Source organism: Embiotoca jacksoni, unplaced genomic scaffold (assembly GCF_022577435.1).
Source record: "Embiotoca jacksoni isolate LCO1_2020_lvr unplaced genomic scaffold, fEmbJac1.0.p SCAF_9, whole genome shotgun sequence".
Classification (NCBI taxonomy): Eukaryota; Metazoa; Chordata; class Actinopteri; family Embiotocidae; genus Embiotoca; species Embiotoca jacksoni.
In genome coordinates this window covers 454,144-576,691 of record NW_027185447.1, presented here as the reverse complement: position 1 = coordinate 576,691, position 122,548 = coordinate 454,144, and the positions used below count along the sequence as shown (strand labels likewise).

The 122,548-nt window shown below is 40.4% G+C and overlaps 4 protein-coding genes across 8 annotated transcripts in view; 1 reads left to right on the top strand and 3 right to left on the bottom strand.

The window, feature by feature from the left end:
- Positions 1 to 11,359: 11,359 nt before the first annotated feature.
- On the bottom strand, positions 11,360 to 20,853 carry LOC138193446 (SRSF protein kinase 3). 4 transcript variants are annotated; one of them, XM_069141499.1, is made up of 14 exons: positions 20,754 to 20,853; positions 20,415 to 20,550; positions 19,496 to 19,599; positions 19,320 to 19,380; positions 17,801 to 17,909; positions 15,682 to 15,769; positions 15,304 to 15,391; positions 14,976 to 15,082; positions 13,997 to 14,159; positions 13,554 to 13,630; positions 12,882 to 12,989; positions 12,427 to 12,496; positions 12,171 to 12,263; positions 11,360 to 12,034 (listed from the first exon to the last, which is right to left on the bottom strand). In XM_069141499.1, the coding sequence occupies exons 3-14, from the start codon at positions 19,553 to 19,555 to the stop codon at positions 11,847 to 11,849; spliced, it is 1,212 nt and encodes a 403-aa protein (XP_068997600.1). In that variant the 5' UTR covers positions 19,556 to 19,599; positions 20,415 to 20,550; positions 20,754 to 20,853; the 3' UTR covers positions 11,360 to 11,846. The 4 variants fall into 4 exon arrangements, with proteins under 4 accessions (XP_068997600.1, XP_068997599.1, XP_068997601.1 ...); XM_069141498.1 differs by lacking the exon at positions 19,320 to 19,380; XM_069141500.1 differs by lacking the exons at positions 19,320 to 19,380; positions 19,496 to 19,599 and having other exon boundaries at positions 15,682 to 17,909.
- Positions 20,854 to 27,484: 6,631 nt separating this feature from the next.
- On the bottom strand, positions 27,485 to 98,348 carry plxnb1a (plexin b1a). 2 transcript variants are annotated; one of them, XM_069140765.1, is made up of 39 exons: positions 98,110 to 98,348; positions 65,927 to 66,003; positions 64,239 to 65,118; positions 63,300 to 63,542; positions 61,863 to 62,045; positions 58,959 to 59,087; positions 56,356 to 56,456; positions 56,118 to 56,250; positions 55,749 to 55,905; positions 54,861 to 54,969; positions 54,373 to 54,481; positions 53,194 to 53,976; positions 50,387 to 50,485; positions 49,479 to 49,601; positions 48,841 to 48,934; positions 48,562 to 48,731; positions 47,087 to 47,238; positions 46,880 to 46,985; positions 45,060 to 45,196; positions 44,788 to 44,961; positions 43,450 to 43,684; positions 43,085 to 43,327; positions 41,868 to 42,047; positions 41,058 to 41,206; positions 40,789 to 40,889; positions 40,488 to 40,705; positions 40,080 to 40,258; positions 39,913 to 39,979; positions 38,863 to 39,009; positions 38,444 to 38,618; positions 36,554 to 36,657; positions 36,334 to 36,418; positions 35,132 to 35,304; positions 33,963 to 34,123; positions 33,062 to 33,209; positions 32,631 to 32,695; positions 30,603 to 30,678; positions 30,327 to 30,401; positions 27,485 to 29,809 (listed from the first exon to the last, which is right to left on the bottom strand). In XM_069140765.1, exons 3-39 carry the CDS (start codon positions 65,106 to 65,108, stop codon positions 29,705 to 29,707), a joined length of 6,558 nt encoding a protein of 2,185 aa, XP_068996866.1. In that variant the 5' UTR covers positions 65,109 to 65,118; positions 65,927 to 66,003; positions 98,110 to 98,348; the 3' UTR covers positions 27,485 to 29,704. The 2 variants fall into 2 exon arrangements, with proteins under 2 accessions (XP_068996866.1, XP_068996867.1); XM_069140766.1 differs by lacking the exon at positions 53,194 to 53,976.
- Positions 98,349 to 100,859: 2,511 nt separating this feature from the next.
- LOC138193355 (mitogen-activated protein kinase 14A) lies at positions 100,860 to 113,474 on the top strand. The gene is made up of 12 exons (XM_069141346.1): positions 100,860 to 101,055; positions 102,361 to 102,490; positions 104,087 to 104,145; positions 104,478 to 104,589; positions 109,000 to 109,029; positions 109,618 to 109,665; positions 109,878 to 109,992; positions 110,112 to 110,183; positions 110,938 to 111,017; positions 111,196 to 111,274; positions 111,632 to 111,805; positions 112,396 to 113,474. The coding sequence occupies exons 1-12, from the start codon at positions 100,922 to 100,924 to the stop codon at positions 112,455 to 112,457; spliced, it is 1,095 nt and encodes a 364-aa protein (XP_068997447.1). The 5' UTR covers positions 100,860 to 100,921; the 3' UTR covers positions 112,458 to 113,474.
- Positions 113,475 to 121,712: 8,238 nt separating this feature from the next.
- Positions 121,713 to 122,548, bottom strand: part of LOC138193123 (intermediate filament protein ON3-like) — a 5,158-nt gene continuing 4,322 nt past the window's right edge. Inside the window, exon 9 of the mRNA XM_069140945.1 lies at positions 121,713 to 122,548. This exon is cut by the window's right edge and continues 208 nt beyond it. Coding sequence (XP_068997046.1) covers positions 122,491 to 122,548 — 58 coding nt within the window. The 3' untranslated portion in view covers positions 121,713 to 122,490.

Sequence of the window (122,548 nt, the reverse complement as noted above, 5' to 3'; positions counted from 1 at the left end):
ATAAACACTGTTCTTGTTCATACAGCTATATACACAGCTTACACAGGGTCCTGAGGCCTGGATCCATCATAGTGCATAAAGTTGTGGCTGAAACAGGACTATTTAATTAACAGCCAAGCCAGAGCACCCAGTGCTGCTGGGGTGTTGAAGGTGAGTCACACAACCAAAAATATCACACAGGGCCACTGCACACAAATGCGCACGAAGAGGGTGGCATAGCCTGAGACCGCCTGTGACTGGAGAATCCGCAGCCTGTCAGTAAGTACCTGTAATTTCTCAGTGGTTTCCTCCTCTGTGTGGTCTGCTTTCAGCAGCACAGTGACCACACTGGTCACAGAGCAGTGGTATTTATTGAATTCTGTGTAGTGTGAGGCACGATGAGACATTAGGTACCACACAGCTGGCTCCACTACAAAACAAAGTTCTACTTTGACTAAACTCAAATTACCACTGCATAAACCCATAAATATACTGTTTACATAACCATAGAGGGGCATTTAAAGCAAAAATACTAGATATTTGCTGTGAACTTTGAGTATCATCCTGTACAACATTGGATCTCATAGGCAACCAACCCACATTGCCATCCACAGAGCTAAATTGGTATCAACACAGGTCGAAGAAACTGTACGGGAAAGACTGGAAGAAATAACAATCTTATATGTTTAAAAACATATTTTCTATGTATATTTTATGGAAGAAAGTAAGAAAACAAAGACATCAGTCAGATATTAACTGGAAACAGTGCCGTTCATGGTTGGCACCTTAAGCCCTAAATAAACTGGGGTGCCCCACTTCATAGCTTCACAATTGTGAATGAAGTGATATTGTTTTAAACTGTACCCAAAGAGGATCAATCAAATCCTTAACCAAAGCTACTTCATTACACTTGACCCTGATACTCTGAATCATTTCCGGCCAATTTCTAAACTCCCATTTCTTGCATAGGTCTGTGAAAAAAAAAATCGTAAATTATTTCCTTTACGAATGGCCTCCTCGAACAATTTCAGTCAGGTTTTAGGAAGGGTCCTTGTACAGAAACTGCATTCCTCAGGGTTTTAAATGATTTTCTTCTAGCAGCTGACTGTGGTCAACATACTATTTTACTCCTGTTGGATCTGTCTGCAGCTTTTGATACTGTTGATCATAGCATTTTAATCAAACATCTTAAACACTGGATGGGTATTTCAGGCTTGGTATTAGATTGGTTTAAATTTGTTGTTTCGGGGAGGTCATTCTGTGTAGAAATTGGGAATTTTAAATCAGCACCAGCACTGCTACTATATGGAGTTCCACAGGATTCTGTTCTTGGATCATTACTATTCACTATCTATATGCTGCCTCTCGATCATATAGTAAAAAAACACAATATCAATTACCATTTCTACACCGATGACATTACATTACACTACATTTCATTTAGCTGACGCTTTTATCCAAAGCGACTTACAATAAGTGCATTTCAACCAACACAACTATATTTCTCCTTTGACAATAACCAACTAAGCAACCTCCATGTGTGCATTGTAGAAATAAAAAACTGCATGGTATCAAACTTTTTACAGCTAAATTTAGAGAAATCAGAAATTATCATCATAGGTCCAGACTTATCCCCAAATTATATTTCTTCCCATCTCAGTTCCCTCTCAGCTAACATTACTTCCTCCTGCAGAAACCTCACTGTAATCTTTGACACCATCTCAACTTTGACCAGCACATTAACACTGTTGTCCAATCATGCCTTTTTCAACTCTGGAAAATCAAAAAAATGAGGTAATTTCTATCCCCCAATAACCCAGAAACAGTAATTCATGCTTTCATCTCATCCCGTTTAGATTACTGCAATGCTCTGTCCTCTTGCCTCACACAATTTAACACAAACAAACTTCAACTCATTAAAAATGCAGCAGCCAGACTCATAACCAGGTCCAACAGGAGGGAGCACATTACACCTTTTTTTAAATCACTTCATTGGCTCTCTGCCCATTTTAGAATAGATTTTAAAATGTTAATGATCACTTATAAGGCTCGCAGGGGGGCTGGCGCCTGAATATATAGCTGACCTCCTGTCACCCTACAAGCTGACATGCAGCCTGAGATCATCTGGTAGGTCGTTCCTAACCATACTCCGAACTTACCATAAAAATAAAGGTGACCGGCCATTTTCTGTTCAGGCCCATCAGTTATGGAACGACCTGCCAGAGGAGATCAGGGACGCTAACACACTGTTTTCTTTTAAGTCACTCTTAAAAACAAACTACACTGCTCAAACAAATAAAGGGAACACTTAAACAACACATCCTAGATCTCAATGAATGAAATATTCCAGTTGAAAATCTTTATTCATTACATAGTGGAATGTGTTGAGAACAAAATAACATAAGAATGATCAATGGAAATCAAAATCATTATCCCATGGAGGTCTGGATTCAGAATCATACTCAAAATAAAAGTGGAAAAATCAGATCACAGGCTGATCCAACTTCTGTGGAAAGTCCTCAAGACAAGTCAAAATGAGTCTCAGTAGTGTGTGTGGCCTCCATGTGCCTGTATGCACTCCCTACAACGCCTGGGCATTCTCCTGATGAGACCACGGATGTTCTCCTGAGGGATCTCCTCCCAGACCTGGATCAAAGCATCAGTGAACTCCTGGACAGTCTGTGGTGCGACGTGGCGTCGGTGGATGGAACGAGGTATGATGTCCCAGATGTGATCGATTGGATTCAGGTCTGGGGAACGGGCAGGCCAGTCCGTAGCATCAATGCCTTCATCATGCAGGAACTGCTGACACACTCCAGCCACATGAGGCCGAGCATTGTCCTGCATCAGAAGGAACCCAGGGCCCACTGCACCAGCATATGGTCTTACAATGGGTCTGAGGATCTCATCCCGGTACCTAACAGGTTGACAGGTCATCATTGTAAATGAGAATTGGTTCTCAATTGATTTTACCTGGTTAAATAAAGGTCATATATATATAATGGCAGTCAGGGTACCTCTGGCTAGCACACTCCAAAGAAATGCCTCCCCAGACCATCGCTGACCCACCGCCAAACCGGTCACGCTGGAGGATGTTGCAGGCAGCAGAACGTTCTCCACGGCATCTCCGGACTCTGTCATGCCTGTCACATGTGCTCAGTGTGAACCTGCTCTCATCCGTGAAGAGCACAGGGCGCCAATGGCGAAGCTGCCAATCTTGGTGTTCTCTGGCAAATGCTGATCGCCCTGCACGGTGTTGGGCTGTAAGCACAGACCCCACTTGTGGACGTCGGGCCCTCATACCACCCTCATGGAGTCTGTTTATGACAGTTTGAGCAGAAACATGCACATTAGTGGCCTGCTGGAGGTCATTTTGTAGGGCTCTGGCAGTGCTCCTCCTGTTCCTCCTTGCACAAAGGAGCAGATAGCGGTCCCACTGCTGGGTTGTTGTCCTCCTACGGCCCCCTCCACGTCTCCTGGTGGACCGGCCTGTCTCCTGGTATCTCCTTTGTGGTCTTGACACTGTGCTGACAGACACAGCAAACCTTCTTGCCACAGCGTGCATTGATGTGCCATCCTGGATGAGCTGCACTACCTGATCAACTTCTGTGGGTTGAGACACCGCCTCATGCTACCTCTAGTGGTGAGGGCACTGGCAAAATGCAAAAGTGACCAAAAATCAGCCAGAAAGGATGAGGACAGAGAAATGGTCTGTGGTCACCACCTGCAGAACCGTTCCTTCATAGGGGTTGTCTTGCCAATTGCTTCATTTCCACCTGTTGTCTGTTCCATTTGCACAACAGCAGGTGACATTGATTCACAATCAGTGTTGCTTCCTAACTGGGCAGGTTGATTTCCCAGAAGTGTGATTGACTTGGAGTTACATTGTGTTAAGTGTTCCCTTTATTTTTTTTGAGCAGTGTATTTTAGACTTGCCTTTTGTTGACTGCATTTTTATTGATTGACTATCTGTTTTATTGTCTGTTTTATTTTTGTTGTCTTTTATCATTATAGTTTATACTGTTGCATATTGTCTTTTAAATGTATGTAAAGGGCTTTATAACTTGTTTTTTAAAAGTGCTATAGAAATAAAGTTATTCTTATTATTTCAATTGTAAGATAAACCTAGATTTAGGAGTATTAAATAAAATGCTGTGGTGATTCTTGAAAATCAACTTAATTATTACTTGATTCATAAAACAACTGCATAAGAGCATTGATAAATAAATCACAGGTTTTCTTGGATTTATCCATTATTGTTTAATCCTATCACTATCATTCTGCACAAATATGCCCAATTCTTTACTCAAAGGAACTGGTGTAAACAACTAAGGGATTTGCAAGTGCTAATGGTTTTGACACAGTAGCCGGTTTCTATACTGTTAGTTAGAGAAGGTTAAATGAGGCTAGAAGAAAAGCTATGAAGCTGTGACCAGTGGTTGTGGTGTCTGGGTGGTCCTTTTCTGCAGAAATCTCTGCTTCCGAAGGCAGCCTGTCGACCAACCACACTCCAGAGGCAAAACCTCTTTCACCTGCTGACATCGAACCTACCACAGTCAGGCCCCATCTGCCTCAACTCCTTAACAAGCAATGAAAGATGTTCTTTTGCTGGTAGGGATGTCACTACAACTGATACTTTCTTACCAAGTCAGTTACAAAATTCTGAAAGCATGACTATTTGTTTTCCGTGGTACCGAGGGCACCTACTTCTTGGACGGAAGTGATCAGCATGTGGAATGGAGTTTACAACTGCAGCTGCAACAACAGGTCCACTGCAACTTGTATTAAAAACAAAAAAAGGTCATGTATGGAGATCTTTTGCGTTTGAGTACGATGCTCAGGGATAAGGTATAGACAACCAGGAGCCAGAATGTTAACGGTGTCATAGAGCAATTCAGATTGAAGAATAAAACACTTCAATCTCAACATCAATATCAAAACAGCCCAAAGACTGACATCCGGATATGTACACAGAAATATCGTTGAGAGTTTCAGCTGTTCACTTTATCTTAACATGTCATCAGTCACACTTATTTGTGAACTGCTACACAGACAATGTACAGAGAAGCTAACGTTGTGGTACCTCATAACATTATGGGCAGCTACTGTATTGCAGCTATATTTCCATTCAGCAGTTTGTACTTGTATGCAGTGTATTTTTATGTAAAGGTTGTATACCAATCCTGGACTTGAACTATGTACCTGGTCTTCTTTGAATGAACAAACAAATCCAGCCATAACAAATTGAATGACTCTTATTACATGGTTTTGTTGTCACTTTTTAATACTAATATTTATTATATCCCTACTATTTTCATTCTTTTCTCATTTTAGGCAGCTGTCCTTTGCAGTGCTGCGGAAATGCTATGCCAACGTTAAAAAAAAAAGTTGATTATTTTTTTTAGTTTTTCAACACAGTGCTTTTTATTTATTTATTGACATAACAGTAATATCTTATTTATAACTTGAAGGTTCCATCCTACTCTTGTGCCTGCAATGTTCTTATTTAATGAATAACTTAAGGATGAAACACTAATTTCATTGTTTTATTGTTTTTATTGAATTTCAGGTGGTTTCGTTACTGACTAAAATAAATTGTATATCGCTGCAAACACCCAATTTGTTGGTGCCATTGGGTTGCTTTAACATTTAGGGTTTTTCCATTAATATGCTGATCTCCGTACTCATGCGCAGACACTTGCACTCCAATGCAGTATCCTCTACGATGGTTACGACATCATTCTCTGTTACACACAAGGCAAGATCTAAAGCTCAAGGCAGACAGATGTAAGGTTTACAAGACTGCCGATGCAAACACCCCTCTGAATATTGCATTGAACACTGGACACGGCTTGTACGCTTCCAGCAAGCAACAGACACAGATGTGTGCACAGTTTAGCCTTTGAAAAATGTGACACAGGCATCATAAACTTGTGCTCCCGACTACCAACGCCTGAATCAACAGTACTCCATACTGCAGTCCTAATGTTAAATGAAAGGGTATTCAATTTATTACAGATAACGGGGAGTGGGGGGGGGGGGTGGTCATGCACTTACCATTAGAAGTCTTCATATTAAAATCAGCCGTCTGCTGTGGTTGAGTTTGAAAGCAGCGATGAATTTGTTGATTTCCAGAACTCTTGTTCTCTGTGTTCACATCCAACAGTGGCAGGTTATTGGTTCCAGAGTCGTCACTGCTCCTCCAGTAGTTTTGTATTCTCTCCATGCAGCCAACCATATTCATCCGACCAGCTTTCGTTGAAACTTCTCCAATGATTCCTAAACAGCAGCGTGGGGTTGTTTTGAAGAAATGGCCATTATATACCGTCTTGGGAAAGGCTGCAAATATATACAGCAAACGCCTCTTCTAGGTTAGTGACTACTACTTCATGAGACCTATTAACATCACCTGTGTGAGCCTTGTTAGATTCACTGTTGTGCTCGTTTCCATTATTTTTATTGAGACTCTACACAAGGAGTTTAACAGTAAAAAACAACCCACACCCTGCTAATGCTAAATTACCAAAACATTGCGCTCTGGCAAACAGGCAAAGTCAAGTCACAAGTTCAATGTGTGCTGTGCCCATTGTCTGAATCAGGTCACCTGTGTTGGCTATATAGTTTTTGGTTTAAAAATAATGGGTTTGTTTAATTAATATTTTTATTTTGTTTTCAAATTATGAATTATAGTAATCACATATTGCTAAATAAAAATACTAAATAAACAAAGGAACATTTTTGGAGGTTAAAGAGTTGTGCTTTTTCATATACTGTCTATGTGGGAATGCTATGGCAGGCTGTGATATTAGGGAAAGTGGAAATAGGTGTGTGAGTGGGTGGGGAAGATCCGGATATCAGGGGTTACTGCAGGGCAGGTGAATGTGGGAGTCAGGTGACAATATAAAAAACATCCTGGGAACATCTGGTGAACAGGTGGAGAAGCAGGACTGGAAAAACATACTCTATAGACTCTGTATATAAAAGTGGACGTAGCATCCAGGTCTAAAAAGTATAGCCAAATGCCTTAAAAAAGCCAGGGGCTGGCTCCAAAAAGACTCTGGCTCCAAAATACTCCCATTCAACGTCTCTAATGAAATACTAATTCAATATTTTTTTAAGAGGATAATAATAATTAATTTCATGCCAAACAAAAAAAACAGCAACAGCAAAGCCACACAAAGAAGAGATGTATGCTATATCAGAGGCTTTAGGGATAACCTCTAGCTTGCTGCTTTGGCAAATGTACATCTAACTTTATGACATCTGATGAAGAGCAGCTCACCATTGTTTCCACAAGCTTTTCAATGGAAATCATCCAAAACTATCTACCATGAAGTGAAGAAGATAGTCCAAATGAAGCTGGCGTCATCGGTGCTAATTTACTGCCGATAAAGAACAAACAGATCCATCTCTTTTGTTTATTAAAGTAATCTGTGCAGGGCCAAAGAGGTCAAAAGCACATCTTAGAGGCTATTGCCAGTCAAGAGCACACATCCAATACTTAAATTGTTCATGTAATATTTGTGCATTGCAGCAACAGAAAGGTTGTGGTTAAATAAAGATTATGGGTGTGACAAATGAACTAAAAGAGTGTGAAAGATTAGGCAAATGGTTAAAGGTCCCATGTTGTATAAATTCAGATTTCCTTCTTGTTTTTTACAAACCATAAAGCAGTTCTAGGTGCTATATAAATGCTGTGAAAATGTCAAGATAGATATATGTTGTCACATATATAGTCATATTCAGCAACAGTACTGTTTGGATGAGTCATTCAGACTTTTTAGGAGTTTGTGGCGTCGCAGTGAATATGTGATGTCACACATTTACCCTCAATTTTTCCTTCTGACCAACCTTCCATGGAAGAAAACACAGAGTAGCCATTCTGTCACAAAGTTAATGAGCTACAAGACTGCTAAAAACTTGTGGTTGGCCAGAAAAATAAGAAAGGAAAGTAATTGGTCATACGAACATAATTCCCATACTAGTCACACCATCAGCCAGGTTTTAGAATATAAATTTCACCAATGTGTTCACTTTGGGACCCCCTGAAGCTGGTGGTGGTTCAAAAATGCTGCAGCGCTCGGACACTGCAAGTACCTTCCAGTTCCTTGATGTCCTATTTGTTTTCTCTTTTGTCAGAGCATAGTGTGTCTCTCTCTGGTTACCGGCCTGAGGATGTCAGGAAGGAAGGAACTAACCACAAATTGTCCTGTGGTCGGTCACACATCTTGTAAAATATTCCTGTGTGTGTGACACTGAGACAGATAGATATATATTTTTTTCTCCATAGGTCTGACATGACACCTGACATTCCTGATCTCGCCCTCAAATATGAGAAGCATTTTTCCAGATGTCTGACAGCTTAAAAATATGTGACATACTTTACTGGAAATGCTACAGTCTTTACTTCATGCTATATGAACAGCAGCAAATGTAAACAGTTGAAAACAGAATATGTCCTGTGCAAACAATCATACTATCTTAAGTTCTTGAAATCAGATGCAGTTGGCCTACACTCACATTGTGCTTCTACAAAATCCTCATATTTCCTTGAAAAAAATTGATTTTGAAGTTTGCCGTGTTTTTCATGCATTGTTTAGGATTTTGAATGCATTTTTTGAGCAGTTGGTCGTTCACAAAAGAGGCAATGTCAGCACAAAGAGTTTTTAACAGTGTCAGCAGTCATATAAAGAGGTTTAGTCAGCATCTGTGTGTGGCAGGAGGAAGACATTAAATGATAAATTGGGGGTCGATGGTAAACAGGCCAACAAAAGATAGACAAAAAAAGTCCAGAACCAATCAACCATCATGTCAGGGCGCCGGCACACCCACGTAGTCTTAATGCAGCATGCGATGGCCAAAGGTAATATTTAGTGACGCATGGGTACACAGCCAGACTCCAAACACACCTTGTTCTGAAACAAAAGTTGGACGCTGGGAAGAAACCAGGGAATTAGACATGTGGAGTTTTTTCTCTCTCTCTCTGGCCAGTCGAGATGTGAGACTATAAATATTAGCCAGCGTCCACTGGGCCCTCACAAGGACTTTATTGGATTTTACTGGACATTCATATGATATTTAAGCTGGTGGAACCACCAAGTCATTAAATAGACAAAATTGGGGTTTGAAGAGTGTTTTTCACAATGAGACAGCCAATATACAATGTTCACGGAGGCTATCTACCCGTGTTTGTTTTCTGCTTGTCCTTCATCCTTCTGATCGGCAACAGATGCTCAGAAGCCTCAGTGTATCACAAAAAAGGTAAGTACTGCTTCTTTTTCTCTTCAGAATTAGTATTCAAACACATGTATTTGGAACACTCTGCCCAGCCCCGGGGTTGCTACCTTCCACATTGATCAATACTTGCTTTGTAAAATATGGTGTTTCTAGCTGTTACACCAACCCCGACTGGCCGACCGCTAACTTCCTGTCCTTTACGCCCTGACCTTGCATTCAGCCCCGTGGGGATTTTCACAGAACATCTGTATGCTCCTATTGATCCCTTTCTCAAGGTGACTGACAAACCCCTTGAGAATAGCTACCCACAGCCTGCAGGAATGGGAGAAGCCAGGGTCAGGCACATTAATTCAGCCATTAATGTGCCTGACCCCTTGCAGCATGGTTTTGTGTTCTGGCAAAAAGGAAAGACATTTATAGCCTTTGCAAAAGTAATGATGTCCTGAAAAAGGATGTTTTCACCTAGCAGGGTCATCATACCTGTAAGTTAAACTGCAGAGACAAGCTTGGAAATGTGAATCCAGATAAGATAGATTTATCACTTTGGTTCTTCCACAGGCATCTGTTCATACAAAGAGAAGTACTACAAACCAGGAGATTCGTTCCGGAGCGGCTGTGACAAGTGCTTCTGTCATCAATTTGGTTTCTACTGCTTTGCGTGAGTAGATTATTCACTTCAGGTCCCCTTCATTGATATATTTAAGGCAGTGTTTTTGGTCAGTTGTACATTGTGGCTGATTGTCATGAAAACTCCTCTTTTCCACCCCTACAGGCCAACGAAACCCACCTCATGGCCCAAGAAGTGTCGTCGAGTCAGGACATTGTGCGGTTACACAATCGTTTATAAAGAAAACCAACAAGTGGAGTGCCGAGCCTACAGCTGGATCGGATGACATACTGGGAGAGCTACCTTGAAACTTTTCTAAATATGTGGACAATGTACAATATAATATCGTGTGTGGTCATCATACAAAGCATGACCTTGATTATATTACTGTGGTAGGTTTTAATGAGGACAAGTCAAATCACTTTCTGATGCTTATGGTCATAAATTAAAACAATGGAAATGAAAGCAGGGTATCATCCTCGGCCAAAGGTAAAGTAGCTATATTTTTGTAGATTTCTGTGTCTGTTACACTTGACAGTGTTTTTCTTAGAATTCAAAGCTACAGTCTGGTGTAGATTGATAAAACAGTTAAAGATATGTTGCTGTTTTTTTACATTCAGTTCATATTGTGGTGGTCATGTTTTTTGTTTTTTTTTAAATCAGAATATGGTTTTCTTGATCTGAAATGAAGATTAAGCAAATTCCAAAGCAGTTATGTTTGAGAACATATAATGTACACACACTTCCCTGCAGTGAACCATATTTCTATTAAAGGAGCTACTGATACCCACAGTCTGTACTCTGATTGTTTATTGTGCCAGAGAGTTACTGACATTTTTAAAGGAAGACAATAAAATTTGCTCCTGAGTATTAAATGCTATCATGAAACTAACCAAGACAAAAAACATCTTCTTCATCTGGACTAAATCAAATTCCAAAATAGTTAAGATAAGCTTTCCTTGGCAGCCGGATTTTTGTAATCATTTGTACTTTTTAAGTTAAGTGTTAAAAATGTCAACATATGAATTTTTTTATCAGCAGGAATTTTTCCTTATCCAAATTGAAGACCTATAAGGATGTTATACAATACTAAACACAGGTTTTAGGTACTTGATGTACAAATGTCATCAATAGTTTTGATCTACCAATTCATTTGAGAGAAAGTGCTTTAATAGCCCTTGCACTCAGATCTTCTAGATCCTTCTCCAAGCATTGAGTGTTAAAAGCCTGCTAACTTCTCAGCTGTGTTTCACTGTATGTTTCTTCATCATCTTGGACATTTTGCCATAGTTCTTCTGTGGATTTATTCTGTTTCACAATCTTGTGTTTCCTCATGTGGTCCCAGAGGGCTGCTGTCAGGGGTCAGTGGGGGCCACTTCATCTCTTGCAGGACTATTTTTTTTCTTCCTAACGCGAGTTCCATATGACTCTCGCTGTTTGGGGTTGTTGTCATGCTGCAGATTGAATTCAGGATTGATCGGATGACAAAAATAAAATAAACTGGAACGACATTTGCCCTGCTTCTAATCTGACTTTATTCTTTTAATCTGTTCATTTTACTGTACAAAAGATCAATTAAAGGAAAAACATTGTTAAAGTACATTCACTGTGAAAGATCAACACATTTATATATTTTGTATCATTCTGATGCAAAATAACATTCAAGTTTACTGAATAATAGCTGCATTCTAAAGTTGCATTAAAATGACAACTTCACACTGGCTAGCAGTGTCAGGCCTATCAATGTAGAAACAGAAAGTCAAAATTACCTCTTCATAAGAGCTGCTTCTTAAAGTATTCCAAGGTCTGACAAACTTCATGAGAAAAAAAATCTTATGCAAGAAAAAATTGAAGCATAAAGTGCTGAACGGGGCTCCAATGGAGAATTTCTTCCTATTTGCTATCTGCTACTGAGAAAGAACAACATTTACAGAAATCCCCTTAGAACAAATATTCAGAGACACCTCAGCGAGGTCTAGCTGCTGAGAGCATCTGGCCGCGAGCACTGCAGATTGGGCTGAGGCTAACAGGAGGTCAACCAAGGGTGGCGGAGGCACTGCGCGGCAGTGGCCCTCTTCTCCGGCTGAAAATCTAACATGCGAAGAAGGAAGTCTGAGAATCCAGAGGCCTCCTCCAACAGGAAGTGGTATTTTTCCACCAGAACGTCATAAAGGCTCCAGAGCCTCAGTGGGCCAACGTGACGCAGGTCACCTGGATAAAAAACATTGTTTTACAGAACACACACACGTTTACTAGTGGCAACTATGACATGATTTATTAGAAATAAGTTCGATCATCCTGCAAATGAAGAGACTTCATTTAATTGTAAATGAAGTTGCAGACAAACCTCTGCGGCTGAAGTACTCTGCAGAGTATTTTCCCGAAAAGGCAACAGCTGGTGGGATTTTACCAAGCAGCTCCATGATCTGGGCGATATGGTCTGAGGTGGATGGAGACCATACACATAATAACACGAGACACAAATAAATGTACAGTTCGCATTAGCATCAGCAAATACAATGCAGCCACAGTGTAATGTCATTTAATCCTGCTTCCGCGCTCTTCACGCCTCTGTCAGAGTGAACACACTGCATTAAACCTACCTTCCTCCAGGGAAACAGACTCGCCCGCTTTGGGCTCGAACAGAGAGTCTCCAGTGACCAACTCAAAGGCCTGAGAGGAGTCAGAAGAACATTGAAGGGTAAGACATGTGGCTAATTAAGAGTCTACAGAGAGGACCAATTTCAGCCACACAGATGTCCACTTTAGATTTTTCAATCAAAGTGAATCATAGGGCTTTTACTACATGTCATTTAACCATCTTAGTTTAAGCTCGTGCGATGCAGCCAAACTTCGGTGCAAGCCACAAGACTTTATAAAAAATGTTAGTTGAAATTCCAACGTTCCCAAAGATACCGTCATGTTGATTCTTGAAAGAAATGTTTAAAGTGATTTACAAGACTCTTTACGTTTGATACAATGCAGTAATATAAATATTAAATCTTGTGCTGGAATATTTCAAAGAGTAAACAACCTAATGTTTTTGTTTGTCTCTCACCATGCAGGCGACACTCCAGATGTCAGCACACGGACCGTACTCAGATCCAAGCAAGACCTCCAGAGCGCGATACTGACGTGTCTGGATCTCCTCACAGAAATGTTTGTACTGGTCCAAGACAGAAAGAGAAACACAGCAGACTGAATATTATATGTGTTAGCTAGGAAGTATCTTGTCTACAATTTAATGGTCATCCCTTTTGTAATGGTGGTGTTTGAAGAAAATGATTTTCCTGCTTTTTTTTCTGCATACCATCACTACTGGTAGTAATGCTTGGTGGTGGTACCATATTCCGATCTCAGTACCTCCTTACACATTATTGGGTACATCTGATTAAACTACACACACACACACACACACACACACACACACACACACACACACACACACACACACACACACACACGCACACACACCCTACTACTGAAGGAGATTATATGAATTTCTGACTGTTAAATTGGTTGACTAATTATTTAGACAATATTGACATATTCAGTATCATTGCTTTTTATGTTGCTGTGACAAACTTCTATCGCCAGAAAACAATCACCTTTTAAAGATGGAGCCTTCTGGTACGAATAGAAATGTAACAATTTCAGCACAAGGCAAATGTAAAATGTCAGACTTTGAGCTTTATAATTGCAGTATGTTAAGTATAGAGCAAGTACTCACCACCCAGCAAGAGCTGCCCAAATCAGCAATCTTCACCGCAATTTCCTTTAAGCTGTATGGGTTTACCTGTTCCCTTTCTGAAAGAACAAGAATAAATAGTCGTCACTAAACTATGTTGTTCAATTATGTTTTACAATACATTCAAACATTGGCCGGTCCATCTCTGATATTTGTGATATGATGAATTTGCTTGATTACATGTTATTAAGAAAAAACAATTCTTACATCTTTTAATTTTTGTAAGTATAATGTCGATACAACAAAAGTGTTGACCTGACATTTACAACATACGCTTTCGTTATACACAGAGCAGAGACTTTGTACATTAAAAGCCTGACATTAGCACACAAGAACCCTGTGCGCTCCTACAGTTCAGTTATAAACTGCCCAGCTTTGACAATTCACTCTTAAGTACACTCTGGCCTCTGTAGTAAATCAAATACCTGTGGATTTGGCCTGCTTCCCAATCAGAACGAAGGAGGAGCTGCTGTCCCCTGCTGGTGCTTTGTGGGACGGCTCCTCCAGACACAGCAGGATGTTCTCTGGCTTGATGTCTGCGTGGATGATTTTACAGTGTGTGTGAAGGTAGTCCAGGCCCTGAAGAACCTACACAAAAGTACACAGTGGTTGATAATGTTTCCCTTCATGCTTGACAGTCACCTGACCTGTGTTTAGGAAAAACTGCCAGCTCTAAGAGATACGATAAAAATGAGTTTGTCGAACCTCGTATGCATCAACTACTTTTGGCTCCAGTGTTTACCTCTTGTGTAGAAACCCCATAATGTTTTAACCACTTGCGATAATTATTAATGTAAGAGTTTTGGGAAATCCACTTTTCTTGGGAGGAGATAGATGAAAATAAAAGACGAAAAAGAGTTGGAAGAAAAAACTATAAAGCTAAGCCACAAGGTAATTAGCTTAGCTTATCATAAATACTGGAAAGAGAGGGAAACAGCTCGCCTGGCTCTGTCTGAAGCTGAAAAAAAATATATTACTAACACCTCTAAAGTTCATTAATTACCACACACACACACATATTTCATTTGAAAACATAGAAAAAAGTAAAAAGAACAGGTTTGGTAGAGCCACATTAGCTGTTTCCCCCTGCTTCCAGTTGTTATGCTAAGCTTAGGCTAATTCAAAATAACTCCAGGTGTATATCTGCATAATATGTCAATGGTAGCTTTCCTTACCTACAATTTTCAGCAAAAAAAGTGAACAGGCATATTTCCCCGAATGCCAAATAATAAGACCACTGTATATAAACTGAGGAAAATTGTCTTTGGTAAATTGTGAACAACTGATTTTTGTTTGCCTGAAAAGAAGCAACACCTTTGCTGATCTCTATTTCCTGCAGCTAAACTATATGTTCATTAAGGTCTACTTAATTGTTGTCCGTTAAATTGATCTCCTGCGCTTTACCTGAGTAAGTATTTGTTTGACACAAGGCTTCAACAAGCCTGGATTCCCAAAACACAGCTGCAAGTTTCTCAGGTCCGGTCCCAGCGGCTCCAGCACCAGGCACATGTCTGACCACCAGGTATTAAGATCAGTTTTACAAACCAAACAACTGACATGCAACACCGTATGCAGTAAGTAATCCAATTCAATGCAATCTGCCTATCATCTGATACATTCATATTTTACTTTGACGTACAATGATAAACCTCCACAGATGATAACTCCTCGGTCCTTAGTGTCAAGTTTAGAATGCATGGCCAATAAATTATGAGACTCTAAAAAAGGATACGGATCCCGTTAACACCGGCTATCTTGAACTCATCTAGCAGCTGAACAATCCTTTTGCTGGAGGGTTGACGGCCCACAGGACCACTGGCCTGATGAAAGAGAGGAGAGGAAGGGAAACGGTGAGAGTAAGAAGGGGGACAAGACAGACAATAAAAAGGACGGGCAGAGTAAAAGAGACAGAGGCCGTTAGTATTTTAGTCTTGGTGTGTACAGAAAGACATGTAAGGCAATGGGGCTGAGAAGGGATTATAAGAGAGGTGTTCGTTAGACATGACAGAGAAAAAAAATCCAAAGCTACAGAGAAAATCAAAAGAACTGACTTTTGACAGAAAGAGAAAGAAAGGTTAGAGAGGAGAAAATCAAGCAACGGGTCACCAACACATCGTAAGAGAGCCAGTTCATCCTGTCCTGCCTGGGTGAAGCCAGCTCCACTCTTCAGCACCTTCACCGCAACGTGCCGATCGAGCCTGCCAACAGACACTAGATCATGACTGCTGGCATACCGCACACTGCTGAATTCACAAAGTCTGTGTTCTAATGTCATTTAAATATGTACGATGTTACCGTTTTCTTATTATTTTATGATAATAAAAAACAAAATCGCAGGTTGTGCTAAACAAATAAAAGTTAATTACATCCTTACAATTGTATTGTCTTCGCTAACCAGTCAAGTTGAAGGGAATATCCATTTTTGTTCCGGATAATTCACACATCTTGAACCTGACAGCATGGACAATCTACACAATCAGCACACAACATTAGTGTCATCAATTCAGAAATATGGTCACAATCTCCCCTTCTGTTACTGTGTTATGGCATCACATTGACAAGAATAGGAAAGAAATAATAAAAGATAACAGTGATCTTGACCATTGAACACCAAAATATAATCAGTTCTGTCAGGACCACTTTTGTGAAAGAAAGCTTTTGCTGCATCAGCAGTAATTTATATTTGGCGGTATTGCTCTGTTCTGGGAGCTCCCTGCCCTTCCACATGCTTACATGGAAAGCCTGAGATGGGGAGAGCACACCTCCCCGTTCTTCCATGTGCCTACATGGAAGACTAAGGCAGAGAGAGCAGCAGCAAGAACCCAGTAGAACAGAACAGGCATCAATGACAACAGAAATGGCATTGATTAAATCAGACACAGTATTAAGGAGGAGCTGGGGTGGTGGTGGGTGGCAAAGCGGCTAGGAGAGGAAGCAGGAAGAGAAGGCAGGCTGAAGCGCCTTTAAATAAGGTGCCCTGTTTGACATTTGCCAGTGAATGCATCTCGGGGAATCAGCTGAGCGTCAGCTGATGTGGGCCGGCCTTGGGAAAAGTTGTTGAGCTTATCAAGAGAGCTGAGCTTGACTTTGTGGCCTGCCTAAACAAACACTATGCCCCATTTCATGATTTAGACCAAGTGACCGTTTGTGCCAATTTAGCCCAAGGGATTCCTGAGATATCGTTGTCATGAGAATGGGACGAACAAATGGAATGGATGCGTGGTCACAGCCATTAACCACCAAAAACACATTAGGTCATCCTTAAGTCCGAGTGAATATCTGTGCTAAATGTGAAGAAATCCTCTGAACTTATTTTAAATATATTATGTTCAAAGAATGGCATGAGATCACAATGACCTTAACCTTTGACCTTCAACCATTACATTACATTACATTTCATTTAGCTGATGCTTTTATCCAAAGCGACTTACAATAAGTGCATTTCATCCATGAGGGTACAAAACCCAGAACAACAGGAATCAAGGAAATACAATTTCTTCAAGAAAGCCAAACTACAAAGTGCTATCAGTAAGTGTCATTTTAAGTGCTACTGAAGTTCTACTGTCCATCAAAAAAAGATCAACATCTAATCAAAAGCAAAGTTTTGTGCCAAATCCTCAGAAAAACAAGTCCATTAGAATAGGACAGATGTGAGGAGACAGTGAACTTGACCTTTGAAGCCCTAAATTGAATAAGTCCATCCTTGGGACAAAGTGAATATTTGTGCCCAATTGATACAAATTCCATAAAGGAATTATTGAGATATTGTGTTCACAAGAATGGCATGAATGGACGCACAGTCCAGGATGGAAGGACAGATGGATGGACAGATGGACAACCCACAAACATAATGCCTTGGGCTATGGCTATCGCTACCGTGGTGCCATAAAAAAAACTCTGTATTTGAAAGGACTGTACATAAACAATTAGATGGACCAGGAGAATACATATTCAAAGAAAGTGCTCAGACTGTACCTTTTTAATTTCCTGTCTAAACAGGAAGTTTCATTGCGTACTTGACATCTGGTGCTTGTGACCACCTTGTGTCCACCTTTTATCAACATTTGACCAGATTTATGATATAACATGCAGCGTGAAGGAGATGCAGTGCTGAAAGAAAACAAGGCACTTTTTCTTGTACAGAATCCTGTCAGACCTCCTCAACATCAGCAAACACTAAACCCTCCGAGCCCACGATCATTTGTGTGGGGTCCCCTAATGAAACCTACCTGAGGTCCTTACAGAGCCACACAGTGGCGAAATAGCCCCAGCCGAGTTTAGAAACCACCTGGTATCTTCTGTTGAAGGTGTCTCCTATCTGGACAGGGTGGTACCCACCTGAGGAGGTACAAAACAAGTAAAAATACTGAAACAAACAGAGTGTTACCTGTGGTTATAACTGTTTATCTTGTGATTTAATTTAATGTAAGTTTCACTTCCCAGGTGTCTCCCTATGTATTGAAATTTGAAACTTTTGCATCATACAGTATGCATTTTTCATCTGCTGTTTAGAGAGCTTAGAGAGAGGGAGAGAGAGGCCTAAAATGTGGCACGAAAGCTATTTCTGGCATTACAACTTCCTCTAAGCTATAACATGTCTGTTAGTGAGTAATACATTCAGATCTGCCAGCAGGACTCTGAAAAATGAGGGTGCTTAAGCCTGCTTCAGTTCACTTTCAGCCAGCATGACACACAGTTCTTGGAAATTGTCAGAGATCTTTAAACTGAATCTCTGTTTCTATTAAAACAGACAAAAACATACTGCAGGTAAAAGTGATACATAACAAGAGAGGTACCCAGGTTCATTGAAGACATGAGGGTTGGGTATTCTTTAGTTCACTGCTCAAGGAAGTTTATTTGTTAAAGATAGAAGTATGTAAGTAGTTACAACACAATTGGTTCACAATACAGTGTACGGGTGATATTGCATTGTCAGCGTTTTTTGTTTGATCCTTTCAAAAAGAAACACTGCCCAATACTATCTATGTCTCAACGCTCCTTGTGTTATTGAGTTGTGTGCAGTTCAACTAAAAGGATACAGCCCTTTTCAAAATTGGTGTATTTAAATATTTCAAGTCTGAAACATTAAAACTACTGATCTCTTTAGTTAAACCTAAATTAAATTGAATTCTATTTTGATATAATTTAATTTAATTTAATTTAATTTAATTTAGGTTTGATTGTACTTTGGCTTTGTCCTATGTCAGCCTGGTAACAAACCAAAGCATGTAATGCACACATGTCATACCACATCAGAGTTATGCCTCATCTAGGAGTGACAGCACAAACATGTGCGATGAACCCATTCTCACTCTCAGGGGTACAAAGAGTTGTTATCCAGAAATGAGAAACCAGTTGGGGTTTTCTGGTTGTTGTTTTTTGCCTCCTTTTGAAATCAAAGCTTTTTTACATTTTACAGGGTAAATCTGCCACAATTGTTGTAAATGTTCAGTTCGTTCTCATTCCCAGGGCATCAAATACTGCTGTTTTGTAAAAGCCGTTGGTGTCAGAGAGACATCACAAGACGCCCTTTGGTGTCGAAAAAACAGGTAATGTGATGAAGGTTGGGAGTGTTTTGAGTGAGCAAACACAGGAATTAAATCAGGGAGAACAATTTCTTATAATGTAAGTCATTAACTTACATAACCTTTGTTAAATAACTTATATGACGAACCGTAACTAAAAGTCTGTCCACGAGAGCTAAAGAGAGCAGAAATTCCACAATTAAACAGCAGTGTGTTCTCATACATGTAGTGGACATCTGTAGAGATAACGAGCAGCTACCGTTTCCAGCTGGAGCCCTCTGGTCCTATAGAGTCAGCGTGGTGAGAGAATCATTTAGGACAGGCCCAGGATAAAAGTGCAGCCAGAAGTTAATGCGTACACCTTCACATGATGGAGTGAGTTCAGAGACTCTGCCATACCATAACAGTATTCTCGGGGGTCTTCAGAGTCCTGGCTGACCTTGGGATCCAGCTGCTCATAGCGTTCAAGGGCTTTGAAACTATCAGACGAGCCAGGTTCACTCCTACAAACGCACACAGACATCTCAAATGAAAAATGGACTCTGGAGCCTCCTGCGTCACTGCCTGCACATCCTCCGCATACAATAATGTGCGTGTGCGTGTGTGTGTGTGTGTGTGTGTGTGTGTGTGTGTCAGTGGTGAGTTGCTGGGGGCAGCCAGAAGAGTTGAACTACTTTTAGAGTTTCCCATAGACTCAGCCTGCTATGGAAACTTGTCCCGCTGCCTGGCTAAGAGTGGACCCGCAGCATCGGAAGTAGCACTATTTCTGACCCGGCTGTAAATCATTTTGCCGAATGTTCATGCAACCTGATAACGCTGCGTCCCAGCTGCTTTGGATGTCTACTGTAGAGATGGCTGCAAGTTTAGGTCACGTCACGTCTGAAAGTAACGAACACAGCAGCAGACACAACATACAGTAGAGTTTGATGCTATGGCTCGATATGGATGAATACAATTTTATAATTTGGTAAACATTTTCATAGAAAGCCAATGACGTTCTTATTTTTTGCAAAACCTGACACTGAGATATTTCACCTGAAACTACCATTTAAATCACCTCCGTGATGCCTAAAATAATGCTGAAATGCTTCATCTGTGCTAAAATTAACTGATCCAGCCTACACTTCTCTGTGTGGACAATTTTTTATGACCTGAGTCAAAAAAATTTAAGCTAATGCTTTAATGCAAGGCTGCATAAAAATAATAAAAATAAAATGCCGAGCACAATGCATCCATGCAAAACTTTGCAAAATGTGCTTCCTGTGTTAAAGAGGAATGGGAAATCATTTCAGAGTAGATATGAAAGTCCTGTACTTACGTATGATGCTGTTTGGCCGCTGTGGAAGCTGAGTGGGGACTCCTCTGCATAGTGTGGTTCAGCTGATGCAGCCAGTATCTTCACTTAAATAGTGGTGGATATCTGCAGCCTGCAGAGATCAAATCTTTGGCGTAGACTGAGGAGAGAGTCAGATACAGTAGTAAAGTCAGCGAAACAGCAGCACCTTTAATGTTGCAGCAGTTGAACTGCTCAGAGGTGGAGGTGGAGGGGGTTGAGCTGATCTCTCAGGAGGCTAGGAACGACAGCAGCAGTAGTCAGCAGGGTCTAAACATGGAAATCCCCAGCAGCCTCCTAACTTACTGCCTGTTGGGCCATTACCTGCTTTCCTGTGTGATTGCTGTCCTTCAGGCTCTCCTGGTTGGATTAAAGTGTCTCTCTCTCTGTATCTCTGTTCCCTGATCTCGCCCTGTCATCTGCTGTGAGAAAGCCATAACAGAGAGAGGAGTGTCCCGTGAGGCCAAACAGATCAAAGGAGAAGAAGGGGGTGCCAGCTGCTGATCCCGCCCCTCCCCCCTCCTCGTCTCACGGGACCACAGGGATCACAGATTGCTAAACCTGGCTTGAGAGTGGGATCCCTGACCTCCGACACAATATTAAGTATCACAATAAGGTCAGCTGAAAATCAGGCATCAATACTTCTCTTCTCTTTCTTATCTGTGCTGTGTAAGACAACTGCACTTGAAGAACCAGACTGTAATTTGAGGCACATCTATTCTAATGTAAGGGGAAATCAAACTGACTGCTCCTGTTTTGTACCGATGAAGCGCAGCACTGTGTTGCACATGGAGGAATGGGAAGCTAACCTTCGTGAGTAAGTATTCCAAGTTGAATCACCTGATCAAAATCGGCAACTGACGGCTGATACGTGTGCACTTACAAATTTAACATAGGGTTTCAAGGGTTTCTGCTAACAATTTCCTGAGTTTGACATAAAATGTGACGTACGCTCTCTATTTACGTCCATGTTGATAATGTGTAATAGTGCACGAAGCGATAGTCACAAAAACGTGTGTAACACAGGTTCTTACGTGTCAAAACTTTTTGATCACCCTTTGTATTTTGGAGTTACATAAACAGCAATCTTACATGCAGAATACCAAAGAAGAGGCATTCTGTGTGAAAACACATGGTGTGAATATACACTCGATATTCCAGGCTTCATCCTCCCTCTATGCACACGTAAAGAAAACCCGTCTCAGAGCCTGATTCTCTGCTTTCTCCCACCAACACCTCGCAGGTTAACACTCCCTCTCTGACATGGAACAGGATTTCATGGTTGAAACCACCTACCAAAAGGGCTCCTGAGTAATAAAACACATGGTACAGATAAAGAAAGTGAGATAAAAGACAGAGGGTGTGTTGAAGGGAGAGAAGTGAGAAGTGAGTGATATGAGATATCAAAGGCCTCTTGACCTCATGTGAATAACTGTTCATAGTCAGATGACGTTACAGTATCACACCTCCTGAAATACTCAGGAGCATACTGTGGTGTATTTACATTTTGGGCATGTTTAATGTATCAATGTGAAAGCCCACATCACAACTAATGAAACCAACTAAGTTAAAATGTTATCTCAGAAAAAGGTTTGTATATTTGCTCGAACCCAGATGTGTCTTTCTGCTGTTACACTGTGCGGGGTGTCGGAGACTGGACTGGGCCCCACTGCTTACAATTTTTCAATCCAATCCACTTGTGCAGGTAACACCTGTGACACACCAACAAAACGAGAGGAAAAGTACCTCAAAGTCTGCTGTACACCGTTTTACATTGTTTTGAGGAAACATTAATTTAGTCATTCAACTTTAAACTGTACAAAATGGTGCACACTGTATTTTTTTTTTTTAACACATTCATGGGTGTAACATTCACATTTAGGCCAATAAATACACAATATTTGCTAACATCCTTACCACATCAATTTTATCACTTAGAGGCCAATTTATGAGGTCAGCATTTTGCTAAAAGTAATGTGACAGTTGTGCAGTATGTCCTAACTTAGACGTTATTGTGTAATAAAAAGGTTGTCATGTCACCTAAATGATTATTTGAAGGATGTAGTTGTTGCTGTTACAATAAGAGTTTTGGCCTTATTTTATTGATATAAATAAGGTGGACACACTTGATTGGACAACATTACTGCTACGTCACCAACTTTGCTTTGTGAAGCTGACAATGTTACCATTTTGTCAGCATAGGGTCAGAGAGATGTGAGAATGCAATTTGTGGAGGAGTTACATGACTTGGCCAGGGTTGCAGAACTACAATAACACCCATTATAATGCGATCAGAACAACAAAACTATAAAGCCAGAGCCTCTTTAAAGTACTCCCTGGGTGTTCTATTGCATGGCAGGTGTTCATTCTCTTTCACAGTCCATCCTCCTGTGTCCTGCTATTACTGTGTAATGTTGATCCAATCTTACACTGAAAAGCCTGTGCTGGCTTTCACTATTTTCCAGTTTCACAGAGCTGTAATGAGACACGTCCCACAGGAGCATGAAGCAGGTGTGTGCGTGCGTGTGTGTGTGTGTGTGTGTGTGTGTGTGTGTGAGAGATATCAAAACCGCACCTGCGTGGCTCTCGATCACTGGGTTAGTAGGGTATAAATATCAGGTGATAAAAGTGGTTATGCATCCCAACATGTTTTCTAATGAATTTCCTCCAGTGTTGGAGGAGCAGCCTCTTCCTGACCTGTTGACAAAAACCAATCACTCCAGGATTCAACCCCAGCTCAGGTATGTGTACACATTTCCTTACACTTATGTGCTAACACACTCTGCCCGGTCTATCTGACCACCACTCCTGTCCTCCTGAAACGTGACCTGCATTCATTTGCCATGATGCTGCTGCTAATTTAAGACCCGCACACTGATACTGCTTGTCCTCGCTTTAGCACTCGAAAACGCACGCACATACACATTATACACCTTCATGGGTGACTGAATTTCCCTGATTTTCGATTTAATCTTCCTCCAGCCACAAGAAAAGCATACACACACAAAAGCATAAACCGATACACACCAGGTGGCAGATGAATGTTTGGCTAATACTTTATTGTACTTATCAGCAGTTGTGTCTATGCAACAAAAAAAAACACAACATGGACATTGAATTGTTTGGGATGACAACATTAAAACCAAACTAAATCCATTGTGTTAATATACGGGTCTGGCTATGCTCCATAGGGAATCGTTTCCAGTCAATGCATCCTAATGGGAGTAGACCTCGGGTTAATTTTGGAACTTTTGGAGAAGAGTTTAACCAATCAGCATTGGCCACCATGTGCAGAAACTCTACTACCGCTGCAACTACATTTAGAAATAAAACGCTTGACGCCAATGTCATCTGACTTGGCCAACAACACTGGTCACTGACCAAATATTAATTTGCACGGAGTTTCTAAACTAGAATAAAGCGAATAAAACTGAAGCTGTTAGAAACAGTGTGTTGGAACCAGGCTATGCCAACATTAGCTCAGGCTCAGGCCTGTGTGTGGTGTAGCATTACCAGCTGTGTGTGTGTGTGTGTGTGTGTGTGTGTGTGTGTGTGTGTGTGTGTGTGTGTGTGTGTGTGTGTGTGTGTGTGTGTGCGTGCGTGTGTGTGAGACAGGTGCTCATTCTCCAGCCACTGAGGGAGAAGGCGACTAAATATGGAGTCTCCAGCCTCCCTAACAAATGACAGGAAGTGGTTTGTGTCCTAGCTGACACTAAATTAGTTCACTCATCAGTATCACCAAGCAGGAAGTTCCTTTGTAGACTTTGCAGTAGGGAAGCATCTTTTTGACTGGCCCTTTCTAGAACAATTTGACTTGACATAGGATTATCACAGGTGTACCTAATAACACTGATAATGGCTTTGTTCTGTTTTAAAGTAACAGTTCTGCTATTGTACATGCTGAATAACTGCCATGGCTAACTGGCTCACACAAATCATTTGCATTTGCAATCAAAGCAATTGTTAGAAAAATTATCTCAGAGGCTGGATTCAAAATCAAACATATCGGACATTTATTCTTCCAAGAAGGAGCAAATACATGTACACTCAAAGAGAGGTGTCCAGCAATGCTCAAAATCACTCCTCTGTAGTTCAGCTTTTATACAGTGTTACAAACAATTGACAGTCACTCCCACTTCCTCTTGAATGTCCGGTTTTGTAGATAGTACGAGATAGTACTGAGCGTGGCTGTAGGTCACTAGATAGAGATACAGAGACGTTGTAACCGAGACAATAGAAACTTGTGAAACAGATAGACAAATATTTGACAGGCCTGATTATACAAGTTCATCATTTTTCCATCAGCATTCATTTGTTTTAGTTGAACTTGTGTTTATTCTAATGACTGTCTGCTTGAAAAGGAAATATACAAAGTCTGAACCAAAACCCAGGAAACCACCAATGGAGACCCTTGGAATGCTACAGGACGCCCAGGGAAGTAAAGCAATTGGCATTTGCCTTTCAAGAGGGGCACAGTCCAAGACTAAAGAGGGCCAGGTGGGTTTTTTGCTGGGTTTGGATTATTCACAAGATCCATTCGGATTGGCCAAATGTTCACTATGTAGTCCACTATATAGTGAACAAAGTGAACACAGCCTTTGACATTCACAGGTTGTGCACCATGAATTCATCCCACAGCGCCAGACTGTTAATGCGGAGTTCAACTGTGACGTTCTGAGGTATCTGATGGAAAACATTCCACACGCACAACCTGAACTGGTGTAATGGCCCTTGGGTTATGACAACAAACCCGCTCACAGCACATCGAAAATGCAACGCAACACAACGACAAGACGACTCCATCCGGCCTCAACGACTACCGACCGGTTGCCCTCACATCTCGTGATGGAGGTGCTGGAGAGGCTGGTCTTGGCCCACCTCAGACCGTAGGTGAAATCTTTACCGGACGCTCTACATTTTGCATACCAGCCTCATGTGGGAGTGGACGACACCTCATCCACCTGCTGCAACGAGCTCAGTCGCACCTGGACAGAACCAGCGGCTGCGAGAATTATTTTCTTTGATATCTCCAGCGCATTCAACAACATCCAACCACTGCTGCTGGGGGAGAAGCTGCGGATAATGGGGGTAGACACGTCCACCGTCTCCTGGATTACTGACTAGCAGACCACAGTTTGTCCGACTGGGCGGTGTTCTGTCTGATACGGTGGTCGGTGGTACGGGACAGAACAGTTCCCTGTATTGCACAGGGAACTGTTCTGTCTCCCTTAGATTAGATTTAGATTATATTTTACTTTATTAATTACACCGTAGGGAAATTCGGTCGTCATAGCAGCAAAGAAAACCAAAAAGTGCACGCAATATGAAAAAATGTACAAATACGTATAAGATATAAAAAAATAAGATAGATAAAAAATAATTATTTTAGAAAAAAAAATAAGCAATTAATAAATACACACAAAAAAAACAAAAATAAATAAATACAGTTTGGGATGAATGGAAATACAGTACACAACAGACTTCCAGTATAACTTGGGGTCATGGCATCTGCAGAAGTTCTCGGACAACTATGCAGTGTGTCGGTGTATAAGGGATTGATGGGAGGAGAAGTACAGGGCAGTATAGTGGAGGACTTTGTGGAGTGGGCGGGTAGAAATCAGCTGCTTCTGAACGTGGCCAAGACCAGAGAGATGGTGGTCGACTTCAGGAGGAAGACGACGGCTCCACAACCACTGAGTGTTTTGGGAGAGGATGTGGACAAGTTCCTAGGTGCCTACATCGACAACAGACTGAACTGGAAGACCAATATCAACGCTGTCTACAAGAAGGGGATGAGTCGACTCTTTTTCTTGAGAAAACTTCGATCCTTCAATGTGTGCAGGGAGATGTTGGTGATGTTCTATCAGTCTGTTGTGGCCAGTGCGGTGTTCTTCTCCGTAGTCTGCTGGGGGAGCAGCATTGGAGCCGGTGACACCAACAGACTTAACATTCTGGTTAAGAAGGCCGGCTCCATCATTGGCTGCAAACTTGACAGCCTGGAAAATGTGGTGGAGAGGAGGACGCTGAGGAAACTGTTATCCATATTGGATAAACCGGACCACACTCTCCACCACCTGCTGGAGGGACAGCAGAGCACTTTCTCCTACAGACTCCTCCAGCTCCGCTGCAATCAGACTGTACAATAACTCACTTCTGGCCAAATCCATCACACTTCAACAACACCATTGCACTGTTGTTTTTGTTTAATTTGTTGCACTGTTGTTTAGTTTAGTTAAATTTAACATTATTGTTTTTATTTGTATACAAGTTGTATAAAATGTGCATTTAAATTGTTTTTTTTATATGTAATATCTTTTAATATTTTTTACTACCTCTATTTTATATTTTGTAATGTATTGCTTTGCCCTGTACATGCTGCTGTTATGACACAAATTTCCCCTTGCGGGATTAATAAAGTATCTCTATCTAACACAACTGTAACTTCACTCCTCTACTACTTGCCAGATTTGGTGCCCTGCACATAAATTTGATCTTTGCTCAATTTTCTGGTTAATGGTGAAATCATAAATGTGCACATACAAGTGGTCACAAAATTGCATGGAGCACTGGTGCTGCTATGGATCAAGTGACATGATGTGGAGTCTCAACTTTTTGGTGCCTTGGCAAAAAGGTTAGGTTTCAGAAAAGATCATTGTTTGGGTTAAATGTGACACAATTTGGTTAGGTTTGGGACCCAAAACTATCCAGTAGGATAAGGTACAAAAACTACTTGGTTAGTTTCAATAACGTTTTACTGTTTGGGTTCAAATAAGTAATTTTGTGTGTGTTCCGTAAATTATGTAAGTAACTTATGTTACTTGAAAGAAATCCACTTTGACTTTTGCTTTCTCATCGAGTCGAACATACCGGTCTCCCGGATGAAAGTAACATGTTTGTTCTATCTTATCTATCTGATAAGTGTATTAAACACACTGTCTGAGTCTTAACAGCCTTGGGATTTTAGGAGTATTACCCCCTTTGTCTGGTGGCTCCTATCTTCGTTTAGACAAACCGAAAGAGGGAAAATTATAATGCAAAATAATTTGAGACATGCGTTTTCATCAGGACCACTTTATTGCATCAAATTAAGCTGTTGTTAGGTTCATCCTATCAGTTAGTTAGAGAATGCTAAAAACAGGATTACTTCAGAACAGTATGTATCTACAGCACAAACATCAGAACTGAGCTTTGCATACATAAGTCAGCCACAAGCAGCACTTATGTGCATGGAAACGATCGATCATTTTTTTTTATTATTTTTTTTTTTAATGTACACGGAAATTAGTTGCAACTTTACAAAGCATATTTCCCTATTTATTTTAAAAAGGATGCAAAATGTAAAAAGACACTGAAATCATTATTATTTTAAGATTGCTGATTGTGAATTTGATTCTGAGTTGTAGTAACTACTTAGAGAAACACCGTATGGTACAAAAATGAAAAAGGGTCTGGCTTTTCCTTAACAAAACCACATCTGACTAGGAATGCATAACCATTATCATTTTATATGTCTGAAAGGAATAACCTACAACATATGCAATAAAATAAATAAACAATAAATTAAATTGGAAAACAACTACTTAAAGACTTCCACATATGGCATCACAGCAACAGCCACCTTTGTTTAATGGTCGCACCGTCTGATTTAAGTCTTGAGAGACGAGGGATAATTTGTAAAAGATAAAAAGCCACAACACTGCTAAAATCTGGCAACTCATTTGAAACCAGAAAACATGAATGAAAATTAAAGCTTAAAATAAGGGAAGAGCTGTTTTGTTGTTTTGTGTGAAATGTTTGTGTGGAGAACTGCTCCAACAACTATCCAGTGGAGGCAACAGTTCCCTACGTTTCCCTCAGCTTCACAAAAGATGGGATTTACCAGTGGAACTTGAAATCAATTGAAAAATGGAAGTTAGGTAGCAGAGATAATAATTCACTTGCTGCATGAAAAACTTTGAATATTTAGTGTCAAAAATTGACCAACAAAATGGGAAAGTCTGGAAGATCAAACCTGACTCAAAAAGAAAGAAAATAAACTATGCAGAGCAAAGCAACACTTTTTCTATGGGCTTAGAAAATAAATCAAAGTAAAGTATTGGGTGGAGGGAAAAAAGAAGCCACATCCTGAGGTGGCAGAGAAACATAAAACAAATAATGTGTCATTCCTTTATGAGATACTTATAGATGTATTTCTCAATGTATTTGTGCATTATTTCTTGTATTTGTGCATTTATTTCCTAAAGGTCAGGCTTGATCTTTCATGGATTTTCTCTAAATGTAGTTAAACATGGTTATTTAACTTTCATTCGTTTAAAAAGGACGGATCGCTTTTTTTAAAGTTATATCTGCCAAATTGTCCTGGGTAGTACATTTAAAAAAATACTTACAAAATTGATATCAACATTTGTGAAACAATATCTAAGACAAGAACATTCACAATAACAGTAGGTCACCTAGAAAAAGAAAGCAGGTTGAGAGGTTTGACAACATGCGGAAAAAAAACTGGTCTTCAGTTTGAGACGTACGAGGCAGCAGCTCAAATTTACAGTTAAAGGAGATGTGAAGCTTAAAAATGAAAAGCAATCCAGGTAAACGTAGCTCCAAAACAGAGTAAGACTTGGAAGAATGATTTAAGGAGGCTCAAAGCAGAATGAAAACATCCTTCAGAGTCAATAAGTGGTGACTCAGACCACAGACAGTGTCACCATATGTATGTCCTTTCAGTAAGACTTTGACATAACATGGTAGAAAACTCCACAGCTCTTTTTCCCTTTTACCTCCATGTCCATCACACTTAGATATTTTTGTTCTTCTGCAGAGGATTAACCCTTACCTTTAAATGTGGGGCAGGAATGTTCTGTACAGCTCCTCAAGAAAATGTCCATCAAGAAAGAGCCAAAATAAAATGATCTCTTTTCAGATTGTAAAATAAACAGGAGATGTCAGAGGAAGTTCCTTTGTTTTGATGTGCTTTGTTTCCCCCTCAGAGTGGTGTCCTTTTACTCCCAAAGTTACAACCTGTGGACATTCTCACAGGGAGTGTTACTGCACTTCCTCGATACCGCCCAGGAAACATGACGAGTCAGTGATCCTCTTTAGGAAATCTTTCCTCTCACTAAAAATCAGTCTGCAAAAGTATGTGCCACATTATTCCTTTGTCATCCTTTATCTAAGAAAACATGTTTTTTTATTTTCTCAAGGAGACATCAAGGAAAAGTTTTCCCAACAATGTTTTCTCTTCAAGCATAATGGACAAATCTATCCGGACCTCGGGGTCATAGGTCTGTCACCTTGTTTTCTACAGCAGCAGCGATCTGTTGGAGCCGGTAACCAAGCTGCATCTTCTGAGCTGTAGAGTCCTCCTCCAGGGCTGTGATAATCTGACAGGAGAGGGGAAGCTTTATATATATTTACTGTAGACGTGCAGAGAGTATACATTGTTTTATACCATAAGTGAAAAAGCAGCTGAGGGAATTTAAGAGACAATGAGGCCATGGCTCCACCACCCGATCACTACTGCGCACTACACAAATAATGTTACCAGGTAGAGATGGCAGTTATGGTGGCTTCACTTTTGTACAGTTTTTAAGTCTGTGGCTACAGCTGATCAAAACTGCCAGCAACAGCTGTCAATTCAGCTAAAAACGGACATATGCCAACTAGAACTGAGAAGCTTTTGTCTATGTGTGTGTAAAAATAAAGGCGCCATTGTTAAAAAAAAAAAATGACAAGGCTTTATGGTAAAAGTGGTAAATCCACAACTGCTATCAACATGAACATGACAGACATGATTTATAAATACATACTTACCTATTATGGTACTGCAGTGTCAGTACTTAAAAAAAAAATGTTGTGCTTGAAACATACAATACCAACAGTCATATTTGTGATACTCACTTGATCATAGTATTTGTTGATGTACTTGTACAGCTCATGTAAAGCCACAAGGCAGTTGACCTCAGCAGTGTAATTCTGTTTTGAAAGGAGAAAAAAATAGAGATGGAAGCTGTTAAAAACTGCACTGGTTGCCATTCACATTTTATTTCCCCACATCCAGCTTGTTATGCATCCACCCAGAAGGAAACGTTCAGGTCCTGAAATTATGTATGCGTACAACCTTTGCCTTAAGAAGTTATTTTTGCAAAATGGGAGAACAAGAGCGGAGTAACATACACGGGAGAGTTCTGCTAGAGCGGAGTTCATCTCCTGGTCACTGGCAGAGATGGTCTGACGGATGTCTGCATAGTACCTACGGAAGGAAGAAGAAAGAAGGAAGCTAAGGGTTGCATATAGAAAACAAACAATATGCTGCATGGATTCACTTTGTAATCGTTTCAACTATATTATAATTTTACAGTAAATACACTACACTTTAAATCTGTCTGAGGTTTAATGCCATTTGATGGAGAACGTACAGAAAATAGTCAATGAAACTATCGTGAAGATTGTATTTGTACAAGGAGCAGAGGATGTGTTCATCAGGAGCCAAACTCAGGTTAGTGTGACGGAAACATCACTGCATCACGATATTGTCAGTGAAAATTGAGACTAAAGCTAAAAGTTCCTTTTCATGTATCAAGTTTGGATTCTATACGTTTTCCTATAGAACAGCAGCATTTAGTCACATCATTATACATGATGATTGATCACCCAGCGTTTGGGTGGGGACAGCACACAGGGACAGTGCAAGAGGATAAGAATACAAAAGCAACATATCATCCTTTCATTAAGTGATTACATTAATAATGTCAGACATGTTAGCGAGAAGTGGCTTTTTTCCACGTCAAACATTCACAAAAGTTCGCTGACATAAACAGCTCTGACACTGTTAACTTTCACTTGACCATTCATTTTCATGCAAATAATTGTTAGTAAAAAATGTTATTGTCTCTTTCCATTCCTTACATGGCACTATTAAAGCATAAGCCTAATTATAATCTAATAATACACTTTATGAAGGAAAAGAGACATTGAATGGCACTGAATAATGAAACATATATAAAAAAAAAATACATGTTTACCTTTTAGGCTTTGTAAACAAAAATTGCACAGGGCAGATATGACATAAGTAACAAATATACAAAGTCTATTAATGAAATATGCAAAGAAATGACCAATAATAGGAGGTACCGACAAAAAAAACCCACTACACTAAGACGGTGCTCATTTTTCACTCAAGTGCCTGTAAACAATAGCAGGAGGCAGGAAACATTGATGGAAACATGACATGTCTGTTAGTGTCATTGAGGTGTTTTTAAACAGATGAATGGAAATGATTGTAACGATTATGCAAAAAGTCTGCTCAAATAATAGGGATCAGTTGATTAGGCAACAATTGTGACAGACCTACTGATGCAAATTGTCCGATTAAACTAAACAGTAAAGTTGTTGACTGTAAAAACGGTGAGCTGAAAGACACTAAAACGGGTACATTTTGACATTAGGAACAATTTTCAGTTGTTGGTAATATACTCTTTAATTTTTTTTTTCACTTTATTAATCCCTGAGGGGAAATTTCTTCACTACAGCAGGGGGGCTCTCAGGGGGGAGCTGCTGCAACAGGCTGCCACTAGCGCGGCGCCAGGTAACCTGACCTGAGGTGCATGTTTTTGGATGATGGGAGGAAGTCGGAGAACCCGGAGAGAACCCACGCAAGCACAGGGAGAACATGCAAACTCCGCACAGAAAGGCCCAGGACCGGATTCGAACCCGGAACCTTTTTGCTGTGAGGCGACAATGCTAACCACTGCACCACCGTGCCGCCCTAATCCAGCAATCATCAGCCAGTGATGTCCATAATCATACTTACCATCCCTGACATATCTTTACTCTCTTCTGATTATTTTCATTTAATTTCAGAAGAGAAAATAGGACGAGTCTCTTTGTAGAGAATGTGTAGGAGATACGACAACTAAGTCTTGTAAAACTTGCTACAGAAAATCTTGTCGAGCTAAGCTTTAATATATCACCAGTGTGATCTGCAGGGTTTAATGTGCAGCAGACAGTAGTAAGTGTAGCAGTCTGCTCCCAGACCATCCATGCATGGAAGCCTCGCAGGCAGTCTACCCTCTTTCTGGCACTGACAGATTGTCCTGGGCCTCAGTCTCTTCCTACCCACCTCTCCCTCCACCCACTCCTCTGCCTTCCAGAGAGTTTTTTTAAGCCCGGGGTCAGTGGGGCGGCTGGCTGCCATATTCTTACCTTTCCACCATCTGCTTGTAGCGCGGGATGTCTCTGGCATACAGCAACTTGTTGATGGGTGAGTCCTGTGCAAGGAAGACAAATGGAGAAACGTGTCCTGAATATTATATAAAACAGGTACTAATTGTAGGCTCTTTATGGCCACAGTCTCAGAATGAGAAAAAGAAGATTCAATCTTAAAATATTCATCGCTATTAATGTTAGTTACTGTCACTGAATAAATTCACATTCCCATCACTTCCTTTGCACAGTACATCCATGCATGGAGATGTAATGTCCAAATACTGTATCGAGTCAGCATGGTTTTACGTTAAAGTTCAGCATTATCATGACTTCCCTGTAGTGTTTACCTAGTGGTTTTGGATTGTTTATTTTAGTGGTGTACAGTAATAGTGTATCCTCTTGGCAGGGCCTTGGTAGGATAAGCTCACCCGTCCCAGTTTGTGGTCAGCGATGGTGCAGGAATCCATAAATGTCTGGGCAATGACGGACAGGACAGCATCCACATGGTCTGAGGTCTGCACGTCAAAGATGAACTGTGGGTTCTTCAGGATATTGATCCAGAAGCGCAGGGGTAAACTGGCAAGGCAATAAAATGGAGGCACATGTAAGTAGTGATCCAGGGATTATAATAGATATCTAGTAAGCATATTTATATATCCAATAAAAACAATATTATAAATCAGAGAAAAGAAGCATCGGTGGGTCTTTCATGGTGATTTCAGACCTTTAGTTGGAATTCAACATACTCTGGAGCATTTGCCCTTTTAGTTAGGTTTATTTGGAATGGCGTGAAAGCTGTCAGCTGAACTCTGGTGTCTGAAAAACAGCTTCATAGATGACCTGGAGGTTTGTTCATGATGTGGAAGAACAAAGATCAACCATAAGATGTTATGATAGAAGCGTGAAACTGCTGTATGAGACATATATAGCCAATTTAGTCATAGATTTATCCAAGATTATTTAGTAACCATGGTGACACGTGTCAGTACATGAGAGTGGACTTTTCCTGTTCAATTGGAAACTGAAAAGGAGTTTAAAACAGTGGGGAACAGCTTATGTGGGCCGGCCTCGGGATCAGCTGATGTGTGCCAGGCTCGGGAACAGTTGTTGAGCTATCAAGAGAGCTGAGCTTGACTTCGTGGCCTGCCTGAACTAACGCTGTGCTCCATATGTTCTGTGTGGGAAGCCTTTACTGACAGAGGAGCATCTCAAACCTTTGGATAAAATTCCTCTTGAAGAATGTTTACAAATTTTCTCACATGGCGGCCCACCAGATGTTGGTCTATCTCCTAACACCCCGACCTTCTTAAGCGGCTGCTGTCCAGTTACCTGTTGGTTTTCCAGATGTGAATGGTCTCGGGATCCGCGATGTTGTGCTGCAGAGCCTGCTCGTCTAACAAGTCGAAAAAGTATTTGACAGCCAGAGGTACGGGACGGCTGGTGCTGAGGATCGCAGTAAATAAATCATCCACAAACTTCTGCAGAGTGCCCTGAGATAGAGCAGAGAAAGTGACGGAGATAAATAAACCATCAAACAAAGATAAGATACTTTCATTCAAGAAGCAATCCACTTATTTTACACATGAAGCTCAGTTTCCAGGCCTGTGGAAGCAGTTGTATAATATCCTCTGTAGCACTAAAATAGCATACGTCTGAGAAAAAAAAAACATGATGTTGTCATAGCGATATCATCAGGGTTTTCTCAGCTTGGGCAGTAGGTAGGTAGGTAGGTAGGTATGTACTTTATTAATCCCCGAGGGGAAATTTTTTTAAGTGACAGTTATAATAGAAAGCCTATATCATGAGATGTTTGAAAGCCAAAGGCATTTAAAGGGTAATTTAAAGGATCTCATTTAAAAGACAATATTGTTTATTTCAACCTAGTATATTTCCTATTAATACGGCTATTGTGGCTCAATGTGTCACACGAACTTTGCACTCAGCATCTTGAGCTCCCTGCAGATTTCCCCCCAAAAAAGCATGAAACCTTTTCACAAAATTCCAACTGAAAGTAAACACAGCAATTAGCCACTTTAGTATTTTACTAACTGCCTTAATGATCTCTATGCGTGACCATTTAGGTCAGCCGGCATGCCAGTTGGTTTATATGTATGAAGCTCAGCTCAGTACAGCACAAGAACAGTGCCATAGAGAGAAAACACATCCAAGAAAATACAGCATTAACTGCACTTTTTGCTGGTGTCTTTTTCTGTGTATTATCTCTCGTTTGCAAATTTCATTCGTGTCTTTGTGTATTCCTCTGTGATAATGTCAACACCCAGGGCCCCACTAATGTGCAATTTATCTTGGTATTTGCAATGTCTCAGGGCATCACACATAAATTACATTCTTGTTGTTGGTGCTCACTCCATATTTTGTATAAATACTGTGGATAATCCACAACCAAACAACTAAACACGTGTTAGTATGCAAAACCCTTTAAGATATGACTGAGTGAGCACCACCTTGATGGATCCCGTTCAGATCATGAGGTTTACCTTCATGGAGAGCAGGCGGGTGAGGTAGATCTCGGGGATGGCCTTGGCTCTCTCCCCACCCCTCTCCCTCACACTGCCTCTCCTGTGCTTGGGCAGCTCCGACTCCTCGCTGGCTTTGACCAGATGCCAGAGCCTCACTCCTCCTTCCTCCCCATCATCCAGCATAGGGGTCTCTGGTGGGAGGGGACAAACAGGAGGATGAGTGTGGCTGCAAATGGAGGAAAAGTTAAACAAGGCCTATTCAAAAGCAAAGGTGATGAATGTAACATCACAATGTAAAGTTTATTTTTGTTAAAATCATTTTTTTATGATTTGGACCCAAAATTGATTCAAAATATACATTTATTAAGTCGTGCTTGTTGTACAGCTGATTGTCTCTCAGCTTTACATTTCATCCTATTCATAGTAAAATAACACAGTAACACAGTTCTGTATATTTATACACAGTCAAACAGCGACCTCCACTGGTCGTTTAGACTGTTAGCTGCTCATGACTGCAGGAAAGTCTGCGCTGATCATCATCAGCTCATATAGTAGTTACATCCAGACATAGTTGCCGATCCACACATACCGACATGTTGATGTGATAATGGTAAATGCTAGAATTTTTTTTTAATATATTTTCTTTAATTTATGACTCATTATCCTGAATAATAAAACAGATTTTATATATTCACCATATTTATTTTCAATTTCCCTTTCTAATTTGAACTGTGTACAGTCATTTTCCATGTTTGGGTGTGTTCAGGTGAAATTTCATCATCATTTGATATTAACAGAATGAGATTGCACATATAGTGTGAAGAGATAAATGCACAATTTGCCTCGTGCATAAAATGCAATTAAATAAAATTAAATGAAAAACGCTCATTGCTCATTTTGCTTGCACTTTCATGACGGTCTCTACCCTCAGCTCATATTCCTGTCTCTTGTTAAGTTGTGCACAGTGCAGGCTTCAATATCAGACCACGGGGTTAAAACAACACTTATGCAAGAAATCCTCATCCTGCACTTACCAACCAGTTTTGTTTACAAGATGAACCACTTATTATCTGAGCAGCTGCACACTATTTGGGGTTCGCTTTTGTGTTTGTAGCCTCTTTGTCTGCATTATAGAAAGTCATGAAGTTCCTTTTCACATTTGTTTGTATCAAAATCATATATCTGTTGAAAACTGCTGTGTGGCTACAGAAAACACTCACTCTCTCCAGGCATGTAATCGTGGCTGTCGTGGAGGTGATGTTTGGTGTTTCTGGGGACGAGGGCCACTGTTGCCCCATCAGGGACCTGCATCACACAACCGTATCACAACTTTAAAACTTTAACATAGTTTATACATTTTACAGACAAATGGTGGTTTAATCTGCAGCTGCTAGGCTGATGTGCGTGTTTTGTGTGTGAATGTTTGTGACTTGCACTAACCTTGTAGTGTTGCAATGTATTGAGGCGCTTCCATGAGCCTTGTACTACTGATGTCAGGTCCTCATCTGATAGGATTAGGTGACCTGCAACACCTGCACGCCACTCTGGGGGGAAACAAAATGTTTATGTGATCTGATACTTCTGCTCATGTTGCAGCTTAGGACTTTCAGTAATACAACAAAACAAACGTGTATAGCATGCTGTTACTCTGCGTGTACCACATATTACTTCTTGCTGGGGTATTGCCTCACCTTAAGTCCAAATCCAATAAGAGATAGTTCAGGTTTTTATCTTTTTGTGATTGTCTAAGTGCACAATGGAATGAGCTGAATGTGTGAAGCCCTCCTGATGTCCTCTTCCACAGCAGAAGTTTCCAGACTTAAGTTAATTTCTTATTACAACAAGCATCATTGGGAACTTTGAACTTAGTGAGCTCATGCAAACAATGTAGGGGTGCAAAGTGTTAACAAACCAAAAACAGTTACGCATCTTTCTCACTCAAAAACAAACACAATAAGCAGTGTGTGGCACCCAGGCTCCTTAGAAATACTGTCGTACTGTAGTGGCCATCTGGAGAACAAATTAGTAAAAACAAGGGCAGGGCTCCACACTTACATATTCACTCATTTTAGGGGTGCTGCAAGCTTGGCTCATGCACAATTACTCAAAGCTTCAGTCTTCTCTGTGATTATTTTGTAAACCCTATTTGCATTAATGTTTGTTCAGGCACTCTGAATGGTGGACTAATCAGCCACCTATAGATGTTAAAGGTGTGTTAAAGGCTGATCCAGTCGTTTTTAAATTAACCGCAAGGTCTGAATTGATTAGGATGCAACAACTGAAAACAGTCCTTAATGGTGCATGGCCAGGCCTATATATTCAAACATTGAAATTTAGGTGTTAACATTGGGTCTATGAATTCTTTTTAGACTTTTGAAATTAGATGTAGGATTTTTGCATGTTATCCTAAATAAATCCAGGATTGAATTTGTTAAGTTGTTCAGTGTTTAACTTTTGAAAGGTCCTAAAATTATTAGTAACTAGTTTTTGACTGTCACTGGTGATATTCGCAGCCTGTAGCTTCACACTAAAAATATCACAGCGGAAAATGTGTAAATATCAAGTCGCAACCCACCCGTTGGTTTGTGAACTGCTATTTTAAAGCCTTAAGTCTGTTTTGGTCATTGCCATCTTGTTTTTTTGGAGCCACAATGGACCACAATGGAGCGAAGAGGGATCTGACTGAGAACCCAGGGCCAACTTTTCCTGCCAATCTATATTGGAAACCAAACTGCACCCTCAACATGTCAATCAAACCAGGCACGCCCCCAAACGTATGCCTAATATCTAATTATAGAATTATTTTCAGCAGAACTAGAAAACTGATCAGAGGGAGTGGAATTAGCAAATGATACCATAATGGTGTGGAAAAAAAATTTGATTTAATGAAAGTTGACACTATGAATGGAACTCTATTGGATGCAGAGATTCTTTGGGGCCAGCTTCTGCTGGTCCTCAGTCATATTGCACTTTACAGCTCTTCTGCATTGGCTCCACTTTTCAGACCTGGAGACCGTGCCCATTTCTATATACAGTGTAGGTAAATGCGCCCACTCGCAGATGACCTTGTTAAAACATTTTTTTTCGAAATTGACATTATTTACATGGATGACCTATTTGGATATAAAAGCGAAAGAAGTTTGAACCCCTTCAAAAAAAAGATTAATGTACACAAGAGCATATCCAAATATGCAATCACTATAATAAATATAAAAGATAAGCTAAAAACAGGATATATTCTTATGTTTGAACATTTACAATAAGATGAAAGTTAATTTGACCAACTGCTCTATCTGACCAACAGTCGTTTATAAAATAAACTCAACTTACCAAGATGTAATGAGTCAATGTGTGGCCTCTGGGAAAAGGAAGTTCCTTTCGAGGTTTGTTCCAGAAGTTTTTCCTTCACTTGGGTGATGGTGTCACAGTCCAGGACCTTGGCGGGTACCGTCTGCGTTGTGGTGCCTCCGCTGGCGCCTGCAGCCGCCATCACGACATTTAAAGTCTAGACAGATGGACAGGATGGCTGGTTATGGATAGAAGTGTTACACATACACTACTTGGCAGGATTTCAGTACTTTTACTTTAATACTTTTACTTAGGATTTTTTTCATGCAGGACTTTTACTTGTAATGAAGTTATTTTTATATTACTGTAATAGTAATTTTATTGAAGTACAGGATCTGCCTCTTAATCAGTGTTAGACATGGACCAGCATTAACAATCTAACAGCATGTGTGTGTTCGGACCAGCGTTCGGTACTCCACGTCCTCTCGTAGCAGCCGGTTGTCATTCAGTGTGTACTTGGCTTTTCCCGTCACAGCGTCCACAGGTCCTTTGTCCACCTGGTGCTTTATTGCTCTGAACAGCATGTAGAAAGACTCCCCCGCTGATTCCTGGCCAAGCATGAAGAATTAATTCATTTAAGAGTTATTTCAGGGCCGAGGGGTTGTCCTTACTTCTGGGCAGCCAAGACCGAGCACCCTTAATGACTGACAACATTTTATTTACACTAACTTGGATGAAGCTTTTCTGGGAACCTTTTTTTAAATGCAGAATATTTCTGACTTAATTAACATTATTGATTCTTATGGAATAACTGATCAGAAAGGCATTCTAATTTTGTAGAAAAAAAAAACAACAACATAAGAATAAGACAGCCGTACAGGTGTATTAATTTTAGCACATATTATATAAACATATGACATTTCTAAACTGTGTAAAGTAGTGGTACACATTGTGCTTACAATGTATGGGTGATTTGTTGAGTAGCCAATGAAAAACTTTTCTGAACGAAAATGAGGTAAGGCCACTGTAAGGTGTCGATCACAATTTCAACATTTGAAAAAATGTCTTTGGGGCTGATGCAGTTAAAGATATTAAGAAGTAAAAAACAATATATGATATCACTATATTGGCAGAAATTTGGACATCAAACACTTGTGACGAATATGTAATGCGGTCAGGATACTTTACAGTTTAATAATATGCATCGATTTCCAAAATGACATCAGTGCACTGAAACACTGAGGATGTCATTATTACAATTAACTATAACCCTTACAGATTAATAATGCATGATGTACATGATGCACATAACACAAAACGAAACTAAAATGTAGTTGGTGTACTAGACAATAAAAAATAATCATTATAACATGGTGTGTTGGAGGGTGTGATTGCTGTGTGTGTGTGTGTGTGTGTGTGTGTGTGTGTGTGTGTGTGTGTGTGTGTGTGTGTGTGTGTGTGTGTGTATTTCATTTGCTGATCAGTCAGGTGTAATATACTGCACCACATACCCTTAGAAAGGTGAAGAGACAGATGGACATCCAGTTTGTCAAGAGCTTCTCAACCACTGATTCAGTTCTGTAAAAAAAAAAAAAAAAAAAAAGGTGTACACATAAACAATCTGTGGATGACAAACGTCCTTAACTCGCTATCAGGGATAACTGAAAAAGCTCCTCACCTCCTCAGCATCAGTTTGGGGTTCTTGGCCACATATTGTTCCACGAGGTCATTGAGCAGCGTCTTCAGGATGTCTGTAAAGTACTCCAGTTTACCGTGGAGGGCCACGGTCAGCAGAGAGGCCACATAGGCCCGGTCCCTGGGGGAGAATGTCCGCTGGACCTCCAGAGTGTGAATAAACTGGAGACAACAGGGATGAGATGTGAAGTAAAGTTGTTTAGTTTACAGGAAAAAGCACATTTATGTCAAAGATAGCAGTCAAGTCAAATCAGTTTTACCGCTTCTGAAAAGGAGAAAATTATATTACTTTTACTTTATCATCTTTAAACAAACATGATGTTAAAACTCCATCCACATATAACGTGCACACAAATAGTTTATTTAATAAAAGACAACTGTGTTGGCTGACCTTTGTGAGAAAGAGTTTACTGTTGAGCAGATTGGACAACTGAACCAGCCCTTGCTCCACCGTCTGCCTTCGACTCTCTGGAATGTCCAGATCTCGTCTCAGTGGTGACTCCTGGTGGCCAGGGAAGAAAATGCGCTCGGCGTATGCCCGGTAATCCAGGAAGGGGATCCCTGAACCCACCAAATCACTGGACATGTCCATCATCTCTGTCATCAGGTCTAAAAGGGATCAAGATCTCAGTTTTATCTTACGTTGAGAGGATGCATGATCTACAAGTTGGTAACAAAGAGTGGATTTGTACCTGTGAACTCCTTCTTACAGCGGTCTCTCACACTGGTCTCCAGGTTCTCCAGCTGGATCTGCACCTTCTTATAGTCCCTCATGGCCTGTTTGCTCTTTCTCCTGACAAACAGTTATGCATAGACAACATTGAGACCAAGAAATAAAGTGCATCAACAGAAGAAGAATGGGACAGTTACCGAAAGAAATGCCATGTAGGGCTGAACATCAACTGTAGCCTGCTGAGGCCAATAAGTTAAATCAGTGGAACTGTGGTGTTTATATGTTTACCTGTATATAAGCACTATGATGAGCACGATGAGAGCCACAATGGAGGCTCCCACCCCGACTCCCACCTGAGCCTCCAGAGGAAATGTAGACTGAGCCTGGCTGTCGTACTGCACTCTGCCCAGGGAGAAGTTCAGATTCCCCATTCTCACCTGAGAGAACAATTACAGATTAAAGGGGTTAAATGTTTTGGTGTGGCTACCAAGATCACGTTAGACAAAATTAGACAGTTTAAAAGAAGAATCCTAAATCCTTAGTCTTCCTCTGAAGCCCACAACTTGCCAGTACAATTGTAAGGGATTCTTTTTCTTTTTTTTTTATTATTGCAAAAATTGCACCATTTAAGAGAAATTGTAAAATTAGAAATTATTGTTGGATCTTTAAGTTTATGATGATCCTTAACCAAATAGTGCTATTTCATCTCACTTATTTTCCACGTCTCATTTAAATGTTTTGCTACAAATAAAGCATTTGCACAATCTAGATTCTGACCAACAGTCAGATGACAAAGACTGAACTGCAGGCTGGAGCACAGAGGCGATAGGACGAAGAGGACAGAGAGAAGTTTGTAGAGGTTGCAAATAGTTCAATACGTGTAACATATGCATGTATTACATACATTTACTTTCACAGAGGTGCAGAAATTTCTGATAAATGAGCCCACAGTATGTAAATATGTGACTGGAGCAAAAAAATACAAATAAAAAAAATGCCCAGACACTGCTCGGGCTTCAACGAGGGTGCTGAGCTACAGTCGGGTCACACTGAAAGTAATGTTCACTGCATTTGGATTCCAGGTTCTGTGGTACTCACAGTGAACTCGGGTAGACTGTCCATGCCATCCATGAGCTTCTTGCTCACTGTGACTGAGGGCTGCTGGGCTGGTGGTTCGCAGTACAGGTGGTTGTGTGTCAGGGTCTTCACCGAACACAAGCCCTCTCCTATCCGAGCCTCCACCTCCTGCTTGTAGATGGCTAGATCCAAGTTCTCTCCCTAGAAGTGAGGACATAAAGGATGACTAATCCGAGTTGAACTGTGATACTGTAATATCACTTGCATATGTCTGTGTTGATAATTACAGTACTGTTGCAGAAGCTTTCAGTTTGAGGTAAAAGTTGTTCTTAAATCTAGAGGCTGATTTATAAGAGAGGGGATTTTTTTTCATAAATATAATCTGGAGTGGAAAGAAGAAAGTCAAGTCGGTTTAATAAAAGTTCCCGTTTATATAACGTGCTTCCCGGGTGATACGATCACAAGTGGCCAACTCCAAGTACATCTGTTGTTATTGTGCGTCTACACGTACATCTCGAGTGATCACTTATGATCGCATCTCACTTGCCCAAACTATATCTAAATGGATACGTATATTAAGTAAGCAAACAAATGCATGAACATGTGAACACTTAGAGACCATTTAACAAAATGAGACATCCTTGCTAACTCCAGTGTCATTTTACTGTGGCGTTTAACACTAGAGTTTGTCATTCTCAACCGTCAGGGCAACCGATCACCTTGATTCGTGCTCAGATTAATTCATTGTAAACTGTGCAAGCAGGCAGCGGGTCTTCCACAGCTTTGGGTCTGATGTGTCAGAAATTCCAGAAAAGGTAAATTAAAAGAACACAACAAAACTAAAGCCATGAAGCTTTGGTGAAACCAGCCTCATGTAGACAGCCGTGTGTATTTAGTAAACAGCTGCTTTATTGCCACCACTTCAGTTTGCAGGAACACTGTAATGTTCCGCTGAGCTCGGCAGAATCACACAGCATAGCGTATTTTTTCTTTTGGATATTTCTATTGCTTTTTCAGAGGACATCAGTTCAGTAGGTGGTCCTTTAATATGGCCCAGGATGCATTTACGTTCACACTGCTAGAAGAACGTGCGTCCCAGTCCACCTCCGGACGTGGTCTGAGCGGATCAGATCTCAATGCATCCCGGAAGCGTTCACGCCTGTACTTGCTGTCCACTTGTGATTGGACTCAGGACGTATGAGAAAGTGTAAACAGGCTAAAAGGTTACGACCACCCACCTCCACAGAGATGATGCTGCCAGGTTTGTGGTGGTACGGCTTGCTGGGGTCATTCTGGTTCAGCGGGTAAAGCTTGGGGTTCGGCTCATAGCTAAAGACTTCGTTACCCACAGTGCTGAAGTCAAAGTGGAGGCTGTCCAACAGGAAGTGAACTTTGACCCTGGCCCTCCTGGCCTCTGGACCCACGGCGGGAGTCGGACACAAGATGAGGGAGGAGCTGTTTACTGTGCAGTGAGACTCGTACTGAACAACAAAAAAAAAATGTGTAAAGAGAACATAGGAATATTTTTAGCCTTACATATTTTACAGGTAAAACAAATGCCCACAGTAAATGAGTATCTTTCTGTACAGTCACATAAACGCACCTGTTTGACGTGACAGAGGGTACCCTGTGGGCAGTCCGCCTCTGGAACTATCCTCCTCCATCTCCTCAGTGGACCCCGGTGATCCTGTCCTCCTGTCAGGCTTCTGTTCTTCTTCCTGTTGACGCTCCTTCTCCTCCGGGGAGGGAGCGTATCAGGAGGGCTGAGGGTGACCCTCATTTTCGGCTCTTGGACCACATCCAGGTTGTGACCGGAAACTCTGATGATTCTGCCTCCGCTGCAGGGGACAGAGGTGGGAAAGAAGAAGAAAAATTACATTAGCCTTCACTTTGAGATTATCCCACTCTTCTACTATGATTCAAACATACAATGTAGCTTAAAATTCACTGTAATATAGGAGTATTTGTTGTGTCCATGCGCATCATCTCTCAAGAGATAACTTAACAAAAAGTCGAGCAATGGAACTTCCAGTTTCTATAGAAACGATTACATGGAACATTTTTTAATCATCTTGTTGTGGATATATTAAACATTGATTCTGGTATTTTTTAACTTGGTGTTTTTATCTTTAACTAGCTTTAGACTAATCAATAAGTAAATAACAGATTCAGTCATTGTGTTATTTATGCTTAGCTTTGAAACAGCACAAAACCAACGAATTGAAATATGTTTCAGAATACAGTTTAATAAATTAGTTAATTGAGTGAAAATATGGTAAAACCAAATGTCTGAATCTTTATCTAAATATATAAAAATTGTAAACTGATGAAACCCCAAAAAAGAAAAAAAAAATGCATATTTGTTGTTTGTTTTCTCTCTAAGAGATGTTACTGCCTGAGATACTGCCATTAATCAAAACTGATTTTAAATGTTAACCCCCTAAATATTCACATTTTGTTTGTTTTTCCTCCAAAAAAAGACTACAAGGAGCATTTATACCATCTCCAACCTTAGAAATGTCCGGAATCTTTCATTGAATAAAGGTGCTGTGTAACAATGTATTCCACTTTTACTACCAAAGTATCTATTAACCACCACTTGCACTAACAAAATGTATAACTGCATTCCTATACAAACTCCTGCATTAAAAATGTTAAGAAAAAGTATGCAAGTATTTTATTTTAAGTGTCCAAAATTAAATAACTCATTTAATTAAGGGTGGCTCCTGTAAGACTTTTATCATCAGATATCATATCATTGTGGATTTCTGTGAACAGATTATTTTAACTGATATTTTTACTGTTGGGTAGTTTAATCTAAGAATGTGGAATATTTTTAATATTTGTATATACAATCTTAATGCGAAAAGTAGTGCAATAAAAAATATATATATCAAATAGTAGTTGAGTAAAAGTACAAAGTTACATTACACCACCGCACCTGAGAAAGCTCTTGGATGGTGCAGCCTTTGTGATGTTCGGGTTGGGGGTGTAATGGTACACCAGACCCTGCAGGTGCCGCTCTGCTCCACCAAACCGCACAGTGATGCTGTGTTCTCCTGTTCTGTTGCTGCCTCGGGTCAGACAGCTGATCTGATCCTCCTGGATGTGTAGCCTGTGCCGATAAATACATTTTAAACCACTTTATGAACATAAATTCCACACAATTATTCGGTCACACTTTTTATTTTGTCACCCATTAGAGACACTTACACTTTGCAAGGCACTCCTCCGATCAGGACGCTGACTTCACTGGGATGTCCAGTCCTCAATCTACGGCCTCTGATGGTAAGAGACGAGCCCCCCGCCTTTGGCCCTCTTGGGGGGAAGATGCTGCTGAGTAAGGGATCCTGGAGACGGAGACGCAGAAAGATAAAACACGAGATGCAAAGATACACAAGACAAAGAAAAAAAGTCAAATCAATAATCTGATACTGGGTGGGTGATTTATTCGGGAGATAAAAAGAAACACCGTGGCATTCTGGGAAACACTGCAGGGTTGTCTCGAAACCAGCGAGTACAACAATTAATCTGCTTGTCACGTGGGCCAATTAATTAAGGCTGCAGTCAGACCTACAGTCCTTTTACTGCTATGTAAATAAGCAGACGAGTTGTTACTTTATTTTATTACAGCGGTTCACTTAAATTTATCGTGGCACACTTTCAAATGAAGCCTAATTAACAAAAGCCACGTAGGAGCTGCTGTTTCCTTAAACTGGCATAAATCTGATGTGTGAAAAGCATTTCTTTCTTGGATGAACAGCAGCATTTGTGGATGATTCTTCCTCATGTTGCATCTGATTTCTGACAGATTACATTTACATCACATTCTCCAAATGAAGCATTTCAGAATTTGTTGTGAAAAACACCAACTGCCCGCCCCCCTCCCACTCTGAGGGAGGTTTCAGTTCATCTGTTTTGGTCCACACCCGGGAGCAATTAATGGGTTCTCATATATACAAGTGAAACAAACTCAAGGGGAAACACTCCAGAATTCTAAGTAACTGCTGCCTGTGAACTGGCTGTGAAACACACTGGTATCAATCTCTTCTGATTGGCTGACTCTTGTCTTGAGTGAAGCACGCCCAGGCCAACCACGGCTTTTCTTCAGTTTTGTGATTTGGTAGCTCTTCAATAGAAAGACCACTATGTTTTCTTTCTCATTAAAAGGTCGGATGATGGGCCACGCTGAGGGCGAACCTGACCATCGGTTTTTGACATCAGCAGCACAATTGTTGAGTACGGGCTGTGTGCATTTATCTGTATAAATTGTTCTGTATTCACCAATGACCGGACTGTGGGTGGTGCAAACAGTGCAGCCCAGGGGCAGTTAAGGGTCCCATGTGGGTTTTATTGCAATCCTGTTCGCATACAATCATACGATTATGAATTTACCATCTCTCTAAGGACATTTCTAAATGCTAAATTTGCTAAATGTCTAAGTGCTAAATTGTGATAGGAATATATATAATCCTCCCACTTTGTACACTAACAAATGCTCATTTATTTGTCCGATGACTTCACTCCCTGTCACTTGTTATATGTTGTGTTTAAAAAAACACAACAAAAAAATAAATCTGAATTTACACAATAGTGGTCCATAAGTAATGTCATGTATGGAAGTAGTTTTCCCGTTTCTCTAATCAAGGTAGGGGATTAGAGAAAGCTGATTCCAAAACAAGACTTCTGCATAGAAAGAGATATTTTCTGAAGTGTACATATATTGTATTTGAATATACAAAATGGGAAAGATTCTGACAGCAAAAAAAGTATGTACAGCAGATAAATTGAATTACTACACACAGAGACAAAGTAGCATCAGAACATCACAATACGTTTAATATTTTACTGAAGTTAAAACTGAAACATATGTATGCTGTTAGAACATGTGGTTGAGTGGAGCAGAGAACTCTGATTCCTCAGATCAGCAGCATTTCTGCATGAATTTACATGAATAGGGTTTCCAGATTTCTCAAGAGTAATCTGGGTTCTTCTAGGTTGAGTGAAAACAGACCCGTCGTTGCTGAATTTACCTGGAAGCTGAAGATCTGAGCCGACAGCCCGAGTCCTCCTCCCGTCACTTTGACTGAAGCCTGGCCGCTCTTCTCCCCTCCGCTGCTCGTAGTCTCACACACTATCCTATAGGTTACAGTCACAAAATTGTCACTGCTGGAATAGATGAGGGAAAGCTGTATTGTACATTGTAATTATGGTTATTCTGAGGTGTACCGGTGACTTGCCTTGAGGAGACTTCATATCTGCTGTGGATGACACTGCAGGGGACACCTGCTACTGTCACTGAGCTCTGGATGTCTTCAGCTCTCTGGCCGAGGTTAGAGCCTGAAATGGTGACGACTGTCCCTCCCTCCACAGGACCAGATACCGGGTCCAGCTGAAATACAAGAATGACAAAAGAATGAGATGTACTGTATATCCTGTGTGATCAAACACAGAGTCAGTCAGTGCACCATGCTGATCTAATGCTTCAGATACCATGGCAGTGAGACATAAAAATGATGTAATGACACATTCAGCGAATTTATGAAACCGGGGTTGTGATTCAGAGTGTTGTTAGGATTTCATTGAAAACTCAGGGTACATTTTCCCTTATTGATTTGCAAAAATCTCCAATTTCTGATTGGCTAAGAGAAGAACGAGATGGGAAATGAAGAGTGAATCTTATTTTGCTGTTTAGCCTTTCATACAACACAAATCACAGTGGCGGAATATAAGTGAGAACATTTGCTTTGACTGCTTAAGTACAAAATCGAGGTTTCTGTACTTTACTTCAGTATTTTCTATTTAATGGTACTGTATATCTATATTCCATTATTATTCAGAGGGAAATTTACAAGAGTTTACACTTAAAACGTGATGAATTTAATAAATAGAACAAATTTAAATCAATGCAACATTAAAATAATGAAATGGCTCTCCCCCATGTTTTCCCCATCATCCCTCTGCCTATCCTATAATAAAAGTGAAAAATGCTTTGACATTTAATATTGGAGGCAGCTTGAACATAAACAATGTCGATGCTGGCCTTTCCTTTGTCATAATATGGACAGTAGATACGTTACTTTGCACTGTTTGCAACAGCATTTGCTGAACGAGGAAATTTTCTCTGTGCTCGCCTTAAGTCTGAGTTCAACACATGTATGCGCAAGCATGACTGTGTGACATAACTACTAGTTTGGAAACCAATCCCAGTCCAGTATGCAACTCACATATATTAGGAGGATGTGAAATCTCAAAACCTAAAAGCTCTGTATTTTTCAATAAAGGAAGAGGAAGTGATGTCATTTCACCATATTTTAACAAATTAATTTGCCTAATTTCCAAACTGAGTATTTTGTGTCTTCCAAGGGTAAAAGAGATCTTTGAACCTCATTTTAGGATTAAAAAAAAGAAACATTAGCAGTTTCTGATAAGTTTGAAAATGAGCCAGTCACACACAGCTGGTGCAGATTGTTGTAGCTAATCTCCACGCTGTCAGAGGGGACAACCGCCGAGTGCAAAAGCAGTCCAAAACACGATGAGAATTCACATTTCAAATTGAATGCACACAACTTGCTTTTCTCAGAATGTACATTTTCAACACAAATGGCCACACACAAAAAAATTAAATCACTGCAGTTCTTTCTGTTGTTCTTTCTCTCTTAAAGCAACAACAATGCATAGAAAGTGTTCAAAAGAAGGTACAAACAAATCTTACAAAGTGGATGACCGGTGCCGGGCAGGTGTGTTTAATCTCATCAGTGCAGGAGTCTTGGTAGACACAGCGGGAGCTGGCAGTACCACCACACCAAACACAGCCATACTTGGTGTCGGCAGTACGACATCGGCTGCAGTCTGACCGACCCACCGAACAATTGAACAGAGTCACTGAAGCCAAGAGGGAAAGGACCGGATTTCATGTTAAACAAATACCCAACACGTACACATTTATTACTATATGTAAACAAACTGTCTCATCTCTGACACAAATACCCACCATACAGATCCTCAGCACTGTCAATGAGGAAGTTGTTTTTTCTCCTCACGTTGATCATGGCTGGGTATTCTTCCATCGAGACAGAATATGCATACTGAAACACGAGCAGCAGTTAGCAGTCAAAACAGCACAAGCAATACACATGCATGACCTGATGTTATGCGAAGCCATGTTGCAGATTGTGTCAAATTATCTGGTTATTAGAGCTAACAAAACACATTCATGCAAACGGAAAAACCGACAATCAAAAGACGTCGGCTTATTGATTTGTGTTTACATAGTAAGGCGGTGGTTTATTGGTGTAATATGGGGTTGGTTGTGACTGCTGTGTTTCTTGATTAAAAGTGATTTGCAGACATTATAAATAGTATGAAATGAGTAAGGTTTACTCTATTAGATTGAGACAGACAGTCAGTGTAGTTGTCAATCTCTACAGTTGACAAAGAAAGCAGTACAATACAAACAAATCCAGGGAAAGTCAGTGATGTTGCAATATGGGGCACAACTTGTGTTAAAACTAAACAACATTCTACGAAGAACCATAAAACGAACACACCTAAATTAGGCAAGGATAGTGTGTAAATGAATATATTCAACATCCTTGTCATTATTTCCGGGCAACAGTGATAATTTCTGACCTGGTGCAGTTGACAGGTGATAAAGAAGACCGATGGCTGTGTGGCATCCGGCTCCACGAAGGCATCCACCACCACTGACTGATTCTCAATGTCCAACACACATTCGTAGTCCAAGTTGTCATCCTTAAAGAGCACACCACACATAGCACATTATAATAATTCATATTTTGAATCATTGACTGTCACAGCAGCACAGTTTCAAAATATAGTTTTGTGCTTTTTCTGCAGGAATCTCTGGCTCCGGAGCTGCATGTTCTGATTAGTGGTCACAGGCCCCACGAAACTACATGACGTTTAGTGTTTTTTGATTGAATGCTGATCATTTCTTTCTCTGCTCTCTCTTTATCCAAACCTTCAAAGCAGATGTTTGCCCACCTCTGAGTCTGGCTCTGTTACAAGATTTCATCAGTTAAAAGGGAGTTTATTCTTTCCAACTGTCAGACATTTTTTTCTTGTTAAAAGAGAGTTAATCCATCAACATGTGGGGATTGTTCAAATTTGGGTTTCTCTCTACAAAGTTGTAAATTTCTGTAGTAAAGACCTTACTATGTTATAAAAGCCTTGAGATGACTTTTGTTGTGATTTGGCACTATATAAATAGAATAGAATTAAAAATTTATAATATTTTCAACATTATGCCATAATGCTTAAAATGTTTTTGGTAGCATGTTTTTTTTTTCCCACTATACCACAGTGATATAAATTCAGAGTAGGATAACATGCTTCAAAAACATGTAATAAATATTTTGTGTTAACAATCTTGACGTATTGTTAGAATGTTTTAGAATGTTTTTAGATAACGTTATCCGACCTGAAGAGGAACATTCCTTGAATATCGCATCTTTTTAGGCGAGTAGTCTTGCACTGCAGATAAAAAGAGCAGTTAACCCTGTGGTTGGTTACATTACCTGAAACAGGTTGAGGTGCTGTCCCACCAGAGTGATCTTCCTCTCCACATTGACAGGGAGGAGAGAAGAGTCCTGAACTTTCTCCACACATGGGCATTCCTGATGACACATTACAAAAGATGATGAGAAAAATCTATTCATGAGAAAACGTAGCCATACTATACAGACCTACATCAGGATCCTGCTCATTTGGCTGGCCTCCAAGGTTCCTCACAGCTTTGCTGGAGTCATATTTGATGAGGATTTGTCCTTTAGCCACCATATAAAGCAAATCTCCAGAACTGCCTTCTTTCATCTACATAATACTAATAAAATCAGGAAAATCATTCCTCAGCGTGATGCAGAAAAACTCATTCATGCAGCCGTTACTTCTAGGCTAGATTATTGTAATTCCTTGCTGTTAGGATGTCCAAATTACTCATTAAAAACCTTGCAGCTGATCCAAAATGCTGCAGCAAGAGTACTGATGGGATTTAGCAAGAGAGATCATATTTCTTCAGTTTTAACTTCTCTTCACTGGCTTCCTGTGAAATCAAGAATATCATTTAAAATTCTCTTGATGACTTACAAAGCCCTACATGACCAGGCTCCATCATATCTTAGAGATCTTATAGAACCATATAATCCTAGCAGAGCAGTTTGCTCTCAGTACGCTGGTCTGCTTGTGGTTCCTAGAGTTTATAGAAGTAGAATGGGAAGCAGAACGTTCAGTTTTCAGGCTCCTCTCCTGTGGAACCAGCTCCCAGTTTGTGTTCGAGGGGCAGAAACCCTCTCTAGCTTTAAGATTAGACTCAAAACATTCCTTTTTGACAAAGCCTATAGTTAGGGCTGGCTCAGGTAGACCTGAACCAACCCTTAGTTATGCTGTTATAGGCCGAGGCTGCTGGGGGACCTCGTTACATGCTGAGCTTCTTTTCTTTCCTCCTACTCTTTAACTGACTCATACCTCACCATCTTTTTCTCTCCCATAGTTTTTGCTTATTATCTGTTGTCTCCATTCAGTTCCCTCGCTCGCGTAGTTTCTCTTCTTTCTTTTGTAGATGTCCCATCATGGAGCTGCATGTCTCGGCCCTGCGCTTGTTGTCTCCACCAACAGTTCTTCTCTTGTATCTCTATGCTGTCTTTTTCTCTCTCTGCTCTCCTCTCACACCAAACCGGTCAAGGCAGATGGCCGCCCACCCCTGAGCCTGGTTCTGTTGGAGGTTTCTTCCTGTTAAGAGGGAGTTTTTCCTTCCCTCTGTTGGAGGTTTTTCTCCCTTAAAGAAGAGGGGTTTTTTTCCCTCCTTGCTTATGTGGGAATTGTTGAATTGTTGGGTTTCTCTGTATGATGCTGTAAAGTTCTGCTGTAAGGACTTTAATGTGTTAAGTGCCATGAAATAACCTGTGTTGTGATTTGGCGCTATATAAATAAAGTTTAATTGAATTAAATGTGATAATAATGACCACTTGTGGTGGACTTCCACTGCACATCTGTTGTTCCGGGTCTTCCCAAAGATGTCTTGAAATGTTCAGGTTCTTTCACATTGATTTTCATAAAACAAATTTGCTAATTTAATTCACAGCGGCACGGTCATGAGTTTCACTGAATGGTTGCTATTTAGTTTAACTAAGGGGTTAAGCAGCTTGAACCAAGAAAATGTATCTCTGACATTAAATTATCCAAACCAAAACATCACACCAGCCAGCACTCCCCTCCCATGAAATCATGCAAACACACCTTATACCTGAAATCCAAACAAAATGCGTGACAGCCGAAACCAAAAAACATCCCAGCAACAAAATATACGACATACAAGAACAACACAAGAAGGGAATTCACTTCTTACAAAACGTCTGATCAGATGTCCCTTAGCTTGCAGAGGAAATGTCCTGGGTTAGTAAAATATAAATATCTATAGCTAGCACTGAATGAGGTGAACAGATATGATATGGAGAGGGTAGACAAGTCAATAATAACTGCCAGGTTAATGTCTACATTGCTGAATTGCGTCTTCACATCACATAATTTGCTGGTTTTGTAGACAGTAGAGCCTTTAAGAGGAACTGCATTCGAATCAGTTTAAGTTTACGTCATATTTAGAATATTTTCACATTCATCTTGTGTCAGTTAACTGTTTCTGACAGTGAACTGAAGCTTTTATATCCCTGTCTTGCAAACCACCAAACTCCTTTAACAGACAAGTAATTTTACCTGACAGTTACTGGTCTATTGTGGAAAATGTACGAAAGGTAATACACCCAAAACTCCATCACATAATCCCACTTAAAAAAACAACAACTATACTATCCCATTAAAGCTTTAATCTTCACAGATAAAATAAACAGTATTACTTAAAGTAATCCTTTAAAATATTTAGGAAATGCAACTTAAATATTTTTTTTGTTGGGAGTTAAGTGAGACAACCATTCTCATATCTGTCTGGTAAATATGCAGGAAGAGAAAACTAGGTTAGCTTAGTATAAATACTAGAAATATGGCGAATAGTTGGCCTGGCTCTCTTCAACAGATGAACCGAAATAGATATCACCTGGTAGTTAAAACAGTTTGAGACATGTTGAGGTATTGAATTTTGTTGTTTGGACAGTCACGCCAGCTACATTCCCCACTGCCTGCAGTCTTTATGCAAAGATAAGGTAACTGCCAGCTAAATGTAGCGTCACATTGAACAAATATTGGTATTAAACCTTTCCTTTTGCTCTCATTGCAAAAAAAGCAAATAAGTGAATAAACTGTTGATTAAAGCAGTGTATTGTGGTGTTCTGAGCAATGTTTCTGCACTGATTCCACACACGGGTTCCAAACTCACCATAAAATAAAAGTCAGTTGAAGAATCAGATTGGACGTTTGTTGCAGATTGAGTGTTGAGGTCAATAACTGTTTCAGGTGATTGTGTAGAGATGAGAACAACAGATGACTCTGTTGCAGAATCTGCCTCAGTCTTTCCCTGTCGTTCCTCCCACCCATTCAGCCACGGAGGTGAGTCATTCTCTTCAGAGGTGGCCAGAGAAACGGCTTCTTTGTCGTCGTCGATAGCACGGTGTGTAAAAAGGGCCACTTCACTGGCAGTAGTCGAACTTATCTCAGAGGAAAAGCCCACCGCTTCACCTGATTGCTCTAAAACTCTCAGGTGAGGGTCTATCTGGCCACTAGTGCTGCTGGGTAATGTAGTGTGGGGAGTTTCATCAGTGATATTTAAGGTGCCCTCATCTTTTGAAAAACCTCTTGTTGTTGTTGTTCCCTCCATATCGGAGAGGGAACCGGCTGTGGTGGGGACGTCGGTGTGTATAGTGGTGGCCTGGGCAGAGGTCCTGACAAAGGGGGAAGTTGTGGGGAGGGTAACTGGTGTGGTGGATTCAGCATTACGGGTGGTGGTGGGTGTCACTGTGGTGTTAGTCGATGGGACAGCTGCTGTGGTGGGGGCAGATGTCTCTGTGGGTGGTGGCTGTGTTGTTGTAGTGGTGGTGGTTGTTGTTGTTGCTGCTGCTGCTGTTGTTGTTGTTGTTGTTGTTGTTGTTGTTGCAGTTGCGACAGTAGATGAAGGGGTCGGTTTGCTGGTGGGTGGGGGGATGGTGGGTGTTGGCTGTTTGAACTTGACGATGGAGTAGCACAAGTGAACGAGCAAGGAAAGGAGGGGACAAGAAAAAAAGCGTGGGGAGACAAAATTAGGATAAAACACAAGGGTATGCAGGAACATTAAAAAGTAACTTATGAGTGACATAAAAAAAAAAAGGGTTCATGGTAAAAAAAAAAAAAAAAAAAAAAAACACAACTAAGGCAAATAGAAAAACATCAAACATGACAAAACAATGCATGCACAGACTAAATACTGCAGTATGGTGCACAAAGCAGTATGATAAATGATCAGCAAGACAGACCCAGTGCTTTTCAGTCACAGTGCTTTCTCCAGCCCCTGAGATCAATTAGCATATAAACATTTCTCAATACAATTGATAAGCCTTCCTTTTTAGACTTAGTGTGCACTCACATTTTGGTTGTAGATGGTGAATCCTTGGCTGCAGGTGTGTGTGTGTGTGCAGACATGCTGGTGGATGCACCAGTTACACCCCCAGCGACTGCTAACGCAGCCTTGGCATCTAGCAGCACACAGAGCAGGACAACAAAAGAAATCATGATAATAATTTGTGACAGTAAAACCATGTGAAAGCCCAACAACAATAACCACCACTGTATTATCTATACTTTGATGTTCTGTTCACTTGCACCACAGCAAGAATTAACATGTTTGGGAATCTTGAATTTATTCAAACAATCACAGTGTGTTAGGCACAAGATCTAACCATCATTAGTCTGGCCTCTAATGTACAAACAGGTATTCATTCAGAAGCAATAAGCTCAAAACACTTTGATAGACATGCTTACACGTAATGTATTTCACTAAATTAGATTTAATAATGTGTTGAGTGATGAGATGTGCGTGCGTGCGTGCGTGCGTGCGTGCGTGCGTGTACTTACGGCCTGCGTCCAGAGAGCTGCTGGACCAAGCTGCAGTTGTAGAAGGTGAATTCTGTCTCTGCTACCGTCACGTTTATGAAACGCAGCGACAGGGTCACCATTACAAACTCTGCATAAGAGCAAAATCAGATGTCAGCATGCAAGTCAGCCTCAATACATCTGATGAAAAATGTTATGTCAAATGCTTGTCATTCTTAGGACAAGGAATCATTCCAAAAATGTTTGGTTACTGATATTGATACCTTGACTTTGATAGTAAAAGAGAAAACCATTACAGACTACAGGGCAAATCTTCAGTTTTCCTGCAGTTATTAAATTTAACCCAGATTTTCTGTAGCTACAATTACCTATATCCCCTGAACACCTCACATGCCATCAGTAAATGCTAACTAGCCAGCTGCCCAAAGAAGCCTCAGTTACTGCAGCTCATGTACCCCAGATGGGTATGTGGCCAAATATTAGTTTGCAAAATGTGAAATCAGCAATTTTTATGTAAAATTTCCCTCAGCTGACTGATTTGTATCTATGTGGGCGAGCCGCCCAATTCGAGGCTACTATGATAAACACAGTGTGGGCTCACTGACGCTGATGATATTTACTCCTACATAAACAGAGAAAAAGTTATGCGTCATAAATTGGCAACGTGTTGGTGTGAATGTATTATATGTGTCAAATTTTGGTATCGAACGGCAAGGCATTTTTTAATAGTAGATATTATTGAAACAATTTAGTCGATGCCATTAAAAGAATACCCAGCCCTGGTTATTCTTATAAGCATTAAAGTACTGTTTTGGTGTGAATTTAAGTTCAAATGACTTGTCCTGAAGTAAAGATTTAAAAAAGAAAATTTACTGAAACATTTTAAGCAGTTCCTAACCGAACACTCACCATCTCCATGGCCAATTGGGGGCAGATTGCTGGCATCAGGGGTGGAGCATACAACACCAGTGGTAGTGAGAAAGGCAGGAGTTTCTGTGTCCTGGAAAAAGCAAGAGTAGGTCTCTCCTTGATTTAGACTGGGGAGGCCCTCGACTGACACTGTGATCTGAAGAGAAAAGGACACGTAAAGAAAAAGAAGGGAAAAAGACAGAAAAGCGAGAAAAAGAGTTTAAGCATTTAAAGTGGTGCTTTTAAAATCTACCCACTGAGGGTTTAACTCGGAAATCTTCGAGGACTAAAACTCGACTGCAAAAGGCACATAGCAAAATATTCTAGTGCATTGCTCCCATTCGCAACCCACTCTTTCCCCTGTCTTACATCAGTTTTCACCCCGCGGCTGATGTTGTAGAGGCTGAGGTGCTGGATACTGAGGCACTGCTGCATCTGGTTGAAACTCCACAACCACTGACCCTGTACAGACCCTCGCTGGCACTCCCACTGCTGGCCACACCTGAAACCCCACAGAAGTGTTACAGGAGAGGAGCAGTGATGATTCATTATTTACTTATCTATGAACTTGTTTTCTTTTTACAAAAACAAGTGCATACTGACTCACCTTCCCTCCAGGACACACCAACCACAATAGGGGTCTTTGGCAGACAGACAAGACTGACAGTCCATGTGATCTCCACATTCTGCCACTGGACGCTTCTCTACCTGGAAATGGCAGATAAGTGAGGGTAAGAACAAAGCCTAATTTTGGTTGATTTGGTCGAGCTTACTGTGTAATAGTTTTCTGTATTTAATTAAGCATCAACTATTCTAAATGGCTTTCAGAAAGAGTAAACCGAGACAGGACTGCTGTATTACTATTTTACATTTCAGAAACTCACTAGCTTGAATATAAATAAAGCATTGCACAACTCATTCAGTCAGTGTGTCATTCAATAACCTTGTGGTTAACAATTTAAAGAAATGTGACTCCCTCATGAATACACAAGCCCTTATAAAATGACTTTTAACTTCCCATGTGCCATGGATTTTCTATAATTCCCAACCACAACTTCATAACTTACGCTTGACACTAACTATGCTGAATGATCATTGCTTAATTGTTACTTTGCTTAAATGTCATTATTTATCCTTCACGCCTCATGTAAAGCTCACTTTGTTTATTGCTTTGCAAAATCATAATTATTAGTAAAACAATATTAAATTACCTTTAATCATTATTTCATGACAGTTTCTTTCATGTCAATGCGCTAACTAGGACCAATATTACTTTATTGAAACTTTTTTTTTTTAGATTTGAACTTAACTGAAAGTTAACAGTATGAGCATGTTATTGACAGAATCATTGTTTTAAAATCCCACATCTCCAAAATATTTGCTTTTCTTCCAAGAAAAAAGTAAGCTTTAACTATTGATGCTTAATCCCCAAAATGTTTGCCCTTCTCTTCCTTCATCTTCTGTATCCTTACCGGGGGCAGGTTGGCACAGCTGGACTTGACCTCGTACTCTATGTAGGCCACCTCTCCTCTTCCCTCCACCCGCCCATCTTACGAGATCAGTATGATAAACTGACAAAGCAGTCCATCCACTTCCAGTTATGTTGTTCGACCGAGGTTGCGTGACATTCACGGTTATCATTCACATTTTTTCAGCCACGAATGGCAAGAGAGTCTATTATATATCCTCTTTATGATACTTTCTTTTTCAGTATTTGAGCTTGTCTGTAACTTAGTGCTTGTGTGTGATGATGCTAGTTCACAGCTACATAGCCGTTGCTTCACAAAGTCAATTTGACTTTTTCTAGAACTTTCAACTCCTAAATTGATCATGGATGTTTAGTTTTTTCTTTTGGTTATAAATGAGAGAGGTTTCATATTAACATATCTTCTTTATGTGCACTCAGCTAAGTATTATTTAGAAAAAAATGAAATGAAAAAAAGCAGAGGCTACTTGGCTTTGCGCACACATGCAAGTTACGGTATGTGTAGTTCTACACACAGCAATGGCTTTAGTCTGCATCTCGACAGGCTCCATTAATTTGGCAATATGTGCTCAAATTCTTAGGCTTGTTTTTGATTGGTTCTTTTGCTTTAATTTGCACTGCCTCTCGTCTGCCAACCACCCCAAGACGGTTGGCCGTGTCGTCGGATAAAACAAAGAGATATTTAAAAAGACTCATTCAGAACCAGTGTCGACAACTGTGAACAGTACTCAGCCCTGCTGCTAGATGTATCATCACTCAGCATGGAGTTGGCCTGAATGCAGACTTGGTTTGAGGTTATGGGAACATTTTTCCTTGACTGGAGTCAGTTGTGAACTACATACTTGTGATTTATTTTCGTGGCAGTGCTTTAAAATCAAAACATTCCAATCTTAATTCAAATTATATTGAAGAAGTCTAATAGTGTTGTGATGTTTACACCGCCTAGTTAGAATTTATTTTCTTAGGACTTTTCAGATTTATGGTCCAATTTAAAACATTTGTTAGGTAAGTAATCGTGAAGTAATCAAATGTAAGAAGTAACATTACTTTATTAAAGAATTCCAAATAGTTACATTAGCCATTATTTTACCGGGGTAACTATTAACCTGTGACTTATTAAATTTTTAAGGTAGCCTTCCCAATACTTGTTAAATGAAACTTGAGGCTGCAGTTCTACATGAGATGAAGGTGTTCAGTGGTTCAGGACTGACACAAGCCATTCGGTGTATAGACTTGTGGTTTCCCACATCCATTTATCAGCACCTATAGCTACCCACACACGCTCTGTAGGGAGTGTGCCAACACAATGCAGGCCACTTTCTCTGATCAATACCATTGTTATGTCCGACCTAACACCTCCTGCTCACTGTTGTACTCATCATAGTGGTGTGTGACCTTTGACCTTGACAGCCAGCTGGCCTCTCTGTTTTCTTTTATACTCTTTGATTCTTATTCTTTTATCCTCTTTTTCAGTGAGAGAGACACAGCTTGAGGAAGTATCAAAGCCTGAAAAACTCTGACAAACGATAAATTGTCTGACGATGAATGACAAGCCATGTTCAGTCTCGTGGATGGAGACATCTGGGTGAGAGGTTGAATGGGGAGACTCACCAAAAAGGCTGCGGCCGGTTTTAGATCTGTTCAGTATTTTGAACATTAAAACACGTGAAAAATAAAACCTGCAACTATCCAAAACTGTGTAACAGCATTCTTTGTAGACTTACGGTAGATTTGGACATGACGTAGATGTGTGCTCCATTCTGATCCAGTAAAAGGTCACTGTTAATGGGGGAGTTGGGATGGATTGTTGTGTTCGCGTATACATCCACCATGCCATCTTGACCAAGATATACCTGGAATATTACACCGGAAAAAAACAGATGATACTCCAGAAATTGTGGTACTTATATGTAAGAAATATCACGAGCATTGGATTTATATTTCCAGGACAAGCATTTTTAACAGGGCTAAATTCCTCACAATGCAAGACCAAAAGGAAAGGCTGGCAAAAAATAAAAATAACACAAGAAAAAGAAATACCTTCTTCGGTTTACAACTCAAACACAAATCAAATTACACGTGCGCAGGAGTGCAGCAGAAGTGGCCATGAATGAGATTATCGCACAGTCAAATCTAATATGAAGCACAGGAAGACACCTCTGGCTTAAGTGATTCCCAGGCCTTCAAACTCTCATGTTACCTCATGTTAATGAGATCACTGTGAACAAAATGGAGAATTAGTCGTCCCATTAAGAGGATGCACTCAACACATAATGGCATGGGAAGTTGTTCTGTAATGCTCTGTGACTTCTAAACATTTAGGCAGTATTTTGTTTTGCCCGTCATATTTGCCTATATTAACACTGGGAGTGTTACTGTAATCAGTCCTCCTGTCCATACCGGCCTTGATGTGATCTGAAGTGATTCCAGTGTAAGAGATGGGGGACAAAATTCAAAATCCTTGTTCTATGTGGAATGCATTGTAAAGTTGAGCTAAAGCTAAAGTTTCAGGGTTTTTCATGTGAAATGATCTCTAAGTTTCCTCAGACTGTTATATTGCTAGTATTGCTAAGCTGAGTTGGAGGAGAGCAACACAAAGAGGACATTTTTTTATTAACAAGACTAACTTTAGAAGATTTAAGAGCCGGGATACTGGAATTTTGGGGGCGATACTGCTTTTAGGGAGTAAAAAAAATTCTGATAATGATGAATCCACTATTATTCTTTATTTCTTTATATCTTTGTTGAAGTACCTGAGCTCACCCGTGTAGAGTATACGATTAAGTTGTTGCGGTTTCTGATGTGTCACCATTGTTTCTAAGGTGGTAAGTTTACATACAATAGTCAACAATGTATATTTCCATAGCTTTAATTCAATACAGTATTGCATTATGTCGGACTTGAAATAAATATGAACCTATCCTTCAAAGATGCCTTTTTGCCTATACACAAAATGTCTTCAAACAACAATACCTGTGCTCCTCATGTGAGAAGTAGGTTGATAAATATACAGGTATTGATTTGCAGTGATTTCATTAAATACAGCAGATTTATCCTAATCTTAAAAGAATAAATCCAGATTTGGGATAATCAATCTTTCAATCTCAATCTCTTTTTTGCCAAGAGCTAGATTAAATATTCAATTCTATTCATGTCTGTGTCCAACTACGACACTCAAGCCAGAGGGTGATTGGTTAGCCTGGCTCCCTCCAAAATCTAAAAATAAGAGTACAAATCACTCTCACTTAAGAACATTAGTGAATGAAAAATATTAGTTCCAGCATACATCTCTTCATAAACCCAGAATTAAGCATTTTAATATTTTACTTTGTGTATGACTTAAACAAAGTCCTAAAGTGGTGGTTGGTGTGTTTTCCATGCCTATATGTCCAGTCTTCGTGCTCAGCTAAGATTAACAACTCCAAGCTCAATCTCCATAGTGTACCAACGTGAGAGTGTTATCAATCTCCTCATCTAAATCTAGGCAAGAAAACACACGGGCATAGTTCTAAATATATATATTTTTTTAAACTACAGATGTAGATCTCGCTAACTACAGCTGCAAATATCTAGTTGGTGACACCAATACTACTGGAGTATTACATTTATTATGAGTCATCAATGGCCACCTTTTGTCTTTGACTTAACCACATGTACACACAGTCAGAGTCCGGTATCTGGATGCTGTGGAATTTTTCCTGCTGTGAAACAATAATCCTGTTACAATAGCTTAATTCAGATGGCTACATGAAGTGCTGCTTTTATCTGCTACCTAAAAGTATTTAGACTGGTAACCCCCCCCCACCCTCCCACACACACACACACACACACACACACACACACACACACCGCAAAACAGGCTTACTATACGAATACCTCTCAGCAGAGTTATGTCTACAATCCTCTTATCTTGATGCCTTCACGTAACTTATCACATCTATGTAGATGTTCAAAAGGTGGTGATACGCTTCCGTTTTTGGACAACAGTGAAAAGACCTCGACAAAAACGTTGACACCCCCGTCAGACATCCATTCTGGGCAAAACATTCCATCAGTTTTCTCCCCCCCCAAAAAAAAACAACTAGCACTGCTTTAAAGTATTAACTAAAAAATGCATTAAAGTCTCCAACAATCACACGCTGCAGTCCGCAGAACAAAAAGCAAATGCATTAAGGATGGGATCATGGTGGTATGCTGGTCTGTGTATGTTGGAACAGGGTGGGTGTCAGAATGATGGGACTTATCCAGGCTGTAGTCACATAGTGATGCAGAAGTATATGGGAACTTGGCTAATAAAAACATGTCTGAAATTGGATTCAAATGTTTTTAGGTGGTGCAAGGTGTGTTTGCTTTGCTAGGATATGATTCATGGGCCAAGCAGAGAGTTAGAGCCACAAGGGCAGGGCTGTATGGACACAGTATTAGTTAAGCCCTGACGCTTGTGTGCCTGCAGTGACTGGAAAATCAGAACACTGCCCTAATAAGAAGTTTCCCAATGGTCTAAACATTTTTATATTACTGGTGATGAGTCAGGGGTGTCTCCCTGCCTTCCGTCCGGTGCATGCTGGGAGAGGCTCTCCAGGGCCCTACAGAAACTAAAAATAAAAGCATGTTAATGTGTGAGCTACCTTGTGAAGAGTCCCTTTGGAGTCTCCCAGGAAGGCGATGCTGTGTCCCTCTCTGACACTGACTGCCACAGCTGTGAGACGGGCAGATGAGGTGTGCCAAGCGGCTTTAGCTTCCAGTGGTGCTCGGCTTGCCATCGGACTTGGGGTGTGATCAGAGCCACAGGGATACGCCTTCAGGGTATTCTACAACATGTGACAGGATAGAAAGGGTTTTTTTTAGCTGCTTTGTCCTTAGGGAAATGCAAACAGTTTTATCGCTGTCATCTTTTGATTTTTTTATATCCGTCTTATGTTGATCACAATCCATTTGGAAAGATTTGTTGTGTTCTTTTGTAAACACAAGCTTCAGACTAACAAGTTTAGATTCCTACTATTGCCTCAGAGTCTTTGAATCTTCTTAATTCATTTTAAGAGGATTGCAACATAGATTAAAGCAGGCTCTCTCTAAGACGACCAACATCCTCTTATAGTTTGCTTTTCAGTAGGTCTCTGCGCTTTGTCTCCAGATAATTGGCCTTGAAGGAGGAGCATCTTTTTTTAGTCTGCTCAGAGTTTGTTTATTAATAAAATAAGATGGCTTATCATTATTGGAAGGGGAACTGTGATCTAATACTTCCTCTTCCTTTATTCATCTCTTTCCTCCCCGTGTCTCATTTTCTTCCTCTAGATTCTTCTCTTCTTTCTTACTGTCGTTCTCTTCGCCAGTCTTTCTTTTCTCATGTTTCCGTTTCCTCCCCCTTTCCCTCACTCTCTCCGTCAGTGGGTTTCAGGAGAACTCCTATCCTTTCTTGTCAGAGCTCATTAGGCAGCAGCACAGATGATCCGGGGTTAGTTTGCTTTATTGATCCCAAACGAACCCATTAAATGGTTGTGAGGGCTGGGAGGACCTGAGCGGCTACAGGGCGGAGGAGGGGGTGCCTCAATAGCTACAACTCGGCAAAGCTACTCCTGGGTCATCTGCGAGCTCAGGGCTTTACGACAAGGGCCTCATTACTAGACTTTTATCCATCCATTATCTGAAGCCACTACTTTTTCCTTTTATTTAGCCAGTCCGGTCATTCCTTGTTATTTGGCTGCACATTGTATCTGTTTTATTTTCCTCAGAAAACTTGAGCCAAATGAGTCAATATACTTGAGGTACAGGTAGACATCAGGGAATACATCCTAAATGATACATAGCTTTAATGTAATGACTATAAAGCCTGTATCCATGCTATAAAAAGCACAGAGCAATACAAAACTGAAAACACAGTCCTCTCTGGGAGGAAGAGTCATTTAAAGAAGCTCATATGAGCATGTTATTGACAGAATCATTGTTTTAAAATCCCACATTTCCAAAATATTTGCTTTTCTTCCAAGAAAAAAGTAAGCTTCAACTACTGATGCTTAATCCCCAAAATGTTTGCCCTTCTCTTCCTTCATCTTTTGTACACTTACCGGGGGCAGGTTGGCACAGCTGGACTTGACCTCGTACTCTATGTAGGCCACCTCTCCTCTTCCCTCCACCCGCCCATCTTGGGTGTAGCAGAGATCACGGGTGGAGTCGATGTGTCTGTCGAGCTCATCCAGAGGGAAAATGCACAGAGCTGAGGTATCCAAGGGATTGTTGTTTGTGGAGCTGAGGTGGGTGGAGAAGACTCCCAGCAGATCCTCGCCTTGCAGGCCGACACCTTGTCCCACCTGTTGCAACAAAGGCGTGGGAGAAAAACTCAAGAACGTTAAACACAGCTGGCATCAGTGTAGCCTTGATTTAAACCCATTTATAAAAGCAAGGTTTGAGATTCACGCACGCTGAAATTCAACAACATTATGAGCTGTTGCCTCGACAAAGCGAGCATTTCCAGGTACCCTGATATCATTTAGAGAAACATACACTGATGAGCCAAAACATTATGACCACTCAAAGATGAAGCAAATTGATTCATATTGATTGTCTTGTAACAGAGGCACATGTCAAGGTCAGGGACATCTTACACAGTCAATGAAAAGTTGGATCTTATGGTCAACATGTAAATACAGGAGAAATCGATAAGGGCCAAACCCTCAGGGACAAATGGATGGGTTGAAGCATCTCTGAAAAGACTTGTGGACTGCACTTGGTCAGACATGGTGAGTAGCTACCAACAGTCCTCCAAATAGAGGCAAACCATGAACTAGGGATGTGCTGGAACAAGTCTGATCTGTGGTGGATACACATCACAGTTTCAAAACTTAAAGGATCTGCAGCTCCTGTCTCGGTGCCAGATACCACAGAGCATGTTCAGACATCTTGTAATGTCTATTCTTTGGCTGGTTGCAGCTGTTTTTGGTGGCATGAGAAGGACAAACAGGTGGACATGGGTGGTCATGATGTTTTGACTCAACAAACAGAAGTACCTGGGCTGCCTGGAGCAGGTTATAAGTCCTGGAGGGAGAGGATGGCAAACGGCACAAGAGAGGAACTTCCACGTATGAATAGTAGGAGGTGTCTTCCAGGCAGACTCGAGCAGCATATGTCCGGTATTCCCTCGATACGGACTTGATGTCACGGCGGTAAAACAAAAAGTACACATACGAGCGTCGTGTAAACGCAGTCACAAAATGATGGTCATATTCCGACAGACGCCCAGCGACGGCTAGCTTAGCTGTCTCCTCGTAGGAAAAGACAGGTTCTGATGAAAGGTGACGGGTGGAGATGGGTGGGTGGCTGGCGGTGTATCCCCGACCCACATACATCACCGTCCTTTCCCCACCACGAAGCCCCACCACCAGCCCCACGGTGGACACAGATGGATCATTGGCCGCCACATACTGCGTATCCACAGGCCTCTCAGTGGAGAAGCGAACCTTTCTGATTGATGCCAGGCTGCGTTTCTGGCAGGTGCCCTGGTGGACGCTGCCGCAGGTGATCAACTCCAATGCCTTTGGGTCCACCAGCAGTAATTTGTTGTGATTACTGGTTCTTCTGGCCTGGGGACAGTTGAATTCAGTGACCGGGGGGAGGCAATCTTTGCTGTCGCTCACTGGACCGGTGGTCTCCTCTTGCTCAAGCCGAAGTCCATCTGATCCATCCAGCTGGAAGAGGTGGTCCCTGGCCCCCACATACACTGTCCCCACAGAGGGATCTGGGTGGAGCACCAGATGCTGGAATTCCGTATCATTGCGAGAAAACCGGGGGTAGGAGCGACCGTGGGCTGTGGCAAAGGTGATGACGATGAGGATGAGGAGCAAGACCAGGGTGGAGTTTAGAGCCTTCCCATGTAGCATGGCAAATACTCTGAGGAGAAAAAAGCAGGGTTAGAGGTCTGCACTCGCAGATGCTTGAAGTTAAACACCAATCTTTAATAAGTCTAAAAGCTACATGCATATAGTTGAGCATAGTGCATGTTTAAGAGTTTTAGAGAGCTTAGGTTTAAGCTGAGAATAATGATATGGTGAGAAACTCTTTAGAGTTTAAGCTAGCAAGGAAAGTGTTTTTTTTTCCTCGTTGGCTCTTATTAATATTCACTTCAGTTTGACAGAATTTATTAAAGGATAACTGGGGCAATATTCTCTCTTTCTTATGTCAGCAAATACAATTAAATGATCAAAACCACCAATGAATGGAGGCTGATATATCTTTTTTTCCTGGACTGTTCAAACATGAATCTATTAAAAACATCAGTCAGCCACACTGCTAAACACTGACTCTGCAGTTTATTTTGAGTCAATCCTCTTATTTACACCATCCGGGCGGTGTAAATACGTGCTAGTACAACAAACCCATCTCCAAATGTACTGTCTACTCCTACTTGAGTAACATCTACTTAAAGAAGCAGTGCCCAGTTGTTGTAGAAGTGATATATATATATCCAAGGGTCTTTTTCAAGATTCACTAGAAAAGTCAGTTGAAGAAACAAATGCATTGGGCCCGAGAGCCACAGAGAGGTTCGGGCAGTTGGGAAGTATTCAGTTGGACTAACACATTCTTGGTTTTGGTCTTTTATTCTAAATGAATTGACAAAACCAAAACCATAGCATATTCTTGAAATGCAGTTTGCAAGGTTCAAATAATACACTTCTGGCAATACAATGTAACATCTTACCATTTATGTTCTTTGTTAAGCTGAAGACTTCCTTTGCCTTTTCACCTGGAATCATATCCCAGTCTGTTCCTTTGTGTCTGCAAATGGAAGTAACACAGGATTATTAATTTGTTTACAAACTAGAGAGCAAGCGAGAGCAAGCGAGAGCAAGCGAGAGCGAGATGAGTCATAGACAGACAAGCAAGAATCAAGATGAATCTCTTATTATATTAATCTTAAAATGTCACGGCACTTAGTATATGAACACTCGCACAGTGTTTATAACTTCACCACTATGCAGAGTGTATTCATCGGAGTGGAAACACCACCAGCCACGGTATCCCTTACAGCTAGAATATTCAAAAACAACAACTCTCATTTCCTATTTGCACAGCCATCACTCAACACCGCTGAGGAAAGTGGTTGGTGGACACTGAGAGCCTTCGCTTCAGAGATAAAACCTCTTTAATTATTGAACTGGTTCCTCAGACCTTTCACTGACCTCGCTGAGAAAGGTCACATAGAAATGAATACGTAACTCTTGTGCATCATAGTATGCGGAGCAAACCTTAAACTGGGGATATGAAGGACACTGACTCTAAGCACTCACAAGTATTATTAATGCCCCAACACTTGGTGTAATGACAGAGAAATAAAATCTTTGTCTCGACAAGAGTGTGATATATAGAAGGGAAAAAAAAGCAATATTGTGCACCATTACCTTGAAGTGCGAATAGATTGCTAAGACATTAGACATGCAGTGCCATCTCACCTAACTGTCTACCCCCTGGGGCTGCAATCAGAACAAAGAAGAGCGGGGTTCAAAGGACAAGACCGGGAATCTCTGAGTGGGTGTGGGTGTGTGTGCGCATGTGCATTTGTACATAACCAGGGGCCATCCAGGAGCAGGTGCATGTGTCTGGAAAGTGGGTGAGTGTGTGTCTCAGGCCTCCTCTTTACTTATTCATGAGCAGAATAAGAAGTATAATAAGAAGTAACCTCCACGCCCACTGTCACAGGATTTGAGTCTGGTGTGTGTGTGTGTGTGTGTGTGTGTGTGTGTGTGTGTGTGTGTGTGTGTGTGTGTGTGTGTGTGTGTGTGTGTGTGTGTGTGTGTGTCTCAGCGGAGGAGTGGCCAGTATAGTCTGTTAAACAAGGCTGAAAATGCACACAGTCCTCTGAGACGGGAGAAAGAGTCTTTATGAAATATATATATAAAACAAACAAAATCATGGTGCCTCATGTTTTATTGAGTCAAATCTGCTGACCTGTCACATACAAGTTGTTTTTACCCACTTAAACAGCATAGCTAAAAAGAATGGTGGGCAAGAGGCAATGTCGGAAATTTTGGTGATCCAAACTTTTCACTTAGCTCCAATAGGAAGTTGGCATTTTTTTGTTTTTTTTAGCTAAATGTCTTGACAACTGCTGGGTGGATTGCAACACAATTTGGGCCAGACATTAATGTCAATCTCAACACGAATATTCCAATATGACAAAATGACTGTCCCATGAGCCACAGCTGAGCTTGGTGTTTGGTGCTAATTAGCAAAAGTAACATGGAACTAGAGGCAACGGAATTGATAGGTGTTTTTGGACCAAACAGTTCTAAGGACTTTCTTGAGAGAAACTATCCTCTAGAGAGTTCCCCCCCCTAGAATGAAATAGGTTCTAAGGGTTTTTTCCAGTTTGCATTCACAACCGTCAGTAAGAACTCTGAAATGATTTGGAACCATAGTTCTGCCGTAGCGCACCGGAATGATGCTCAGACACTTTTTTTTCCTCCCAGTGAGGACAAAGTTTTTAGTTTTCTTGATCTGGTTGAAATCCATGTTCGACGTGTTTGAAGAATCAAAGCGTATGTTATTCATGAGAGCCAATGAAAACAAATTGAATGGTCAAATTTATCCGAATTACATTTAAGATGTACTAACTAATTCACGATATCAACTTGAAGCCTTGTTATAATCTGCTACCATTTGCACTGTCAGTTACTGCATTACGTGTTAATACAAACTCAACATGTCCAAAGCCCCAGAGCGTTTTTTTAGAGAAACACCTCATTTCCCAAAAAGGCTGTTATTGTGAAACACTTGTAGGAACGTGTTGTGACTGAAGTCTGACTGCTTCAGATGAGTAATCCAGAACAACTATTAAAAACCTCTGAATTCTCTTGCTGATTTTATTAAAAAAAATATACATTATTGACACGTCACCGTGGGAACAGGGGTTACACCCTAGAAAAGAGCTGTGCGCTCGCGCACGTCCAAGGGCCTCACATGTGCCCTTTGGCATTTTAACAAATAGCACTGCACACCCACTTAGCACGACGTAAACAAGCGACATTTGCTACTTGTCTTCTTCGAATCAAAGTCACGCTGTATTTCCTCCAATGCATACAGGCTTAATAAAGCCTGAACTTTGTTATCGGTCCATTTTTAGTTTTGTAAGCCTTCATTTGAAACATTTTCCTCTGTTGTTTTAGACGGCTTCATTCCAGTAGCTTACTGTTTACAAGGTGTTTTAACCTTTTAATCGGTTACCTGTGCTACTGTGTTTGACCAAACACTACACTTCGGTCACCGCAGTTCCTATTGTACCCAGCGGTAGAAGCTGAGAAGTACCACAAAATTTACTTAAATAGGTTTAAGTTCCACCTGAGAGGACATGCAAAAAAAGGGGAACCCCAGCCTAACTGTTCTTAGAACTGTAAAATAGTTCCTGCGGTCCGCAAAATGCCTAATCTCTTTATTCACTTCTCTCCGTTCAAACGGAAAAGGCTACCAGCTGAATTGAACACGCCAAAGTCAGATGCACACCGTCTACAGACCAATCAATATCAAGCTTAGGAATGGAGGGAAGTATGTCGTACAGTTATTTTGTGCACTCGCAAAAATTGCACTGTGTAACCAAACCTATCTGGAACAGATGTATACACTGTAACAAAAACATGAACCTTGGTTCAGACCTTAGTTGGGACTTTCAGGTGTGAAAATACCTGTAGCCTTATGGATCTCATATACTGAAGCAAAACCCTGTAATTTTCTGAACCATCTGAACACGTCATTGCAGTTACAAGCTACTTTATACAGGTTAATGGTAAATGCTTTAATGTACCAGTGCACACAAGTGAAGAGGAGTCATTAAGTCAGCCAACTGATGTTCGCTCTACAACAATGACTGTCTGAGTGTATGAGAATATGGAAGCTCACTGCTAATAATTTCTGCATTTTATGAATTATAAATGAACATTTCCTCAATATAAGGAAGATTGTGGTATTTCTTGTTTCAAAAGTCTCACTTCAAGATGGCAGAAACATTTATTTTACAGCTGAATGGAATAAGATACCGTGCTGAAGCAAGTCCACTTGTATTCAGTAGATCCAATTCATCTGTAAATAACTAAAAACAGTCAGTGCCTCAACGTAGGGCTAACAACTTGTTAGACTGGATATTTTCATCCTTGTGCCGCCTCTGTAACAGAGAGCCTGGGAACAATTCTAGACTCACTGCTTCTCTGAGCAGGCGTCCTCACCTGCTCTTTGACCGGCCAACATGACGCAGTCTATGTATTTATAAGCATGGGAACTTCCTCCTACCAACCAGCAATGATGGCTTCCTAAGAGCTACCATGAGATCAGACTGGATGACTGTGGTGTGGGACAAAGTGGAAAAGTATGGGGAAGACTGGAGACATGAGAAACACAGCTGTAGTTGATGTACAAGACAAGAAGGGGAGGTCCAATTTGGGATATTTCTCTTGACATGCAAGACCTTTTAAGGATATGCAACATTTTCACTTCATCCATCATGTAAATGACCACTCTTTAACTTGGATTAGTTTTTTTCTGTCATCATCCATTTGTTTGTGCTTACTTTTAAGCTATTTAACCAAATAATAGCCAAGTAAAAATGCATTATTCTTGTAAAAGTTTCCTGCCCTAGAGCGTCATCTTTATTCACCACACTTAGTTATTGGCTGCAGTCTACTAAAGTGAAACATCTACTTTTACTTGTCCCGTAGAAGTGTTTGGTAGTAACACAGATACCAGCCTTTAGAGGAGTAGAGGGGCAATTTCTCCCATGCTGTTTCACCAACAATCTCCAAAGTTCATCAGTTGTGTCTGGTATGCGGCAAGTTCGGCCATGGAGCACAGTGCAACAAGTTATAAATATCCTCTGGTGGGCCATTAGACTGTCAACTGAATTGGGGAGGGGAAAGGATGGTTGCATAACAATTATGGAGTAAATATCCAGATGCAAGCAAAGTTAAAAACAAGTGATTTCCTCAGAATGTTGGTCCTGTCAGCATGGAAAAGCCACTGAAACAGTTTTTCTAAAACCCTGAATAATGAATTTCTTTTGGTTTGTTTTGGCTGCTGAAGGCGGGATGAACAGCTCGACCCGCTCAACAGCAGGATGAATGTTGATATACTATATATAAGGGTGTGTGTGCCAACAAGTACAGACCTCTATAAACTTCCCAGAATGTGGTCTCATTTGTGAACTTTTGCCCTACCCGTTCCTATGTCTCGCTTTCTCTCTCTGTCCAAGTTTATTCATCACTGAGAGAGTCGGCTGGGCAAGTTCATTTCTAAAGCTCCTAATGAGCCGTGACAGCCCGCTGAACGCCTAAGACCCCATAAAATATGTGAGGTCAACAGCACAGGGACAGTGAGGGGGACACTGGGCCCAGAGCCACGGAGCACTGCCTCGCATTATGTTGTGGTGGGTCGGCTGTCGTCTCGCCCCGGGCTCTGCAATAGTAGCATCTGTGGATCCCATCCAGGGAGGGCAGTGGAGGGAGTAGCAAAAGGGTCTGTTTGAGATCAGCAAAGCTTTCAGTGACCACACACAGCTGGGCTACCAGTGAGAATATACAGAACAGGCACATCAAATTGACAGTAAATACTTTGAATTGGTTTAAAAGAAGGGAGTGGAAAGAGCTGCCATGCATGTCAGTGTAAAAAAACCCAACTGAAAATACAGTTGCAGTGTTTGTTGTATTTCCTCCTGCAAGTTTCTACTGCTGGGGAAGGTTTTTAATCAGTGAAGACAATGCAAAAGAAGTTGAAGAAAGACTCAGTAATCTGCTACTTTTCAATAACACACAGTGAGCAGTGATAAAACCTACAAATACCACTCTCTCTACGTTGAATAGAGGAAAACAGCAACTGCACAGCATCCTATTTGTACACAAATAGTACCTGGATGTAACTCCAGTTCTATGAGAATGTGCACTGCAGTAAATGAAAGAATGTAAAAACACTATTGCAGAAGAGCAATCAACAAGTAAAATTTGAAGCTTGACTAAAAATGAAAAAACCTATGCTGTGGATATTTATTAGCTTCTTTAAGTTAAACCGAAAACAAATGCAAGGAGAGTTACTATTATGCCTCCCAAAGAACACTTAAAACTGTGACTGAATTCAAATAAATTGATAACTGTCACCAGCCTGCTGTAATAAAGTATACTATGACTAAGCATGGTAATACCAGACCCAAACATTGTGAGCACAAAAGAGGAGAACAGAGAAGCCCTTAAAGTCAGAACAACTGGAGTCTAACATACGTGGACCCCTTTCTGCCAGTGAAACTTCAACCAAATGGGACAATAAGGGAACAAATCTCCGAGTGTGAACCAAAACACAACAAAATGCATGGAAAGCCTACCTACTTCTGCAAACAACAACATGGAGGTGTGATGACACCCTACATGTCAGTACCAATTGGCATTTACATCCAGCAAGTATGTCGACATGCAGTGTAATTGCTGCTTGGGTGTCTCTACTTTCGAGATCAGTTACCATCAGTATGTTTAGATCACTAATATTATGAGAGGCAGATGTACACATGTTTGGCCATTCTCCATTTCCGTCGCTTTCTTTAGGGTCAATGGCCGTCTCTTTCCCCTCAGTTCTCATGCAGACACAGAGGGTCTCTCTCTGTGTCTCCCCCTCCGGTGTGCTGAAGGGCCTCTCTGTCTGCTGCTGGGGGGAATAGTGTCCCTTTCACAGCTCCCTGACCAAGTGGCTGCGCTGAACGGACACAGGATAAAAGCCACTTCCCTTAAAAAGAGAGTCTACACACACACATCTATCATGTGCACACACATGCACTCACTTAGCCCGTTTTATGACAGGATCCTTTCACCCCGGAGACAGTAGTGCTCTCCCCGGGAAAAGCAGGTGTTAAAGCTAGCTGCTTGGTACAGCGTGTCACGCACGACCTGAGGTCCACTGTAAGAGCCACGGTTTTACGTCTGCTGTAAACTATTACTGATGAGCTTCCATTATCTCTATTATCATTCACCACAGCAGCTTATTAACAAAGTGGACAATCAGTGGAGGCCAAAAAGCCATTCACGATGCTAATGCAACTCATCAGTGTGCCAATGTGAAAGTGATGATTAAACAGGCATTTATAGAGGATATTTTGAGATGTCACAGTAGGAAAAGCTTGGGTATAAATATTAAAACTGATGATGGACTGTAACATCTGAATAGCACCGCTATCATTTGTCATTATTAACACCCATGCATGTCTTACTAGTTGTGAAAAAGCTGAACTCATCATTAAGGAATGAAAATGTATTTTTGTTTCTCCATAACAGTTTTTGCTGTCTTTTTTATGGTATATATTTTCCTTTAAAAATGACATTTTGAAAAGTCTAGTGTTATGAAATAGCAGAATTTTAATTTTATAGCAAGATCAGTGACTGACACCAAGTATATCAAACTAGCGCCTCTTAGCTCGAGCTACAACAATGCCAAAGTAATTCGGTAACAGCCAGCTAAAAGCAAGTAAGCAATGCACAGCCACCAACAGTGCGTTAATGAGGTTACAGTGGAAATAAACATGTTCATAGCCTGGTACAAAAAACAGTTCTGGTCTTTATGTGTAACTTCATGACAACTGTAGGGAAGTGTTTCTTTTAAAAAGGTAACCATTTGAAATGTATTCAAATTAAAAGTTATGCTGAGCTGGGGCTGCTTTGAGTGACGTGTGTGTGTGGCGAGCTGACAGGTTTCAGCCACAGACTGTCAGCCAAAGCTATACAGACAGCGATTCTACAAGGTGCTGGTTTCAGCAATAAGACCTCATTCGGCCTGCCTCAGCTCCACCCATACACCACCTCTTTGCCCAAATTTGGATTAACCAGGATTAAGGCAAGGTCAGACGGTGACGAACTAAGCTTCACAACCGCAAATTAGTTGTGTTAATGTTAAAAACAGCAGGACATCAAAATGTGTGGAAATGCAGTGTATAATTAATATCAACCTCCTAAACTCCATGTCGTTCTGTATTGGTGTATATGGACGGTGACGAGGTTGTTTGTCACTTTTCTGGGTTCTGACCAACCGACAGTGACATCACCTATTGGTTTATGAACAGCTTTTTGAGGCCTAATATCTAATAAAGGACAGGTTTATTTTCAGATAGACCACCAGAAAACTAATAGTTGGAACCGGAACAACACCGAAATAACTAGTGGAATAAATGAACTGACTATTTTAGACTATTATCAAGTTGAATGGGAGTCTGTGGAGCTGGAGGCTTTTTGGAGCCAACCTCTCGCAGCACTCGATGTTATAGCAGCTTAAGGCACTTCTGCAAAGGCCTCATTTTTTCAGACCTGGAAGCTGCGTTGACTTTTGTATACAGTCTACGATTTTGACAGCACAAATAGACCACATTTTCTTGGTGCTGCCAGATGTTGCTTGTTTGTAAACGCTCTTAACTCAGAAGTGGGACGTTTCCAGATGGGAAATTTTCCCAACTCCCAGCTGTATGAATGCACGACAGCCTCCCTTTACTTAGCTACACATGCCTGAGCCAGAGTTTAACCAGCAGCTAGCTGCTTAGTTCAGAGTTACATCATAAGAGTTGTGATTCTAAAGATGCTTCTTAAAAAAAAAAAAAAAACTCTGAAGTGCATAAACACATGCAGTCTTCCTCTGTGCTTGGTGTAACCAACATGAACAAGCTACCAAGCTGGCAGTTGCTGATGTTGCTGAGAAAAGTCAAAGACAAGTGATACAACTATTTTCACAACCAGACAATTTGTCATGTCATTGACGAAGGCACAGGTGACACCATAATGTTAACCATGGCTCAGCAAGTGCACTGTTAATGAGGCACCACCCACGACACCAGAACCCTTGAACCAGGTCACCTTCATGGAATATTTTGGGGGGGTCAGTGACATGAAAAAGGAAATTTGCCATTAGGAAATATACCTAACTTAATTTATTAAAAAAAATGAAAAAAAATGAAAAATGTAATACCGATGTCCTCTAGAAACATTAACTAGAATGAGGAAATAGCATTTCATAATCATGAACTGAGCTTTGTTTTTGTTCTTATGTATATTTTAGTTGTACCATAGCATCATATATTTTCACTTACCGCTAATTTGGAATCCTTATTATAGTGATTGTGTGCAAAATATTTACATTTAATGTTATATGGATGGCAATCTCAGGGGACATCAGACTGACATTTTCATTGTAAGGTGTAACTGGTTCCTCTCAGCATATGACGACAAAAGCTTTGACCTTCTGACCTGGGCTGCTTTGAAAGGAGGGGAGGCTAGTGCCGTCATGAAAATATGACAGACTGGAACTGATGCTGCTGTAATTCTTCAGTTCAACATTCAACAGGCAAAAGGATCAAAGAGCAGTCAAGAGGAAGCAGGGGGCGGACGGACTTAATGAGACGGAGAGAGAGATTGATTGACAATAGCAGCTGAGGCTCAATTTAACTTTTTAACCAGGGACGGGCAATCGGCTGTGGGACCCAAGCGGCCCCAGAGGGCAGTAAAATATGACCACTTAATAAGTAGGTCTGCTTTAAATCCAAAAGTGCATGTTTGAATATAGTTTGATGGGAATATGTCGTCTCCAGAGCATAGCCTGCCTACATTGCAAACTAAAACTGAGACAGGACATATAGTTAAACTAAGAAGATAATAGTGACAAATGCTTTTGTGAGCCGCTGCAGGTTGCGTGCTTCCGTTGTCTTGTGTGTGAGCGTGTGTGAGATGGAGTGTGTTAAGTGTCGGGCGGTCAGATCCTCAGAAGGAACCTCTGCTGACAGGGTTGGACCACAGCAGTGTGGAGAGCAGCCAACAAAATCCTGCCACAATTACAGGCCTCAGCTTTCTGGCCTCCCGTAGGAGAGTCAGCCAGTCGGGAATGACAACGTGAGAAAAAGGGAGGGATGGATGACAAAGCAAAAACATAATTAAACCGATTAAAAAAATTTAAAAAAAAAACGTTGTTGCAAGTACAGCCTATGTTTGCTTACAGGACAGAAAGTCTTGTTTGATGTAAACTCCCAGGGATGCAGACTATAATAAAGAGCATAGGTAATAGGGTGTAAGCAATTAATCTATCTGAATTGAGAAAACATGTACTTTCAATATAAATGTTATATATTTTTGTTTCATAATGATAACTCTTTCATTCTTAACTTAATGTTCTTCCTGCTCTGTTACGGTCTGCCAACTCTGTGGATCACTTTCAAACACAGTGAAAGACATTCCTTTTTAGACAGGCGTTTGGGTAACCTGTGTGCACCTGGTCTGCATCTTAAGTATTTTCTGTACTTCATAGTGTATTGTCTTTTCATCTTGTATGGTGTTTTTAGCTTCAGCCTTTTTAATATGTGGCTCCGGTGTTCTCCAAATCTTCCTTCCCTCCTACTTTGTGACTTTGTCTGTGAAAAGTGCTACACAAATAAATGATATTTTCAATTTTTTGACTTGTACTTATTTCTAATATAGAACAAATAAGCATAGATTCTGTGTCATAGTAATATGTCAGCACTGTTTGGGGTCTAAAGCCAGTGTTACATACACAGGATCTAGTCCCTTCATTTCCAAAGCGGTAACCATAGTAGAGAGGAAAAAGTTATAACAACAAATGGACAGAAAGATCCATTTGCATTCCGTCTACAAAAAGACAAAGCAAGTGTCTCTGTGCCAGTTTCGGGTTGGAATTCAGACCGACCATATGCTTGGATGAAGCATCACGTCATCGAGGACGCGCTTGTATGGTCATTGTGTGGCAGAATGCTAAGGAGGCTGCAGTGGGACGTGCATGCCTATTCATTTGTTTGTGGATGGTCTGCATACATTACCACCTACGGCTTGTACAGCCACATCTCCACTCCAAGTCTCGCACGCACGCACGCACGCACGCACGCACGCGCGCACACACACACACACACACACACACACACACACACACACACACACACGGCTGCCTCTTCTTTCACAGCATTCAATAGCCTGAGAAAGTCCTTTGTTGTCCTTCGTTGTCGTGACGACATGCCTGGGTCCAGTGAATAGAGAGTGGAGGTCTAGCTCTCCCAGTCTGTGGGCATTTTAATCAGCTTGTCACACCGTCTGTGGACTAGCAAAGCTAAAGCTCTCCCGTACCCCTCTCTTTGGCCACAGATATGCTTTAGTCTGTTTTGTTTTTTTTGTTTTGCATGGCACATCTTCAGCAAAAACATTTTATGATTTTCTGCTGGATTATTGAAGTGAAAAAAGGGCCACAAGACCAATGATATAGACCCAGAGTATGATTGCTCATATGCCTGGACTGGGGCTAAAAGATTCGATCTGCTTTGTGCCCAACCTCCAGTTTAATAAGTTTTACGGTTATGAAATATGCAGCGCATCTCCTCAAAGAGCCAGAATAAGCCTAAAAAACCCTCCTCTATTCCCTGAGGAACATACTGCTGGATGTTCGAGTTTGAAACAGGGATGTGAGAACACGATTTGTTTTATTCATGCAGCTCATGACCCTTGGCGAACCCTTGACTCATAACATGCTAAGTAGAGCCAGTCCTACGTCCTCCTCCTTTTGTCTCACCCGTCTCAGCGTATCCTCTCGTCTGTCTCTCCCTCTCCGTCCACCATGCCCGCTATCTGAGGCGCCTATCTGGATGCCACGCATTTTCTAAATGTTTAGTCAGGAACTCTTTGCTGCTGTTGTCCTGCAGCATTATAACATTACATCACTGCCTATTAAGACGGGAAATATATTCCATGAGGTTAGACCAGACCATTTACTGCTTTAAAGTTAACTGAAAACTGAATTCTTTCCCATTTTCTGTGAGTAAACAGATGTTTATTTTTTTATTTTTTTGAAAAGAGGGTAAAACAATTTGGACATTAAAAAAGGTATTGAGGTATGGAGCCCAATAGTTTTAAAAGCAATCATCTTTCTCAGAAAGGGACATTTTTCTGGCAGCCATTTAGTTTTTTTAAGTGGCATGTGAATTATATATTTCACTGTTTTTTTAAAAAAAAACCTAAGCTGCTCTAATTGTACTATACTTCAAAGGAAAATGAGACAAGTTTATTTTCCCGTTAGCTGTCGGCCGTTTGAAGCTTGCTTGCAGTCAGAAGAGTTGGGAGCGGTGACCTGAACTTGCAACTCTATTGGCAGCCTGATGAAAGAGCTGGGTTAGTTCTACTTTCACACTGACTCCTCTGTGTGTCTGGAAAAATCAAACATCAGCATGGCAGTTGTAAGCTTTTTGGTGTGTGTGTGTGTGTGTGTGTGTGTGTGTGTGTGTGTGTGTGTGTGTGTGTGTGTGTCTGTGTGTCTGTGTGTGAGCCCTGAAGTGAATGATTCTAATGCAAAAAAGTTATTTTCAGGAAGGATGACTTTTTGAAGTTGCTGTTGAGTTCTCTTAGTGGTGGTCAGACAACTCTTAACACACTTGCCGTCTGTCATTCGTTTCAATTTTCTTGGTTTTTAGAGGCTAGCTGACTGTTAAATCACAGAAAAAAAAACTATCAAAAAAGCTTGGTCTTAATTTGTGACTGCCTGGTCATTTTTGAGTGTATGCATGCAAAGACTGCCTACTTTCATCCCAGACATGTTTCATCTGCAGCCAGGGCACCCATGCTGACATAATCCCACTCAAGCCCTAAAAAGGGACATGTGACAGGCATTCCTAATTCACATTTCAGTCCGGATCGGGCTCAACAGTCCGAAGGGTCTTTTTGCTCATTTGGTGGCTACTGTTGGGTCCCAGTGTGGTTTCAACATAAGGCAGAAAGGGCCAGTTAAACAGCTTTGAGATCATAACCCCTCCATGAAGACTGACAAAGGACAGTGAGAAACAACCATCAAAGTAAGAAGAAATCTATAGAATTGACTGAGCTGTGTTGACTGAGGAAGATGTTATTAGGTATATGCTTACAAGTGGAGCGAACACCTCATTTAGCAAAGGTAACATTGATAGTCTTCATTGATCTCTTTTAAAGAAGAATTCGATTGTTCCTGAATATTCAAATGAAAAAAACCATGATGTAGCTGTTAGTATAATGATAGAAATCACAAAAAAAGACATCAAACAATAAAGACTAAACTTCATCAGAGCTTTTCACCCCGTCTTTGAGTGAAGCTGTTTGGAACAGCTATGAACACTTTTAATTTGATTTGATGTTGCAAATACTGGCTCTCCCTAAGAGTCAGCAGTGGTGTTTTGACCTAAATCAGTGGTTCGAAGACAAGTAGCAACCTACTATGACGTGCATGTGTGTGAACTGCCATTTTGAAGCTTCGAGTCTGTCATTTTGACCTTCTTTGTTTTTTTAAGTCAGAAGTGACCACAATTGGGTGAGCTGGGGAGGAGCAATGGGTGGATTTGACTGAGAACCTGGCGACACTATGCCCCGCCCACCTATTCTGCAAACCTGACTGGCATGTCAAACAAACTAGGAACGCTCCTAGACATCCCTCTCTTTAAAGGCCTAACATCCAATTAAAAAAAGGTATTGTTTTCAGATGGACCACTGATGAGGAGTGAATTTAACAAATGACGTAACAATGACGTGGAAAAAACTGATTGATTTTGTATTATACGAGAGAAGTTGACACTTTATAAATTGGAGACTATTGGAGCCGGAGGTTTTTTGGAGCCAACCCGCAGTGGTTCTCAGCTGTGTTGCACTTTAAGGCACTCTTGCAATGGCAACATTTTTCAGACCCATAGACTACGTCCGACTTCATATACAGTCGATGTACTTTTTCAGTCAGAAGCCAAAACAATTCTGTACTAACTATTTCCTACTAATAAACAAGCCAAGTTGCCTTTCATTGAAATAAAAAAAAAATGGTTCAAGTTAGCAAGATAACCTTGAAAATATCAGAGCACTTTACTTTATTAATGCCACGTCAATCATCTAACGCAACTTTAAGTCTATTCCACATTCTTGCCCCTGATCATCCATGTCCCCCCTCTGATGTGGCTCTACACCCCAGTTTGAGAACCACTCAAGTAGCATGCTCAGTCACAGTGCTAATGTGTTGATGTTCAGCGACTATAATAGTCATAATGAACTTATAGTGTCTTAGTGTGATAATGTTTGTTAAAAATAAACAACTAGAAGTGCAATGATAGCCAAACTGTTACCGCATGTGTGACATTACATTACATTAACGCCATGTTGCTTGTGGGACTAGAGGTAATGTGCCAAGGACAATAATTATGATGAAGCTGAGGTCCAGAAGAGAACAGTATTACTTGAGATTACCAACCGATCTTAAATTTTCAGACCTTTGTGTCAGCGACAAAATTAATTAATTGTAAATACATAAATACATCCATAAATATATTGTTCAATCATCAAAAAAGACAAGTAACCATGGTTCAGTTCATTTACAGCATGAACCAGTTTAGGATGGTTTGGACTTTCGGACCAAACATAAAGTTGAGCCAGGCTATCGTCACTCATAAAACAATATAGGAAGATAAAAAGACAGAAGATAAGTCAAAAGTAGCCTAATAAAAAAAAAAAGATCATCACAGATTTGTAAAATTTTACTGAGACTGTGAATTTTGTGTTCCAGGAAACAACAAAAACCAAAGATAATTATTCAGTTTAAAGCTTGGAGCAAGATTTAGTTGCTCTGCTGTGGAAAATACCCCCCTGGTAAATGACCAGTGAAACAGTAGATGTAGTGCGGAGGACATGCAGACAACAAAATGCTCCAATTATAATATTTTGTCCAATTCACAGATGATTTCAGCTCATTTAGCCTCCAAACTGGTGGTTGTGGAGTGTGGGCAGGTGGGAGTGGTATCCTGGCCTTCTGTCAACAAGCCGTGTGACGGACAGCTTCATTAGAAAGAAAATGGACCCCCCCTCCCTCCGGTGACACGCCTTTGTCCTCCCTTAGCTTCCTGGGATTGGGAGTGAGGACAATCTGAGCAGGTCTTTTAGAGTGGGAGGTCTTCAATTGTCAAATGCTTAATAGACTGTGCTCTCTCCATCTTGCGCAGGAACAGGCACGGGAAAGTCGAACATGTGCGCAGTGAACACACTCTCACACACACACACACACACACACACACACACACACACACACACACACACACACACACACAGTGTTCATACTTGCAGACATTATCCGACTATCTGAATTGGTGGCAGAAAATCAAAGATGATTGATGAGTGGAGTCTGGCTGAGTTAAAGGTCTGAGGTGTGTGATTGTGATCTGGGGACAAAGAAATCATTGCCAAAGGTTAAGCATACGATAAAACCCTCTTGAAAGGCATGGAAAGGATTCTAGATGTCATTAATCACATCGGCAATGGTGTTTTCAATGAGTTGTCATCTTTTTCAGTCAATGACCGACAACGTCATTGGTCTTTTATCTGTGGAATCAGCTGTAGTAATATACATGGTGGTAATAACCAGATCTGGGAGTTCTGTTTAAAGGCTACTCCACTGTGGTGAAACCTGAATCAAAATGCTCTCTTTAACACACATTAAGGCATAATTTAATGACAGGAGCACCATAGACAATGTCCTACATAATGAGACGGCCATGCTGTTACCGCCGCCGACTGCGTCTCCAAGAGGGTGTGCGCCTACAAATCAGAAAATGGAGACAAATGCCAACCAAACTGCTCCAGGAAGCATTCAGTGGTCTTTGTTCGAAAAGGGGCACGGGCATGGACCCAACACTAATATGGCTAATGGCTTAGGAAACCCCATTGCTTCTTTAATTGAAGCTGGCTCTCGGACGTCCAGTGGGGAGAGAAAGGAGAGAGCGAAATAAGAAACAGCAAAGGAGAGAGAGAGGTCTGGGAGAGGGTGAGGATAAGGTTTAACTTAGATCTTGAAAAACAAGGAGTGGGTGTGTGAGGGGCCTGCAGGTGTGTGTGTGTGTGTGTGTGGGGGGGGGGGGGGGGGGGCTCTACACTACGTAGCCAATCAGGATTTCCCCTGAGGTCCCAGGACACCTGGGATCATCAATGATTGATCAAACTGGAGGGTTTAACCAAGGGAGAGGTGAAAAACAGACTGGAGGGGTAAGAAATATAGAGGAGGCTCTGTGTGTGTGTGTGTGTGTGTGTGTGTGTGTGTGTGTGTGTGTGTGTGTGTGTGTGTGTTAGATAGAGGAGAGGAGGTCAATTCTCACAAGCAGAAGGAGAGAAATCAAAAGAAAAAACAATCGGAAACAAACAAAAAAAAAAAACAGAACAAAAGACTGCATAAAAAAAGAAAGAAAAAAATAGAAAGCCAGATTGAGTTCACTATGTGAATCTAATAGGGGCCACTGTGGAAGCAAACATCGCCATCAAAGCCAAACCGCTGCAGCTCTGTAGAGACTGCTGCCTGCACACATGGTTTTGGCTGTGCTCAGACCAGCGAAAGACAAACAGAATCTCAAATTGATCCATACAGACTGGCACATAATGCTTAGGTACACACACACCAGTGCGCTCACAGGGACATAACTGTATATGGTACTATCTTTACAGGGAAACTTGACATCACCAACGCATGTTAGTTACAACTATTTTTGAAGAGATTCAAATGAACTATTTGATTTGATTCTATGAACTGCAGCATGACAAAACAAAACAACAACAATGACAACAAAAGTATTTTTCAGAGATAAAATGAGTCACATTTCTTTCTCTTCTCAGCTTTGTATTAAAAGGAGTGCTGGAAAGCACCAAAGTACATTTACAAAGTAATATATTTACATTTTAACAGGTGCCACGCATATTCTAATTTGAGAAGATATCTGGGGGTGTTGAGTTAGCAGCCCAAGGTTAGTCTTTGTCAACCATAACATGCCTAAATGTATGACCACTATGCACTATGGGTAATGTAGGCTCCCAGAAGTATGCATGGCAGAAAAAAGAAAGCCGCCTGCTGCATCAATTTTGAATCTTTTAAACTTGATATCATGAGTCTAACAATGTTATAAAGATGGAATGATAAACTGGTGGAGCACACTTTCAAGCTTAATTTCAAGGTACTTGAATATTTGCACTTTTCCTACATAATACGCGATACTTGAGATATATATATATAGAGAGAGAGAGATTTATATAGGTATAAATATATATGTACCTACTGAAGATGAAAGTAGTAGAAAAGCAGCGTCCATTTTGGGAACCTAGTCACATTCAGGTATGAGCTGTTTGCAGTTCTACCAAAATATATGATAATTTAGTCTTTGGACAAAAACGTGTATTGAACAGATTTTACTCATTTCTTTTTGATTAGTTTCAGTTAACAATAACATTTCAGGGGGTTTTCATCTAATCTTGCGTTTCACATCTAGAGCATAAGAAAACATGACTGCATGTAAAGTGCCTCTTAGGATCTGAGCATTTCTTTCACCACTTCACTTCAAAGGAGTGTTGTCAGTAGCCTAAGATACACCACTTGGTACCATATTCAAAGCAAGAATACAGTTTAGTGCTACATGTGGCTCACATATCATGTCAAATTTAAATTCTGGTAAATTCATTGTAACAGATTACTCGTCAACAATGTTATAGCGTTTAAACCTAAGTACACGAAAAAGTATTTCAAAATGTACCAGTCGCTCTGCAATTTTGCTACTTTATAATATAACAGAAAGCAAAAAAAAAAAAAGGTAGTAAAAAACTGAAACTTCTTTAAATTGAATGTTTTGAGTCCGGTGTGTTTTTACTTTGTTTTTAAGAGAGATTATGGACTGCCATGGTTTTAGCTCTAAATGTATTTTAATGGCCATTGTTTGGAAACGTGGGGCATGGCCAAGCGGTGAAACGTGTTTTTTTCAGTGGCTGGGTTTCGAGTTAAGCAGATTGGCTCCGAGGGTTGCCTGGCATTGTTGCAGAATCTTTGAATAAAGACTTCAATCCTTTCCCTATGTCAGGACTGCTGCTAAGAAATGCATTATTAATGAGAATAGTCTGACTGATGCTTGGGATTAATTACAGTAGCTTTGAAAGCAGCCCCCCTTTTTCCCCTTTTGTGCTCCACACAACCAAGGCAGCGATATTTTTTTATTCTCATTCAAGATCAGAGTTAAACCATGCAAGTGGAGTCTTGATAGTGAAAACACCAACAGACACTACGTGGTTACATTATTTATACTCCACACTCCAGAAAGCCTTTTTTCCCCCACATCTGACAGAGCAACAGTTGCACTGTGCTGTTGTCACCTGCTTGATCACACAGAAAAAAGCCAAAGGGCTGAGAGCTTTTACTTTATAGTCCACTTGTAACTTCTTTGGTAAACAGGCTCCCTGACAACGCAGCTGGCAGACGCATCACAGAAACACAACTAACGTGTTTAAGTCCTTTTAGTGAAAAGGACTTTTCTTTTATGATTTATGAAAGTGTTTCATGAGTCATAAAGCATAATATGTCATTTAAGGCAATAAACTGTCCAAACCAACTGCATGATGCAATAAATTGTGCTCATGTGAATTTCAGTTCCACTCAGGACTTTGCTTTCTGGGTATTTAAGGTATATTGTATTAGACCTTTCATATGCCATGCCTTTTGTATTTGTTTTTCCATTTCCCATTTAGGACATGGAACGTAGACAATAACAGACAATAAAGGCAAATTAAAACAGAAAAATTGTCAATAAAAAGGGATATCTAATAACTGTTAACCACTCTTTCATTATGTACATCATCAACACAAACTCATGCAATTAATTTACAAATGCCAGGTCCTACCCACTCAAAAACTAAACCCTCACTGTAATCCAATAACAATACCAAAACAGTCACTGGTTTGCTCCATTTTATTTATTTATTTATTTATATATATATAAATAAATAAATAAATAAATATTTATATATCAATAAATATTTATATATATATATATAAATATATAAATAAATATTCATATATAAATAAATATATATATATAGACTGTATGTATTTCTGTATAAATTAATTAGGGGAGGAACTGAGAACCACAGACAGGTGGGGATTGGAAGTCAGTATTGAAAGGTGGAGTTGCACAATGTTTTTTTTGTCTTTCATTGGATTTTCTGAGAAAAATTAAAAAAACAGAATAATGTCAGCCTAACCCTTTAAGTGAGATGCTGATATGAGCTTTTGAATCCATAATACTCAATCCACATTTATCTGGCTGTCATACAGCTGACATGACCGAGCTGCAATTTTTCTCGCTAATCTTGCTAAAATGAAAGTGTGGACAATAGTTGATGATGGGCTGATCACCATGTGAATGTGGCACATCCTCTATCCTCTTCATTCATCATCCCAGCACACACGTAAAAATGCTCATTCTCGCTCACCACGGGTTGTTGTTGGTTTCAATTAGTGGAGCCAACATCTGACACTGGGACACAGGAGTCTCTATTGATTGGCTGGAGCTATAGAAATGCATGTGTCAAGGGCAACTGGGGTCAACTGCAGACCCCAGAATAAGAAAAGATGCAAAGAATGACAGGAGGGAGAGACTGAGGGAGGAGAGGGGACATGGCCCTCTCTGCAAGAAGAGGGGGAGAGGAAGATCCATTTAGACGGGGCCCAAAGCCTGAAGACCATGGTGTGTGTGTGTGTGTGTGTGTGTGTGTGTGTGTGTGTGTGTGTGTGTGTGTGTGTGTGTGTGTGTGTGTGTGTGTGTGTGAGTGAGTGAGTGAGTGAGTGCGTGCGCGAGGGAGGGAGTGAGGGAGTGAGAGAGAGTGTGAGAGTGTGAGTGAGTGAGCAGCAGGGGGGACGAGTCAGCAGCTGGACAAACAGACTTGATCCAACTACTGTTCTACTAATGGACACCACTGACGATCCAGAGCGCGAGCACACGCCCATGCATGCACATGCACACACAACACACACACACACACACACACACACACACACACACACACACACACACGCACACACACACACACACACACACGCACACAACAACTTCTGGCCTCTTTCTCATATTGCCAGCAACCACTTTCATGTGAAAGCATGATCCTATAATAATAAGCATGGGGTAGAACTTGTGGGCTAAGCTTGGTGGGAGGTTTCACTGGTGTAAACCCAGAACAACAAAGGGGGAGGACCCCACCTGGAGATAGACACAGAGTGAGCAGCTACCATCTGTCTACAAACAAGGACACTACTCAAGTTCAGTAAATTAAATGTCCAAAAGGTAACAAAACCTCCCTCCTAGAACTTCTAAACTTCCCACATCACATCTGGTTTATAGAATGTTTAATGTCTAAAATGTCTAGAATGGGTGCTGACAAGTGTACTTTGCTACCTTTGGACAGACCTTGGTCAGCGGTTTCCTACTGTTTCCTAGTTTAATGCTTTAATGCTCAGCTAAGATAATAGGCTGCTGGATTTGTGTTTGTATTTAAAAGTGCAGACATTTCTAACTATTAGTGGGGAAACATATAACTGTATTTCCTAAAACACCAGTGACTCCTCTAAGAGAAAATGACACAATTGAGCCATTTTCTCATATTTAAAATGTTCTCTTGGGTGCAGACTGTAGACTGTATTTTGAAATGGATATAGTCTCCTAGGCTGAAAATTGAAGTCAATTTGGAAGTGCCTCAGTGCAATACTACTCAGAGTGGCTCCAAAACACTTTGGTTCCTTAGATTCCAATCAAAACGCGACGACTTGCCAAAGTCCCAATTCAATACATTCAATCCACAAATCATTATGGTGTTATTAGTTAAATCCACTCCTTCTGATTAATGTTCTGGTGGTCCTTTAAAAATAAACCCATAAATAATAAGATATTAGGCCTCAAAGTGAGGTTTTGAGGGGTGCCTGGTTTGATTGACATCACTGGGGTACAGTCAGGTTGCCGGAATAGATGACCAGGCATAAAAACATCAAATCAAATACAGTATCAAATGTCCTTATAAAAATTCTAATCTCATCAAATCTCTTATTGAATTTCACTACGTTTAGCTTTCATTATTTGTAAAATGACTACTGAAAGACTCAGTTTAGATTAGTGACCACCTGTTATTGGGTAAGAAGCCAGTTAAGCTAGTTAAACTCTACTTAAATCTAACTTAATTAGTACTACTACTACTACCTGTTGAATCTAACATAGATCACTTGTACCTGCAAGACACATGAACAAGAGAGTGTTTTTTGGAAAGGAAGTACTCCTTCATACACTGACTAGGTATCATTACTCTATTATATGGTATCAGTCATAGAGTTGATTTTAATCTGCTACTGAATCTGAAACTCCTTTTCTTGAAGAAGTGAAAACAATCTGACAATAGAGTTAATTTGCTGTCAGCTGAGATGCAAAGAAAATATTTCCTGAAATCAGTTTAATTTCCTTCACAGTTGTCAATAGTTGTTTTGCTTTTCACCTGAAACAGGCCACCAAAATGCAGAGGTGTAAATACAATCAAGTTTTATCCATTTTGGCAAAGTATATGAAAGACTTGATACCAGTACTAGTACCTGACACTGGCCTCTCAACAATACTTGTTTCTATACCAATTTAATAAAATCCATTTTAAGAAAAAGAAAATTCCATGTTGCATAATGGTACAAATCTTTAGTTTTCATGAGGTTTGTTGAAGGAGAGTGTAATCTATCTTGTTTCTGTCACCACAATTAGCAGATGTCTTCTAAGTACCTCACATGGAAGCTATCGCTAGACACTACAATTTACAGATGTTCCAGACATGCTATTGGTAAATGCTAGCTAGCTGACTGCGCATGGAGAAGTTTCCAGCAGCACACGCAACTCAGAGAAATATGTGGCCAAGACATAGTTTAAAAAAAGAGTGAAATAACACATTCTAGTGTAACATTTACTGAAACCAAGTTTTTCTTATCTATATGGGTGGACTGTCCAAGTGGCAGCTCTGTAACAGAAACGCAGAAAGATTTACACTTTGTAAATGTAACAAAAGTTATGTTCAATACCCACATATTGTACCAGATGACAAGGCAATTTTCAATAACAAATTGTACAGAAGCAAAGTTGGTGCTATAAAAATATAAAAACCCTAGACTTGAAATGACTGTTATGTGTTCAGAAGTTACCGTTGACCACTGACTCCACTGTGAACATTTGCACTAATAGTGTACATTAGCAGAGTCGCGGATCAAGCTGTCACAAATGAAGGTGTCTATAAAGATCTGGTTACTGTGTTTGGGTCATCGCCTCCTGTTCTCCCACTGTGTGGTCAGCTCTGCTGTAACCACTGTGAAAGTCTATACTCCCCTCCGACACCCAGGCACACAGGCACTCAGTTTACTTTGCTCCCCCCCCTCCCCCCTGCTCAGACTACTGCGCCACTCCTTCTGTTACATCCAGAAAATCTGCACAAAGCCCAGAGCAGTCATTTCTTGATTTCCTTAAACAGGAAATCAGATTTCTGCTGTGTTGTGGTAAAAAAAAAACTAAATTAACCTGATGCATATTTCATTAGTGGCTGAAGGAATTGTTGTTGATCAGCACTAGTGATTTAACATTACTCAACCCCCTGCTGAGATTTGAGGGTTCCAGAAATGATTAATGGAAACCCATCAGTACTTCACCCATACTGGTCAAATAAAAATAGCAACACAATAAATCAGAAGATTGTTTGCTCACTGTCCTGCTACAAATAGCTGTTCATTCCGTGTGTGGGGTACTTTAAGTGCCTCTCACTGATTTATTTACCTCTGCCAAGGAGGTTGTGTTTTCAGTGCGGTTTGTTTGTTTGTCAGCAGGATTACAGAAAAACTACTGGCCAAATGTTCATGAAACTTGCTGGAGGGATGCAGTGAGAAAGAACAGTTTAAATTTTAGAGCGGATGCGAAACATGGGGCAAATCCATGTTTGTTTGTTTTTTATTAACACTGCAGGTAGCAGTGGATGGTGAGGTTCATTTGTGATAAAACTAATGAGCATTCTACAAATACAATGACTCTATATCACAATCTACATTCATAGGTACCAGTAACCTCTGGGATACACATGAACTTTTCTAAACTGTATAACATTGAGCTGTCGTAATGGCGCACTAGGGTACAGGGATTTCTAGTGAGAGAAACGGGACTGGTAGGATGGCTGGGATGTGAGGCACAAGTGTATTTTGACACCATCCTAATAGTTCTAGAAATATATCAAGACATATTATATGTTTTTGGTTTGCAGTGGATGATTTGCATACAGTATCATCAAAGCATGGCCTCAGCCAAGGTCTGCACTGTGCCAGCGTCCTCTAGTTAGTAATGTATTACCTGACAATGTACAAGAGGTCGCTCAATGTGTTCATTTCACCTCAACCCTATTGGGGCATTTTAAGGACCCTCAGCTCATTGTTTTGGTTTGAAAGCGTGCAGCGTGCCTCACTCGATTCACTCTCTACTTCCTGTCAGGCACTAGAGAGTTGAAGACTAAGTTGGCTGTTAGATGGTGGCAAATAGTGGAGCATCTACCAGATAGCTCCCTCAGAGGTTGGTGGGGACTACAATTTTTTTTTTTTTTTAAAGAGGTAAGAGCGAGTTTAAATTGGGCTGGCATGTATCATTTAGCAAGAAACATGACCCCAGATGAACATTACTGTAGCTCTGTGACTGCTAAAGTTGCAAATAAGCAACTGTTTGTCGGATGATATAATATCAAATGTTGATAACTGCTTAACATACTGTAATACAATATATACATGGGATGATGATTTTGTTTAGTTGCCAGATTATACTGATGGACCTCCACACAAATCATCAATTTATAATACAAATTAGAGCTTGATTAATCAGTCAGTTGATTGACAGAAAAATTATCAGCAACATCAGACAAACATCATGTTTCATTCATTTCGTCAAGACAAACTGCCAAACATTGTCTGGTTCCCATGATAATAAAGCTGTCAGGAAACAGTGACAGGCATGTTTTCACCATGTTGTGACATTTCATTGACAAAATGATTACTCAGTTAATTAGAAAATAAAAGGCAGCACAAATTTAAATTGAACAAATCCAACTGTCTTGACTGTTGACCATTTGCATATGAATTAGCTGACTGATTCTGTGGCTCTAAATAGCTAAGATCGAGCAGAAGATAGGTAAATTGATGAGACGCAATCGATGTAAAAAAAAAAAACATAGCAAACAAGTGCATGTAAGATACAATGATGTTTCCATTCATTACTTTGAATCCTTCACTTGCCAGAAATCATGTGAAATCATAAACATACATGTCCCTTCAAAACTAAGAAAAAAAATTAAAATTCATAATTCCTTTATGCGTTACATTTAGCCACCCAGTTTCAAAAAGGTGTTTAGTATTTTAAGAATAAATTGATAAATCAGCATAAGACATAACATCTCTGAAGACCATGGCTTGTGAAAGTTATCGGCTCATAACTAAGGCACTGACCTAGACATGAACATGCACAAATCCAGCATGAAAACAATTCCACAGGGATTCTGGGTTTCTTATGTCAACAATCTGTGCTTTGTGTTAATAAGCAGGCATGTTTTGATTGTGGCTAACTGCCAAGTGAATGACAAAAACGGGGCAGACTTTTGGAGTGCCGCAGTCGAACCGGTCAAACAAACCATCTAAATGATTTCCTCCTCTTTCTGCTGCAGCTGCAGCATTTAGAGCAAACACACTAAAAAATTATGCTTTTCACTGCTACACTCTGCCCACAGGCCAAGGTCCTTTACTAAATTATACTGTTCTGCTCCTTTCCTCATCTAATAAAACACTGAGTGAGCAGCCACTCAAAGGCTTGGAATAGTTGGGCAGAAAAGCATCTATCTGTCAGTTCCCATGAGCCAAAGAACAGGGTAATTTAAAGCCACTTTCCAGGTTCAATACCAAGTTTCTGGATAAATCTCAGAAAATGAGATCAGCATTTCCTGTTAAACTACTGTATAAGCAGAATGCCAGCAATTATGACATGTAAATTCAAAGGCAACGATATGAAGATAATTGGTTATCAAACATAGTTTTCAGTGTTTATGTCCCAGACAGACCATGAAATACAACTCTGAGAACACAAATATAGTATTCACAAGCTGCAGTAGAAACAGTTGTGTTATTAGAGGGCTGAAGGAGAAGCTAAATATTCCAAGTTTAGAAAAAAAAAAGAAACGGTACTATTGGCATATTTTTAGCAAATCAAAATGCTATCTTGATTGTTTTCCATTTGGATATTGACTAGCTGTGACTAATACTATAGCTCTCTCAACAGTCAATATCATTGCTGCCCGCGAGATAAACTAAGTTCTTAATGAAAAGCAATGGCAACCTCATGCATTTAGAATAAACAGATGTTTCCATTCATTAGAAGAGGAGAAATAGGGCCAATCATTTCCAACAGACTCTTTGTGAACAAGAGGCACTGAAAGAATGTCATTACTCATGGTTCAAGTCCTACACTGCACTACACGGGTTGGTTAGAAAATTCAACCAAAATGGTCGACTATCATAGTCAACAGTGTTGACAAAAAGTCAATAATCCCCGTGGCAAGCCAATCATGTAATGGTGAAATGACCCTCGGTCGCAAAGTCGTGGTTAAAGGCCTGGTTGCATCAGCATTTCAAACAGCAAATTAATTTCAGTGAAATCGACATGACCAGCGGAAAAGTAAATCAGTGCAATTTTCTTTTTGCGTTAAGTTAATCTTTGGAGACCTGCGCCATCGACCAATGTTAGACCAATGTGTTGACAACCTTGACCTTTGAGAGGTGCGATAGAAACTGTTGTAGCTTGTTCGCTGTGTAGCATTACCCACAGTATAAATATATCTATATAGTATAAAGTAAAGCCTTACTGATATTTCTTTTATTAAGTGAAACAAAAAACAAACCTAAAACCAAAATACCAGAACGTGACGAGCGTTAGCCAAGCTGGTTGGCGTGATAGCGTTTAGCTCACCAGCTACAATACTTCATCGACAAAATCATGAACACGTGGATCAATTTTAGCGTGACACTTTCTGCCATGAACAGTCCTTAAAAGGTTTTTCAGGTACTTGACTGTGGGTTTAACACTAAAGATATACACTTTAAATGAATGTCAGTACATCACAACAAAATCAGTTTTAGTGGTTAAACCTCACACTTTTGTTCATTGCGATATGTGATAACAATTTTACATTGTCCCCACCTTCTATGTTTTGACAGTGAAGAAATCCAGATATCTGCACCTGCCTTCAAAAGAAGCTGCAGCCAGCTTTTTCTGCCCTGTAGACAGTGAGTGGACTTCATACTGGGTGGCCTGCAAATTCACCCTGGAGCTGTTATGATTTAGTCTTGAACCTTATTACTTTCCCTCAGCTTTTCATTAATTTGCCGGAGACTTAAGAGGATTTTACTTTCACCAACAATATCACTACATTAAAATCTGAAGTACCACGAGTGGATCGTGCTGAATTTAACTGGTAAACACGAGTATCCACTTGAAACACAACTGAACGAAGTTGACTGATGGAAAACAATGTCCTATACTGGAAGCATACTATTCTGATGTTGCCACCTTAGAGGGGCAGAGCACAGAGAATCTTGGTTTACAATTTACATTAAATGTTTTTTACTCGACACACTTAAAATAACTTTTTTAGTTTTTTTCACTGGAGGCAGGTTTTATTTTCTTTTGTTTAATATGTAAAGTAAAATGTAAAACCAAATTTACTCTGTCAAATCGAAATAGTCACAGCTTAAATAACCGAATTAATATCAGCGCCTGTTTAACAGACCAAGTAAATGCCAGCAACGTGGTTTGCAGATAATCAATGGGCTAATCAAGAGCCATGGACAGATGTGGCCCTGCAGGAAAGGATTCTTCTCATTTCATCCCCTTCTCTTGAGTAGCCTAAGGGTATTTAACCCATCCACTATCTGTCGGGATCTAAACTGACACTCTGAAAATCCCATTCACTGCTGATAAACCTGAGGATCAGATGAACAGCAATATAACAGAGAGCCACTGCAGACAATGAGGAAGGAAAAGCTGACTTAGCAATAGACTGTGGACCTCACTTTCTGTGTGTACAATCAAGTAATACCAAATCCATTAGCTCGATTGACAGCAGAGTAAATCAGTTGATTTGGCTTTGTTTGATCAATCTATTCCCAGAATGTTGTCTTGACAATTGTGCAAATGATATTGATCATTCATTGACTACTGGTGATTCTCTATTCTTGTTCACAGAAGTAATTAATTCAAGCTTGATCCTGACATCTAACAATGAGGCAACCATGACATTTCAGGGCAATAATGACAGTTTCCAAAGACACAACTCAGACAAATGGAGAGATGTTTCTTTAAGAAAGGGAATGCTCCACCTGTGTCAGTCAGATTACTAGCATAGCTCTACTGGGTCCAAAGGCAACTGGCCAGGCCTGGGGCTGGGGCTGATTGTCAGGGGCAACAGCTCAGGGGGAAGAGGGCTTATGTTTCTGGTTTATCAGCAGCTGGACCCCCATATGTAACTGGCCGGCAGTCTGGGCAGCAGTCTGGGCAGCAAGGGCTGCATGGACAGAAATGAAGCAGACAGAATGGAAACTCCTTTTTCAAAGTAACATGGTTGGTGGTGGTTGGTACTACAGGCTCAGTCTTACCCCTGATTACTTTCAGCCAATGCAAAGATCATCAGTGATGTGCCAAAGACAAGTTAGTGGGAAGAAAAGGAACGTGTGGAAAGAATTTCGCAACCATTGAAGGAATGAAGTCAGGACTTTGATAAAGAAAACAAATGATCACATTATGTCCAAAAAACATCCAGTCTGAACAGGTTATGCATGAATATGGCACAGTTGAGTTTCCACAGCCGTGGCTTTCACTGAACCATCAATGAGGAATCTGCATGGAGCTTCAACTTGTCAGTCATTAGGAAACATCACCTATGACACACCACAGCTTTCAACATTCACAGGATCAAAAATTGCATTCCAGTTATCTTACAATCTGCAATGAATTATCCTGATTACACAAAAGGGACATCTATGTATTCTAATTCTGTAGTGAACAGGGGATGTTGGGGCCTGGGTTAGCAATAGAAAAATGGGCAGCTGGGGGTTTAGGGTTTTGTCTAGAGGCTGGGCTGAGGCTCTCTCGGGAGTTTGGTTAGGGGACAGGGGCTGTGGCTGAGGCAGAGGGCTGAAGGCACGGCACATACACAACTGTCCCGGGGCTGACAGGCTGCTTCAGAACAATAAAAACCACACCCTCTGGGTTTAATAAGGCAGGCTTTCTTCTGACCTGTAAGAAGATTACATTTTCAAAAAGGATTACATCAGTAAGGATTAGTGTTGACCGTATTGTTGAATTTGCTATTTACTTTTAGCATCCAAACAGTGACTAGTTGCCGATGTAATTAAATGGGATTCTTTTATATTGTGTTTTTTCTAACTGTAAACACTATTCTGAAGTGAAGCTGGTTGGCACATCAGGGCAGCAATATTACTGTTACCATTTGGCTGAGGTCAGGCAAAATTACTTTAATAACTTAAATACCAGCTCATCAGTGGAGTATTCCATCTTGCCAGCTTTATGTGCAAAGGTGACGGGCAATTGGAAGGAATGTGGGAGTGGATCGAGTGTATTTGAAAAGTTTTCACAAAAATAATTACACTATGTTTATTAGTAAAACTAAGAATGAAGGGGTAAAAAAAAAAGACCAGCGCAACATCCAAACCACAAACAATTAAATTACAAATGTTCTGCAAGCAAGGAGGTGCTTAACAACCCCACTGCTAGAGACAAGAGAGATAGCTTTGTAGCATGACATTAGTGCCTTAGATGAGGTCAATATTTTATTCCTTCATAATGGTAGCCAGTTATACATTCACTGTGTGACTCTATGGGTGTGGCCACGCACTATTGTTGCTTCCTGATGGGCGTAGACCCCAAGTCAGTCTTTAACCAATTAACGCTGACCATCAAGTGTGCATCTAAGCTACACCAGGAAAAATTGCAATATTCTGCAAAATTTTAGACAAGCTTCAAAGAGTAAAATCCATTACTTGGTCTTTCAGATAAAAGTACCAGGGCTGATTGTATTGCCCAACATTTATCTATCAAACACAGTTCTGTATCGGCATATATGCTGTCCAATATATTTTTAAAGAACATAATGCAGAAACAGGTGCTTGGGGTAGTTTAGAAATTGTTCTATTTGTTTTTGTTTTTTATTATTATTTATAGTTTACAATTTATAATAATTACATTCCCAGTACAGTTCACTGCTTCAATTCACTGATGTCATTTTTATTTAATAACCATATTTCCATTGATATAGTGATGCCGCAATTTTGGAGCATCCTAATATCGATATTCGCCCCAAAAACCCGGTATTGGTCAGATCTCTACCGATAAAGAATGAAGCCTGATCTGTGCAGTGCTGGCTATCCAGTTGCCCATCTGCTAAGTTAACTGACATTAGTATGTATAGTTCAGGCTGAATTTACATTCAGGAACTACTCTCTACCCTTGTGCTGGATGCAAAAATATGCATCATGGCCCATTATGTGATTGCCATGATGCATCCGTGTGTGTACTTTTCTTGACGAACGTCCTGTACCTCTATTGTAAAGCTTGCATGGTCAATAGGATGAGAGGATGGAAGGGGATTTCCATTTAAGTACAGTGAATAGAAGCTTGCTGCTAATGAAAAGAAGTATTTATTAAGCTGCCAATCTGACCGTCAGCCAACTCCCCCAAGGGCTTACTAAAGCCTGGGATCCAATCTACCAAGCAGATAGCGAGTATATCTGAACCAGAGTCAACCAAGTGGGAAATGTTTAAATATACGCTTGTGAAAATGATAAAAGAAGTGTCTTGAAGTTGCAGGGGAGAAGTAAATATGGGTTTAAGGTTTGCACAATGCCTTCCAGTTTCCTTTATCGTCCCGAGGATGCCTGTGGCCACACTGGTGCCCCAGCAAGTGTTCTCTGCAGAATCTCTACTTCCACACCCTATTACAGCACAAACACACACACAGAGGAATGCACCATGAGGGACCACCAGCTGTTGCAGTGACCGATATGGGGAACGCCCAAAATACTTCAATCACCAAAATCTGGTGTACATATTCTCTCCCTCTTCCATACACCTACATGGACAGGCTGTTTACACGCTGATTTACTTTCATATTCAATCTTTTCCTATTGGTTATTACAGTTAATCAAACCCCAACAACAAAATCATCCAGCAAGTCACCGACGCAGTCACTCATTAACAAGACAAGAGCTCGTCGAGAATCAGGGAGTGATCCCATCCCAGTCATTCCTTTCCTGCTTTCATTATTACACACATCGCAGCTGATGACCGAAGTGCTAAACATGCTGCTAAAAATACATCTCACATCCTACTACAGTATGTGACACCTGAGATGTACAGATGAGAAACCCTGCTGAGGAAGGCGTCTGATTTCCAAAGCATTAACACGCCTCTCCTTTTTATTGTTCCCACTCATTTCTGGTTCTCACGCTGTTGAAGGACAAACTACTTAACCTACAGTGACACTTATAAATCATAAAAGCCCATCCCTGCCGCACACATGCCCAGCAGCCGTATTTATATGATTCATGGACAGGGTTGGAAAGCGGTGTGTTTGAGCAGCAGAGAATCACTTTTCAATGAGCAGCTGCAGCTGAAGTGGCCTTCGACCCATTCCTCTTCAAGTGTCAGAGGTTTGAGGTCCGGATGGTAACCCAACCACTTCCCGTGTGCCACCTGTAAGGACAATAATCACACCACAACTGGATTTCAAAAGCTCTGCATACAAAAATGGCAATGTTCCTGCAGTAATTGGGGATTTTAAGGGAGACAATCTTGTTTGCTACAGTAAATTATTCAAATGTGGTTCTAAAGTGAGTTTGAATCCATAGGCCAAACAGTAAAACCCCTGTTGTTCCCCTTCATCACCAATAAATTGATAAATGAATTATTTTACTCCTTTTTTAATCTATCATCAGTAAATTTTATGTTTGACCCCTTACTTTTCTTTTTTTTAATCCTGTTTTCTTTGTGACTTTTTTTTTTTTTTATTACTCAGAATTTTTGTATTCTCCAGAATCATATATGTGCATGTAATGAGCCCTAGTGTGTTACCATTTCTAAAAAATCTCCATCACAAAAGGAAACGGCAACCTACACAGTGAAAATGGCAAGTTTTGATCAAGATTTGGATCCAAAAAGATTCCGATCGGTTCAAAGAATTACAAACAAGCCAGAGCATTTTGTTCTTTTTTTTTTTCTCCCCTATAACAGAAAGACATGTGGGTCCAGCCAGGCCCTTCAACGCATGGTGGGCTATGCAAGACTAGGGAAGGTGTACCTTAAATGACATACATTAAAGATCCTATACTTTACACCTTTCTGGTGTTTTTTTGCAGTCTTGATACACATGAAAATATTAACAACCCTCTCTCTGATTGGCTGACTCTCTTCTGAGTGACACAGAAGTGACACCTCAGGTTTTCCTTGGTCTTACAGCTCGCTAGCTCCTCAATGCAATGACCGCTCTGTGTCTTCTTAAGTGCTGAGGCTGGACATATGACATGAGCATGTAGTTGTGACATCACAAACGTATGAAAGTCCAAACGGCTTGTCCAAATGGCACAGTTGCTATAACTTTCACAGTTTTTATATACCACCTAGATCTGCTTTGAAATCCCAAAAACATTAGAAATCTGAATTTATAATATAGAGAACCTCAATTTCATGACTCATTTCTATCAGGATATTTGATCAAGATAAAATATATATATATGCTGGTGAAGATGCAGATATCATGAAGATAGAATCTGTGTCTGATACACACGAGTATACACAGCGAAGCTTACGCAGGAATTAGTGCAACACATGGATGATTCAAATTGCCAACCCATATTATGAATTGACTGCTAAAGACAAATATGACATGCACTTTGTTTTTTCTACAAACTGCCTGGGGCATAAAAGAAAAGTATAAAGCGTTTAAATAATCCTTTCTGCGATCCATTTGACAAACGTGTGAACAGAATTGTGTGAACAATCAAACTTTTCTACACACTACGGTTTCTGGTAACACGCACACTCCCATTCATCCCCCACAGTCCAAAGTGGGTAATGCGATATTGTGCTTGGGAACAGAACCTCAGCTAGCAGATGGCCAGCTATTGAAAAACGCCTGGATGTTGGGACCTACATGATTGAGGTTGAAGGCTGGACTACACAGCCACAATAATCTTTACAAAGGTTGGATACGAGATGTGCATTAAAAACATTTGACCCACTTCAAATATACTTGAGAAGAAAGCTTCCTCTCCTCTGTACTGACTGCTTCTCAATGAGACCTGGAAAATAGTTTGTCTTTGATTTTATTCAATTTCTAAACTGTTCCTCTATTCAATTCTAAACAGCGAGTGAACTCCTATCAAGTTTAAGGACCACAGACAAAGTGGATCATTTCTGTTTTCTAAATGAGGCAATAAATGGGCAGCTGTGTGTGTCCAGCGGAATGCCAGCAGGTGAACGAGGCATTTGACATTTGGCTCACACAGCTCACGCACATTCCTGTATCAGCTGACAAAAGAGTGTGTGCATGGTGGTCCTAAGTGTGTATCCATTGTAGGCAGCAGTCTGGGCTGCGTGTGTTAGGTAAACCGGCATGTAGGTTATGCATTACACTGACAAATGTTGTTTTATATATTCAAGATGACTCGTAAAACAGCGGTTTGGATGCAAAAACGATAGCACCTAAAGCACAAGTTGCCCTACGTTTCAAACCATTACTGAATTCCAGTCTAAAATGGTTCAGATATAACATCATGCATCATACCAGCAAAGTGTCTTGATGAGCGGGACAAAGCACAGCACAAGTGAAAAGAAAATGAGGGCTATTGTTAAACAACCCACTACACAGTCCGGCTGTTTTATTTACTTATTTATTTATTTATGTTCATTTGAATGAAGAACTGCGTTGAACTTACCTGTTAGGTGTAAAGCGGGTGAATCAGCCGTCCATGGTGTTCAGTTAAACAGTGACTCACATCCACACTAAGGAGCAGAAAGTATATGATGAACTCCAGCTCTACTTCACGAAACCAAGAAAACAGAGACAAAAAAAAAAACAACCGGCGCAGTTGTGGGAAAGTAACTGCTCTAAAAGTTAAAAGGCTGTTCTCCCAGAACAAGAGGCCGCCGCGAGCGTTCAGTTCGAGCAGCTCTCCTCTTATGAAACGTCTCAACAACAGTTAGTGCGGCGGAGCGGACAGCTGGGCAGAACAAAACACGCAGTCTGGCACGGAGGGGCAGGAAGTGGGATGGTGTTGCCTTCAAAATAAAATCTCTAAACCTAAAAAGGGGGAAAGAAAAAGTAGGCCTACATATAGGATTTGTGTCACCATTTAAAAAATAGCCCCACTTTGGGGCATTTAATGTCTATTTGATCCCACACATCACAGTTGAAGCAAGGAGCCCTCCTGGAATAATTGAAATAATAATATTATCAATATTATTGTTGTTATTATTCTAATTATTATTATTGTTGTTATTATTCTAATTATTATTAGTATTAGTATTAGTATTATTATTATTATTAGTAGTAGTAGTAGTAGTAGTATTTGTATTGCTGTTGGTAATAGTAGTAGTAGTAGTAGTGGTAGTAATAGTCGTAGTCATAGTAGTATAGTCCTTGCTATAGAAAAAATGTCCAAGACACATACTCCACCCGCACTGTGAATGCAGGTTTGAATCCTGTTCAGGACCAATGCCCTGTTTTTTTCTGGTTACTGTTGTGGATAAAACAGTGTACTTATATAAAGGCTACTTGTAACTTTTAACTCTTATGTTTAAAGTATGTGTCTGTAGATCTGTCTGCATTCATTTTCGTCATTACTTCCTTACCCTTACGACCCAAAGTGCGCGCTAACGTCAGTTTTATTTTGAAAATGTTACCCAGAAATGTTGCTCCACGTCTGCTAACTTCACCCTGGGCCGTTGAATGCTGTGTGTAACTCGGCTGCAGTTTTCCAGTGGTACTCTGTTTCACTGTACAAACATGAACACGGATTTTTCTGTGATCGAGCTTTACAGCTTCACACTGTAGAGTGTCTTCCAGAACATACAGTACATTGGGCCAATGGATTTGTGCTGGCTGACATGTTCACAGTATTACTAATCAGTATGTTTTCCAGTTATTCCCAATTTGGATACTGTTTTGTGACAATGCAAGTTTTGATCAGTAGGTTCAATTGATGATGGTCATTTTTAATCAAACCAAAGAGTGTAGAGCTTCTGTAAAGCACTCTGTGTTTTAGAAACTACAGTCTATTACTGTCATCATTAAATAATTGTTATTAAAAATGTGAATAACTAACTCCTGAACTGAAATCCTTCAAAAATAAAAAAGAAACAGTAACGCATAGAGGGGACTCTCCTCTTTGTCTGTACTTGTACCTGAATGACGTGTGACTGCCCTCTGTTGGTTTAAAGTCAGCTTTGTTTCCCAAATGTGATGTTTAAAGTGGCATGAGAGAAAGAAAAAAGTTTTGTTTTTAATTACAAACAAACCATAATTAAAAGTCCCAGAAGTAAGTTTCTAGTCACTCTGACTCACATTTACAAATACTTTTTGACTAAGGTCAGTCCTAAAGTCCTAATGTTAAAGGTTGGTGATCTGGATACATTCATTTTGGTTCCTTTAAAGCTGAAGTCAGATGTACAATATTTTCATTTTATGTATTTGATTGAGACCATATTCCACCTAAGAGCTCATCATAAATTGGAATGTGCACATTATAGGCTACCTGAAGTATCCTAAGAGCACTAGTACCGCATAGCCTACCTGTAGCGCTTCTACTTCATTGTCTTCTGACTAACATTTGAGGGGAAATCGTTAGTTTAGGTGGATTGCCTTGGACCTGCAATATATTGTTCAATTACCTGTTTCTTTAGGTTTTCTTACGACTTCTGGCCGTCTCAAAAATCTCAAAAAACACTTGATTGTTTTTGTTGTTGTTTGTTTGTTTGTTTAATAATTGCATTGCAATGGTGTATGATCATTGCTGTGTGTAAGCATGGTGAAATACAATGGATTTCCATATGGTGGGTAGAGTAATGATATAATTTGGCATTGGTTTATCACTAGTTTACAGGACATATAAGGTATTGAAAAAAAAGTGATTATTAGAATAAAATAAAAAAATATTTCATAAAAATAGTATATATATACTGTATATAATTGCTACATATTTTTAGCATTATTTTAATTTATATAGGCAGCTTTGATTACTAGCCTATTTTAGCAGACATGCCATACTATCTTCAGGTGTGAAATAATTCCAAGTCACGATTTGCACACTGCATTGAGGGATCACCTAAAACAAAAACTCAACGTAGTTGAATTAATTGAATTAAGTTTCAACTATTACAAAATGATTATCTATGTATCTGTGACATGGTTTAACTTTGTATTCTCAAAACCTAAACACATTTTCTTTTCAAGTTTAAGGATCTTTACAGAGGAAAATGGCAGTGATAATGCCACAGAACGACCATTTTCTTTTCTTTTTAACACAATACAGATCAGATGTGCGTCAACATGTTTCTGACAGCTGATAACGTGGCTCTCTGTGTGGAATGAGGGAGGCCGCAGAGAAACGGGGGCGTCTCCTTGCTCCAATCTTACCTTTACCGCTAGATCTCATTTCACCTCACCTGTCAGGTTGGAGCACCAAGGCTGCCTGTAATCTCTTTGTATGGTTAAAAACCCGACTGAAAACTGAAACAGAACAGCGCCGTATGGCGTCTCAAGTAAAAGAATCCCCTGTCAGACCAGGCTTTCACAGACTGGAGGTCCAGAAAACGACATGGGACGTCCCAGAGAGGTATACCACGCTGCGGCCTATCGGCTCCGGAGCTTACGGGACTGTCTGGTGAGTTTACCCGGCAAAGCGGTGCGCAGGACTTCGAGTATAGCCTACCGACGAGGAAAGGGCTGCAGAGTTTGTGTCATTCCTTTACTATTGTGTATTGCAAAATAAAAAAGGCACTTGCACTTTTCCCCTTTAATAATAATGTAGGCCTAATAGCTGCAAACCATAGAACTGATGAAAAATAGACAACCTCATTTTGTTCTGCCTTTTACTGACAATTCTATTTTACGTGATAAAGTTATTACGCCTTATTTTACATAACAAAATAAAGGCAGTTAAATTACAATTACCCACCTCCAACACAGACTACATTAATGTTTATTGTATAGCTGTTGAAATAAACGTTTTTGAAATGTTAAAATGTAATAGTGATTCTCCGTTAGGCTATCCTCTGTTTTACAAATGGTGAAGGGAGCTCAAAGGCCCACATTTTTTAAACTGAATATTAAAATGCTTTGCATCTCAAATTATTTTCTATAGGCTGTCGTGATTTTTGTAGCCCTTAAGTCTGCATTCCACTCCCAGACTTATGTTGCAGGCTATCCAAGAGGCCTTACCTCTGCTAACAGAAGCACTATTGTCCGCCTGAGGCAGGTCAGCAAGTTGATGCAGGTCCTCCGATATGACAAGAATCTCCACCACCAACCTAGAACAACCCAGCATACAGGAATCCAAGATATCCCAGACATAGTACGATCTAATGAAGCCCCTGACAGACAAAGATTTCATAGCTGATGTTTCTATAGCACAAGGGACAACAGGTCTGAATACTTAACTAATTTGTTGGGTTTAATTTCAGATATGTTATTTTTCAATTATAACTACAGGGATATATCTATATGTATTTTAAAGTCTTATTTCACAAGTCAGAGCAGGCTCTTTTTTTCATGTTTTCTTTGTAAACTTCCAACAGAAACTCCTACACAAATGATTTTTTATTTACTGTAAAGTAATTTCTACAATTACTGTAGAGTTATTAATAATTAGTCAATTAATTGAATAGTCAGCCACAGTACGGCCAAAAAATAGCCAAACATTCTCTGGCTCCAGCTACTCGAAAATGAGGATTATTTTTCTGTTTTATGTGACTCTAAATTGAAGATCTTTGAGTTTTGAAATGTTGGTCTATACATAACCAGCAATTTTAAATGGTTTTAAATTATTTCAGACTAAACAGGGAATCAGTTATTGCCTTTTGAAACAAGTATTGCTTAAGTACTGGGAGTAATAAATGTCAGTTGTTGCCACACATTACAGTAACAATAACAATCATGTGAATCACTGAGTCCTGTTGATTCCATTTAGCTCTGCCCTTGACCAAAAGACCAAGGAAAAGGTGGCCATCAAGAAGCTGTATCGGCCTTTCCAGTCCCTCATCCACACCAAGCGGGCCTACAGGGAACTCAGGCTGCTACGCCACATACAGCACGAAAATGTAAGAACTGGGTAAAAAGTGAAAATAAATAAATAAACAACTGTACCATCATAGTGCCTATCATACAAACGATCATTATTTAAGTCTATTGGTTCAAGCATGCAGATCAGTCGAAGGCAAAACACAAAAATCTTGATTCCTTTTCCCTGTAAACATGTTATTGTCACTGCAATAATGAAGCGCTGTTAAATAAAGGCACCACTGTCAAAGTGACTCTGAGAGCCAAGAGAAAAGCTGTTGAGAGGTTTTAGTCTTACAACCTTAATTCCATTTAGTCCTCTCACTTTCACGAAAAGTAGATTTTGAGGGTAAGCAAACTTTGTTGATAATTCAACAAACACCCATAATCTCGCCCGTGTGCCCTGACTAGCTGTTAGTGTTATGTATTTTTAGAACCCTCATGGCTCAGTATTTTCACTGAACACCTGTGAATGAGTGTGTCTCTTGTCAAAGGAAAAGGCATCAAGAAAAGACTTGTGATCCATTTTTTTAAATCTTGGGCCGGGTTGTTTTTTTCTTCGTATTGTATCAAATTAAAATGTAAGTGGCTGTTCCAGCTTGAGCTCAAACTTCGGAATGGTTCCCACCTCGTCTCTGTTATGAAGACACAACCCACTGGCATTATTGGACACCCAGTATCACGTCAAAGTGTGTAGTACACCCATCAGACCACTAGAGGTGACTTGACTTTTACCTGGGATACCAGTGCCTGAGTCTGTGAGAAAACTATAGTCAACAGTGATTTCTTTTAAGTAACTTAACTAATGTACTTACTTAATACTTACATAATACGTGCATAGCTATTTAACTTGCATGATGTAATTTGCATAATGTATGAAATCTTACTTACATTGCGTAAAATTACTAAATGTAATCAAAAACATGATATTCTAAACTAACCCTAATTTAGGGTTGGTTTAGGCAACCATGTCACATTTAACCCAAACCATTATATTTTCTTAAAACTAACCATGTGGTTTTTGGTGCCTAACTTTAACATTGACATGGTATCCTGTAGTGGAGAGTGTGGCAACCTTAACATCATTGTCAAGAACTCACTTTTATGAGGCTGTCATTTGATTTGTAATTCACACTTTTATAAATTTTTGCTCTTGTTTTTCAAGAGTCCAAATTTTTCCTGGTGATGGGAACAGAGAGAGCTATTGTATTTCAATATTCTCCCCCAACTGTCTCTGATCCATAAAGCCCACAGTTGATCATTTTGGCCCTGCAATCGTGGAGCTCTTCCTGACTGAATTTAGGGATTTTTTTTTTTTTTTTTGCAAAGATAACTGAGGGTTTACAGGGTTAAAGAGAAAATCCAAGCACAATGAAGTCAGTAATGGATGCATAAATTGTTTAGAGGTGATCTCGGAGAAATGCAGTGCAGATACATGACAGCAATGACTGTGAATGACTGTAAAGGCGAAGAATGTGATCTTATGAGCACAGGAGCCACAGATACTTCAGAGCTAAAAGATGTTACTAACTTTCCAAACTCTGCACCGCATGTGGACTGTGTGCAAGACTTTAATATACATTAAGTCTATTATAAGTATTGGTATTTAAATATGTTGGCTATGTTTTCCCTTAAAGGTGATCTGCCTCCTTGACGTCTTCACACCTGACTCCACACTGGAGAAATTCCAAACCTTGTAAGTTAGGAGTTGAGAATGGCATTCTCCTACTAGTTGTCGCAGCTTGTTGTGATCTTGTGTGTGTGTGCATGTGTGCATGTTTGAAAGTTCAAGTCAGGCAGTAGGAGAGCAGGCTTATTCTTGTTTGTTTTGGTTGGTTTATGCAGTTGTATTTCCTCACCAGAGCAATAAGCTCTTGCCCTTGACAGTATTTGGTGTTTACAGTACAGTAATACAGCATGTATACAGTAGTTTGACTTTGTGCCTTTTGATGGACTTATTGATCAATTTTTGTTTATCAATTTGTTCTTTCCCTCATTGCTCGCCTCTCACTCTTCTTCTGTCTCCAGTTATATGGTAATGCCCCTTGTAGCCCAGGATCTGGGCCACATTATGAAGAAGAGAAGATTAACTAATCGCATCACCACATACCTGTTCTACCAGCTTCTAAGAGGCCTTAAGGTGAGTGTTTATGTATTTGTTCTATCACAGCATGTTTTATATGACGCTCATAGGGCCAATTGCATATAGACACATTTTAAAACCAATGCAGTTAAACCGATGCAGTAAAAAGCAATTTTTTTTTTTGAAGGACATATACTTACAGTTGTAAAATTGCAGATGAATGATGCTGAAATATAATTAGTGAAAGATAATTTTTTTAAAAAAGGCAGTGGAAGTCCTGAAGCTGAAGTCTCAATTCAAGTGAAATTATGTTGACCATATTGGTGCAAAATTCAAGTGAATTTCATGCACCAAGAGAAAGTAAAGCTATGATGTGCAGAATTAAACTGAAGGTGTCAGCTGAACTAATCACTGAAAGCAGACAAACTCTCAATGAGAGATGAAAGCAGTGAAACTGTCAGTTTATGTGTAAGCACTGTAAGCAGGTAAACAAATGCCCCTTTTGAAATGCTCAACTTCCCATTAATCTGACGGCAGTTTAATGTCTTTGTCTCAAGTCTGAAGCAGCACTCTGGTCACTTCTTCGTAAAAGTCATGACGGCAATCTTACGAGTTTGAAAATAGCTATATTTCCATATCACGTTCAGCATGTAACAAGTCTGAACTGAATGCTGTCGGATTAATACAAGACTGCACAAGGTGAAACATGCAGACACCATCTTAAGATCACTGTAATAAGTATATTTTCCCAGTCATCAACTCTCATGCACAAAATCCATCAAATGAGCTATGAAAGAGATAATTTTAAGGTGTTTAGACAAGGTTGCTGTATTTGTAGAGCACATTTCAAAGAGAGTGTGAATTAAATAAAATATTTCTTGAGAGTAAAATCCCAATGTAACATGGTCAGAAAACTTTCCATCCTAAAATAACACACAAAGAAACAAATAACACAAACCATGTTAAGAATATCAATATTAAAGAAATAATGTTAAAAGAATAGCAACCCAGGCCTAAGTCAGCATGACTAGGGTGGACTTGAACCATCCCTAACAATACGATTTGTCAAATAAGTAAGGTTCTGCCTTCCATTCTACTTTTGGAAACTCTTGGAATCATAAGGCTGCATTCTGAAGTCAAATACTGTGATACTATGAAATTTCAAGATAGGACAGAGCTTGGTCGGAAAGAATTCGCAGCGCTTCTCTTTTTACACATTTTGTTACGTTACAGCCTTATTCCAAAATGGATTAAATTCATTTTTTTTCCTCAAAATTCTACACGCAATATCTCATAATGACAAAGTGAAAATAGTTTGTTTAAAATTTTTGCAAATCTATTAAAAATAAATAACGAAAATATAACACGTACATAAGTATTCACAGCCTTTGCTCAATACTTTGTTGAAGCACCTTTGGCAGAAATTACAGCCTCAAGTCTTTTTGAGTATGATGCTATAAGCTTGGCACACCTATACTTGGGCAGTTTCTCCCATTCTTCTTTGCAGGACCTCTCAAGCTCCATCAGGTTGGATGGGGAGCATCGGTGCTCAGCCATTTTCAGATCTCTCCAGAGATGTTCAATCGGGTTCAAGTCTGGGCTCTGGCTCGGCCACTCAAGGACATTCACAGAGTTGTCCTGAAGCCATTCCTTTGTTATCTTGGCTGTGTGCTTAGGGTCGTTGTCCTGTTGGAAGATGAACCTTCGCCCCAGTCTGAGGTCCAGAGCGCTCTGGAGAAGGTTTTCATCAAGGATGTCTCTGTACATTGCTGCATTAATCTTTCCCTCCTTCCTGACTAGTCTCCCAGTTCCTGCCACTGAAAAACATCCCCACAGCATGATGCTGCCACCACCATGCTTCACCGTTGAGATGGTATTGGCCAGGTGATGAGCGGTGCCTGGTTTCCTCCAAACATGACGCTTGGCATTCAGGCCAAAGAGTTCAATCTTTGTTTCATCAGACCAGAGAATTTAGTTTCTCATGGTCTGACAGTCCTTCAGGTGCCTTTTGGTAAACTCCAGGTGGGCTGTCATGTGCCTTTTACTGAGGAGTGGCTTCCGTCTGGCCACTCTACCGTACAGGCCTGCTTGGTGGAGTGCTGCAGAGATGGTTGTCCTTCTGGAAGGTTCTCCTCTCTTCACAGAGCAATGTTGGAGCTCTGTCAGAGTGACCATCGGGTTCTTGGTCACCTCCCTGACTAAGGCCCTTCTCCCCCGATCGCTCAGTTTGGCCGGGCGGCCAACTCTAGGAAGAGTCCTGGTGGTTCCAAACTTCTTCCATTTACGGATGATGGAGGGCACTGTGCTCATTGGGACCCTCAATGCTGCAGAAATTTTTCTGTACTCTTCCCCAGATCTGTGCCTCGATACAATCCTGTCTCAGAGGTCTACAGACAATTATTTGGACTTCATGGCTTGGTTTGTGCTCTGACATGCACTGTCAGTGGGACCTTATATAGATGGTGTGTCTTTCCAAATCATGTCCAATAAACTGAATTTACCAGGTGGACTCCAATCAAGTTGTAGAAACATCTCAAGGATGATCAGTGGAAACAGGATGCACCTGAGCTCAATTTTGAGTGTCATGGCAAAGGCTGTGAATACTTATGTACATGTGATTTTTTTTTTTTTTGGTTTTGATTTTTAATAGATTTACAAAAATTAAAAAAAAAAAAAAAAAATCATTTCACGTTGTCATTATGGGGTATTGTGTGTAGAATTTTGAGGGAAAAAATGAATTTAATCCATTTTGGAATAAGGCTGTAATATAACAAAATGTGGAAAAAGTGAAGCGCTGTGAATACTTTCCAGATGCACTGTACATAGATTAATATGAAAGGAGAAGGACTTTCAATTCTATTCTTGATGTTTAGTTTTGAGCCAATAAAGAGAAGCTAATATGGGAAACATATGATTTATCTTGCTAAATCCTGTCAGTATTCTTGCTGCAGCATTTTGAATTAATCTAGCCATGTGTTTCCAATGATCATCCATGGCAGCTCTGTGGTTAAATAAATGACCATCCAGCAAAACAACTTTCACTGCATCCAGCATTTGAGTTAATACGAATGAACATCCTTTCATTTGATGCTTGAAAATATACTGAATGGGATTTTAAACTCCACAAAATAACAGTATGATAAACTTTGATAAACTTTATACACGTATTGCACTAGACTACAATACCCTATATGAAATGAATTACAGCAGTAGGTAATGCTTAATTACTTTATATTTTTTGGGGTTAGCTCATTTTCTGTTTAATGGGAGTTTGATTAAAATCAATTTAAAGACAAACTAGTCTGGGACATGTTAGCTTGGTGCATGAGCTAGAAGGTTAGTGTGTAGCAACTCACTGTGACGTCAGCCAGTATTTCATGAACAACCATTTTGAAGCCATGACTCTGGCGTTTTGGCTGCTGCCATCAAAGTTTCAAATTTTGGGGAAACAGTAAAATGTCACAGAAAGCCAAATCCAGCGAGTAGGAGAGGTTAGGAGCGACGATTGCATTGTTGAGGGCGAGAATTTTGTGAGTTTTAAATGGTGCTATGAGTAGGCGTCTTGTCATATTGGAGAACCCAAGAGCCATTGCACCACAGTTCAGGTCATGTTTTCCCTCAGTCGCCTCAGAACATCAGAGTGGAACTCACGATTGAGAGTCTGACCCCGTAGGATTAATTCATAGTGTACAACCCCAGGAATATTAGAATTGACTAATTCAGAATACTTACTTACCAAAGTTATTGCCTCCCCATGCTCCGTGTAGAGTTTACTATGCTGCGCTCCGTTAGTGCACAATAGGAACAGACTTGATTGCACGTCATATATTATCTAAATTTAAACTGTATTTTAAAAACATGGTGACAAACAACAGGACTCCAAATGTTAGATACATATGAATTTATAATGAAAGGAAGCAAAATAAAAGAGTTTGGAAGAGCAATGTGTTAACCTTTATTTCTGACACCTTACCAGCACACCTTACCAGCACGTTTCAGTTTAGGAATTAAAATGTCATTCACAGTCAAAATGTGGACGTTGAAATGGATGTTTGACTGCTTCCCCTTTGTTTATGCTAGTTGATGTGTAACCAAGGGTGCTCAGTGGAAACAATCCAGAAAGCACGTTTTAAACTGGAAAGCTTCACCAACCTCTTTGGCTCTTTGTATTTGAATTTAGATGCAAATGTCTTTGATCCCAAAATGTTTTCTCGATCTCATCAGTGCTTCTGCTCTGTGAGAGCAGTCTGGGTTTGGTCTGACGGCTGGAAAATGCACAAAACATAGCCCCCACAATCACCTGTAGGAGGAGACTTTGTGGTGTGTAAGGATTTACACTATGTCATTTAGAGAGCCATAAGTCTGTGGACCTGCTTACTCTGCTAAACAAACACTAGTGTGTAATTACAGCATGTCTACGTCTACTGTTTCACATTGTCTCTAAATATATGTTCTTCCTCTTTACAGTACATTCATTCTGCAGGAATCATTCACCGGGTAGGTATATGAACATTTTATAATACACCACTTAGCTGAGCCGATTTTGTCCTTACGTCTGAAGTGCAGTTATGGGAATAGTTCAATATTTTGCTAAATATATTTTTTTTGCTGCTGGAGCAGTTATCTTAGATTGGCATAAAGATTTGAAAAACGCTGTGATGCGTTGATGATATTGTGTACGAACAGTTTACACGTGTTGAACGCCAATTTATGAGCACTGATGACACTGGTTTACATCTGTTCCAGGGATTCAAGGCTGCAATCCTGTAGTGTGAACTCGGTATAACTACTAAATCCCAAAAACTAGCAAATGTATTGATAACCGGTTGCAGACGCACCCAGGCCTGATTACCAAATGGCCCCATTCAATCCAGACATCGCTTAGATAAACCATTTTAAAAAGCAGGAAGCTTGCTGAAAAGTTTCACCAGGAGAGAGTTGACAATCTTCTCATCTAATTCTCAGCAAAGGAACAAATAAGAGGATTTCCCAAAGTATGGAACTATTGCTTTGAGTATTTCATAGCGTATATTTGCTAAAGGTCATAAAACGCTTCATGATAGAACAAAACTTTGTGTCCTTTAGGATCTGAAGCCTGGTAATCTTGCTGTGAGTGAGAACTGTGATTTAAAGGTAAGTTCTCAAAGCAAAAAAAAGAATCAAAACAAAAGAGCTGCTCTATACAGTCACGATGATGATTAGTTTCAGCATAATGTGTGAAAAAATATTGTAATTTTTATTTTTTAACATTTAACACACTTGTATCCATGGTTTAATGTGCAATGCAGTGCAAATTAAAAGTGAGTACAGAAGATGCAACAATAATCCACTGTAAATATTCTCAGATCCTGGACTTTGGCCTGGCAAGACAGACAGAGAGTGAGATGACAGGTTATGTAGTGACACGCTGGTACAGAGCACCAGAGGTCATATTCAACTGGATGCACTACAGTCAGACAGGTAATAATATGCCCTACCTTCATAACAGGTAATCCCTTTCTGTTTGTTTAAAATAGAACAGAATATTGCAGTATGCCTTTTTATTATTAAAATCGTCTCTCTGCCACCCTCCCTCACAGTGGACGTCTGGTCAGCCGCCTGCATCCTGGCTGAAATGATTACCGGCCAGGTGCTTTTCCCAGGACATGACAGTATCCACACACATGTTCTAATAAAATTGTGGAGACTCAATTACAGGACCCAGAAACTCATGCTGCTATTTTAATTTTTAAAATACAGAATTTTGTGAGAACAGGTGCAGCATGGTCCACCCATTTTACACATGTAGGTTAGTTTGATCGTCAATCGTGTCGTAATGTCCTCTCTGAGAGCTTTCTAACTGACAGCTGAGAGGAAATGAGTGAAAATCAACCTACATGTGGTCATTGTGTAATCTTGGTTTGGAGATAAATGTAAACCTGTGTTTCAGACTGAAGCTGTGGCATTTGAAAGATGTTGCGTTTACCACAAATGGAAGGTCAAATGCAACTATGCTATTGTTTGCTTCATGGGAAAAGTACCATCCAGCGTTTTTGCAACATTTCTGACCTTTTGGAGAAAAAAAAAAAATTGTCTATCGTGACTCCCCCAACTTAATGAAAGTGCGATACTAAACTGCTAAAATACCCATCTAACTGGTTTTTTATTTATTTATTTTTTTTACACAAATTGAAATTGAAATTAAAAGATTTTTCTGCATGTGGGTGATGAAAATGAAATTAAAATACACAACTCAAAGGAGAAAATCTTAGCAAGCATGACAAACTGTTACGTTTTGTAACACTGTGCTGCTACATCATGTGTCGAACTTTAGACTTGCAGAAACGCAGGCTGTGTCAGTTCATGTGACTGCTCTGATGATTGATCTACCTGGTGAATGCTGAGTCCTCCTTAACCAGTGATCAGGTATTGATCAGCTGAAGAAGATCCTCCGTCTGACGGGAACACCAGACTCCTCCCTGGTGCGGAAGATGCAGAGTGAGGATGTGAGTTTTGTCTGTTTTGCATGCCAAATTTTTTTGGGCTGTCATCAACACATTGCATTGATGAGTGCATTTCCAAATATCAGTAACAAATTATACAGGTTTTACATCAGCTTTTTTTTTGTTGTCACGTTCTTCTCTGTATTAGAATAAACTGTAACAATTATTTCCTGTTTTCCAGGCACAATCGTATGTTCAACGTCTCCCTCCTCAAAAGAAGAAAAATTTCAAGGAAGTGTTCTCATCCATGGATGGGAATGGTGTGCTTCACCTTGTTGATTTAAATATATCACATTGTTTAAATGGAAGAACTGGTGTACCATCTTGCTCCACTGTTAAAGAAAAAAAACTTTCAAGGATTTATTATGAACATAATTGATTGAAGTTTATCTTCTTGATAACACTATAGATAAAATAGCACTTCAATGATCCACGAGTTAAAGATAAAGTGCTTCAAATGCAATAAAAGCATCTGATTTATTGCACAATTATTTAAACAACAGGCTGAGTTAAGAAAGTGATGAAGGCGGACAGTTTCAGGATACGTGCTCTTCTAAAACCTGGATTTCTTTAAAAGTAAAAAGATTCTAAAGTGTTTTCTGTCTTGGTGCCTCAAGCTATAGATCTGCTGGAGGGGATGCTGCTGCTGGATCCAGAGAACCGGTTGACAGCCAAGCAGGGACTATCCCACCCCTTCCTGGCTGAATATCACGACCCCGAGAGTGAAACAGACTCTCATCTGTATGATGACTCCTTCGAGAGCTTGGAGCTCGCCATTGGCGAGTGGAAGAGTAAGTACAGCTGCATAAAACAGAGGTTGTGACTTTTTTACAGTGTACATGTGAAGCCTAAACCATGATGGAGAAATATTGCAGTATATTAAAGATTAATCAATACTTTGTGGTAAAGTAACAGAATTCCCTCTGTGCCCAGCACAGTATCACGGCAAAGCATGTAATACACTGTCAGTCCACTAGAGACGTGTCAGTGTCACGTTTTGTCTCAGCTAAGTGTGAGAAGTACAAGCATATATGAAGAGGGTCAAAGAAGGAGGTCATGTGACAGAGGTCATGTGACCAAGTAGAAAAACACTGAAGGAGGTGACAGTGATTCACCGAAGTCAACGTGGATTTTTAGCTACGTACATAACCAAACAGATTTAACAAAAATAACCTCTGTGAAGTAGCTACAAAATGTTACTTGCGCAGAATTACTTTTTAAATCCAAACCAAGTGTGACATGGTATAATTTAGTGGACTGATAGGTGTATCACACGTTTAGCGTGATATTGGTTTGCAGTGACATATTCTCAAAAGACAAATCTACACTTTAGTGATATCAGTTTTTAACACTGCTTTCCATTTTATTTTTATCCAATCAGGTCTTATCCATATGGAGATCATGACCTTCGACCCTGACAATCCCAGTAAGACAGCCATGTAGGAAGCTCTGTGTACTGGTGCCCCCCACTGTTTCGGTATAATACATGCACATAGGTCAATAACACTGGCATACACTGCAGCATCAACTATCTTGAAAGTATATTTTTTTTCTGGTGCATCTGACGTGTTACAATTCAAGTGTATTTTACCAAATAGCAGCTTTACTTGGTACAGTGGCCTGTTCTGCTAGCAGTAATGCTGCTTTGGTCGTGTAAGTGTTGGCCTGTACCTTGGATATGATCAAAACCACTGGATTCTAAAGTGCTGTCTTTTCATTTTAATAAGAGCTAAATATTTGAACAAAATACCTAATTAATTAAGGCCCACTTTTTTTGATGCCTTTCATCTTAATGTTTTCATCAGCAGATCATCTCACTGTTCTGACTGAAGTGTATGAATTTAAGCGCCAAGAAAAAAATAAATAATTTGACCTTGAGTTAAGATGATTTCAATTCCAGAGTCGAGGATACATTTTTAGGCTCAACCTAAGATATATTATATTATACACTGCACAAACTATCAGTATCAGGTTCATAAATTCAGGAAGATGACCCTAGTTTAGAATAAATACATGTGTCTCATTTTGTATGTTTTTGTGTGATGTATCATAATTTGTAAAGGGTCTATCATGCAGTTTTACTGTAGGACTCTTTTCATTTTCTGGAGTTTTATATTTCTTCAGTTATTTTTACTGTTCCATTCTCAGTCATTTGTGTTAAAACATTTCAATAAAAAAAGACAGGACTTTGAATGACTATATTCCAGTGTCATGGAAGAATCTGTCCGTGTAGGAATACTGGGTAGGATTTAATGGCATTCAAGGAGTTCAAATTGTATTGCAATGCTTTGCAAATAACCCGAGTGTCCAATTTGGTGATGTAGGGATTGGAAATAATTCTTGTTTGCAGTCACCAGAGGGCAGCATTAGTTCACAGCAAAGATTCTTAGAGAAGGCTGGAGATGAGGTAATGGTGTTTTCAGACATAAAATCCAAATACATAAGTACTTTAAGGATAAATAGGAAAAAGGTTGTAAGATTTTTCAGAATTTTTTTTATATATTATATGCTCCTAAATTTAGAATATGACTGTTGTATTGCCATGAATTATTTTCATGAATTGTAATAACACTAATGCGGTTTGCTCTGCTGCTCTAGTTAGCAATATGTTTTTATGCACAAGCAGCGTGACTATGATTTCATCAGTCACGACTTTGGTCTGGACTGAATATCTAATTCATTGTTAGCTGGATTGCCTGCTTTAGTGTCATCATGGCAGTCACATTTGAGCTTTTGAAACTGTTGGATGAAATGCCATAAACGTTGGTTCAGACATTCATCTACCTCTCAGAACGAACTGCTGTGTTTATGTGGATTTCTCGGACAGCTGAACAACATAACAAATGTTACTGAAGGTACTGTGGTAACACTACCCATCACAGTCACCGTGGTCAGTCCAAACTGCAGTCCATCTCATTTCTCTCATTCCCTGAATCCAGAACAATTGCCGTGTCTCAGTTTGCGTCCTTCTGTTAGTACACATACAGGTAGTACACCGCATGTTAGCGCACTGGTGTGGTGTGTGAATTTTGACAGGGAAGTATTTTCTCAAATTGCACACAGACGTTGTGCACTAAAATTTGAATTCATCACCTGCCTAAAAATAAAAGGGTCTCAAGCCTCCTGTTTCAGGCACACAATAACAAACTGGTGGCTTCTACCCAATGACAGCGGGGACACTTATTGTTATATTGTTTACATCATCAGCTGCTGCCTCCTCCGCCTCCTTCTGCGACGTAGAATATATATCAAGGGCCAAACCACGTTATCTACATTTTGCAGCTAGTACTTCTGTACTTTTCTTCTTCAGTGGGATTTTTAATGCAGGATGTTTACTTGTAATGTAATATTGTTACATTGGTACTGAATTTAAGACAAGATAAGATAAGATAAGATAATCCTTTATTAGTCCCGCAGTGGGGACATTTACAGGATTACAGCAGCGTAGTAGATAGTGCAAACCTTACAAACAAGAGTAAAAACAACATACTACAAAAAAAACAACGTAGCAAAATAAGTAAATAAGAAATAAGTGATACAGTAATAAGTAAGTACAGTGCAAATCCACAATAACTAAATATGACCAGACAAAAATGGTATATACAGGCAGCATAATTTTTGAATTGCACAATACAGACAGAGTAATTCAAGAATTAAATATATTGCACAGATTTTTGTGTTTGGTGGTTTACTGGGAGCACAGCTGGTTGTACAGCCTGACAGCAGCAGGAAGGACCTGCGGTATCTCTCCTTCACACACCGGGGGTGAATCAGCCGGTGGCTGAAGGAGCTGCTCAGAGCTGCCAGGGCGTCCTGCATGGGGTGGGAGGTGTCTTACCAGACTGTGCTAGTTGTTATTATTTGCCTTTACACACTTAGTCATTATTTCTACATTGCATGGGTGTTTATCATGTGTGCACATCTATGCGTGTCTGAGTGGTCCTCATGCAGTCAGTGATGGGGCCGCTCCATCACACCATCCCTCCCCTCCCGGAGGTTGGCGATGTACGGCAACCTTGAGAGGTAGTCTGCTGCCAAGTTGGTTTTGCCCGATCGGTGTCGAATGACAAATTTGAATGTTGCAGGGAGAGGTACCAACAGGTGAGATGGCTGTTGTGGTCTTTCATGGAGTTTATCCAGGTTAGAGCACGGTGGGCAGTTTCCAGATCAAACTCTCTGCCAAATAGGTTGTACCGCAGACTTTCCAGAGACCATTTGATGGCCAGGCTTTCTTTCTCAACCACCGAGTACCTCTCCCGGGAAAGCAACTTGCGACTCAGGTACAGGACAGGCTGTTCCTCTCCTTGGTCTCCTTGTGCGAGGACAGCACCAAGGCTGTACAGCAGACGCATCGACCTGCATCAGGAACCGTTTGCTGAAGTCGGGACATTTAAGAACCGGCGGTGAACACAGGATGGCTTTTAACCTGCGGAAGGCCTCCTCACATTCTTCCGTCCAGATGATGGGATTCTTCTGGTCCGTCTTTGTCAGTGCTGTGAGTGGGGCAGCAATGGTTGCAAACTGTGGCACAAACCGCCGGTACCACCCAGCCAATCCAAGGAACGATCGTACATCCTTCTTGCTTCGAGGTTGAGGGCAGCTAAGGATAGCCTCCACATTATCCACTTGTGGCCGCACGTCTCCTCTTCCCAGCTGGTAGCCTAGGTACCGTGTCTCCTGTCTGGCCCACTCACACTTTGAAAAAATTAGTCAGTCCAGCATCCTTTAATCTTTCCCAAGACTTTCCTCAGGTGTCGGATGTGTTCCTCCCAGGTGCTGCTGAAAATTACCACATCGTCAAGGTAAGATGCAGTGCAGTCTTCACAACCCTGGAGAACCTTATCCATCAGTCTTTGGAAAGTGTCTGGAGGTCCATGCAATCCAAACAGCATCACTGTGAACTGAAAAAGTCCAGCCAGTGTGCAGAATGCTGTGTAGGGTCTGCTTGAGGACTCCAGAGGCACTTGCCAGTACCCCTTGCACAGGTCGAGGGTGGTGATGTACGCAGCAGACCCAATTTTCTCCAGTAGGTCATCTATCCTTGGAATTGGATAGGCATCAAACTCTGAGATGGAGTTAAGCTTAGCATAGTCACACACGACCAAGATGTACCGGTGGCCCTGGTTACTCTTCACCAAAGGACCAACAATATCCATGGCAATCTTTCGGAACGGTGTGGAGATGATGGGGAGTGGTAGCAGGAGGGCCCAATTAGACTTACAAGGAGCACAGGTTTTTTTGACATGTGGGGCATGTAGTGCAATATGTTTAGATGTCTGTGTACATGCAAGGCCAATAAAAACGTGAACTAACCCGCATGTAAGTTTTGTGTCGGCCAAGGTGGCCAGCCCAGGGGACTGTGAGCCAGGTACATAATCAACTGTCTACCGTTGGCTGGAACCACCAGACTTTTATGACCATCATGCAGTGTATACAAAACACCATCTTCAAAGACAAAACAATTACGTCCCCACATCATTCACATTTGCTTTATCTACTAGTAAACAGAGATTTCAGTGTTTCATCATGTTTTTGTAAATCGGCAATATTTTCAGGCACTTCCCACTCTTTAGCTGCAGTCAAACTATTAATATCATGTCCAGTTAGCCTTAGCTGCTTTTCAAAGTGGCGATGGCGCCTTGAGTTCCTAGGCCCTCACACAAACTGCCATCCATGTCAGGGAGTGGTTGAACACCAGTTTTCGCCTGGGCTCGAGTAATCACAGGACAGGAAATACATTGATTAGCATTGTCCCCTCTGTTAGACTCTTCCCCGTGCAGCAAGTGCATGAGTACAGGAAAGTCCGTTCCCAGAAGAACATCTACTGGCAGATGTTCTACCACCCCAACAGTCAACAGATACGGTTGATCATCAATAAAAACAGTCACTTCAGCTGTAGGGTTGGCATGAATGTCTCCATGTACACAGATAATGTCTGTTTTGTTATTAAAGCCTATGTTACCAACTGGTATGCAACATTTCTTTGCCAGCGATGTGAAGCTGCCAGTATCTAATAGTACAGTCAGCTGCTGGCCATTTACTGTTAATGTTTTGTATATTTTTGTTCTAATTTCCCTGTGCTCAGCAGTTTCTACCTCATCTCGAGGTGCATAACAGGAGCCTGTGATCTTTGCTTTGCGTATAGGACATACAGAAGATTTGTGGCCTGGCTGCTGGCAGTAGAAACAAATCAAGTTCTTATCAGTGGCTTGTTGAGCTGTAGCAGTGTTGGCAGTACCTGCAGGTTCCTGGCTGCCTCTCCTCATTACGATTCTGGTGTGCAGAGGCAGGAATGCAGGTTGACGTCCACTGCTGGTCGGGCGAGGAGCTCTTTAACCCAGATTCTCACCTCTGGAGGAAGGACACGAAAAAGCTGCTCCAGGATGAGACTCTCACCGATCTCCTCCTTGCAGCGTTGTTTCTCCTATTGTCACTGAGCTGGAACGAAACTGCTGCCGGTACGTTCCAGGGAAAATGTCAGGATGACATGAGGATGACGATGAATTTACTGTCTTCCGTGCTGTCTGTCTGACTCTGACTCAAACTCTTCCTCTTCCTGACGTGCCACCTGCTGGGAGCGCAGCCCAGTTCATCTGCCTGGTCTTGGAAGGCGAACTGTCATCTTCCGACTTAGCCATCCCACTTCTGACACCATATGTGACGGGGTTCAACCTCAGTCCTTCGATAAAACAACAACAAAAATGACGTAGCCGTAGGTAGCGATGATGCAATTTACTGTGCGTCTCCCAAAAGTGCAGATTTGTGGCAAAAATATATTTACATGTAAACACCCAGTACCAAACAACAAAAATGTTTGCAAACCAATAAAAAAACAACCAAACAAATTCTAGACTGAAAAGTTTGTGCAAGTCAACTGTTTCTTCATCAAAATGGCTGTTACCTTCTCCATAACTGTGGCCATGACGTCATACAATCGCATATCGTTAAAGGAGTATTTAAACACCTGGTTGGCCTCTGCCTTCAGTTTGAACCGAATGCCGGGACCAGTCTGAGAGGAGAATCGACCCATAGTAAGGTGGCCAGCGGTGTTCTACTAAATGTATCAAGTGTGCACCCTTGATCATTTTCTGACAGCCAAATAATCGTGAAGGTTCCCGGATCCTGACATAGTAATCGGCATGGAGTGTGAATGAACCTCTGGTGTGTGTTTGCGTTTATGTGTACGCATCTATGTGTGTCTGAGTGTGTCTGAGTGCTCCTCAGTGACGGGGCTGTTCCGTCACACGATATTTTATTTTCCCTCCTCCAAGCAGTGACACCATTTTAGATTTTTTTTTTTTTGCTGCAGTTTATAACATGAATAAATAAAATGTGACAGTCTTTGCACCATGATATATTTCGGCAGTGACACAAAAACTGTAATGCCACATCTCTGATATGAACAAGAGTAAACCGAGTTAAACTGACCAGTCTGATACGTATTTCAGTGTAAGGGGTGACTTTGTAGCAGCCTATCCCAGCTTACTTTTGGGCGAAGGCAGGGTACACCCTGAACAGGTCACCAGTCTATCACAGGGCCAACACATAGAGACAGAAACAAAACATTCACCCCTAAAGGCAAATTTGTAGAATCACCAATTAACCTGACATGCATGTCTGTGGATGGTGGGAGGAAGCCAGAGTACCCAGAGAGAACCCACGCAGGCCATGTGAACATGCATAGAGCATGCAAACTCCACACAGAAAGGCCCCAGGCCAGGATCAAACCCAGAACGTCCTCACTGTGAGGTGACAGTGCTAACCACTGCACCACTGCGCCAAACCAATTTGGAGCATTCACTAAAGGTAAACACACTGGATGTTCATGTGTAACCAGTGGGTGCCGATTTATTAGCAGTAATCCTCCTGTCTTTAGATTTAATATATTTAATACATGTTAGGAGAAGCTTTTCATACAAAACACAAATCCACAACAGGTACTGTAATAATCACTGGCAGACTGTTTAACTATCCCTGCTTTAGATGCAATTTAAATGCCTCCACTGCAGACACAGGCGTTTCTCGGGTCATTCTGTCACCACTCTTACTCAAACCTTCGGCAGAGCTACTGACACATAATTACTCGTGGGTGCGCCACATCTACAACATTCACACACTGTTCATTCACCAGCCAAAATTAGCTGAATTGCAAAATAGACAGCTGCCGCAAATAAAATATCAGTCATTAGAAAAATGAATAATATTCTTCCTGTTACTCAAATAAAATGTATGATTATCAAAAATACCAGATTCACAACAACTCACTCCGTTGGCAAAAAGCACAACATGGCGGTTGGTGGCGGCAACGGCTGACCAGCAATATAAAAGTAACTCTAAACAACATCTTATGGTGAAACTCATTTCTAAACACTGAAAGCTGTAACATTTTAAATAACATGAAAATACGTATACAGTGAACCCTCGCTATAACGCGGTTCACCTTTCACGGTCTCGCTGACCCATAATGTCGACAAAACGTTCTGCACCGACAACGGGACCCTTTGATGAGCCGTTCATTACAGCTCTCAAACATAATCGATGGTGGCATGTCGGTTTATAAGAATCTTTTTGCCCGGAAGAAAAAAGAGCGACAACAACTACCGATAACTATGTTCTTCTCTCGAAAAACCACACCTGCACCGCCGCGGGCTTTAGAAGAAAAAAAGGCTCCAGAGCGGAGTCAGGATGCAGCGGCTCAGTCAGAAGAGCAGTGAAATACACGTGAGTCACTATTTGTCCTACTGTACTTTGTATTTTTTTTCATAATCATTTTTCATTTTCTCCCGTTCTAATCCAATGACTCGGGTCGCAGTGGGGCGGTGCTGATCTCAGCAATTTGAAGCCTTCAGTTCGTATTGATGATTAAAATTATTATTTTACAGTACAGTAGTTATTTGTAAAAAAAAACATTTATACAGTACTTTTATTTGTTAAACAAATGCTTGGGCCTGTAAAAAGGTTTTGTTCTTTGGTTTCAATGTATTATGGAGTATTTCATTGTATAATAATTGTAAAAAAAATGAAGGTTACTACTTCACGGATTTCGCCTATCACGGTTTCTATTTGGAACGTAACCCCCGCGAAAAACGAGGGTTCACTGTATATGCATATAAAATCATTTCTCAAAAGTTACACAAAATTACATTCACAACCCAGCTTTACTACATGTAACAGCTAACTGGCATCTTAACCGCGGCCGTTACTCTCGGCAAATTCACTTGGTTTAACGACACACTCCGACATCACATATCTATCACAGTCATTTCAAAACACAGCAAAGTTGTTCCTGAAATATTCACCTTAGACAGTAAACTTAAAGAGTTGTAAACATATTTTACAGTGCCTGGGAATCAATGAAGAAACATACGATGAGGTAACGTCTTCATCAAGACAGCACCATTTTATTCTGACCAATGTAGCATTGGGATTGAAGGGAAACGTCACGATGCGTTCAAACACTCGGTTAGTGTAGTTTCTTCAGTGGTATCTCCAAAAAACAAGAGGGGTGTCTGTTTCATAATAAAAAAAACTTTGCTACAGCGTTTTCATCCTATTACACGTGCCTGGTTTGATTGCCATGCTTTGGGTGCAGTCAGATTTCCAGTGTAGGTGGGCCGCCATAGTGTTGGGCTGTCAGTATAATTGTGTTAGATCCACCCCTCGCTCCTCCCCAGCTCATCCAAATACACTTCTGAGTCCAAAAAAACCCTCCCCTCTGCTTCCACCAATCGGCTTGTTGCTCCCTCGCTGCGAGCTAAACACTCTACAAAATCACGACTGTTTGCTGTCCTGGCTCCTAAATGGTGGAATGAGCTCCCCACCTACATCAGGACAGCGGAAACTCTGTACATCTTCCGCCGCAAACTAAAAACACACCTCTTCAGACTTTACCTTGAACAGTAGAACTTCAGTAGCACTTAAAATGGCACTGACTGATAGCACTTTGTAGTTTGGCTTCCTTGAAGAAATTGTATTTCCTTGATTCCTGTTGTTCTGGGTTTTGTACCCTCATGGTTGAAATGCACTTATTGTAAGTCGCTTTGGATAAAAGCGTCAGCTAAATGAAATGTAATGTAAAAAACAAAACAAGATGGCGACAGCTGAAATGCCACACCTGAGGCTTTAAAATGGCGGTTCAGAAACCAGTGGGTGAGGTCATGGTGGGCTACCGCTTGAGTTTCATATTGGACCACAATTGGTTTCCAAACAAAGCAGATTTTTGATTTTAGGTAAGTAGTTTCATTACTTTGTTGTGATTACAGGATTAGTGCAACTTCCTTCAAAGAAACACTTTTGTTTCCTCGGAAGACTGCAGTGTTTTACCCTGATTTTACATTGGAGAGGCAGCAGGATGTTTTACAAATATAAACTGAGGAGCAATTAATCACTCAGAACCACTCCTTCCCAAATTTGAAGTGAATGTTAATTTGAGCAGCACATTGAATTAACATACACGAAACCCTTCCCAAATCCTTGCTCAGAAATCACAATTAGGCGCAACAAGCCTGACATTTTACACATGCGGAAATACTGTGAGTGCAGCTCTTTGAGCCATCTGGACTTTACTCATACTCACTTTTCTCATTGTAAAGTTAATTTATGTGTCATGCTCGAGTATCATTTTAACAGCCAAGGCTGATTTCTTTAGTTATTCACAATTTCCAGAGCAAAAACAATAAGACCAAACAGATACCAAGATGGATATGAACACAGATTTATTCCAGATGCTTTGGTGGTACATATTCACAATAAATCTGGTAGTCCCAGTCAGCATTATCTGTTGTTTGTTTCTTTTTTTATGCAGAGTGAAAATGGAAGTAAAGGATGACCAAAACACCATTTATATACTGTAGTGGAGAGCTCCTTTTCTCTCAAAGCAGGAGAAGAAAAAGAGGATCCCAAACATCAAATGTGATAATGTTACATGTGATTGCTTTTGATGATATCAAACTGCACAACAAGATGACAGATGTGGGACAACAGAAGAAACACCAAACAAAGAGGAGGTGTGACAACAGATGGGTGCCTGTCATGTAGGCTTTATGAATTCAAGGCTAAGGACAACATCTGCTCTTGGTTTGGTGCAAACCTAAAGACTTGTTGTCACTATGTGCAGTTGTTGTTGTTGCTTTATAAGGATTCTCTGTTGTGGCACTACAAGTATATTGTCTACACAAACAGAACATCCAGCAACCAAAAGACAACCAGGCTGACTGCTCAAAGGAAGACAGGACTGACTCAAATCTCTGCTCACAACAATCTCTCTGCCTTTACTCGCATTTGGATGTCATCTCTCTGTAGGTATGCAGTGCCAAAGAAAACTCTAGCATTACATGGCTCTGCCATATGTTTCTGATGCTGCTCTGTGTCAGCGGGGAGAGGTGGTGGGGTTTAAGGAAGCTTTTCTGAGTGGAGCCAAGAGGAATAGAACAAAATGAGGGAAGAGGAAGAATGGTGAGAGAAATGGCTGTGGCTTTTAATAGCGGCGGGATGAGACCGACATGCTGCTTCTTGAGGTTATGCCGCCGCCGCCG

What these genes read in the sequence shown, in the direction of transcription:
- LOC138193446 (XM_069141498.1), bottom strand. Translation starts at nt 20,464, where the DNA reads ATGCAGAGGAGTCCCCACTCAGCTTCCACAGCGGCCAAACAGCATCAT. An exon ending in GAAGCAGGCCAAATCCACAG is followed by an intron (nt 13,631 to 13,996) that starts GTATTTGATTTA and finishes TTGTTCTTTCAG; the next exon opens with AAAGGGAACAGGTAAACCCA. An exon ending in GTCTGTTTCCCTGGAGGAAG is followed by an intron (nt 12,264 to 12,426) that starts GTAGGTTTAATG and finishes CATCCACCTCAG; the next exon opens with ACCATATCGCCCAGATCATG.
- plxnb1a (XM_069140765.1), bottom strand. Translation starts at nt 65,108, where the DNA reads ATGCTACATGGGAAGGCTCTAAACTCCACCCTGGTCTTGCTCCTCATC. An exon ending in CTCAGATCTTCAGCTTCCAG is followed by an intron (nt 45,197 to 46,879) that starts GTAAATTCAGCA and finishes CTCCGTCTCCAG; the next exon opens with GATCCCTTACTCAGCAGCAT. An exon ending in ACGTGGAGTACCGAACGCTG is followed by an intron (nt 38,619 to 38,862) that starts GTCCGAACACAC and finishes CCATCTGTCTAG; the next exon opens with ACTTTAAATGTCGTGATGGC.
- LOC138193355 (XM_069141346.1), top strand. Translation starts at nt 100,922, where the DNA reads ATGGCGTCTCAAGTAAAAGAATCCCCTGTCAGACCAGGCTTTCACAGA. An exon ending in GCCACATACAGCACGAAAAT is followed by an intron (nt 102,491 to 104,086) that starts GTAAGAACTGGG and finishes TTTCCCTTAAAG; the next exon opens with GTGATCTGCCTCCTTGACGT. An exon ending in CTGCAGGAATCATTCACCGG is followed by an intron (nt 109,030 to 109,617) that starts GTAGGTATATGA and finishes TGTGTCCTTTAG; the next exon opens with GATCTGAAGCCTGGTAATCT.